The sequence below is a fragment of the Cheilinus undulatus genome, linkage group 6, assembly GCF_018320785.1.
Source record: "Cheilinus undulatus linkage group 6, ASM1832078v1, whole genome shotgun sequence".
Taxonomy (NCBI): Eukaryota; Metazoa; Chordata; class Actinopteri; order Labriformes; family Labridae; genus Cheilinus; species Cheilinus undulatus.
The window spans coordinates 28,721,559-28,835,733 of record NC_054870.1 but is presented as its reverse complement, the minus strand read 5'-3'; the positions used below and the strand labels follow the sequence as shown (position 1 = coordinate 28,835,733).

The window sequence follows — 114,175 nt, the reverse complement described above, 5'->3', positions numbered from 1 at the left end:
GGCATATGAACAATGGACATTTACAATAAACCACCTTTTTGAGAGATATTCCATCTATGAGAATAAGTGCCTTTTGAAATGTTTTGAAAATTGGTGAAATTTGCTGCTTTAACGCTTTAATCAGAACCAAACATCACTACTTGGCTGATTAATCTGTAACATTAATCTGGAGAAGTTAACACTTCATAAGCCGTACTGACACATAGGCTACGCACCTCCCATGTTTAAAGAACTGGGTATTTTGCAACCTCCTGAATTAAGATTATTATGTAAAATTGCAGTTCTCAGCTGGTGGGTCAGGAGTTCTTTTCAGTGGGTTGAGGATGTGAGTTTGGAAAAAAAAAGTGGCAAAAGTCTGATGTATGGAAGCCCTAAATGATCATACATCCACACATTTCATTTAAACTCCATTTTTCTATTAAAATTAGCTAACATTTCAACATTTAAACCTATTTATCTGGTTCTATTTAGATAAAATAGCTGTTTCTTTTAATAATGTGTTAATTCTTAAGATCATTTGAAAACAGGGGCTGAACGGCGGCGCAGGGGTTAGCTCTGATTCCAAATGATCTTATGATCTTAAGAAATTTGCCTCACAGCAAGAAGGTCACTGGTTCACTTCCCGGTCAGGGCCTTTCTGTGCAGAGTTTGCATGTTCTCCCCAGGTACTCTGGCTTCCTCCCAATACCAAAAACATGCTCGTTCAGTTAATTTGTGGCTCTAAATTGGCTGTAGGTGTGAGTCTGTCTCTATATGTAAACCCTGTGATTGACTGGCGGCCAGCCCAGGGTGTACCTGCCTCTTGCCAAATGACACTTGTTGCTCGCCCCATGACATCATGAACCCACATATTGACCCTGCCCACATGAAACCAAGCCAGGAAAGAGGTGAAAAACTTTCTAAGTCTAAATCTAGAATTCAGTCACATGTAGATCTCAGTGTTTTCACATGTTTACAGCAACCATAATCCAACATATCTAGTGAGTCAAGACAAAAACTTTGGATTTCACTTTACAGGGTTTTTAAGTAAGGGAAGCCTATCCTGCACATACTTATATCCTGGCATTGCCCAGTCCTCAAACCCTTCTTGGAGGCTTCTACAGTATTTAGAAAGGTCCTGCACTATGAATTTGAATTTAATTGCTTATCTGCCTACTTAGGAAATATGGATTAGATTAGAAATGTCTAAAAAGACAGATACCTCCTAAAAGCAAGCAATAAGGCCATATCAAAGCACTGGCTCTGTAAGGAACCAACCAACCAACCACCATCAATCAGTGGGCAGACAATATTCTTTTCCTTTTTCCCTTAAGCTTGTACCTTGTTGCAACATTATTGTTTTGTATCCCGTATGCATAAAACCAGGAAAAAGTTTCAGAAAAGTAAGGGAAGCTTTAGAGGCAAAGGCATGGACAACAAGTCAAATGAACCCGCTGTAGTAGTGGATTCAATGGTTTTCATTTGGACAGTGGATCAAATAACATGAATAATGGTCACTGCTAGTGATGAACCTTCACAGAAAGTTACTTTTCCATTACAAACCAATCACTTAGCTTTTTTATTCCTTCATTTAATAGCACAGTGGAGAGAGTCATGATTTATCACACTTAAATGTTTCAGATCATCAAACCAATTTTTATATTTCACAAAGACAACCCAAGTAAATCGAAAATGCAGTGTCTGAATGATTATTTAATTTTTTTAAGGAGGGAAAAAAATCCAAACCTCTCTGGCCATTTTTGCCCAGTGTCTTTCTTATGGTTGAGTCATGAACACTGACCTTAACTGAGGCCAGTGAGGCCTACAGGTCTTCGGATGTTGTTCTAGGTTCTTTTGTGACCTACTGGATGAGTCGTGGTTGCACTCTCAGAGTGATTTTGGTTGGCCCACCACTCCTGGGAAGGTTCACCACTGTTCCTTGTTTTCTCCATTTGTGGATAATGGCTCTGACTGTGGTTTGCTGGAGTCCCAAAGCCTTGGAAATGGCTTTGTAACCTTTTCCAGACTGATAGATTCCAATCACTTTGTTTTTTCATTTGTTCTTGAATTTCTTTGGCTCGTGGCATGATGCGTTTCTTTTTGAGATCTTGTAGCATACTTCATTTTGTCTGACAGTTTCTAGTTAAGTGATTTTTTTATTCAACAAATCTGGTGGTTATCAGGCCTGGGTGTGGCCAGTGAAATTGAACTCAGCTTTCCAAAAACTGTGGTTAATCACAGTTAACTCATGATTTAACAAGGGGGGCAATTACTTTTTCACACAGGGCCAGAGAGGTTTGGATTTTTTTTCCCCCCTTAAAAAATTAAATAATCATTCAAACACTGCATTTTCCATTAACTTTGGTTGTCTTTGTGAAATATAAAAATTGGTTTGATGATCTGAAACATTTAAGTGTGATAAATCAGCAAAAAACTCAGGAATCAGAAAGGGGGCAAATACTTTTTCACACCACTGTAGCAAATGATACCCCAAAATATTTCTTGAGATCTATGGGGGGGAAATACGTTTATCACAGGAAACTGAATACAATCAAATGTATAAATGTGTCCTCCAAGGGCTTCTGTACTGGTATGGCTTTTCATCATGTTTGATTTTTCCACTGTCTTTTTTTTTTCATTGTTTCAAGGTCTGAACCACAATGAATTAAAGTGGTTGACTTTTCTGAAATCTAGGTCACAATTTCTTATTAGGAGGCAGTAGTGGGTCCTGAGGCTAGATCAGTTGAGAGGTCTGCTTTAGAGAAAGTGTAGTAGTGTAATGTAGTGTGAAAGAGTTTGATCTCTTTCTCGGGGTCATGGGAAACTCACAAATGTTTAATCCTTGGCTGGTGTCCAAGTCTCACAATGGTAAATTCTGACATTTGTTGAAAAGTAGCTTTATGCAAGTCGAGTGACAGTTGCTTACTGAGAGCTCTTGTTTTAGAAAGGTCAGAGAGAAATAGAGGAAAGGTTGCAGTTTTCTGTGAGCAAAGAAACACTTCACTTTCCTACTCAGTACTAAAATTCAATGTTAACTAATATCCTGTTTTTATATTCTAAATCAAACTGTTGATATACAGTCCTGGCAATATTTTTCCTTGTGATATCATTGTTACCAGAAATGACCAGCAAGGGGAGCCAAACTCTTAAAAATACACAGTTTTATTTTCTCGCTAAATTGTTTATAGCTGCATTATACGCAACATTTTACATATCCATGCAAACACAATTTCAACAAACCAACAATTTGCATTGGAACAAACAGGCTGTTTGGATGTAAACAGCCGGTGTTATGAATAATACTGTGCACGAGTAAAACAGACTTTAAAAAAGGATGACAAAGGCCACAAAAATGCAAAGTAATGTAACACTGATAGAGGGCCAATAAAAAAAACCTGACTTTGTAACAAAAATAACTCGTGGTAAAATTTCAAAAACATACAACAAACTATATTCATATAAAAAGTTATCTTCCAGAGACCACGTTTAATGAGATGTCACAGTAAGGACTAAAATGGTGTGTTTTAAGTCGCAGGACAGTTGCAGACCTTTCTCTCAGCTGTGTTCATAACTACATCACAGCAGATTCTCTTCAGGAAGATGGTGACAACAAAAACATTACATGGCCTTGAAGTGTGACCTCTGGTTGTATTTGGTAAATCAAACTGTAGAGGACCCACACTGATACAACTTCATCTAAACTACAGACAGACACTCTAAAACAACAAATACTCAGCAGTTAGTGGCCCAAATTATCAATGTACACCTCGTCTTTAGGATTCAGTCTGTTTCTTTCAAATCGGGAGAACTAACTGTGGTATAGAGACAAACGAGAGTGGAGTCCATGGTGAGATTAGACAGAGGGACAAAGCAGTTCACATGCTGACGGGTCATCACCTCTACTCAAAGTTTGCCATTTTCTCACCTCATCTTTATGTATTTGGCTTAATCAGTGTTCAAAACAGCCTATACTGATGTTTGATATTTGAAATGTAAATGTCAGAATTAATCTAAAATATACACAGTATCACAGTTTACAATGTCACCAATTAAATTTACTAGGCAATTAAGAAACTGAACACCAGCATCAAAGAGCATCTTTTAGAATCTCATGAAATCATAGTTTCTAAAAATGAAAAAGTCAACCAAATGTGCCACTTGACATTTAAAAAGTTAAATGCAACTTTTCATTGGTGTAAAAGAACAATGAATGAAGCTCTTATGAACACGGTTTGAATCGTGGTGTGTTGGAAAATTTTCTAATCATACCTAAAGAATTCCTTCAATCTTCTAAAAATGAGCCACTGCTGCCAACTTCTGTAACATTTTGGTTTTGATTTCCTTGTTCAGTTGCTTTTTTGATCAATGGCATCGATTGGAAATGTCCCAAACAAGCACATGTTCAAACACTGTGCTGTTTGAAATAAAGTCAAATTCAGTAACATGTTTCAACCTCATTCTGTGGCTGAGGTGCATTTGAAGAGTTACGACTGTACACTTCGGGGACTCGTCCTTGAGTCCTGAAGTCTGTTGTCTCCTGTCCTGTACAGAATGAGTGTTGGAGTGTGAGGTGGTCTAATTTACTTCAGGGTCTACAGGAGGTTTTAGATCATGGCACGGAAAGCGAATGACATGGCGGCACCCAGTGCCAAGCCCAGGGACAAGAAGAAGGCCATGATGGCCCCTGCTGTCTCCGCCTCATGCTGTGACACCTTCCTGTACAGAGAGAGCAGAGGGACAAAATTCATCAGAGCTGAGTTGTTGCTATTCAAACTTGGAGGGTTCAAACTGAGTGTACTGTTCTTACTTTGGTCCGAAGCACATGCAGAGACTGGCCAGGTATCCGTTGGAGAAGGAGAAGAAGATCATGAAGATGATGTACCAGGCATCATGAGAGAAAAGCACGGGGAGGTAGTTACGAGGCTGAACGTTACACAGCATGAAGAGTGGGACGAAGACAACACGTAGAGCCACAAACACGGGCAGTAGGATGCTGTCTTTGCCGGGCTGCAGAGAGAGAGAAGTAGAGCAATGTGAACAAAAGGGACACACAGGAACCATCAGTACAGACATACAGGTCAGTGACAAATCAGGCTCCATTTACAACTAATTTCAAATTAAACAGTTTAATACTTACATATTGTTACTTTTTTTCTTGTTAAACGATACAATAATTCTTAGCAGTTTTACATTGTTTGTACCCCCTGGCAGTGAAAGTATACCTGCCCACCTGTGACTGAAAAGAAATCTTCTTTATCTTAAAAAAGGATGTATAAACAATTTCACTTGGTCATAATGGTCAGCTGGAGTTAAATTGATGAGAAATTATGCTACAGTTGGTTTTAATCACTTCATTTCAAAATACAATTTTAATGATTATGGTCAGACCACCTTGACATTTAAGAACTAGCAAATGCAGGGAAAAAAGTTGTTTTGTTTTTTATGATCTTACTAACTTTGTATTGATAAACAAGATTTGTTTATTTCAAAGATTTCAACCATAAAATCATGCAAAAATAATATAATTTGAATATCTCACAAATAAAATGCCATTTCTCACAGTGTCAATAATGTCTATTTACTCAGACAGTCGCACCACCTGACATTTTTAGGGTCTGAGATGCCAAAGTATAAAATACATGTTTTTACTCAAATATACTAGAAATGTATTCAAACAAAGCAGGTGTCATACAGCAAATTGGTATCTGACATAAACTGATAAAAATTTTTTTACAAATTCTTACACAAAAATATGCACATCATGTCACTGACCCATATAGTGAAATATTTTCAAGATACTGAAAATTACAGAAAGTTTATCAAACAGGGAAGAAAATCAATCTTAAGCTGTCATCACTGTGTAATGAAATTTAAAGCTGGATACTTTTACTTAGGCATTGAAAAACATGAACTGTTCCTTTGATGATTAATTCATTTCTCCAGTAATCACAAAAAAATAAATAAATAAAATAAAATAAACTGGACAAATCGCCTGCTTCAAGGCTTCCACGTGACCTTTCCTACACGGTACTTCATTTAATTCTTTGTTGCTTTTGAAGCTGACTTGACAAAAAAAAGTCCTTTAAGGCACCGCCTTCATTTGTACCAAAACTGTCGTCCTCTGACTCCATAACATCCTATCCACTGTCCTGTCCAATGAAGGCATAAAAAGGCCCCACATAAAACTTAAAAAAAAATTATAATAAAGACAAAAATTAGTTGAATCATCACGAAGCTTTAAATATAGGTATTGTATATTTTAACAATTCATGTCCACCTGTGTTTACTCATGCTTTAGAGAAAAAAATTAACCATCTTTTAAGCAATAGCATACCTTTTCTTTTAATGTTAAATGTCCTCAGTGGTTTCTCTGCAGATGCAAAGCCCCAACTATTTTTGATGTCAAATTTGATTTAAAGCATGTGGTAAAATTGAGTTTAATAAACTCTTCCTTGACATCTTTTATAAATATAAATGAAATTTAGGGTTAATAATCATATTTGTTCACTAGAGGAGGAATTTGTTTAAGTGATAACCGTTCAAAGAACCTCAGAGAAAAACCTAACCACATAATCCTGCTCATTGTTTCAAATTATGATAAATAATTTCACATGGTCCCAAAGCAGCTGACTACTGTTATCAGCGGTGGGAGTGAAGAGCTGTTCTACTTGTAAAAAATTTATTCAATTTGATCATTTCCTCTGGGTTGCAGGACACTTGACTACCAATAGTATTAGTTTAGTTGTTTCAATAAAGTTAAAAATTAGACTATTTCAAGAAGTCATTGCTCATCCAGATGTTACATTCTGACTTAGGATAGCAGAAATGTTGATCAGTTTTCCTCCCTTTGAAATAAAACAATGAAAATGTGACAGAAGAGTAGACTTTCAGCTTCAATTCACACCATTTTGGAATTAGGAGTCATTTTATTTAGAGCAGCAGATTCATGGTTGGTTTGTTCCCTCTTTACTTCAAGATAGATGAAGCAGATAAAAGGTCTGATGATCTCAGGTTTTGTTTTAGCATTTTACAGTTGTCTGACTTGAACTTTCAACAGTAAATCAAAGTATATATCAATATCAGTGAATGATAAAATAAGAATCTTGTCCTTGGAGAAACAAAAAACCCTTCACAACATTTAAACAAGTCAAGAACACTCTGGAGGTGGTGGCTACATCCTTTTTTAAAATCTACAATCAAGGGTAGCCTTCATGAATGTAAATCCAGAAGATCTGTGACATGGTGTAAACCTCTGGTAACCTTCAACAACAGAAAAGTAAAAGATTACACTTCACTAAAAACATCTAAAAAGCCTTCCCAGGTCTGGTACCACATTCCTCATGAACCCAGGATAAACCTGGTGGGAAAATGATAGGAAAAGAAAAGAATGAAGTAGGAAAGGAACAGGTCATTATCCAAAGAACACCACATCATCAGTCAAACATGGTGGAGGCAGTGTTATTGCATGAGCATGTATGTCTGCCAATGGAACAGGCTCACTGCTGTTTATTGATGATGTGACTGCTGAAAGAAGTGGCAAGATGAATTCTAAGATGTACAGGGCTATACTCTGCTCACATTCAGCCAAATGCTGCAAAGCTGGTAGGACGGTGCCTTATAGTGCAGATGCATAATAAGCAAAAACATACTGAGAAAGCAACCCCAGAGATTCTAAAGCCAAAGAAATAGAATATTCTTGAATGGTCTTGTCTGTTACCCGGGACCGAGCGCACCAGATGGTCATAGGGTGTAATATTATGGCTGACTTATAGCCAGAAGTTATGACTTACTAAAAGTTCTACCCTGTGCACCAGACTAAAGTTTGTGTTACGCCTGAGCGTGACTTTTACACCTAGGATGGAATAGGCATAACTTTAAGTCGAACTTAACCAATGTATGTAAGGCGCACTGCGGTGGCCATAATGTAAGAAACATGATGGCAGCTTATTCTATTTAAGAATTTATTAATAAATAGGCATGGAGACAAGAGACAGTCTGTGATCAGACTATAAACCTTTAGGTTTACCCTGACCAAGTTTTACTTGGTGTGAAGTTGAGCCTAGAAGTTGGTCGTAGCTATGTTGGATGAAGGGGACAAAACCGACTCAAGTTACAAGCAGGTGAACTCTGCCCTTGAAGTAATTGAAAAGAGCATACTTTTCAATTTGGTGATGTCCATGAGCTCCATACTTCAGGTAGTGTTTGACTGCAAAGGATCTTCATCCAATTATTAAAAACTACAATTACATTTATAGTTTGTCAAAATACTTTTGGGCACTGATACTGAGATTAAAATGGCTCTAATTTCTAAATAGTAAATACCATAGTTTTAAGAACCCCTTGAAATTAAAGCTGACAGTCTACACTTAAGGTACATCTTGATTGTTTCATGTGGTGCACTATTGAAGTGCTAAATAAAAACAAAATTTGCCACTTTCCAAATAATTGCAGAATTAACTGCACATGTAAAAGAGAAAAATCACTAAAACCAACAAAATCATTCCTTTCAGGCAGATCACCAACAAAGGAAACACTTCTTAATTACCAAGTCTGATTTCAGCAGCACAGCTACTCTCTTTTTATTTTCACTCCCATCCCCGAGTGACGGATGTTTTTCCACTCATGATTCAGGTTCACTCATGAGTAAACATTTACACAGCCAAAGCCTTTCACTGAGGTTTCAGCACGTGCTTTTGTTGAATGCCTGACAACCGCAGATGCCTTCAAATGTAATACGAAATGGTCGTTTTAAATGGATTTCATAAAGCTAAGTAGGCAGCTATAAGCCTCTGACTGCAAGGAAATTGAGGCTGTCCTTTTCCCCAAAGATCTCAGACTACCAACAAGTTATGACAGGAACAGCTCAAGTTTCACCTGGATAAATCCAATCAACATGCAGCGTGCTGCCTGAGCTCTGGAGGAAATAGGCTGACTTCGAACAAAAAGAAGCATCAAACCTTCAGAGCAGTTTGATAAGAAAGACTGATAATAAAGGTGTTTCTACTGACCCACATGCAGACAGCTGTAAGACTCCTGCCAGCCCAGTCCATCACGTTAAAGAGGAGGAAACATGACACAGGGATGAAGTAAGTTTCTAAGGAGAGAGCAATAACAGACACAATGTTAACACAAGACTGCACAAGCCTTACATATGAGACATCCAACCCAAGAGATACTTTATAAAGATGGATTTTCTGCAGATTAGGTGAATGTCTCAAATAAACAAAATCTCCCAGGTACTTGTCATGGAGTCAGAATGACGGCTTGATGCCAAAGACTATGGAAGTTTGTTCACAACGGCTCTGACATTTTTTTCTTTTTTGGTCATTCACGACAGAACCATGTCAGACTATACAACAAAAATCTTGCCCGTCTTGGCCGAGAACCTGGCCATACTACAAGAGTGATCCTGACCACTCGCCGTACACTGACTTCACCACTGTCTCCCTGATTGAGTGCAAGTTCACAGGTGGACGGGGGGGGGTGGGTCAAAGAGTGTCTTTCACTCTACAGCAGAAGTGCTCTATGTGATTGTAGTGGTCTTTTGCTCGTAAAAAAGGGAAATAAGAAACCTTTATGGATTGGATTATTGATAATAAGTATGGATATATCAAGAGAAGAACAATATGGACTGGCTCGCTTTCAGATAGTACTGAAGGTATGCATGTGATAACGTCAATAAAATAAAATTCACACATTAGTTTTAGGGAATAAAAGGGGATAAAAAGTAGTTAATCTTGTAAATAATGATGCAAAGATAAGGAGCAAATGTTCCCCTGTTATTAGACGTTAGGATTCACGTCACTGATGTCAGGTGAGGGTGTCAAACTAGACGACGATGTAAGAAAAATTCTGACATGCTAGTCTCGGGCTAAAATCTGGCTGAATTAGTGTAGTCTGAGCCGGTCTTAAGGTCTATGTCATCATCCTGTGACAAAAGGGCTTTATAAAAATATTTGAAAAGCAAAAATTGCATTAGAGTTTGTCTTTTGATTGGATGTCAACATGTATCCTTGTCTACAGAGTCAGCACTGAGTTCAGCAAGAGCTCCTTTCCTTGCATTCCTTCTTTTCCTTGCATTTTACGACACTGCAAGTGGTCATGGGATAAAATCTCTATTTGAAATAGGCTACAATGAAAGGAACAATGGAGTTCATCTATCACAAGGAAGTCAGGAGAAAGATCAGTTTATCGTACTGTTAAACACATTTGACAGGATAGACAGGTAGACAGATAGACAATAGATAGGAAATGTTGTGAACAACACACAGCAAAGGGAAACAGTCAGAATCCTCAGCTCCTGCGCCGTGATCCTCTGCTCTGCCAGGGAGCGTTCAGAAACAGTTTTACAAACAGAAATGTGTTTTAACATTTTTTCAATCCTGCAACTCAGTTTCTTTAAAAATAGAAGGCCCTTTGTCTGAGGTTAGGAGTTTAACATTTTCCCAGCCTACTATCTTCATGCTGTGAAACAAACAAAGTTTTGTTTCCAAACTTGTGTGAGACTCACCCCAGGCACCTCCGTTGGCTACTGTGGACTTGACCTCGACTGTGACTGCTGGGAATGTACCGATGGTGACGGTGAAGATGAAGCACACTGACAGAGCCATAACCCAGATCTGATCAGAGAGTACAGGAGCATATCATCAGTATTTTATTACTGGTCTTACCTCTCACACACAATAATAAATAAAGCTGTGTCACGTCAGATACCGTGAGGACTTGTGTTTATTTCTTACAATGTGCTAAAGTCATTTCACCTGTTTGAAGATGTTGAACACAGACACACTGGGTCTGGGCTCCTCATCTGTCAGACCCACCACAGGGCGCTTTTCTGCAGCACTATCTGAGAAACAAATACACAGAGTTGTTTATCATTCTGTTGGTAATATGTGACACATGAAGATTATAACACTATTATACAATCAGATCATTTCACTCTCATACAGTCATAATTGATGCTCATACTTGCATACGAGACTGTCCGTATATTTGAAAATATACGGATGATGCCTCCCAGTGATCCATAGTAAGAAGTGCACTTTTTTATGGATAGAAACTTTAAAAACTACCTGCAGCCATAGGAAATGGATATTTAGTTATTTTTTCACCATTCTGTGGCCTGTAATATGTGTTCAGGAAACTACCAAAGCAAAAACAGGACTTCAGGATTTCATGTTGAAAAATAAGAGAAGTTGTTCTGCCAGGAAGGATGCCTATTTTGAGAAATATTTAATGAAAACAACATATGAACGGCAAAACAAGCCAAGGTAAACTACCTCATCCAGTCATTCAAATATTGGTTTACAACATCAAAGACAAATCAACAGTACCCAATAATTATAAGTAATTCTATATTCCATATCAAAGTAATTAATCTGACGACATTTCACATCAAGCTGATAAATCTAGGACTCATCATAGCCTGTTAGCTAGTTTGCTAAGCTAGCACACTGCCATACGATCTCTCTGAAATCCATGGCAAAAGTTGACTGCAACCCACTGCAAAATATTTTTTTTCTTTTCCAAACGTAATATCTGTACAAATAAATTATGGGTGGGAGGAGCTTTAGAGCATGTTGGATATCACAGAGATTCCCATAATCAACAGCCTTGTGGTTGACCAGCCTCTGTAACCATCCATACGTGGAAAAGAGGCAAATAATGAGTAGAAAAGTTGTCACTAAAACATGAACTAAAACAAAAACTGTCAGCAGCTTTGGTTTTCACAGTTGTGTTGTTAAAATATAGTTATATCAAAAAAGATGGCACCAATTGGGAAAATTAGGGCTGATACCGATGCTTAGCATAAAATTTTAACCAATTCTAATGTTTTTTTAATACTCCTTTTTGGTGTAAGACTCTGAGTACACCCACTTTTCTCTCACATTTAATCATGAAATCAAATCTGAGGTTGTCCAACAGGTCACTCTTTCTGTCCTGTAAAGGACAGCTGCTAGATATACTAGATTCCAACATAAAATTGACAGGACACAAATGTACTATTTTTCACACTTTGGTGATCTTCTTAATTTAAACGCTGGGGTCAAAGCACAGTGTAGACTGGTTCAAAGATTCAGGAATTTCCTGATCATTCATATCCTAAACATCCAACAGCATGCTAGTGTACCAGCTTGCACTGTTGTACCTTTCCTGAGCAAGTCCATTTTGTTCTCCTCGTCAGTAGACGGTCTGGGTACATTACTCTCCATATAGTACTGGAAAAATTCCTGTTGATGTAAAAAAGATAAAACAGAGCCAATGTTCAGGTTCAGACCACTTCATAGATCACAGAAGGTTGATTCAGTTTTACAGTCTACAAAGTCTTGTTAAAAATAATCACAACTCAAGGAAACAGTTGCAGCAGCATTTGACTGATCATACTCTTGTGATAGCCGACCAATGAAGTATATACTGAAAATAAAACACCTGAAATGTATTTCGAACATGAACCATACATAGATGAGATAAAGACATACACAAACCTTAAAGGTTACCCAAGTGTGCACTGACCATAAATCAATTACAACTGTCAGCATTGAGCAGCCTGATAGCTGAAGGAATAAATGAATTAAGGGGGTATTAAGGTTTCCTTAGAGAGGCAAGATAGTGCAGTCCAGAGGGCATTAAGAGAAATCAGATGAGAGAATGTGGCCAGGTTGATCCATTATTCCCTCAGCATTCTAGACCATATGTCCCTCTACACCACATGGCTGAGAAGACCGCTAGATCACACACAGTGGAACACCTCGGTCTGACTTCCCGAGCAAAGTTGAAAACACAAGGCAGGGAAGGATGTGTTTTGTCAAAGACCAAGCAAACTTAATGTAAACACTGGAAGAAATTTCAATTAATTACAAATGACAAAAACAGTATTTAAAAATGGTTAGATTTAGGAATAAAGGGACTCACCATCCTGGGCAGAGCGAGGTAGGACACAATGGCCAAGAGGATAACCACACAGGCTGTGATAAAGTAACCAAAGGCGCTGTCCTGCAAGGCTGATCCAGCTACAGAAAAACACACAAAATCATTGATGTGTAATGAAGTTTTAGCAAATGTTAAAGCTCCTGTTAGAAACTTGGCTTTTGGTGCTCCCTGTGGACAAATGTTTGATTTGTAGAACCTACAGAGGCATCAGTATTAATTTTAGTCTGTTGAATGACTGGCTCAAAACTCCTCACAGGAGCTTCAAATGATGATAGTCTGTCTTAGTGTGTGGCACATTTCTGTTTCCTAAAGATTTCTGAATTTGCTGGGGACAGATTAAATGATTCTTTTGATGTTCCCTTTTTGTCAAATATAATCTTAAACCACTAAATGTTGGGTTTGTTACATGTCAACCAAAAGTTCAAAATACAGAGTACAAAGTCCTTGTCAGCATATACATCATCCAAATCACCTCTTTTAAAAAAAAATTCAAAACTGCACAGTTTTTGATTTTCTTTGGACAAAGAAAAAAATGAAACTGGAAAAATTGGAGGAGGAACAAGAAAAAGATTCAAATCACTGAAGATTATTTGACTTGTTTAAGACCTCACATGATGAGCACTCTCAACATAGCTAGAAAATCTACAGTTAAATGAAGGAAAAATACTGTCAAAGTCATGCAGTGCAAGTAAACAACACGTACTGTAGTCTGAAAGCCAAAAACAGTAAATGTTATCTTTTTAGACTAATTGAATAGAGGCTAGAGCTATGCATTTAATCAATATTTAGATTGAATCGTAATATGACTTGCTGCAATTTTTAAATACAGAGGATGCTGTTTCTGTAACCTTAAATGTGAGTTTAAAAAACTAGTCACATTTTTTTTTGAGGCAGACATGTTGGGCTCTACACTTTTGTCTTATTAAAAATAAGAAAAACCTAGAATCAGTGTTCCCTTCAATGCAACAGTTCATATGGAATTTTCAATGACTCAAAATAATCACAATTTGGTACATTTTTTTTAAGAATTGTTAAGATTTAGTTAAATCTACCAAATATTTGTTATTATACAGAATGTTTTACCATTGTTTGTTAAGTATTATGTAACATAAGTAATTTACAAAATAACTGCATATTAAATTGCAAAAAAACTGGGGGAAAAAAATTGTAATTAGATCATTTTCCCAAATTGTTCAGCCCTAGTACATGCTGCGTGTGATTTGGTTACAAAATTCTAAGCTGTGATAAGATTTCCCATTTTCAGCATGACTACAGCAAGATTCCAACAGTCACAGGAAATCAAATGCAAACAAACCAAATGCCAAAGTGAAGGAGGAGTGATGAAGTTGGTGCATGACATGGAGCGAGACAGAGGCAATGTTTCTTAAGCCCTTCCAACAACATCCCTGCCTTTATGGTGCTCCAAAGTTACCACCAAGACTGACTATGAAGAGAAATATTGGAAGGAAACAGCTGATGCACTTCAGCAACGTGCTGAGTAACTGCTGTTAGCATTAGCATAAAGCTAGGATATCATTCAGTGTAGTTTAGAAGACACACAAATACAATATAGTAAGTTTGTTTACAGTCTTCTTTCCAGGTGTAACCAAGACCAACCCCTCTTCCCTCCAACATCATCACATTGGTTTAAATGATTGATTACATCCATCTGTATAGTCTGAATCTTGGGAAATTAACCTTAAAGCTAAAAGCCTTGACTTGCTTTCTCTATCTTATTATTGGCTTGAATCAAAGACGGTGGAAGAGAAGGGGTCTCTTATGAGAAATGGCATTGTAATGAACAAGGATCGAGCCATATTTGGGCCCACAGATTGACAGCACTAGCAGGTGTTGTGTGTTATAAGGTGCTTTTACTCTTTATCCAACACCTGTGTCCATACTTTTTCTAACAGATGTAGTGTACTTGTGGTATGACATACTGGCCAGTGCGCAGATCATGGAGAAAGCAGCAAAGGTGCCAGCCAGTCCCTGTCCACTCATGATGGGTGTGGTGTAGGAGGCAGGCAGAATACCTGCCAGTCCAAACAGACTGCCCTGAAGAATGGCCCCAAATGCTGGGGAGGAACAGAAGAAAAACAGGATAAAAATGTTTGATTTTATGGCAATCCGAAAGGTCACTCTGACACTACACACACACACACACACACATATACAAAAAGACCAAGACTCAGTCGAGAACATTATTATGGAAAAGGAGTGAAGGAACAAACTTGTACAAAACAGTTACATAACTATTTTCTTTGTCTCACTATGTACAAAGTTGTACCCAAAAAGGCTTTTTATTCAAACTTGCATTAGCAGGATGGATTACAAGCTTCTTTACAACAACTTTGAAACTTAATTAGCAGCAGAATTCTTCTATCATGTGTCCACTAAGAGGAATGTGCAGACGTAGATATCAAAGCATTCAGGTCACGACGCCCTCTTCTCTAAATCAAACACCCATGAGCTTGTTCCTCGAGAGGACACTGGGGTCAGGGCCAGCCCAGCAGGCATAAGAAAGGGGTGAGCTTTTCCCTGCTGCTGGGTGAGTCATTGTAAATAAACACTCGATGTAGGATTAGAGTGTATACTGAAACTCAGAGTGGTGTGTTGAAGACAGTGGAGGATTTTCCCAACACTCGCGATGCAGAAGAGGATCAAAGATGCAGACACTTAGAAATAATCATTTGCATGAGTTCAAAGAGGGACTGAGGAAGATGAGGAAAATTCTTGAATTAGTCCATTCACAGTTTTTGAAATAGCAAAACAGTAAAGGTGACCTGCATTACCTTTAAGTATTGATTTAACACTGCGCCATCACAAAGGCTGTGGATTGCATTACCTTCTCAGATATGAATTGAGTTGACTATCTGGTTATTGCGAAGCCACAGTTTAGAGCGAAGGGAATCAAGTGTATCTAACTGGTATGATCACAAAATGAACTCCCAAACTTGCTTGTGATTTAAGTAGGTTAAATTACAAGCATGTTATACTGAAAATCATTTTAAGTTTGTCTTGACAGACTAATTTTAAGTTTTTACTAAAGTTCTGTTGTTCAGGTGGTATTTAAAAAACTTACAATTGATGCAGACAATTTTGATCATGGTGAGGGTGAAAAAGGGCAGTGGGGCCACGTCAACCTTGACTAGCACAGCTGTCAACAGGAACACCACCAGGATGACTGTCAGGCTGCCAGAAATGCGCAGCTTCTGAGGAATCCTGAGAAAAACACAAAAATTCATTCACTCTTGAACAGATGTAAAAACTGACATTTTCTGACTATTATGATAAAAAACAAAGTGCATGTCCTTTCAACAGAATGTTGAGGAAAGAGAAACTAAAAAATAGTGTTCATTTATAAAAGGAAAAGGCAAAGAAAAAGTAGAAAAAGGTTCAGCAGAAATGAAGTGAGAATATAGAGGAAACGAGAAACAGCAGGAGAAAAAGAACAAACTTTGAAGAGGAACAGAGAGAGGTGAGGATGAAAATGTGTGGGGAGTTGAGACCACAAATAGCATTCCTGGGTGTGTTTGTGCAGGGGAAGAGTCAGCCATGGTCAGGGTCCACCCCAGAGGTCTCTCAAATCCGACTCTAATTAAAGCAAACATCCTGGAGACATCATACAGACATACATTCACATAACAGGATCATGTTTCCAGAGCGGCATGGGGTGGAAAGGGGCACAGAGAGGAGTTGAAGAAAGAGCAGGAAGGTGGGGGTGCAAAATTTGTTGCAAGAGGTTGCAACCAAGCTTTTCTCTGTGATAAAACTACAACATGATTTGTACAGATTTCTGCATATGTGTGTGTATGCTGGCGTAAAGCAGTATTCATACCTCTGGTGTATGAAAGAGTTGAGGCAGGTGAAAATGAGCAGGGGCACCATGGCACAGAGCGTCATCACATTGTTGAACTTTGACTCTAGCACGTTGCGAGTGTCGACGCCCTTTAAGGTCTCATTTGATGTCTGATTAGCAGAGAGGTCTGTAGTAGGAGGGTCCTTCAGTCTACTGGTGAAGTACTAAAAGGAAAAAATGGAGGAGTTATGCATGTTTAGTATGATGACTAGCAGTTCTCAGAGAAACAGCCAGATGATAAGTAATTAAAACAGAGAAATGTAAAGTTGATTAAGCTGATCCACTGTTCCTGTAATATGAGGTTTAGGTTAAATTCTTGCCCACTGGCGTGGTTGAAGGAGTAAAACAATTTTGGTAACATCCCTTAAAAAAATTGACAAAACAACAAATATTTTTAAATTTTTGGGTGAAGGGTTAAAACATTAAAATGTTTAAATGAAGCAGAACATTTAACACATTCTCAACAAAAAAAGATAAAGGCTGAAGTTGTTACTCATTTCTGACAGTCATATAGTCTCTAAACTTCTGTGTGTCTGATCCATGTCTTGGAACAAAGAGCAGTTTATTCTATTAGTGGCTGTCTATCTTGCCTTTTCAAAACAAATAAGCAATTTAATCTTAAACAACAACCCATGCTCAGGGTGGTTCCAAGATAATGAAAGTGGAATTCCATAATTTAAGGAGTTAACCCCTGAAAAGGTCAAAAAACAGGTCAGGATTAGGGAGGATATAAGGCAGCTGGGTAATCCACCTGGCTAGAGTCAGGTCAGCCACCCTGAGTGAAACCAGGTGCTTTTAAAGAAAAGGTATACAAACAATCTTTTTTTTTTCTCAAAGTTGGTGACCTTCCTCTAGGAGGAGCCAAACCTTTTAATTAACCACCCAGGACCACCAACAGGACCCTTCCAGCTGTCTGTTGTTCTGAGGATAAACAGCATTTAACTTAAAATGTTCACATTTAAAAGAGTGCTGTTGTCCTAAACTGTTACTTCACTTACCATTGTTGCTGTCATGAAGAAATTCCAGGGTAAGAGGGTTCCCAAGCCCAGGATGAAGAAAATAATCCACACTGCATTGTATCTGGAAAAGAGACAAGAGGAAGTTTACATTAGAGTACATGAATGAAGTGTTCAACTAAATATCAACAAACAGTCAAAGACAGTTTATTTAACAGCTCCCAACAAAATGCCATTTTGCACGTTTAGAATCTAAAAATAGAAAGTGATTCCATTACTTGTCCCGAGGTGCGTTGATGGCCGTCATGGTTCTGGGTAGTCTGTGAGGACACGTGCTCAGTCAGGGTTTAATCAGGGAGGCACCGGGTCTGAAATACAGAGATAACAAATACATGTTTACAAACTGTAAATAGTTGTGTGCCAAAACATGAATATTATCAGTCTTGGCCATTTAATACAAATCTCACTTTCATATAAATACTCTACGGCACCAACAAATATATGGGTCAACACAGCCTTTAAATAATGACTTGTATAATGTGACTGGATTGTTACAAAGACAGCTTTTGCATCTCACATATTCTTTCAAAACTGCCCAATTTAAGATGTACTGCCATGTTGAGTAGCAACTGGTAGGAGCAGATAACATCAAGTGTTGTAAAACAGAAGCTTAGCTACCTGAACTTCCTAATTTTGGTGTCCTGACATGTCTCAGTTATAAGAGTCAGAAGATCCAGCATAAGGAAACATTAGTGGTTAAATAGTTACCCATGCAACATAATTCCAAAGATCCAAAGTCTCCTGACTTAAGCTTTGAAAGGTTTCGAAACATTTGATGAACTCAGAAGATAACCTCCAAAACATCCTGATAAGCATTACATTTCTCTGAGATACATTAAAAATGAAAATTTAAGAAGAAACATGACCATCTGATGACCCCAGATGGTCAGTTAATTACTCACAGAATACTTCAATCAGGAACAACAGATTCCTCTTTCTTTCCAAGTCAGATGCCCAGCTAACTTAAAAGCTCTGCTTCCCTTTATACCATACAGAGGTTCAGTAGGTTGACTCCTCACAGTCTGCTGCCCAATGGACCTGCCCCTATTCCAATCTCTGTCCACCCCTCCTTCTTCCTTTCACCTCAAACTCCCTTTTTGTCTACCTTTCCTACACGTTTTTACATTTATGTTGAAGCATATGTAATGCCTCTTGGTAAATACAGACGACAACTCCTTGATTTCTACCAAGGATTAAGGTTATCAGTTTAACATCTGTATTAGCAGAAAAAAATCTGCCAATAGCTTTTAAAACTTGAAAGTTAGTCTCCAGACTCAGCAATTATGAACATTTCTGACATAATGTATATAAATACAATGTAACAGCCAAGATATGAACATAGAGATTGTTCCAGGCTACAATACTCTCAAGTACCTTGTCTTATCCTATTTTTTTTTAAATCAAGTCAGCCACGTCTTCTTAATTTCTTCCTCCATTTACCCCCCGTTTCCTTCTGCATACTAATTTCCCACCTCATTGCATCCTCTGTTTCTCTTCAATGCCTCCATCGTTAATGTTTACATGACAATAGCTTCTCTTGCCTGTATTGTGCAACTCATTTTCTTCAGTGTTTTTTTCTACTTCTTGTCACTCCTCTTTCCTTTTCACTCTAACTCCTATTTACACTTTTAACTTACCTTTCATCATCTGTTATCTCTACAGACTCTCTTAGCTGCTCTTTCCTGCATTTGATGGACGATCTGTGCTCAGACAGTTCTGTGACCACATCTCCAATTATAACATACTTTTCTCTGAGAAACTTCCCTCATTAAAACTCAGTGCAAGTATATGAATGTAAACAATGTAGATTGCAAACTTCTATAAGCTGACCTTCATAAAGTTTCAGGAAGGATGCGCTCATTAGTTTTGTTAGACATCCAGAGTTTCTCAATGTATTTTAATGAGATGACATTAAACCTTTCATTTCCATTTTCTACCATGAACAAAATCAGATAGAGAGCAGTCAGACTGTCAAGTATAACATTAATGGGTTAATGCATTCACAGTTGTACATATTGTTATCTACTCTTCCAATGCTGCAGTGGTTTGTTTCCTGTTGCTGAAGGGCATGACAAGTCCAATGTTTGGTTTATCTAGTAGTGAGTGTGCTCTCTAAAAATACACTAAGGGACTCACACACACAAACACAAACTTCCTTTTACATTGCATGTTTAAGACAGGACTGTTTTGCCTCTGTCACACCTCATCTTTAATTTTAAATAAAGGAAGACAAAATGGTAGTGCAAAATTATTCCGCCCCTGAGCTGGATTGAAGGTATTAGCAACATCAGTAGCACCAAAAGGGAAACAGCATCTGAAGGTCTGGCAGAATGGAGCCGGGCTGAGTGAGAGTACACATTAAGCATGTTTATTTTCACGTAAAGTCGCTTTTGATTCTGCATAGTGTGCATTTTCACATTCCAAGTATATGCACAGAAGAGAGAGAGCATGGATTTTTAATCCGAGAGCCAAGCATTAACATTTTAACTTTATCTTCTCTCCACAACAAAAATTTAGATGACCCCATTTCGTAACTACACCCGATGCAGGCAAGCATCAACGACAAAATCTGCTTGATTACATGATTACGACTGTAGTGTCCTGACACCATGCTAGTAATGCGGAGAAACATGGCTCAACATTCCCTATCACCCTGCTCCTATTTTCGTCTGAAGCTTGCACTGTGATGGGCGGGGCACAAGGAAGGTCGATGACAAGACATCAGGAGTGTTGGACAGCAATATTTCCTCCATCAATCTTTGAACAGAGCTTGTTAGCTTGCCTTACAAAGTAGAGATAGTTGTGCTCTAATAATATCCATATAAGTGTTGTCACCTAGGGGCCTCTGGTAATATGTAATAGCCACACAGGACGTCTGGGTTTTTAATCTTGTGTGAATCGACCGTGTCTGTAATTTTTGGAGTAAAAGTAACAGGGTAAATTACCTGCAAAATTTCAGTGCACATATAGGTCCACAATCCTAATCACCATACAAATCACATCTCTGTAATTTAGGGTGGTATTTGTGTTTTTATTGCCCGTGCAGCTTTTTCTGCTCCTTTTTTTGATATAAAAAAAAAATTAAGCTGCATAGGAGATTGTTTTCAAAGTTTTGACACATGTGGGCATTACAGTGCTTTTGTCAGTTTATTTCATCTTATGTTTACAAATTACTTTATTTTGCTTGATTTATAAATTACAACTGTATTTTCCAAGCACACGTGTGTGCACCGCTGCTCTCACATGCACAGCACTTCTGCTCTGCCTCAAACAGCTTCTTTTACCGTACCTGATCTTGTATTAGTATTATGTAGCTGTAAATTTAATGCATAGCACAATTACGATTTACAATTTGATATGTGTTGCACAACATTCTGTGACAAGACTTCAAAAGCTGATCTGCACGAGGAGGGTTGTTTTAATAAGTTGTAGTGTAACCTCAAACGCACCAACAGCAGAAAGCAAGAGCCGTGCATATTTAACATGAGATGTCTTGCTTTCTCATACATTAACGGGAGGGATGTTAAAGCACTCGTGGTTTTTGTCTTCCTCTTCTTCTCAGTCTGATCAGCTGCAGATACGCACAGGTGACAGAAGCAACCTCCAACGTCTTTGGCCAATGTTATCTATTGTAAACTCTCATTGACAGTATGTTTAGAATAGGTTTCATGAAAGACCTGCAAAACGTGTGCATGATACTGCATTTTTGTCTGGGATTCAGAAATAAAAATTCATTGTCTTTTCATTACTGTTTTCATACATGTTTTTCTTCAGAAATATCAGTAAGTTCAAGTTAATTACAGACTTCACTTATTCCATGTGAATGTATTTCACCATACACTGGCATCAGGGGTAGTTTATAAATTATCAGACGTCCACAGGTAATACTAATCCCGTGTGAGTAGTGGTTATATTGGAAACTTGTGACAACACAGAGTAAAACCTACTTAGCTCAAAGCTGGTTCATCAGAAAAAAGCACCATACTTCCATTCATCCATATTCAAAATAAAAGCCTTTTTTCACATTTTTAGCTGAGGATCTTTAACATTGATCTTTTCTTAAAAAGAATGTCATTGGCCAAATGTTGTTATTGATGATGCTCAAAATATTTTTATCCTTAAACAGGCCTAAAGCCTTCAGTCCGAGAATATTAGGCAATCTGTGGCTAGTCAGCAAAATAATGAGATAACTGAACATAATATAAAGTATGATAAAATACCTAAACACACTAGAGTGGAGCTATCAATTAAAGGTACTCACTGAGTAAATGAATTCATTTTACACTTCTGTTGTGATTTTCTCTTTAAATGTTGGTGTAGCCAGTATTTGTATTGCAGACACCACTATGTGTCAAAGTTAAAAGCACACTCATGCAGTTATGTCCCAGTTTCCTGTGAAGTGTACCTCTTTCAACCAAACGTGTCATCAAAATGGGCCAGCTGGCCTGAGTTGCCTGGTGTTGAAATGGTGCCACCACACACACAGTCACACAGTCACTTTGTAGTCTGTGGAGAGGTACAAAACTCCAGTTTGGCATCAATGTGTCACTTTTACTAGCAGGCCTCTCAGCCACATCCAATTCCAACAATGGGCACTCCAAAGGCAAAAGATTTACCAGGTGTGACTGCAATTTATCCTTTCCTCTTCTGTCAAGTAGGAAAAAAAGCAGATCATTTCTGGCCAAATGGGTGCAGTTCAGCCTGCTAACCATGGTAGCAAATATATCCACTCATTTAATCAAATTATCCTGCTTTTACAAGACAAATGACCAAAATCTGAAAACCTCCAAACTTGAAGACATGCTATCACAAGTTTCTTGATAATTAATAACCTCAATTTACCTTTACTTTACCTTCTTACCTCAGCTAATACCCATGACTGAATAGTGTGCCGTTACCACTGCTACTTCTAAGGAAAATACCCTGCAGGGTTGCAGGTATAACTACATTAGACTTCAACTCTTGTTGGGGGTGTAATAAAGTCTGGGGTGCTGTGGACCACCTGAGCATTAAGCTCTCTTTGTAAGTCTCAAAGCTGGCAGGTGAAAAGAGGTGGCTGGTGCCCCCATGTGTCATGGAAACAACACGTCCATCTGCAACTCAATCCCGGCCAACAGTAGGAATATGAATTATGTGAACCTCATACACTAGAAGTCGTCAATACAATCTGCACGAGAATTGGTGATACATAAACATTAAAACATTAAAACTTCTATGTTTTTTCAGAACACATTTGACACAGGGGTAGATCTTGATAGAAAAGGACAGGAGTACATTTTTCTCGTCTCACCAGCATACCTTTCTAACAGAGTTGCCTTTATTCTCCAGACTGAGCCACAGGATAGTTTGATGCTGGTCATATGATGAGGTGAGGGAAGCACAAACCTTCCTCGAGGTCATTTCCCAGTGCTTATACAGAGAAAACACTTGGATCACAGTCAAAATATCAGCTCTGGCCTGGATAAATCTCAATACAGCTTAGGAATTAACTAAAGCAAATAACATGGGAGATGTTTTTCTAATCATCTAGATTTCTAAAAATGTGCCACATTATGGAAATTATGATATGAATCTCATAAATTCAGATATTCAACACATAATTTGGTTGCTCCAAAAAAAAAAAATATATATATATAAATATATATATATATATATATATATATATATATATATATATATATATATATATATATATTATAATCCATGATTTTAACCAGTCCCATAGTCAGCCTAACTCAGGAGTTCAGGATGTAAAGACCTGCTGAGTTCTCGTCTACAAATTTAATAAAAAGCTCATTTCACAAACAGGAAACAACCTGATCACAATTAGCTGCTAACTAGTAGTAGGACCTCTGCAGCAAACATCGGAAATTAACTTGTCATATTGCTGCAAACTATTGGAAAAACTATACCCATGGACTTGAAACCTTTTTGATTCAATATGAACCAACAGAACTATTTACTGTAGAGGTGTGACAGACTGGGTCATATAGGATCCAGGACTCTGCACTCATTATGCCAAAACATACAAATGTGTATTGTGTCCACTGTTCACTTCAGAGTTCAAATCCTGCACAGGCTTTGTTTTGTCAAAATCAGTGGACCTAAAGCTAACACAGGCAGGATGCACATCTATAGAATGTAAGCAATAACATACAACAGAATGATTATTTCCCTTTATGGGAAGCAATCAGTCTCTCAGTTATACTGGCTGTTAGGCATTTAGCCAGACTTAAATCTGTATCAGACCTCTAGTGTTGAAAGGTAAAACATGGACTTCACAGTCTTTAAAAGGGCTTATTTACAACCCATAAAACCATCTGCTTATGATACACTGGCAGAACACATCTGTCTCACAGCCTGACAAGTGTCCTATTGCACATCATTCCTCGAACACACATAAATATAAAGCACAGCTTGCTCAACAGCCTGAGACAACCAAGAATATATTTCAGTTACGTTGCAGTACACTGACTTTTATAACCTCAGTACCCATTTCACACTGCATTGCCTCCGGCTCTCCTTTCAAGGACAGTGTTCCTGACTTTGAGCTTGGTCTGACTGATGAGCGCATAGCCAATTTTTACTCCCATTGGAAAAAGACAAAAAAAAAAAAAAAAGGTTAAATGTTTAACCAAATCAAATACTCTATCAAATAGTCTACAGATTATTATGGCACTATAGAAGCATGAGTACACAGATTCAGACCAAACATGTTTGATCTGTTTTGAAAAGTTAAAAGAATAATTGACAACAGAATTTAAAATATAAAGAAGGTTTAAGGCTAAAGGGTCCAAATTCCTTACTGTTTTAATCTTTATGTGCAAAGGCAAAGTAGTGAGGTATGGTCAGGTAAAGCTCTGCCTTTCTTTCAGCTGTTTAATCGTACATAAAAACCACTAGGCAACAAGCCATGGGTCTGACAATGACCCAACTAACTAAAAATGCATTTCATGTTAAATTCCTTAAATTTTCATGATTCATAATGCTTTGCCAAATAATTTGAAGAGGTCTCCCTATCTCCAAATCAAACTCAACTGATAACTCCAATAAAAATAAAGAATGAATCAAATTTATGATAAAAAAAAAAATCAGTGCGTCTTCTTTGCTTTTCTTTGGCTCTTTAGGGCAGCAAACAAAATGTTAGTACACTTTAGTGTAGTAGACAGAAAACCCTCATTAGGTTTACTATAAATAACCTTGAAGACTAGGTGTCTTGAAACACTAAGAAAGTGAAAGGCTGAAATAGTAATGTAATGTCCAGCTGACAGCTGGCACTTCCTGAAATCTGATCAACAAATATCTTAAGGGTAAAACTTCAGGATCAAGTAGGCTAATGAGCATGGATTAGTTGATCTTTGTATAAGACATCTAAATCAGGTCAAACATACAAAAAAACTGAGTTGAGTACAGACCCTGAACTGGACTATTATGCCTCTGTGGGGATGTATCTAGTACCTGCTGGCTTTTTGTCTGTATCATATTTAGCTGTTTGACAGATAATACTGGCTGGTGCCAGTCTCAAACCCCAGTAAACAAGAACAATCACAATTCTGAAGTAATTCTTATAACTCATTCATATTGTCAATGTGACTCTGATAGTGTTAGGACTTCAGTTACCATGGCTACAATTACAACCTGCCAAAACATTCAACAACTTTACATCAACTGCACATGCTATGGTTTTTGTGGGAGGGCTGATTCACAGAGCTTCCTCGGCTTGTCAAGTCTACAAAGGGCTTTCATATCATCTGCTGGCTTCATACAAATGGTTAATTTTAAACATACTGACAGGAAAAAATAAATGAAATTCAACCAATTAAACAAAATCTTACTCTGAACAAAAATGTATTCATGTCAGTACAATGAACCTGGCAGTTACGAAAATACACAGTCACCTCATCAATTCCACATGGAAAGAAATGAATTAGGCTTTCATTTTGAAACCAAGCATGCGCAGCAGGCCCAAGTAACATTGTGGGGTTTTTAATGCTTTGATTGAAACAAGTCAGAAATCAACTTTTAGCCCCCCTGACAAAACAGACTCAGTCTTTAAGCTAGGGCCAAGAATCAGTCTGCTGTGGTCCAAGTGACAGTGTTGTTAAAGAGTTTCTTCATATACAAAGCCACACTAAAGTTATCCCTTGATTAGACAACTAAACTACTGCCCTCCTCCTGGTATACAGGAGGTGAATCACTTTACCTTTCAATGTGGCGATATACTCCCCTTAAGCAGTTTACAGTATCTCAAAAGTTTATTTTCTACTTTTCTGGGTAACTTTGACTTTTTTCACAAAACACTTTCATTGAAGCTGATGTGTGTTTTGATCAGCTGATTTGTGTTTTGATTTCAATTGACTCAGTATTCTAAATCAAACTAAAATTTAAGCAGGATGTCAATATGGTGATTTCTGATGTAAAAATCTACATTTAAAACAGGATGTTTATTTTGCTTCCTGTGCTTTTGCAGCCAGCCTAGGCTTCATTTTTCAAACACTGAGTTTGTCTCTTGGTCTAAACACTTAAAAGGTACATACTGCAAACATCAAGATCTTCCTGTAATTGTCCACTTCATAGAGGAAGCAATAGCTCCTTTTTAAGAGGAGGCACATATAACTTGATGAGAAGGGGTGCAGCTTTGCCCTCCCCTTGTTAAAAAAAATTGATTATTCAACATCTTATCTTACAACTACGTTGAATGTTTTTAGCTTCTGGCTGTGACAATTGCAGGAAAAAACGTTTGGTGTATTAATATAAATTTCGCCTGAGCAACTTCCATCCCCAACATAGGACTGCATAGGGGGAAGATTGTCATCTTTCGTAACTATGACTGGGATGTAATCAGGATAATACAATATAAGTGCAGGAAACAACAGCACAGTGACAGGATAAACAATTTCCTGAGACATAAATGAGGCAGCATGAAGGTAAATCCTCAAGGAAAACCCTGGGAAAAAAAAACATCGTGCCAAAAGAGAGAGGGTGCGTTTAAGTCTCAAACCCATTGTCCTCACCCTTACCCCCCTCTTGCTGCCACAGCACATTTCCCGCCACAGAAAGGAACAATGCCCATCTCCAGCTGCTTGTCTTTTTTGTTGGTTCAAGTGGTCTGAAAAATAGCTGACTGATGAACAGGTCATAGCATGTCCACTTATCCCCATGATTTGACCAGAGTCAGCACTAGGTGTTTTAAATGAGTAAGACAAGAGGGTTTGTAGCCCAGTCTTATGTTCTTAAAGCAGCTACTACCTGCCATAATGATAAATGCTCGTTCTACAGTGAAAACAACAATGCACACTTTATATCCAATCACAGCTGCAGACAGCAGATGGAGAAACTTAACTCCTACTCCTATAAAACAGATGCTCATGTGCACCCAGAGGTGGGTCAATGCTGCTGTCCCATCAGCTGTTAGGTGAAAGACCAAGCCAGTCATTCTGGTGTGCTCTTCTCCGTGTTTTAAGGTCAGCAGTCTCAAATAGCACTGAGAAGCGTGACAGGGTGCCGAGCCAGGAAACACTAACTCAGAGCCACAGAGATCCCCTTTGTCATTTAGAGAGTTTAAGTAATCCTGTGGTGAGTTTAAAAAGAATACTACAGATCTTTGACCTAATATCATTACACTACACAGAGCTATACTGACTAAAGCGTTCAAAAGCACATCAGACAGTATTGAAGACATGCATGTACTGCAAAGTACCCAAGTTACTATAAGTTTTTACTGGCAAATAGAAAGTCACAACAAATATCTATGACCTACAAACAAAGATTTGGCATTGATTCACTCTCCCGGAATGTCAGTCAAAGCTAATAAAAATGACACATCCGTTTGAGTCACTTACACGAAAAAAAAGCTTTCAATGGCTTCTTTTCATCCCTCTTTCTACCGTCAGGTCCTGTGATAGTAGGCTATCTTCCCACGTGCTACCGCTAACTAGTTGATTAAAGCAGCCTCTCACACACGTGCTCCCCCACATGCTGCCTCATGATTAATAACCAACCTTGGAGAATAAATTAATTCAAATTCCATTTTTGTATCTTTCATAAAGACTAAAAATTGATTACTCCACTCGTATGTGTTTTAATGTATGTCTGAATTGTTTCCTCAAACCTTCAGTATGCTGCGCCATTCCGTGGCTGTCAGTTAATGTCGAGACATTTTTTTTAATTGTTTGATGAGAAGGTACCCAGTAAATTAAGCAGAACTGAAGTTTTAAACCTATATTTAAAAAGTTACATCGGTCTGTCATTAGGACGTAATGTTACAAACGGGTTTCTCAGTCTTTATTTCATTTGACCAGTAACTTCACTCCGCAACGAACCAACCGTTGGCTAGTTTAACGGTCAAGCTACCGTTACTTAGTTAACGTTACCCTCACTGACCGGCTGGACGGACCACGCACCAAGTTTGGCGCTAAATTTAATTCCCTGCAGCGGGTCAACAAAAGAGCCATGCGGGCGTCCAACATCACAGCACAGCACCGGTTACTTATCCTCATGCTATCGCCATCAGACAGTTAAAGTCATCAAAACGAACCACGTAATCATAAAAATGCCCACATTTGCAACGAGGTAAGATATTATGTGTACTGAAACGAGTCATCGCTAACGGTATGTTTTTTTTACAGGAAATTCGCCTTGAATTGTCAGTTTTGGGTTGAGCATGAGTAGAAGCCAGGCTTTAGAAATTAAAATCACAACTCAGTGACAGACAAAGTTAACAGTAACTTAAACGAACGCCGGCGCTGATGTATCCTACCTTTTCAGATGTCTGTAAGGCTGGTTGTCTGTGTGTGAGGGTTTTCTCGGAGCTCGGAGAACTTACACGCGTTCACGTAGCGTTGGGGCAGAGTTGCCAGGTCTGTGTGACAAAACCAGCCCAATGGCCAATAAAAAACTAGCCCAAAACAGCCCAGCCAGGGTTGCCAGGTCCGCGGTTTTACCGCGGAATTGGGCTTCTTTTAAACGTACTGCCGCGGGTAGATTTTATTGTCCGCGGGTTGAGCAGACCCATTTTTTTATGTTTTGTCAGTGGCGCAAAAAGTGGGTATGCACTATATGCGGCGCATAGGAGCGCCAAAGCGATGGGGGTAAAATTATTTCGAGTCGGCATTTTCTGTATTTAACAGCTGTTTGTGTATGTGTAAACCAGATGATCAATAACAGAGGCACGTCTCTGATTAGGCGCCCCTCCACTCCTTCACCTCCCGTCCTCTCGTCGCGTTCCCTCGAGCAGGTGGGTGCTTTCATTTGAATCGTGGCTCTTATAAGGCTTACTTTACAAAAAAAATTCTCCCGAAATCCTCTATAAAGGTGAAAACTGTCGGCAGTAGCCTAAAGACTGCAACAAGTCATATCAATAAATGTAAGTCTACACAAAGGAAACAGACTTTAACTGCCAAATTCAAATGAAAACTTGTGTATTATTACTGTCGGGTGCACACAGGACGGAGGAACGTGCGTAAAAGAGCGCAGAGGACGTCCGCTGATGGAGCGTCTCTTCAGTAAGTCCTCAATACCTTCATAGAGGTGTGCTGTCTTGTGTTGAAGCTTCTAATGCCCTCGTTTTAACACATTTCTTCAGTCATTTCCTGCCGATGCTCTCCCATACTCGTATTTGATGATGACTTTTGTGATGCGCATCATCATCAACGAGCCAAACACACACAGATCACATCTTAGAGTAATGTAAAACTGAGTAAAACTTGTCCAAACGTGGGTGTTTTATTTGATCTTAAACATACCAATGATAAATACTGTCAAAACGGCAGAAACAGAGAAATGAAAGCAACAAACTGGCAGGACGATCTGTGAGGGGGAGCTGCAGGTGTGAGGCAGGGCACTGGGCTCAGAGTTGCCAGGTCTGTGTGACAAAACCAAAACCAAACTAGCCCAAAACCAGCCCAGTGACCGATAAAACTAGCCCAAAAACCAGCCCAATGCTGAAATTCAAAATAATACAGTTAAAACCTCTGCCATACTGCATATACTACTTGAGTGCCCACAGACATCCTGTTAACTTAAAGGGATGCTTTCTATTTTTTTCTCTAATTTTTGATACTTTTAGCTGAAGAGGGAGGGTCCCCATGTTTTTTCTTTGCCCTGGGCCTCCAAATGGCTAAAACCGGCCCTGCCTCACACCTGCAGCTCCCCCTCACAGATCGTCCTGCCAGTTTGTTGCTTTCATTTCTCTGTTTCTGCCGTTTTGACAGTATTTATCATTGGTACGTTTAAGATCAAATAAAACACCCACGTTTGGAGTCAGCGGACGTCCTCTGCGCTCTTTTACGCACGTTCCTCCGTCCTGTGCGCACCTGACAGTAATAATACACAAGTTTTAATTTGAATTTGGCAGTTAAAGTCTGTCTCCTTTGTGTAGACTTACATTTATTGATATGACTTGTTGCAGTCTTTAGGCTACTGCCGACAGTTTTCACCTTTATAGGGGATTTCGGGAGAATTTTTTTTGTAAAGTAAGCCTTATAAGAGCCACGATTCAAATGAAAGCACCCGCGTGCTCGAGGGACCGCGCACTGGAGAGCCTAGAGTGTGTGTGTGGGGACGAGAGGAGGGGAGGTGAAGGAGTGGAGGGGCGCCTAATCAGAGACGTGCCTCTGTTATTGATCATCTGGTTTACACATACACAAACAGCTGTTAAATACAGAAAATGCCGACTCGAAATAATTTTACCCCCATCGCTTTGGCGCTCCTATGCGCCGCATATAGTGCATACCCACTTTTTGCGCCACTGACAAAACATTAAAAAATGGGTCTGCTCAACCCGCGGACAACATAATCTACCCGCGGCAGTGCGTTAAAAGTCCCCGCGGACTTGGCAACCCTGCTTTTGGGGCTCCTCGTAAAAACAAACACCATGGCTGCAGAGAAGAAGGAGCAACTAGTCGAGTCAATATCTAAACGCAACAAGGCAATAAAACAAGAAAGAACTCACCTTGGAACTATATAAAATGATCAAAACTTGGAACACTGTATGGAATAATCAAATAAACCTTGACAATAATCTGACACAGCAGAGAAGAAAAAATACTCACCACATCAATCTACGGTCCAATCCAGAGTAGAAGGCAACAACCTTTTAGTATCTATATCTGAAAAGAATTGCATCTATGCTCCAGAAACTGCATTGGTGTGATTTCTTTAGGCAATTCAGCTACATTCAAAATGAAATTCTGAAATTTACGATCGTCCTTGAAGGCAAATGCCAGGCTGTGTAGGGGGCGGGGGAAATTGCACAGTATTTCGATGTGGGATCACATTAAAATGTCATCTGTTAACCATGACTCTTTATGTGCTGCAGTCTGTCAACTCTATGAGTGTTTCTGAGGCACTTTTGATGTGAATAATCTTTTTGTAGATACAAGAATGAATAAATAATCCATAGATGTGGTCCTACTGTGTGAAGGAGTAAGATATAACTGCTGGACAGTTGTTAGAAATAATTAGCCTCTGGTAGTTTTTGAGAGAAAGACGTTTGGTAACTATAAGTGTTGTATAGAAAGAAAATATAATGATGATTATTGATATTCTATATACAGATGAGGATGAAATTATTAGACCCCTGAAACTGCTTTTTTTTTTTCAAAACATTTTCCAAGTGCTGTTAAACAGAGCAAGGATTTTTTAAGATAGCTTTTCCAAACATCCTAGCTTTATTTTGGATGCTTACATTATTTTACTTTGCACACAGAAACAAAAACATTTCACTTAAACCAAAAACTACTGGGGACCCCCTGATGCTATCAGTCATGTCTCCTTTCTGCTGGATAACAGTCTGCAGTTCTTGTTGTAGTTTTCGACAAGTCTCGGACACGCCTCTTGAGGTATCCCGGCAAATCTCTCAAGCTCCTCCAGATTTGATGGTCTTCTGGCATGGACCTTGGTCTTCAGTTCACCCCACAGATTTTGAATGGGTTTCAACTCAGGGCTTTATGCAGGCCAGTCAATAACGCTCACTTTGGTCTTCTGAAGATAGTTCTTCACCAGGAGCATGTATGTTTTGGGTCGGTGTTGTGTTGGAAGACAAAGTGATGACCCAGACCAAGTTTTGCTACTGACTGCTTGGGATTCTGTACAGTTAAATTTTGGGTTCATGATTCCTCACCTTTACGAGATTCAGTTACAGACGCACTGAAGCATCCCTACAGCATAATACTCACACTGCTGTGTTTGTGGGGACATGGTTCCTCTGGTCATATGTCTTTCTCTTCTTTCTCCAGCAATGTCTCTATGGCCAGAGAGCTCTAGTTTGGTCTTATCTGCCCAAAGGACATGCTTCCAGGATGCATAATCTTTCTCCAGGTTGTCCTAAGCATACTTCAGTCCGGCTTGTAAGGGTCTCTTCTGCAGAAGTTGAGTTTTTCTTGGTCCATTCCTGTGCAGGGCTGCAGTGAAGGTCTTCTTTGAGACTACAAGTCCTGACTTGGCTAAGTCACTCACTGGTGTCTTGGTAGTTGTTCCGGGGTCTTTAGACACATCTCTCACTATTTTTCTTTCCAGGGTCTTTGAAATATTTCTCTTCCTACCTCTGCCAGGCTTGTTCTGGACTGTGTGGCTCTCTTTGAACTTCTTGATGATACCTCTAACTCTAGTTCTTGACACTTGGAAACACTGATAAATTATCATGCTTTGTGAGCATCAACAATTCTTTTTCTCAAGTCCAAACTTATTTCTTTTGTTTTTGCCTTGATGCTTTCATAGTGACAGCTCAGACCCTTACTGAAGTTTTAATAGTGTGTGTAAATTGGAAGATAACCCTCAGTTTTAACTTGATTTTACAAGCTTTGAGCTTTGCAAGGTTAAAGCACATCATTGGAGGGTTATTAATTTTAATCCTTGTGTGTTTTTTATTTCAATTGTTGGCATACATGGATCCACCTAATACCACTAAAGTGAATGATAAGCATTTCTGATCATTTATTCGTGTGATTATGGTCAAACGTGGTCCAAAATTATGGTCAGCTGATGAAAACCACTACAGTCAGACTTTTGCTTAGAGATATGCTTGCTGCCTGCTGGACACAGTGACAGAAAATAAGACTGCTGGGTTTAATTTCCTCCTTTGAGCTGAATTGCGCAATAGAAACACCATTGCCAGATAGAAAAATAACAAAACCAAGGTCCAAAAGATTGCAAAGTTTAGTATCTGCTATAAACCTGGTCAATCGCCTGCTTGTGAACAAAAAGCTGGCTCATGTTCTAAGCCACATCTGCTCAAACTGAAACACAGCCCAAAGTTGCCTTGTTCAGAGTGTAAACAATGACAAAGGGATCTGCCTTCAAATGATATTCTGCATAACTGTTTTCATTATTCACACAGGTACTTTTTCCAGTTGCTTTGACATATGCTCCAGCTGAAAGTCAAATCTGATTATATTTACTAGTCGAAGGCATCTAGCCAAGGACAAAACAAGACGAAAGCATGAGGAAGACTGAGTGTGCCTAAGGGGGCTTCTATTTGCATGAATGTGGTAAAGCAAGTCTATTTCAAGAAGTAATTAGCAATATTTAGTTTTGGTCCTTTAAATGTAAATGACTGGGTTAAGGAGAAATGTGCATTTAATTGATACAATCCTATGACTGAATATAGTAAATGTGTCTCAAAAAACAACATTTTTGGGGGGTTTTTCTGTTGCTTTCAGGACACAGTTTGTTTTTTTCAGTGTCCGGGAGAAGTGACACCAATGTATAATTTCATCGTAACACTCTGGCCTGTCTGGATCGCTATGCAGAGGCGTTGTTTTGGTGCCGCATGCGTCTCGACGCTCTCTCATATAGTCGTGGTAAGTACACAGTCATCCACACCCCGTCTCTACCCTGTCTAAAAAAAGCTTGCTGCGGTTATGGACAGAAACCATCTGTGAAGGAGAGCTATAGTCCCACTGCTTCTTCGCTGACACTAACCCACAGAGGAGGAGCTGTGGAGGACTGAGGGACTACTGTCTTTCTCTCTCTCTCTCTGCTGCTGTGAAGACACACAACAACACTTCATTTTCATCCATGACCACACAAATATCTCTATTTCCGCTATCTGATGTCTACAACTCTGTGCGTTTCTTTGAGCCTACGGTCTGTTTTCTGGTCAGAGTAGGAAAAGGGAAGAGTTAGTCAGCAGCTTCTGGGTGTAACAGGGCATAGCCTTGACTGACATTTTCCATGGAGAAAGTAAATATGACAAAAAATAGAAGTGGAAGGAGAAGACAAAAAAGGGAGGCGTTTTTAATCAACATTTCCCTCTGTGCAAACACTGTATAATGGAGCGCAAACGTCAGAGATGTCTGCTCCTCTGTTGCATAATCTGTCTAAATAAGCTGTAAGCCCATGTTATTACACATATAATTTACATCTGATATTTATAGAGAGATCCAATGTCATGTGTTCTGTGCTCTCAGTTGAAAATAGCGACAAATTCTTAAACAATGCTGCACTAGACAATGTCATTTCCTCCTCAGTGACCAATCAAAATCTAGAAGAGGCAGAATTTCTGATGGTGTCTTTATCAACGATGGCAGTAATACTGACCCGAATCAGAGTTTCAGGGAACTGTGTCCATGTCTACAGCTCCAGGACACTATTCCTTTACATAGTGTTTTCCTGGTGGCTTTTCTATGAATAAAAGAAGTCAACTTTTGTAACTTAACAACAATAAGTACAGGCCAGAAGTACCATGAAGATTGTGGGCAATGATAGTGCAAAAAGGTAGCTATGGACACAGGCTCATGGGCTCCTAAAAGAGGGGTTTATCTGGTTAACAAACTAACTTAGATTTATATTTATGACTCTTTCAGAGGTAGAAAAGCAAAAAAGACCATCAGCAGAAAGATGAATTATTTTTAAAGTCTTCTTTGTTTATATTAATAAGCTTCATTTTCATTTTCCTGGGTAAAAACTGTAAGAGAGTGATATAGTCATCTATTAAAAGAAAGCAGGATTCCATCTGTTTTTTGTTCAAGACACTTCTTGTACATGTTACGGTGCAAATGTGGCGAGAGATTCATCATACTGCATTGTCCGCAGTGGGTAACAACAATGACACAGATGGAAAGTTATCCAGAGGCTTTAGAGTAATGGTATTACTTAAAGCTCCTATAAGGAACTTTTGGATTGTGTTGACATTGGTGCCCCCTGCGGATAAAGTATATTTCTTTGTTAATGTGCATGTAAAATTTTCTTTAAAAAAAAAACTCTTTTATGCACAGCAACTCTTTTTAACAGTAAACAATAAGTCTGTTTCTGTGTAACTCAGTGTGTTTGCCAGTGCCTCCACACCAACCCCCAGCAGCAGTTACAGGTATCAAAAGGGCTTAATAGAAATTATCAGTCTTCTTTCTGATGGTCTTTTTTTCCTTCTCTTCTCTTTTCTCTGCTTTTTTTTTTTCCTGATATAGAGGCCTCTGTTTTAATATTGGTCTGTTTGATGCCTGTGTAAAAACTCAACAGAGAGAGTTGCTTTCTCTTTGATAAAACTGGTTTTAATCAACAGATCCCCGTAGACATTACTTGCTTTTAAAATTTGTTTTGTCTTGTTTTAATTTTCACTGAACCATGATTTGAACAGCACACCCATCTTATTTGCTGAAACTTCCAGAGGTGGAAAATGCACAGAACTATTGTACGCAAATGCATTTAATTTGGTTTAAAGTAAAAGTACTTGGCTATGAATCTACTCAAGTAAAGGTCAAAAGTATTTCACTTACAGTTAACTTTAAGCACTGAGTATTTATTGAGGACATTTCCTTACTGGCAAGAACATCAAGACAATAGAACTCCAACTAGGTTGTTCAGGTAAAGTCACACCTCTATAATAGAGAAAAGTACATAGCAAAATTGACAATGTCAATTAAACTCATATACAGTTAAATTTAACACAATTTAACATGTTTGTAGTGATCCACACTACACTGAAGGCCCTTTAACTGAGAAAGAAGTAAAAAATACACTCTGGGAGTTAAAATCAACTTTGAATTGATCAACCCTGAGATACATCAGCTGTTTTCGGATGTGATATGGAATCATTCTCTCACTTTGCTATCAAACTTTCCCTTTAAGAGACAGGAAGCTTGTGCAGAACCAGACTCATCTTGACAGCCTTCTGCTGAAGTTGCACTTGGGTTAGAAAAGGGTAGGGGATGGGGGAAAAGCAGGAGAAGGAGACGGAAAAGAAACAACAAAACAACAAATAGAAGACAAATTTATGGCTGTCATAGCCATAATCTTATTTCCCATTTTGTGGGATATGGATATAACATCAATAATGATGCAGTATGTAAAGAATTAGCAATAACAACCATGACTGATAGAAAAAAGTCATCTGTCTTTGGGAAGGGCAGACAAATGTGACCAAAACTGGTAAAAACTCCTGCAAGTCGTCGTAGGTCATTTTTGAGTTTTTTACACATTATGAAAGCGTAGATTCCAAGCTTTCAAATGATGTATCATACACCTTAATCTGAGCATATTTTACGAAGATATGCTCATTTGAATGTTAACTTCTAGTTCCTGTTTGTTCTGAGAAAACCAGATTCAAAGTTTCAGGACTTTTCCTACCTTCAGGCAGGCCAGGTAATGGGCGTGAACAATAGAGCCACATTTACATAAAGTCCACCCAAACCAAGCTTCTGAATCGGACTGGTGACGCTCATCAAAATATTCCCATAGGAAATCTGCCTTCATCAAACTTTCACTGTCGAGTGATCCTGAAGTCATCCCAAGTCTGCTGATAATTCTTGCTGCTTCTTCATCGTCTCTTCTACTTTTCTTCACTGCAGGGTGCATCTTGAGGCTTGTTGATAAAGGTGATAACTAGAAACAGCTGTAGTTACGTGCTGACGGGGGTTGGAGTTTGAGCCATGCGGTGTTTGTTACTGTTACTGGGGACAATGGCAGGCTGAGTGGCCAATTATCACCCAGCAGTTTCGCTTTCCCCTCCCCTCAAATTTCCCCCGCAGAAACTACGAAAAGAGGGCATTTTTAACACAAAATTAACGCTTTTAAATATCACATTTGTGTTACTTTTTTCATTGAATGAGTAGTTTAAATGTTGGACTTGCATAAAATGAGAAAAAAATGAAAAATTATCATTTTGAAGAAAACGACTTTGTATCCATTTTTCTCAACCACCGGAATGCCGACTTGCAGGAACTTTATCTGGCTTCAGTCACAAATCTCAGAGGGTGACTGAACAAACATTCTGTCTCATTTAGACTTGTATGAATAATGGGTATGCCCATCTTCTGAGAATGAACCTGACGCAGTAGCCACTATTGTTGTTAACTGTTAGTGCAGCCAGATGGGGAAACAAACTCATGCCATGACACCCGATGACAGACACGGAATCCGGCCAATCAGCTGACTAAGCAAGGTTACTGAGTTGCCAGTGTTTTTGTGCGATAAATCTGTGTCACCTCCTGTAAGAGACATTCCACACCAAAAACACCTGAGAAACATCTGTAGTTGATTGGCCCACCACTGCTGTCAACATTTTGTTTGCAGCATATCTTTTAGTTAAGAATATGACAAAAGATCCAATGTTTTTTTTAATACTTTTCAGGGGTAAAGACCATTTAGAAATAATGTAGATTGTATTGTTTTAAAAATGTGGTCTCTAATAGACGATCTCATGTAGATCAAACTTTGTACATTAAATTTAAAACAAAGTTGTACTTCATGGAAAAACTTTCACCTTAAATTTGTAGCAATTCAGTTTCAGTACTTTATGTCACATGGCATGTCATGGTATTATGTAATATCCACAGACTAACAGAGCTGTTTTCAGTCTCAAATAATTAGGGAGCAGTTTAGTCTCACAGAGCCTTATATTTCCCCATGGTAGCTTGTCAGGAAAGAACCCATAGAGAGATTCAGAGGCCCCCTTTTGTTGCTTGATTGTAGACATTTCTATTGTCAGAGAAAAATCTTATGTCATCAACTTGTACACTTCCTCCTGACCCCTCTTGTTCCATTTTTAGACCACAAGTTTATGAGCAAATAAACACCATACATATCTAAACCAAGCTATACTGTGAAGTCTGTGGAATAAGAGGAGAGATCTGGGAGAGGAGGAGGGCACAACCTGAATGGGCTGGAAGTGGCTTTCTGACCACATACTGAGACTTAAGAGGACAGCAAGGGAAAAAGGAATTCCAGTGGATGGCCTCTTCAACCCCTAAAAGGCTCAGGAGAGGGACAGAGTGAAGTAAATCCCATCTGGGATTAGGAATTTTGAGTTCTGGCTCCACTTTTTAGGATTAAGGCTTTGGACAGGAGTGACCCAAGACAGGCAAACAAAGAGGAAAAACTCCCTAGGGAGGTCTGTTAGGGTGAAATCCCTCCTGGTCTTTACCTTAGGAGCCCCTTCAGATTCCCTGCAGTGTTTCAGCGGTCCGTAAAGGTCATACTCTTGATACGCCTGTCAGTATGGCTCTTGCACAAATTTACTGCTGCACTGATGATGAATTCCTCACAATCTCGTGGTGCATTTAAGGACAAGAGATAATTGTGAGACCGACCGTTACGGGATTCGCCTCTTTAGTTAAAGTCAACAACTGACAAATTTTGGCATTTGTCCTAAGTTTCTGCTTTGTGATGGGTTTGTGCTCACATTCCTCACTGAAGCCATGGAAAACACTCGAAAATCCTTCAAAATGATTAAACTCCACTTGTTTAAATCATCTTATTTAGCTTTACAGTCCTCATTTATCAGTAATTCAGGTATGTGGTAAATATTGACAAAGGCTTGAATCTAATCTTAAAAAATCAGGGCAAATAGACTTTGGATTTTTGAATTAGTGGCTGAGATGTTTAGCCCCTCATGACTATCAGATACATTCCTCAACTAGGTTTTATGATCTTGTTGCTCAATAACTTACCCAAGACCAATGATGCAAGGAGAGTTCACATCAGTCTATCAGCCAGCAGTGATTTGTTTATCCTGCTTTAGTGAAACTGCTGTCACTTTTTAGCATTTAATCATGGGCTACAAGTCTTATTCTGTATGAGAAAGCAGGTTGTACTACTTCAACATTCCTTTGCATTAATGTGTGTTTTAATAGTGTTGATGTAAGACCAAACTTAAGTCATTTTTACAAAGAAACAAGCTGCTGAAAGCAGGATTATTTTTGATTTACAGCTTCAAAACAGTTCTTTATTTACTTCTGTGTACATGAATCCTTAAAACGACTAAGAGGCTGTTGTATACATGCCAGGCCAGTGGGTGGTGGTCTGACTTTGTAATGACACAACATTTATACATGCAAAAATAGCTAAGAGATGACCACTTGGGTGGTCAGACAATGAGGTGGGGTTCCTACAAGTGAATATAAACTTGAGAGTGAGTAAGTAAGAAAAATAAGAAGTAGCACTCAGCAGAAAAAAAATAGCTCAGTAGTCTACCACTGTTGTAGTCCACCTACTTGCATCTTTATGTTAAAAGAAGATGCACAGAGTCAATGGCAGATTCAGCAGTTTGGCACTGGCAGAGAACATTTGGCATATTTTTCATGGGCGCAACACACATACTCAGCTCTGCTGCTCATCCCACAAACACATGTTCCTTACAAATGTGGCACCATTTAAAAGAGAAATAAACAGGCTTTCCAATTGTATAAGATTTATTGCCAAAAGGCATTGTTACAACAAAGAAATGATCTACCAAACACAAATCTTATACTTCTTAAGCTAGGTTTACTTGTTTATCATTATTGTGAAAGTGTTGGACGTCATGCCAAAGACTGCTGTATAAGAGAGCATGAACTGCTATTGGAAATTTCCTTTCTGTTGCTGTATGTCATTAATATTTTGTGCTGCTTATTTGTGATGGACTGCTATTATTCTTTGCCTTTGGCTATGCATTGTGTTGCTTAAGCTACGCCTTGGAAAAAGTAATTTCAACCCGCCCAGTGCTGCCCTTACCATTGTGGCTTCACTAAACATTGCTATGAATGGTTGCGGTGGTCAGCTCTGCTCACCCGACCTGCTTACTTCCTGTTTTTGAATGAGGACTCTGTTATGTAAGAACTCCACTCCATTTACTAAATTGTAAACCACTTTTTTTGTTTCATAGGTGAATTTCACATAATGAAGGAGAAAAGCTGAAAAGAAAAACAATGGTTTGCCTTTTTAGTTTATACACATTTTGGACTACAGTGTAACTGGAGAGAGACTCAAAAAGGCTTGAAATGTTGATATTTCCGACTTTACTAAAACAAAAAAAATTCAAAAAACAACAGACTAACAGATGGATGGTAAACAATAAAAAGTCATGTCATCTACAGATTCAGTTTTGAAACTGATTTCAGATCAGATACTTATTTACTATCATCAATTACAATAAAATCTTATGACTTTGAGGTTATTTTTAGTTTTTAGATCACATTACAACAGAGATGATGAATTTAAACTTAAAGACAGTTTTTCAGTAAAGATTCTGCACAAAAAGCACTTCTTTTGTCCTTCCACTAAGAAAAGTGATACAAATCTTAAGTTGAGAGAAAAAAGATTTCTTCAATAATCAATATAATTTCATTGTAATTCAAAGGTTCTTTATCCCAGTACAGTGAACAGGAACAGTGTTGAGGGGTTTCATGTACAAGCTGATTCAGTGTGAACACTACATGTCAAACACTATACACCTCAAGTGTTCACATGTGGGTTTTTTTTTTTTTTTGAGCATTCAGGTTTATTTTCTTGGCCCACAAAATAACACCTGTTGAAACAATTCAGGAAACACTCCTTGTTTTTTATTTACTCAGTGCCTGGTGATGTATAGATTTACTTTCTATTGATTTTCTATGTCACATCCTCATCGACCCACACACTGGCCCATCCCTCTTATCTTATCACAGCCTGTCAGCCATCCTGTTCTCCTCTCCTGATAAGGAAAATAATCAAATCGATTTAACTGAGTGCAAGGTCTTATTTTTCTGTTAAACATTTTGGATTGCTTCCAAAACAATGATTACTATGGCGTGGCTATGTCCATTCCACATCCTGTTTTTCCATTTAAAACCCATTACTCAATTGTTCTCTGTGTAATGCTGCGTGAGATGGCTCCAGTTCTGTTTTCCAAAACCTGCTCCTCCTTGCTTGTTCAACTCTCAAGGACCCAGAGTCATCTGTAGAATTAATCAGATGAAAGTAAACGGAGAGCTGTTTATTACTACTGAGGAAAACTTGTACAACAAATTTATGAGACAATAACTCTATGATTCAAAAGATATTTTAATAATAATAATAATAATAATATCTTGAATTTATATAGCGCCTTTCAAGAAACCCAAGGACGTTTGGGTATTATACATTGTAAAATCTTTTTCCTCTCTATGAGCTCTTTATATACAGACCTATCTTTGCACAATAATACCTGTGTACAGAGTGACAGGAACACTGTATCAGCTGATTTAGTAACAAATATCCAAAATGAGAGCAGCACCAATATACTTCTAGTCATATGCATTGTCTTGTGGTGTAAGCAGATCTTAAATACGAGTTATGACCAAGGGTAAATATTGTCATGATGAGTAGAAATCACTAGAGTTAAGACAGAGAACATGTTCTGGTATCTTCAAACACCAAACTATGTATATCCAGCTTATTCCTGGAGGCTCTAGTGTTGGCATGATTATGGGTGGGACTTCCGTTGATATAGCAGAGGTAGAAAAAATATGTTCCTCCAAGTGGCTAACCATAGCGGCTAACCACCGAGGAGGTTGTTCTGAAAAAAATGAGATCTACGTTATATTTTCTGAAATGTCTGAGTTCTGGTGCTCATTGCACTGTTGTACTAAAAACCAGTTATGTGTCTGTTTTTCTTTAAACCTAATGTTCTGTGGCTGAATGCATCAGGGATGTGATTCTACATAAACCTGGCAAGAATTTAAGATTTCCTGACCTTTAGAGGTAACCTAACCTGACACACCAGAGGGATGTGTGAAACACATCCATCTATAAAACCTTCAATACACAGCGTTAGGGAAAGGGCAGAGGCTTTGAAAAAAACTCGGAGTGTGATTGGGTGAATGTTCTGTCTGTCACATCTTTACAGGCCAATCAGAGCAACAAAACACGGGATGTAGCTGCGTGGCTACCAAGGAATAACGTGAACCATGGCGACTGTAGTTCACGATTTTTTTTCGTTTTTGAAAAGATAACAACTCAATGCTGCTCTTTGTTATTCTTTTAGAAATGTCGTCAAGTTCTGATAAAACTGGCACTTTAGCCGCATCCACGCTAAGCTCTTTCGCCATAATTGCACCGGCCTCTTGTTGCTGCTTGCTCGCGTCACGACTCCGCTGCGCCTGACAGTACTGCCCCTCGTCACTGATTGGTCCTGTCACTTTCTAACCGGGCTCAAACGGTTCAGATGGGAGCTTTGCAAGATGGATTCGCCAGTGAGAAACAAGGAAACAGGCGTATCCATCTGCTTTGCAAGGTTAGAGAAAACCCACCTGAATCATGGCTATTAATAAAAACTTATAGCAAAAGAGGGACTACTTTGTGACATGAGAAATTCAAAACATTTAAATCTTTTATGCTAAGAATAGCATTATAGTATATAATATAATCTATAGTTTTGCAATAAGTGAGGCATGTTAGCTTTTTGTGTTTTTGTGCAGTCTTTGTATTTATTTCAAAATAAGATGGACCGTTAACCACCAGCTGACAGTGTGGTGAATCACAATGAAAATAAATAGATAAATATTCAGACCCCATCACCTTTTCAAGTTTTTCTTATGCTGCAGCCTGATGTTACATTAAAAAAAAGTTTTATTCTCATTAATCTACACTTAGTACCCCATCATGACAAAGTCAAAAGAGAATTCTAAAAATTGCAAATGTATTAAAATAAAAGAATAAAATATCACATTGACACAAGCGCTCACACCCTTTACAAAAAAACATGAGATTTAGCTTTGGTGCTTCCCATTTCTCCACTTCTTCCATGCCTCTGTTTTCTTCTTCTACTTATTTTTAACAGCAATTCTGATCACACGTTAGACAATTATAATTGAAATTTGCTGGCTATTTTCACCCACTATTAAATTCCTGTAACTGTTATGTTAAAACTGTTTGCTAAAAGAAAATGAACTTATTTTGCTTTAAATGCCCTTTCTTGATTGATATCTGCTGCCTTTGCTAATGACACCTTAGCTAGCTTGTGGATGCTAGCATTGTTTAGTGCGCTAGCTTGCTAACAGTAACATATCTGCTATATGGCATTCATTGAGGGTTTGTGAAGTGTCCTTAGTTCCACACTCAGCTCTCTGACAGTTTTAGTGTACCAGTATTTTACTAATTCTGAGAATATTTCTCAGTGTGCTGAGATACTATAATGAAAGGCCCTGGCAAACTAGAAGTACAGGTTCACATCTATATGATATACAGACAAGTACAGACAAGTTTACTAAATTAAGTTAAACAGTGATGATGTGTCATATTATGATCACAGATTATTTCTACAGCTTCAAAACACAGTTACAGCAGGTTAAGATTATTTTTTTAAACAATTAAAAAAAGACATTTCTAAGTATAAAAACCTTGCAGCTCCATTACCCCCATCCCAAGTTTAAACTAGTGTCACTGGTGCACATCAGCTCAGTCCTGAGAAAAGGTCTCATCAGCAGATATAAGTGAAAAAAACATGTGTGTGGAGGGATTTTACTTTTGTTATTTCAAAGGCTGTCTCCTGGAACTTTAAGCATTACCTTAACCATTTTTTTTAAATATGAGAGACCACATGATTACAAATAATGACAAATTTAACTGTTTTTTACCTCATACAATGTGGTGAGCAACAAAAAGACCGCAACACACACTACCAGATTCATTCATCAACAACCAGAGTCTCCACAAACCAAAATCTCACACAGTCAAACACAATTTTAAGAGTAAACAAGCTAAATGTGGTTAGCTGTGCTGTATATTTTACAAGACATGTTGAATAAACACTCATACTGTTGCCACAAATAAACATATTGGACCTCCATTTCTGTGATTCGATTTATTGCTTGACTTTGCTATTGCTGACATGGCTGTGCTTGTTGTGCTTCCTGCTTTCATCAGTTTGCTTCCTAATTGACTTTTGTTCAGTTCAACAGAAAATCCACAGATTTTGCATCTTGTTGCCCTTGAGTTTCCACCACACGACAGGATTTCTGATAGTTATATTGAGCAGGTTAATTATTTATTTTCATATCAGAGCGACCCCTAAGGCTGATCAGGAAGAGTAAAATCACTCTTAACATGCCTCACACCACAGGAAAATGCGGCAAGTTTATCTTAAGAATCCTTAAAGAATCGGGCCTTTGCTGATCTTGGTTGGAAGGGGAGAATTGGGCACAAAGTGTGCCCCGTTATCTTGTAGTGTTTACCCCGCTTCAGATTCATTTGGACCCCATGAATAGCATTCTTTGAAATATCAGGTTTGAGACAGTCTGGGCTACAGAGGACTCCCCATATGCATCACCACTTATCCTTGCCATTATCCTTTTGTTTAAGTGTGAAAGATGCATCACCTTAAATACTAATGAACATTTCTTATGCTTTGAAAGATAAAATAAAAGGAATGTAGTTCAGATACAGCTTTGGATATGAGGCTTTGTCCTACCACTGCTGTTTCTAAGTTGTATCCCTGCATGACCTCATTAAAAAGACACAATGACAGGTGAAACCTCAGTTTACTCAAGGAAACCTGACACTAAGCAGTATTTAAAGGCTAGAAGTAAAGACACAGTAAGCATTAGACTAACAATAGGCAACAGGATGCCTCTTAAAAGTGTTTTTGTTTTTTCAGTCAGCTGATAGCTGGTGTTTTGTTTACACAACACTTCTTTGAGAGACGTCCATCAATTCAAATTTAAGTTGCAGGGGTCAGATTTTTGACCACTGGTGGTTGCAATGAGCATTAAATTGTATCTCATTTAAACCAGATAAATTTCCAACCATCAAATCTTCCAGTTTTTAAAACTCATGTTTTATTATGAAGGGAAAGTAATACAACATGTTTTATTTAATAAAAGTCCAAAGGAACCTTTACCAGGCAAGAACTGATGATTTGACTGGCAGGTTTTAACCTAACACCTAAACTAACATAGGCCACAATAGTTGTTCCCCTGTGCTCACAACAGGCTGTGAAACGTATTTAAAGGACTCAGAATGATTTTGTCCAGAAAAAGCAGAGGATGTAGTGTTAATGCATGCTCCCCAGTGGCAGCCTTTTTCAGCTCTCTGTCAAAGCAGCAGTTTGTAAGAATAGCCAACACCAATACACTACCTGCACCTCAACAACAAGTCTAAAAATATCCCGGAGTTCTATTTTTTCAAGCAGCTCTGCTCTAATGTTACTGAAGGTGATTGACATCTGGTGAAAACTGGCAGGATATTCTACTCATTGAGTTTGTTTTTGTAAGAGAAAGTCACAGACAAAGACGCTGTGCTTGGTTGCTTCACTAACAGCAAAGTCAGCAATTTTATCTAAGACTCCCAAGACTGATCTCACTGAGAAAAATGCTGGTTTGAGTATTAAATCTCATGGCATGTGAATCTATCGGGTCACGGTGTTTTACAAAGCCAAGATAAAGAGGCAAATGCTGACTACAGATTACTACATGGCCAGTGCTGTGAGGAACAGATATTTTTTTCTGGAAATGACACAGACTATCTTGCAACCACTACAGACTGAGCAACATTTCATTAACAAAACAAAATAAAAGTCTGAGGTCTGACCTGGGGGTAAAGTATGTGTGGACCTGTTTTATAAGTAGTTACTGTAATTGTGGATTGCTTTAGCTTTGTTAGCTTAAGCTACAGCTAAAAAAGCTACACCAGCTACCTAGTCAATGTAACTACATATGGCAATGTAAATAAGTTAGTGTTAGCAACGTGAGCTTTAGCAAACATAGCTAAAGTTGACATACTAACAAGATAATGCACCAACATAGCATACATAGCTGCTTTGTGAGCTAAGCTTTAGCTATGTTTGCTACATACCTATTGTAGCTATGTAGCACTGTTATCCACGGTGAAGTTAGCTCAAGCAACCTGAGGTTTAGCAAACATACAGTTGAAACCAGAAGTTTACATACACTATATAAAAAGGCACATAAACTTTTTTTTTTCTCACCGTCTAACATTAAATCAAATTAAACTTTTCCTGTTTTTGGTCAATTAGGATTGCCAAAATTATTTCTATTTGCTAAATGCCAGAATAATGAGAAAATGATTTTTTTAGACAATTTTTATTACTTTCTTCAAAGTCAGAAGTTTACATACACTAAGATTACTATGCCTTTAAACAATTTGGGAAAGCCCAGATGATGATGTCATGTCTTTGGAAGCCTCTGATAGGTTTACTGACAACATCTGAGTTAATCAGAGGCACACCTGTGGATGTATTTTAAGGCACACCTGAAACACACTGCTTCTTTGTGTAACATCATGGGAAAATCAAAAGAAATCAGCCAAGATATCAGGAAGAGAATCGTGGACTTGCACAAGTCTGTTTCATCCTTGGGTGCAATTTCCAGATGCCTGAAGGTGCCACGTTCATCTGTTCAAACAATTATACGCAAGTATAAACACCATGGGAATGTCCAGCCATCATACCGCTCAGGAAGGAGACAAGTTCTGTGTCCCAGAGATGAACGTGCTTTGGTCTGAAAAGTGCATCTCAACCCAAGAACAAAAGCAAAAGACCTTGTGAAGATGCTGGCTGAAGCTGGTAAGAGTGTGTCATTATATATAGAAATAATTTAGAAATAATTTTGGTAATCCTAATTGACCAAAAACAGGAAAAGGTTTAATCTGATTTAATGTTAGACGGTGAGAAAAAAAAGTTTATGTGCCTTTTATATAGTGTATGTAAACTTCTGGTTTCAACTGTGGCTAAAATCAACTTAGCTACACAGATAACTAAGATACGTAGCTTACATAGCTGCTTTGTGAGGTAAGCTTAAGCTATGTTAGCTACATAGCTATTTTACGTATGTATATAGCTATTTTAGCTATGTAGCACTGTTATCCACGGTGAAGTTAGCTTAAGCTACCTGAAGGTTTAGCAAACATAGGTAAAGCTAACTTAGCTACACAGATAACTTAGATACATAGCTTACATAGCTGCTTTGTGAGCTTAGCTTTAGCTATGCTAGAAATGTAGCTACATTGTCTATGTAGCTAACAGAGCTATAGGAGCTATGTTTTACTGGAGGACAAGCTTTTTTCCGATAAGCAACTTTTCCAGCTTTATTAAACGTTCTCGTTTAGGTTTTGCAGTCAGGTTATTGACCTTTGGTATCTTACATCTTACCTTAACCCAAAATAAAATCTGTTTAGGGTTAGGGTAAGGAAATTGAAATTATAATCCAATCTTATTTCAAATGTTTTAGCATGTATTTCCACAAAAATAAAACCCAAAAAATACAAGCTTTTTTAAAAGTATTTATGCCGTATATGATAACAATGGAATATTCAGCTTTGCTTAGAACAAGATTTTTTAAATGAATAAATAAAATAATAAATAACTGTCATCTAAACTGAATTACATACCACAAAGAAACAAGTATTTTGCAGTATGACTGCAGGAAAAATGTGTATTCAGAAGTGTGCTGGGAATAGAGGAGGCAAGAGTCACACTCAGTTAAGCTGACTAAACTTTGCTTGAGTTGTGGTCATCATAAAAAAATAAAGCCGTCTCGTCAGGTTGAGCAATACTGTCTAAATCAACAAACCAACAGACCTCAAGAGGGCTGTTTGAATGTGTGCTTGGGTAGAAATGCCACTAAATTTAGCTGTAGGGTTCAAAAATGATTTCCTCCCTGCAGGCTGTGTGTGTCTGACAAGGGGGTGTAAAAATATTCGCCCACCTCGATCAATATCTCTGCTATGAAGACATGAATCACAGCCCATGATAGAAACACATTTCTTTTCCTTTAACCAAGTATGAAAAACTACTTTCCAGCTTTTTTTCTGTCATCTCATTTATCCAAAAGCTTTATATTTCATTAATCTCTTGAAAGTCTTTTTTGCTCAGGTGAAGAAAAATGTGTTTTTGCACATGTGAGAACCATTTGAAAGGCTAAAACAGCAGATACACATTTTTTTTTCATATTCCTTCTTTTATTTGTTAATTTGCACGCTTACACTCCTAAGATTCCAGATGACTAGGATTTCCTGCCTTTTAACATCCTGATCTTATTTGACAGCCTTTTTATCATCCTGGCCCACTCTTTCACAATAAATGCAATCTTTTATCCCTTTATCCCTCTCTATTGTTTTCAAGTCATCCTATCTGTTTTAAGCTTGAATTTTACACACAAAGACTGAGTTGGATAAAAAGAAGATCTTAGTTAAACTAAAATAATACTTGCAAGAAGTCTGGGGGGCTAGAGCAAACCCTTCTATTGGCAAATGCTACATTAAAATATCTCTAAATAATAATTTGGCATGTGACAATGCAAGAAATAAGGTGAGCAAGTGGATAAGTTGAATTTAAAGTTTGTCAGAACTGTGACAACTAACTTTCCCCTGAACACAGGCAAAAAGCAGAGCAAGAACTTTAACTTTGCATTATTTGCACTTCTTTACTTCCTTTTTCTTTTGACCTCGTTTGAAGTATTTTTTTTAAGGAAACAATGCAGCTTTAACCTTTCACTTCAGCACATGCTGGGCTTGAAGATTTGACATTTACAAGAAGTCTCATGTCTTGTTTGACCTATATGAACATGCTGTTCTCAGATTTCAACCACAGAAACCCCACTGACCGCATTTGGGAAATAGGAAGGGTATTCTGATACTACATACTGACCCCAAAGATATGCACAACATTTTAAAAATCCTCTGTGCAGAACATGCCCAGTTTTACTTTCAGCTAAAATCAATTAATCTAAATATGCAAATGATGGGCAAACAAAGAAAATAGGTCATAATGTGCAAGTTTCTCACACTGGAATCTGTGATCCGCTATTGCGCAGTTCCAGTTCATATTCTCATATTGTTGTTGAATCCTTACAAACAGGTTTCACTCTTAGCATTAAACAAAGTGAACTTGTGACATTACTGCACACTTTGACACTGCTTCCCTAAACTTCACATCTGACTGCAATCACCTGCAGCTGTGTCCATCTGTAAATTTGAAGGCTGTTTACAACAAAGCATAATGCCAAAGGCTGTCTCATTTCAAAGGCTCCTTCAAATGTGACTGACAAATGCATTTTCCTTTCCAACAAGGGTGCATCCTTTGTAGCCCAACACATCCTGAGATTCATTGTGTTGTTATTCAGTTGAGCTGGCAGACTCTGGAGCAGAGTTAAACACATCTAAATATAAGTAACTTGTTTCTACCCAATCAAATATTTACAAGACAAGGCAGTCTGGCTGCAGAATGCAGCTCTCAGATACCCCCTCTGGCAGACCACTTCTGTGAGACGCTGCCTTTGTCAGGACAAGAATGCACAGTAAAACTTTTCAAATAAACTCTGATTTAACTTCCAAATAGGTTTAGGGCAGTAGGCGATTTGAGGGGGGATGGTGTCCCCCTTGTTAGCAAAATGACTAAAATGCGTCCCCTTTGTTAACCTGCCATCCCCTCTCTGTCAGGGCAGAGCAGAGATGCTTAGTTGTAGGACTGTTTCTGGGCATAGGCGATATAGGCGGTTGCCTCGGGCGCCTTGCTGAGGAGGGCGCTGTCATGAGCCCTGAACATTTTGAATAGTTCCACCAATGTATCAGATCATCAACTCCTGAACTCCTCTAACTTCTGCGACCCTCATTGGTGAAACGGTCAAGCCTCATCTCACCGCTCTCTGTCTCTCTTTCCATGTGGGCCCCCGGCACACGCACACTGGGAGCCCAGCAAGATGTTTATAGAATAAAAACAAGTTTTCTTTTTCCTCGTTCACACAGCACTGAACGGACAGAATGTAGAGATAGAGAGTCCTGCATCGGACAGCTAACACCCCACCTGCCCATTCCCCTGGATTTTAAAACAGTGAACACCTGCTTGTCCGGTGTGTGTCATCTCTCTCTCCCACCTGCACCCGCATGCGCATCCAATTCCTCCTAAGGTCTGACTCAACACGTAAAACACTGAATGACAGAAGCTGCGTTCAGTTTAAGTAATTATAATATTGTGTTCACTTAAGCACTGCCCTTGACAAATAAGGTTTTCATTGTCCCAATTCTCACTGAATGATGCATGAAAGAAAACTCTCACATCCTCATCAGGCATAACAGCTGACAGCCCGGACTAATTTAACCCTGGTTATATTAATAAGAGTAATGTCAGGGCCATATTTACAGACTTTATGTACACATCCTTTGTTTTTTAAGCCGTAGGTGGAATTATTTTCCTAATCATTGTTCGTGATTGCCAAAAAGCACAGCGCACTTCAGTCAGCTCCTACAGAGAGCTCGTTTTTACTGTTTGCTCCTTTCTGTTCCTGTCCTTGTCCATAAACTAAACGCTTTATGAAAAGAGGCCAATTTTTTATGGATAGAAGGGGTTTCCCCTCAAATAACAGTATTATGGCTCAGTATCTCTGTGCCAGCGTCCCTTCTTGTGCGTCATGACGTGCATCAGTGCAGTGGAGACACTCATAGGTCTGCAGCGCTATGAGGAGCGTTAAAGCTTCTGTACGCATTTAAGGAATTAGACTTTTCCTTATTACCTCCCCCAAGGAGGTTATGGGATCGGCAGGGTTTGTTGTTTGTTCGTTTGTTAGCAACATAACTCAAAAAGTTGTGGACAGATTTTGATGAAATTTTCAGGAAATGTCAGAAATGGTATAAGGAAGAACTGATTAGATTTTGTGAGTGATCCGGATCACCGTCTGGATCGAGGAATTTTTAAAAGGATTCTGTACTATTGGGAGACAGGGCTAATGACAGAGGTCTGCACTCTCTGAGTGCTTTTCTAGTTTACTTACTTCTACAGTTTTAGTGCAAGCAAAAATTAAATTCAGACCTGATCCCAACTCAGCCCTCTTACTTGATTCATTTAGTAGATCTAACATGATCATTCTCTAAAAAATACTGCAGGTGCTCATGAAATATGTCTGTCATTAATTATTTCTCAATGTGTTTATAACCCTATGTTTCTGACACTGTTTTGGCATTATGATATGTAAATCTTGTGTGGTGGATAAGTTTATCAGAGGTGGAGCTATGGGGGAGCTTGCAGGGGTCTATGCCGTAATGTTTTCTCCAAAGCCCTAAATATTTAACTTTGGTAAAAGTTATTTTCTCTGATTACTGATGAATGTAGCTTTGAGCTTTTTAAACTTTTAGCCAGTCTCAAGAGATGGGATAAGCTTTAGGACAGCAAACTTACTCTGAGAAGTTAAAGGAGAGGTCTCGTTGACATGTACAGTTGCAAGTAAAAGTATGTGAACTCTTTGGGATTTCTTGGATTTCTGCATAAATTGGTCATAAAATGTGTTCTGATCTTCATTTTAGTCACAGCAACAGACAAATACAGTCTGCTTAAACTAATACTGCACAAAAAATTATATGTTTTCATGTTTTTATTGAACAAAACATGTAAACATTTACAGTGCAGGGCGGAAATAGTATGTGAACCCTAGGCTAATGACTTCTCCAAGAGCTATTTGGAGCCAGGGCTCAGCCACCCTGGAGTCCAATCAATGTGATGAGATTGGATGTGTTGGTTAAAGCTGCCCTGCCATATAATAAACACACACCAGTTTTAAGTTTGCTGTTCTCAAGAAGCATTGCCTGATGTGAACCATGCCAGGCACAAAAGAGCTCTCAGAAGACCTATGATCAAGAATTGTTCACTTGCATGAAGCTGGAAAGGGTTAAAAAAGTATCTAAAAGCCTTGATGTTCATGTGTCCACAGTAAGACAGACTGTCTACAAATCAAGAAAGTTTAGCACTGTTGCTACTCTCCCTAGGTGTGGCCGTCCTGACTGAAGCTGAAACTGAAGCCCAACAGAGGATGGGTGATGCAACAGGACAACGACCCAAAGCATAGAAGTAAATCAACAACAGAATGGCTTCAACAGAAGAAAATACGCCTTCTGGAGTGGCCCAGAGTCCTGACCTCAGCCCGACTGAGATACTGTGGCATGACCTCAAGAGAGTGGTTCACAACAGACATCCCAAGAATACTGCTGAACTGAAACAGTTTTGTAAAAAGGAATGGTCCAAAATTCCTCCTGACCGTTGTGCAGGTCTGATCTGCAAGTACAGGAAACATTTGGTTGAGGTTGTTGCTGCCAAAGGAGGGTCAACCAGTTATTAAATCCAAAGGTTCACATACTTTTTCCACCCTGCACTGTGAATGTTTACATGTTTTGTTCAATAAAAACATGAAAACATATCATTTTTTGTGCGGTATTAGTTTAAGCAGACTGTGTTTGTCTATTGTTGTGACTTAGATGAAGATCAGAACACATTTTATGACCAATTTATGCAGAAATCCAAGAAATACCAAAAGGTTTGCATACTTTTTCTTGCAACTGTACATGTCAACGAGACCTCTCCATTAACTGCTCAGAGTAAGTTTGCTGTCCTAAATCTTATCCCATCTCTTGAGACTGACTGAGTGTTTAAAAAGCTCTAATTCATTCATTCAGTTCACTTTGGGCAACACAAATGGCCAAAACTAATAAAGTTTCAGTCCTACTGGAAAGGTTACAATGGTAAACATGTGTTTAAGATCATTCCAAGGCCTTCCCTGAACCAACATGAGCAACTTATGTAATACCCTCCCCTGATGAAAAAAACTTTTCACTGTTTCTGTTTCCTGCAGGAACACTGTGACCACATATTTAATTGTGAAATAAAGCATAAAAATAATTTGAGAAATATGTTGACAAGAGCCTGACTAAACCTAATTTGCCTCCTTTAAACAAAACAAGCTCATACATCTGTGTAAGTACAAGATGTTTAGTAGAAGGTATAAAAACAATCCTGAGCTTATTTACTCCTGGAAAGTTAATGAGACCACATTCCATTGTGTTTAAACAAGACTGACCTGAAGAAAGACCTATTTTCTGAACAAATGTACTCTAGTTTTTTACCTTAGGAATTTTCTATAATCAGTTTTGATTTTCTTAGGTCAACCTGTCTCCCTTTCTCCTTTTCTTGGCCCAACATCAGGTCATTAATGATGCTAAAAATCTATACTGACCATACAGAAGCAACAGATTCAAAATGAAAGAGCTTAAAATATTCGACAACCAACAGATGTCAGACTGACAAAGAATCAACCTAAAATTTTCACAGTATGCTAATACAAACATGCCTACACCCTTATGATGACATACTAATGTGGACGTATTTTAACTTGTTTACCATGTTTGCCTTCTTAATTTAGCCAAAAATCTATCACAGATGACAAAGTAAAACTTAGGCTGTTGGAAATTGGTTTTGAAGAACAAAAGCTGACCGTGTTCAAATGGAAGCCATTTTTCTCTGTTGTAACATAAAATGTAATCTTGTCATTTCACTGGTTTCTGATTGATGAGTGACTGAGAGGAGAATGAATGGAAACTATCCCCATAAGCACAGCAGTGCTTGGTAAAATAATGTTATGTTACGGCTGACTACTGAGAAAAGCAGTGTGTTAAACTACACTAGTCAACATTTGAAGTGGATCAAAACTTTTGATTAAAGTTGTTGGAGGTATGACTCAGCCTGAAGTTGCAGACACAGTGGGGATGTTTCAAAGTGTCACTTCCAGAGCATGGAACATGTTCAGAAGGTCTGGTAGTGAGTCAAAGACATGGTGGAGGCAGACAAAGGGTCACAACCATGAATCAAGACCGATACTTGACCTTGCACGCCTGCAGAAATCGTTTAATGCCTACAGTCAGCCTGTGAAATGACCTTCAGGAGGCAACAAGGGTGCGAGTGTCCAGTCACTGTGAGGAGACGACTTCATGAAATTGGCTTGAGAGCCAGAAGACCAGCTGTGAGGGTGCCTCTTTCCAGAGTACACAAACTGACACATCTGCCGTGGGCCAGAGCACCACAGATGGACAGTGACTGAGTGGGGTACAGTGCTCTGAGTCCAGTCAGATGAGTCCAGATTCCGCGTGAACTTCCTGGACAGGCATAGGAGGGTCTGGCATCACCCTGGGGAGAGAAATTTGCCACAAAATGTTGCATAGCATGACAGTTTCATCGGTCATGGTCTGGGGAGGCATCTCCATGGGTGGAAGGACTGAACTTGTCATCAAAAAATGGCAGCCTGACAGGCCATAGGTATAGGGATGAAATCCTGAGGCCAGTTGTGCGACAGTATAATGGTGCATTGTGGCCACACTTTGTGCTTATGGATGACAATGCCTGCCCACATCGAGCAAGGCTGTTGATGGAATTCTTGGAGGAGGAGGGGATCTCAGGGATGGAGCAGCCAGCCTGGTCCCCCGACTTTAGACCCACTGAACACATTCGGGAGCAGCTACAGTCAAGATTGCAAGCACGCTAGGTCCCTTTCAAGAACCCATGTGGAGTTACTGGAGGAATGACAAGCCATCCCTCAACAGAACATCCAAAACCTCATCTCAAGCATGCACAGGCAATGTGAGGCTGTGATCAATGCCAGAAGTGGTAACACTGACTACTGAATGGTTGTCTCAACATAAAATGTTTGTTGTCTCTTGTTTATGACTTGATTTTCACATTTGTTAAACCATGCAATTCATTTTTGTTTTACAGTGCGAGCACAGATTTTTGATCTGCTCTAGCATAAAATAAAATCTTGTTTTGTTGAACTGAAAAAGATTTATTTTCTGTTTTGGGTCCTGCTTCAAGCTCTGTTTTCTGCAAAGAGTGACATATCCAGTGCATCACCATTATGACCATTGTCTTGGCTCCTTGAGGAACTCCAAAGGCACTACATTGCTGCACTGCAAGCAATAATGTTTTAGTCATTTCCAGTCCATTGTGACTTCAGGTAGATCACAGAAGTACTGAACAACCAACAATTTTTGGTTGCACCCTTGTCTTTGTGAATGTGTGACAGGTCACTTCACATCTTGTGACAAACAATCATGTCTCAGCACCATGAAAAGTGAAGAGGCATGAAATTCCACTGATGAAAAATTTATTGGCAGACTTACATGTTACACATGAATTTTGAACAATACCCGTTCTTCTTAGGACAACTTTGATGAAATGTTTTGATCCACTTCAAATATTGACAACTGTACTTTTGCTTTACTAAACCCTTCAAAGTGAACCCTACACAACAGAACAGACTCCTCCAAATGGATAGATATTTGTATCTCTTTTATGTATATTGAACCAAAAATCACCCTGTTAGTGAAATGAAAATCATGAAGATGCTACTCTCAGTGTAAATTAAACTGAATATAGTCATAGAGGCAAAAAGACGGCAATGCAAGCTGATTTTAAAGTGTCTGTGGTAGTGCCTGCAGAGAGAGGGAGAAAGAAAGTACTTGGGAGAGTAGTCCTTGACACCCAAACAGCTGTAACCTGGTCTGATCCTCATCATAATGCAGTGTCACAGTGATCATCTAAAGGTTTTAACTCTTTATATCCAAAGAAACATGAAGGCCTATTCACCTCAATAGCCTTTAAAAACAGGAAATAATGACAGCATACCACAAACATGAGTCTCCTTAGCTAAAAGTGTCAGTAATGTAAGTAAGGTATAGGTATGGCCTGCTGATGGTACAGAAGGAGTTACCAAATATGCAGTTTTACCTTTCAGTGGCTGTTGTTCTCTAGATTCTCACTAGGGCTGGGCAATATATATTGAGTATACTCGATATATCATGGCTTTTGCCAAGCACGATGTATGTCCATACAGAAAACTTCTCCGCACAAGCGCGTTTTTGTATCAGTGACGAGAGAAACAGAGCAGCGTGGCAAGTTGGCGATGAGTTAGCTGCGTTTTGAGACAGACAACAAGAAAGTGCGCTGGATCTGCAGCGTTGAGCAGTCATTCAACTTTGAAAAGGAAGAGGTGAAATTCGAGCCGTACTCGTTAAAATACGCCGCAAGATGACTACGAGATAACAGCGGCAGTAACACAACACGTCTATTAAAGGTGCAGTGTGTAAAACTGAATATCAACATCTAGAAGTTGGTTCTAGATTACATTTCTCTGCTGGAAACTGTGGCAACCAGTTGAATTTAATGTGCATCTGTAATGTGAATACAAAACAATACAATAGATTACCATAACTTTATTTATCCTTTTTTCCTCTATGTTACCATGCAAACATATAAAAATCCAAGATGGTGGCATCCATGGAGGGGACCCTCCCTATGTATGAATTAAAGGTTTACACTGAGTCGTTTTTTGCAAAATAGCTATTTTGAATTTAGATGACTAAACACTTATTTAGATAGACCATCTTAGAAATGTTTTGCTTTATTTTACCAAGTTTGTTCAGCTAAATGCTACTAGGCTAAATATTACACAGTGCACCTTTAAGATATGAGCCCAGTGTTATTGAAAAGCCAGGATTTAAAAATCTCATAGAGACATTTAACCCAGCGTTCATCAGCACAGATAACAAACTAATATAATCACAGCTGTGAGCCTGAATGGTGGACTAGGCTGCAGGGTTTTGGCCTTTGGCTGCATGCAGGATTGGTGAGTTTTGTGTAGGTTTGCTTCACCCTTAATGAGTAAAAAGAGTAAAAGATTGAATGAAGTCCTTTTCAAAATAAAACTGCTAAATTTGACTTTAAATTGATTTTTAACCCTTCTGCATACAGTTTTATTAAAAATCCAATAGAGCAGTCTATTTTTATCACCAAACTAGAGTCATTTCGGGTCGAATTAAATACAGCTGCTGAGAGGACATTTCAAAATATCGCAATATATATCATGTATTGGGATATAGCAAAAATATATCAGGATATCAATTTTAGGCCATGTCTCCCAGCTCTAATTCTCACTGTCCACAGTCATGCTGTTTTTGTCTGTTTGCTTGTTTTTGAAAATTTGCATTATTTCCAACATTTCCATGTACAAATATATTCTAAAGGAATTCCCCTAAGCTCCCTAAAATGATGAAAACTCCAGGAGACCGGCCTCTGTATAAATGTGTTACATGTGACCTTTTTAATATGGGCCTCCATTTTTTTTTCATAGACTTTTTCTACAACCTCATAAAATCCTAAAATAACCAAACCTTTGCCTGTTCCAGCCTCTAACATGAAGATTTTAACCCTTGCATTATTGTCATCTTCATGTAAGGCTTGAACCCTTGGCCATTATTAGCAGTAGTTTAGCCTATAGTTTGCTCTTGTCTACTTACCGGGCCTAACTTTGCTCTTGCAGTAAATCTGCCTGACTCATCATGTGGTTGTGACACATTTGATGATGCATTGATGGTCACTTGGTTTCATCCATCTGCGTCATATTATTCCACTACATACTTTTGTGCTGTTACCCCTGTGTGGTTTTCTAACTATAGACATGGAGTTGTCCCGGGACACATGGTGCTAACCTGGTAAGAGATCAAGTGACTGAGAGCTCAATGAAGGTACAGTACAGCTGTGTAAATGTTAAGATAGCACTGAAAGCCAATGATAAGACCAGCAGTAAAAATCATATCTTTCTTTAAGACACTTCTAAAGGAAATGATCAAACATGTGAGCTCAGATATACTTCAGTGAAATGTTTATTTAAGTTTATCATGGATTCAACATCAAACTGAAGGTTTGAAAACTGTCATAAAAATCAGTGTAGATAGGAGGGAATGAAAAGATGTCACCATTAGCTGCATTATGGGTAAACGAGGCCTGTGTGAGGGGATTGAAACTGCGGAAATGGGCACATGAATCATTTGAGCCTAACACTGTAACGTGTTGCATTTTGGCTGTTCATTTAAAGGACAATGGTGTTACGGGTGCCTAAAAATAGTTTTGGTTCCAGAGAATCTACTCTTCTAAAAAGCATTGTTCCCATGTGTGTAAAAAGGCAACTAACAGTTCCAATGAAATCAGACGTTTGGCACAAGCTCATTACAGTTCCAGCCAATAGCAATGTATGAGTAGGCTCTTTGCACACTCACCTTATGGTCCCACTTGGACCTTCAGTAATATCCTACAAAAATAAATCCATCCTTTGATAATGATATTTCATTATGAATGAAATGATGATATTTCACGATAGTCTTATATTTATAGTGAAGCTGACACCTTGAAGCTCAACACTTAAGAGCTACAAAACACTTTCTGCAGGTATGTAAAATACATACTAAAACCATAAGAATCTAGGCCTACTACAATGATGCATTATGACAGATACTGCATCACAAATGGGCATCACATACAGCCAAAATCAGTCATGAAAACTGTAACAGGAACAAATTTGCATCATTTAGTCACATCTACGCCATATAACACCAAGTCAGCAAAATGCCATCAAACTGAAATAACACAACTCAATAGAGCTCTGCACTTTCTAGCCAAACTGCAGCACTAAAACACTGAAGCTGAGCTGTCAACGGTACTGCCAGGCACATCATTCACTTCAAAACTACATTATCTATGACAAGGAACCACATTCCTAAAGCTCGTCAATAAATTGCATTTAACTTACCAAAGCTGTTTGCTATTTAAAGACAAAGTCCATTCTACCTTATCTCTTTACAAAGAGTCAAACGAGCCAAGTATGGAGCTCCATTGCCCTGCACACCTGTATGAGAGTTACAGATTAGAAGGGGTGGGATTAAGTAAGTATGCACTTCTTCCCACTCCTTTTTTAACATGTAGCCTAATCTTGACCATTAAATGTTTTGTAATTGTTTTGTTTCATCTCTCTCTTAAAAACCCATATGTGTCTTCTGAAGATACATGACTATGCTTTCATTGTTATGTTTTTTTTTTTTTAACATGTTCAAAATAAACTTCACTGACTAACTACAGATCCATTTACCCGTTGTAAAGTTTTCAGAAGCACTGCTGTTTCTCAGAGTGCCGTGCTCTAGAGCTACCTCGGTGTGGAAATTCAGGTCTGCAAAGCCAACATGACCCCAAACACAAAGCAGTACAAACTGCAATGCTCTCTGTAAGCCAGCCTGTTCCTGTAAATCCACCACCAAATCCATGTCTTCTCCTCCTTCAGACACTGTGTGAGCTGCATAAAAAAAAAAAAAAAACAATAACAACCAAAATCCAGAAAAAAAATCTCCACATTAAAAAAAAAATCACATTAATCATTTAACTTGTCTTGCTAAGATGTGACTCTCATTACAGTTACTGAGTCATTGGCGCTGCCCACTAGCCAATAAGGCGTCAATAAATTCTGATGTACAGCAAGGCCAACTTTAGGGCATGTCAAAGAATCAGCCCATGACATCAAGCTTAAAATCTGACAGGTCAAAAACTTTAACCATATCATCTTCATTTATGTCAGATGTATAAACAATTTACTTAAAATTCTGAAAACATTGGAGAAGATTTTTCCAACCGGAGACAACACAGGACAAAATTTGATTGGATGAAACTGGCAACTACACCGCGTTCCACATTATTATGCAAATGATATTTTTCTCTGATTTTCCTAAATATTGATGCAAATGACAGTCAGAATATTTTTCAAGTCATCAGCCATTAGAGCATAATTCAAATGTTTTTGAACAAACTTCATAATGACAAAAATTATTTAAAAAAAAAAATAAAAACCTCAAAATGCACTGTTCCACATTATTAAACACAACAGCTTTTTAAAACATTTTATAGGTTGTAAAGAACTGAAAATGGTCATTTGTAGAAATTGCAGCATCAGGGGGTCATATTTACTGAAATCAAAGCTATTTCAATCAAAAACATCTTAACAGGACAAGTTCCCTGTTAACATAGGAGCCCTTCTTTGATATCACCTTCACTATTCTTGCATCCATTGAACTTGTGAGTTTTTGGAGAGTTTCTGCTAGAATTTTTTTTTGCAGGATGTCAGAGTAGCCTCCCAGAGCTGCTGTTTTGATGTGAACTGCCTCCCACCCTCATAGATCTTTAGCTTGAGGATGCTCCAAAGGTTCTCAGTAAGGTTGAGGTCAGGGGAGGATGGGGGCCACACCATGAGCTTCTCTCCTTTTATGCCCATAGCAGCCAATGACTCAGAGGTATTCTTTGCAGCATGAGATGGAGCATTGTCATGCTTGAAGAAAATTTTGCTACAGAAGGCATGATTCTCTTTTTGTACCATGGAAGAAAGTGGTCAGTCAGAAACTCTATATACTTTGCCGAGGTCATTTTCACACCTTCAGGGACCCTAAAGGGGCCTACCAGCTCTCTCCTCATGATTCCGGCCCAAACATGACTCCGCCCCCTCCTTGTTGACGTCCCGGCCTCATTGGGACATGGTGGCCATCCATCAACCATCCACTACTCCTCCATCTGGACCATCCAGGGTTGCACAGCACTCATCAGTCAACAAGACTGTTTGAAAATGAGTCTTCATGTATTTCTGGGCCCGCTGCAACCGTTTCTGCTTGTGAGCACTGGTTAGGGGCGGCAGAATAGTAGGTTTATACACGACTGCAAGCCTCTGGAGGATCCTACACCTTGAGGTTGGTGGGACTCCAGAGGCACCAGCAGCTTCAAATACTTGTTTGCTGCTTTGTAATGGCATTTTAGCATCTGCTCTCTTAATCTGATGTATTTGTCCATCAGAAACCTTCCTCATTATGTCTTTATCTGCACAAACCCGTCTGTGACCTGAATCAGCCACAAATTTCTTCACAGTACGATGATCATGCTAAATTTTTACTGAAATACTGAATGTTTTCATTCCTTGTCCAAGGCATTACACTATTTGACACTTTTCAGCAGCAGAGAGATCCTTTTTCTTTCCCATATTGCTGAAACCTGTGGCCTGCTTAATAATGTGGAACACGTGGGAAAGTGCATTTTGAGGTTTTTATTTTTAAAAAATAATAGTTATCATTATGAAGTTTGTTCAAAAACATTTGAATTATACTCTAACTGTTGATGACTTGAAAAATATTCTGACTGTCATTTGCATTAATATTTAGAAAATCAGAGAAAAACGTCCTTTGCATAATAATGTGGAATGTGGTGTAAATGAACTGCGCTGAAAGCATTTCAACTAAAAGACAGAGCTGCTATGGAATAAATTCTTAAAAAACAAGTGGTAACAATGCTGCATAATACATATAGTGGTGATGTATTAAATTATAAAACATAAGTTCTTGGCCTTGCTAGCCCTGAAAACAACAATTGCAGTATTTAAAGTTCTGTTAGTGCTGCTCACTCTCAGTAAACATTTTCATAAGATTGACTTGGTTTTTAGTTGATGGTTATTTGGGGTATGGTCATCCACACAAAAAATGTGTATATTCACCATCCTTGTAAACGTCCAACAATGGCCATTTCATTTCAAAATCACACTGCCAACTACTGCCTGGCATGTATACTACAGCATCAGACTGATCCGTGTGCACAGTAGTTGTTTTTCAAAACATTGTTATCTGGACATGGAAATTTCTCTAACATGAAGAACAACCTTATTGTTTTCATTTAACTTGGTCTGGAGTTGAAAAAATAGTCTAATGTGACAGTGAAGTCCCTCAGAGTTCCACTTGAGGCTGGCTGCAAAAGCCAAAGAATCCCCACCAGGTCCAATAATGAAGTGATCATCTTTGCAGCAGAAATAAACACATTTGTTTTATTTACAAAAACAGATTTGGTTTGTAGCTCATTACTTTTTTGGTACTTTTTATTAAAAGCTCATCTATTTTGCTTACTTTAAGGCTGAAAAATAAGTCCGCATACCAAAAGCTGCTCCAAAGCTTGTTCAATACATCACAAAATAAAACACTGTCACAGATAGTTCTAAATAACACTAGATGGAACAAACTATAAGTAGTTTAAACTAAAAATAATGATAAATTAGGGAAACCTGCACTTACAAATCTGGAACTTTATGTCCCTTTTTATTGATGAATTGAACCCATACCTCACTAGGGCCGAGCGATATATCAAGTATACTCAATGTATCGCGGCTTTTGCCACGTACGATGTATAAAATGGCTATATCACAAACAGAGTACAAATTATGTGGAAGTTTTGAGCCGTCAGCGTGAATTTCTCACTGGAGTATCGCTTCTCCCATTGTCCCTGAATGCATCTCTCACAGCAGAGAGCTCTCTCTCTCTCTCTCCCCCGTCCATCCAGAAAACTCCTCCACACAGGTGCAATGTTGTATCAGCGGCAAGAGAAGCAAGTCAGAGGAAGGTAAACAGAGCAGCATGGCGAGTTAGCGGTGAGTTAGCTGCATACAGAGACGGACGATGAGAAAAAGCCCTGGATCTGCAGCATTGAGCAGTCATTCAACTTTGAAAAGGAAGAGGTCAAACTCACGTGGTATTTGTTAAAATACCCGCAAGATGATGCTGAGATAACGGCAGCAGTAACACAACTTGTCGCTAGAGACATAAGCCCAGTGTTGTTGAAAAGCCAGGATTTAAAAATTTCACAAAGACAATTAACCCAGAATACGTGATTTGCTTGGGCACGAGCATTTTGGTGAAAACTCCCCGCCAGAGTCGTACATGTCAGAGAGAAGACAGCCCAGCAGCGGACAAATGTGATCCACAACTACAGAGCCTTATCTCAGCCTAACAGTTCAAAACACCGACAGCGAGGAGTTAAATTGTTCCCGCCTCCAGACAAGCCCCCCCCCCCCCACATGATCACACAGAAGAGTTTGTTTAATAAGATCTAAGGATGCTCTCATGTTATGAACTTGTCAGAAACTGGTCCAGCTTTCATCAGCACAGATAATGGACTCATGTAATCACAGCTGTGAGCCTGAATGGTGGACTAGACTGCAGGGTTTTGGCCTTTGGTGGCATGCAGGATTGGTGAGTTTTGTGTAGGTTTGCTTCACCCTTAATGAGGAAAAAAATCATTTCATAATCAGCAATAGTAAACATAACACAGAAAACATTTCAGGACTTTCCATACACTGTAAAATACATTGTATAATAAAATGTAAGTATTTCATGATTTATGTATTTTGATTTATTAGTAAAAGATTGAAAATTGATATTAGAATGAGGTCCTTTTTAAAATAAAACTGCAAAATTTGACTTAATGTTGATTTTTACCCTTTCTGCATATGGTTTTATTAAAAATCCAATAAAACAGTCTATTTTTATCACCAAGCTAGTGTCATTTGGGGCTGAATTAAATACAGCTGCTGAGAGGCCATTTCAAAATATATATATCCTGTATCGGGACATAGCAAAAGTATATCAGGATACCAATTTTAGGCCATATCGCCCAGCTCTTGACTGAACTGTGATATAAAAACTAAGGTTGGGCCTCTGTGAACTGTTACACCGCTCTCATGAGTCTTCAGGTAGCTGTTTGGCTTGGTTCATGCCTCGTTATCAGGATTTACAAAATCTTTAGGGGGGATTTGATCAGCGAATTTTACTTCTGGAACCAGAGCCACCAAAAAAGGGGTGGAGCTTAGAGAAAGGATATATGGAATGTTGAACACATTTATTCCGGAATTGTGGTATTGTTGCATCATAGACAGAACAGAACTCTTAAGACAGTCATATTCACAGCTAGACTCATTCCACCTGTGACTTTCATGTGAAAACTTGTGAGTGTTACCCTGAGTACGGATATATTATCGACATCCGGTGAATTCTCCTGATAGTTTATTATTGAGACAGCAGTTGTTCCCAAAATGGATCTACTGTCAAATCAATTCAAGAGGCTAAGTTTTAGAGAGGTTGAAGAAATGACTCTGGCACCAGAGAAGTATTATTTCTGCACATTCTTCAAAGCAGAGGAAGTGCCACTGCCAGAGGAACCAGAACCAGAGAAGCTGGATTTTGAGCCTCCAAAAGACATTGCCTGCCCTCTAAACCCGGCATATCCACCAAGTGAGGAGGAGCATCCACAGACATGTGCTAAATCACAGCCTGTGGCTACAATAGCGGACAACTTGGTCGCCAAGTTTGATTTGTCAGAGGCTCTTGAGGCTCCGCTACCTCCAAGTCCTCTGCCTGTGGTCTACGATCCTTCCTTAGATCAAGAGATGGCTGATTTGTTCTCCCAGCAATGCCACATCCATACAGCAATGCCCTGCATTTACCCAGCATTGGCTGAAGATGTTGATTTGAGGCCCCTCAGCGTGTTGGCCGAGATTCCTCTACCAAGTAACGTCAAGGCAGACATAGAGTACGCTAGGGAGAACATGTTCCCGGACCTTAAGGTCTTCCAGCACCTGTCTCTGGATGACCAACTATCTGAAATCATGTGCCAGCATCTCTTTCAGAAGGCTCAGAGGATTCCTCTACCGCCAAGTCCTTTGCCTAGAGAGCTGGACATGGACGACAACATGGACGGCACCCACTGGGGACTAAACAAGATCAGGTCCTGGTCTGTGGATGCAGAGCTGGATTTGCTATCCCAGCATCTCAGCAGCAAACCTTGGGAAATCCCTATGCCACCAAGTCGTTCTCCATCACCTGATCAAGATGATGACCATGAAGGAGATACTGGACTGATGCCACTCAATGTGCTGGCAGACATTCCTCTGCCTGAGAGCGCAGTTGATGGATTTGATGAAAAGGAGTATGCCAAAACAACAAACATCAGCTTTCCTAAGGAGACAGGGTCTACAAGTCTGAAGAGAAAAAAGTATCCGAAAGTGTCTTCAGTAGATGCAAGGCCAATGAAGCGTCATAGGCAGGAGGAAGCACTATCACCATAGAGAAGATCGTCCTCTTCAGCATTCATTAATGAGGACGATAAGTCATTAATGAGGATAAGAAAAACCGTCTGAACAAGATATGGGTCCCTATTGATGGTGATGTCTCCAGACACGATCCATCGTGCCCAAATGTACTGCCAGTGAAGGTGGTGGATCATCCAGGAGACGCCTTTGGTGACAGTTTATCATCCTGTTTTGAACTCTGAATGACATCAGGCCCCTGATTTCTCCATCAGGCCTCAAAATAAAAGATACTGTAAATAAACATGAAACAAGTTCATCTTCACAAAATTACTTTTGAGGCACATAATGGTACCTCCTAGATGAATCGACGTGATGTTTTTCCATAAAACTTAGGACATGGAACAGAGACAGGTCAAACATCTAAAGGGGGAAAACATACATGACTATTGTACTCAAATAAAAATACAGTTACTCTGGTTTAAATTTACTTCAGTAAAAGTGCAAGCAATGGGCTATAAATCTATTAAAGCAAAAGTAAAAAGTATTTTATTTAAAGTTCACTTAAGTACTGAGTAGCTACTAAGGAGCTGTACAATAAAATATGATCTTTCCTTCTGGCATGAACAACAAGAGAATAGATCTACCAGGTTTTTCAGGTAAATTCACTCCTCTATAATAAAGTAAAATACACAGCAAAATTGAAAGTGTTCATTAAGCTGACAGAGAACACATCAATGAAGATTATCACCACATATGTGACGTTTCTGGGCCCTAGCCCTTCATCAGACATGAGCAGACACAGGGGATACACCTCCATATATGCACAGCCTGAATCACCTGACAAGTCATGTGACACAATTCTGCCAATGTAAGGATAGTTCATACCAAGAAATATATACACAAATATACATGTACACTGTACACCATGTTTTCAGAAAATTATACAATAATACTGCTTGTCAACTTTAGAAAAAATACAATCTTAGAAAAATATATCAAATCAATTCAGATACATCAATAAAACTGGGGAGCCCCATCATAGTGACACACAATAACTAGCAAAAAAATATGAAACAAGACACAAGTATCAAAATACAAAGAAGTTGCCATGTCAGTTTAAAGGAAGTGACAATCTATAATCAGTGTCCAGACTATTTCTGTTGGAGACCACATGCAGAAATATACAAGGACAGCGGGGCCACTTTGATATATTCACCTTGAAGATATTTAAGTTAGTAAAACCAGTCTCATGAAGGTTAAGATTAGTGATAAGGGGTGCTAAAATGGCTAATAAATGGCTGACAAGGCATTTTAATGATTTTGGGGTGACCAATCAGATTTCAGGGGGCCCTGGTCAGCTCTAGCTACCACTGGCTTCGCCCCTGGATTGTCATTGGTGCTGCTATTTGCTGCCGTAATTCATTAAAGCATAAATCAAAATATTGTTAGCATTTTGGTTGTCAATATGTCTACCATTTACGTTGTTTTCTCGATTAAGTCATGAAAAAAAGATCTTACCAAAATATTTGTCCACAGAATCAGCATGGTTGCTCTGCCTTTAGCTGAAACGAAGCAGAATAATAACATCTAGCACAAGTTTAATGTTGAATTGTGGGCCATAATTCATTTAATTTATCTAATTTTTTGTGGTCAATTTGTCATGGGCCATGGGCTGGATTTGACCCTCAGGACGAACAGAAATACAGGGTAAAACTTTTGAAATAAAGACAGATTAAACTTCCATTAGGGTTAGGTTAGGTTAAGGGTTAAGGTGGGATATAAAAAGTTAATAGTTAAAAACCTGACCTGTAAAACATTTAATAAAGCCAAGTAGACAGTCTGCTTACAGGCAAAAGTTTTTCCACCATAAAAACATTATAATACAGTAAGTTAACTTACATAGCCTCATTATCTGCATAAGCTACATAGATAACAGAGCTATGTAGCTAAGATAGCTAAAGCTAAGCTCATAAAGCAGCTACGTAAGCTAAATATCTACATTATCTGTGTAGCTAAGTTAGCTGCGTAGCCAACATAGGTATGTAGTTAATGTAGCTAAGGCTAAGCTCACAAAGCAGTTATGTTAACCGCATAGGAACATTATTTTTTTTAGCTTTAGATATGTTTGCAAAAGCTAACTTAGCTACATGGGCTTATATTTCGTATTAGACCTCTGACTTTTCCTCTGTTTAATTTATAAAATGTTTCCTAGTCTGTACTGTTTACAACGTCCTTTTTTACGAATGTAACTGACAGACTTTGTGAATAAAGTTGATTTTTTTTTTTTAATCTAACACTGGGAATATATTTTACTTGCAAATTACAGCAGGAGGTTATCTTAACCCCTACTGCTTTACTTTTATTTAGTCTCAGAGATTTAAGACAATTGCATTAAATAAGTTTATTTCCAGAAGATAATGAGCTAAGATCAAAACGGCTGTAAATTCTTGTACTTGTTTAATTATTTTAATTTGATGAATATCTTAAACCAATGATGACAGTTATTACTGATGATTTTTCTTATGACCACCCACATAACTATTTGATAACTTGCAGCAACAGTGTTTTACACCTTTGCAGAGTATTTTCAACTTTCTCCTCATTACGTGCTCAACATGTCTGACTACATGTGAAAACTGACGGCAACAGAACAGCTTATCACTGTGAGAACAGCAGCTTTCTCAAAGCCCCAGGAGCACAGATAAGAGAGCAGCTTTACAAAGTTATTGACACACTCCAACAACATACCATGTTGAACACAGTATCAAACAGAGCAGGGAGAAAGGAACTCCTCACAGAGTGAAAACATAATAGGCTATAGCAAGTGTTAACATGATACAGTAGTAGTTTCAAGCTCAGTGGGGTTTGTTCTTGGAGCTCTTTCATGCTGGCTCCTGCTGTGTGGGAGTGTGTGAGGAGGAACTATATTCTCACACTGTCTCCTGCTGTGATATTTCAACTCAGACTGTGTGCAAGTCTCAAGCTTTGGCTTAAAGCAACTCTGAGACCAAAGAAAGGTCATCTTTCAACTTCCTCTGCAGCTATCATAACATGCATGCACGAGGTCTTAATATAGACTATCACAGCGTATGCATGCAGGCTGGTTGATATCACATATCAAGGAAAGCTTCGCACACATCACCTGGCGCACGTTCAGCACGGTGATGTCACGTCCAAGCAGCGCACTGCGACTTTTAGTGACCATTTGACCTTGTCACCGACCAGCTTTCAAGAATAGTGTGCAACCTAAAACATCTGCATTTGCCGTGTCGTTTAGCAAAGAATAGCAACGTGCACCACGCGTGGGCATCCCATACACCCCCCGCTTCCCGCCTCCCCCCTGGGCTGGAGGTATTTTGGGCAGGCTGTGTCAGCAGTCTGAACACCATCTCTATACTTTCTATCAGCGACACGAGAGAAACACAGACTTACCCTCACACAACCGCCCTGCGATGCCCTCACGTGTGGGCAGCACGTCGCTTCGTGGGCGACAGCGTTCATGCATTCATTCGTCTGTTTGTCTCTCGTCTCACACAGCAGCAAAACTCAACTCAACGCTGCGCATTCATGCAGCTGGCACCGAGAGACAGGGTGCAGGGGGGAGGCAGGAAGGGGGGTGCGTCTGTGGCTGGTCCAGATTCAGCAAATAGCAGTCAGTGCAGCACTTGATCTGGATTTTTTTTTTCTTTTTCAACACATCAAGTAGTTTGTAATCCTTTTAAAACACGCGTCAGAGTATAAAGCCTAATTCTAGGTCATACCCACACAGAGGTCTTTATTCAGAGCTACTCTACTCTAGACTCAGAATGACCATTTACTCACTGCAGGGCAGGTCTAAGGACAAAATAATCAAACTCCATATTTTAACCGAATGGCCAAACATGATCAGCCTCTTTTTCTGTAGAGAAATAGTAAATGTTTTTTCCCAAAAACCACACTACTTGACTTGCACTGTCACTCAGTTTGTGAGGACAGCCTGATCCTGATCTAGGCAGATTTTACACATGTGCCATATTGCTTACATTTCTTCAGGATGGATTTAACTGAACTCTAGGGGATGTTCAGTGCCTTGAATTATTTTTTGTTTCATTCCCTAGCTTTTACTTTACAATAACATTTTCTCTGAGTGGCTTGGAGTGTTCTTTGATTCCATGGTGTAATGGTAGCCAGGGATGCTGATTTATGAGTGACTGGACCACGACAGGTGTCTCTATACTACAGTCACTTGTTGTGAGACTACTAGCACTAATTTGCTGGACCTCTGTTGAATTAGGTCAGTCTCTTTAAAGGGGGTTAATATTTATGCCGTCTGACACAAAGAGGGTTTTCCATTGGGAGGCCTCAGAATTTCAGCTCTGCTTTTTGCAGATGATGTGGTTCTGTTGGCTTCCTCAGGTAGGGGACAGATGGATTGTTGCTGCAGTATTGCATTCATTGTGCCATACCATTGTGTTGCAGAGGGAGCTAAGCCACAAGACAAAATGTTTGATTTGCCTCTCAAGCTGTGGTCAAACCCTCAGCTATGGTCATGAGTTTTGATTGATATTGTAAAGATGCCTTTAGGCGGTCTCCCTTTGAGGACCTTCCAGGCATGTCAAACCTTGGAGTGTTGACCTAGAACTTCATGAAGGGATTATGCTGTATGTGCCTTCTGGCCTGGAATCACCCTGAGATCCCTCAGTAGGAGCTGGAAAATGTTACCAGGGTTGGGAATGTTTGGGTCAACTTGTTGCACCTGTTGCTTGACCTGGATCCACATGTGTGGAAAAAGCAATGGATGGATTTCAAGTAGACTATTGTTAGTAAGAATATGACTATTAGTGGTTCTGACTGTAAACAATCTTTTTTAAAAAGCATTCGCCTGGCATCTAATTTTTTCCAAAGCAGTATCATTTGTATCAATCTAAACTATATTGCCCTGTTATGTATCTTGTGTGAAAATAAATCCACTGTATAAGAAGATATATTGTCCAGCTGTATCAGTGTTGGTCTTGATGCAGCACAGAGGACTGTGGGCCACATTCCCTGTCCTGTCCACAGAAAATGAAAAATTGCATTACTGCAAGTTATTTGGTTTGTCCACTATACTAACAGGAAAATAAAAGCCTTCTTCCTAGATTCAACCAATCATGTTTTGTTTTGTTGTCTAGTTTGTGTGAAGAAATGTTAGGATTTTACTGGCTTTAAAAAGCAGGATAGAGGTCATGGAGTGGTTAATGTAAAAAGGGTATACAAGCACTTACTAAAGCCCTATTCACATATGTATAAATGACCAGTTGTTTTACAGATAATTTGCCAGATGATTTACTATATCTATTGTTTTACAAATGAACATCTTCATACAGTGCGGCTCAGTGAGGATTAACAAGTTTAATCTGAAATTTACGGCTGATAATTTGGAGATTATGGTAATGAGGGAATATGTGAGCTGTGTAAAGCTCATTATGTCTGTACAACAATAACATTAAGAGATGAGCATAAGCCAGCTCGTTTGTCCAAATAGAGGAAACCATTAAGATGTGAATGCTAACCTGCAAGAGAAGAGAGGGAATAGGAGCAACCTTTTTATCATTTATGGCATGAACGTTTTACCATCTTAACATTAGTGGCTTCTATATGTACAGTTGCAAGAAAAGTATGTAAACCTTTGGGATTTCTTGGATTCCTGCATAAATTGGTCATAAAATGTGTTCTGATCTTCATCAAGTCACAACAATAGACAAACACAGTCTGCTTAAACTAATAGCGCAAAAAAAATATTTTTATTGTTTTTATTGAACAAACCGTGTAAACATTCACAGTGCAGGGTGGAAAAAGTATGTGAACCCTAGGCTAATGACTTCTCCAAGAGCTAATTGGAGCCAGGAGTCAGCCAACCTGGAGTCCAATCAATGTGATGAGATTGGATGTGTTGGTTAAAGCTGCCCTGCCCTATAAAAAACACACACCAGTTTTGAGTTTGCTGTTCTCAAAAAGCATTGCCTGATGTGAACCATGCCTTGAACTAAAGAGCTCTCAGAAGACCTACGATCAAGAATTGTTGACTTGCATGAAGCTAAAAAAAGGGTTACAAAAGTATCTCTGAAAGCCTTGATGTTCATGTGTTCACGGTGAGACAGACTGTCTACAAATAGAGAGAAAGTTCAGCACTGTTGCTACTCTCCCTAGGCGTGGTCGTCCTGTAAAGATGACTGCAAGAGCACAGCGCAGAATGCTCAGTGAGGTGAAGAAGAATCCCAGAGTGTCAGCTAAAGACTTATAGAAATCTCTGGCACTAACATTTGTGTTTACAGATCTACAATAAGTGAAACATTAAACAAGAATGGCGTTCATGGGAGGACACCACAGAGATGTTAGTTTAAGAAGACTGTGTTTGTCTATTGTTGTGACTTAGATGAAGATCAGAACACATTTTATGACCAATTTATGCAGAAATCCAAGAAATCCCAAAGGGTTCACATACTTTTTCTTGCAACTGTATAAGCTGTATAAAGAACCGACAAGGTTGCTGCATTTTGGAGAACATTTTTTTGTATTTCACCTTTAGGCTGCCATATATGTTATTATTGTCACATCTTTAGGGATGAACTCAGCTCAGTCTTTATTACAATAACTAATTTTCCTTTCACTGAAGCATAAAGGATTAAAAAGGGTTAAAGGATGAGGATTGACAGGAATTGTTGCAGTATCATATTGCTGCATAGATTTTCTTCCTGTGGAGTGTCATCAAAACCTTTTCAATTAAAATCAATTTTAGCAAAGAGGATATTGGGGAAGAAGTAACTGCAATGTAGGTCAAAGTGAGTAAATTTTAAAAGATGAGGTAAGAAGAACAATGCAGTGCAATGAGATCACGTCCCAGAGTGCATTGCACAAAAGAGGCAGCCTGCAAGTGAAACTTTTAAAAACTTTCTCCAAAGCCTAGAAATCTAGTGTTTATATAAAATTCATACAGGAGAAAGTAATGTTTATTTCATAAAGGTAACATGTCTTAACATGCAGGGTTCATTTTAAAGTAGAATCAGTGGATCCACCTCAGTCGACACATATTCTCTATTATCCTCATTTCTTAAAGTTTATAGCAGGGGTGTCAAGCTCAATCAGATTCTGGATTCGGGTCTTACCTGAGGGCCTAACAGGGTCACCTTTTAACCATAAACTGTCAACCTCATTTCACTAGTAATAAGATATGAAAACAATATAGCACTGATGATAAAAGATTTTAAAACTTAAAAAGATAAATTTAAAGGCTCACGATCTGAGAAAAGTAAATTTATTAGTTCAAAAAGGTCAAATAATTATGTTTTTAAGGCAAATATAGTAGAAAGAAAGTCAAAATCATGAGTTTAAAAGGTAAAAATATGAAATTAAACTTGTCATCATGAAATTAAAAGTCAAAATATGATTCAACATTTTTAATTGTGAGTCTAAAAGGTCAAACCATGGTATAATGAAGTCAAAGTCTGGTGTTGAAAATATGAGATAAAACACAAAATAACTGGTTAAAAAGGTCAAAATATGACTTAAATTTTAGAATTATGAAACCTAAAGCTCAAAATATTATATGAGAAATAAAAATAATGAGTTGAAATGCTCAAAGTACAAAATAAAACATCAAAATCTTAAGTTTGAGTTCTAATTGTGAGATGCAAAATTGAGAATATGAAATTAAAACACAAATGAATTTCCCACATTCCTGACTTCTTATCAAAGTTTTTACTCCTTGCTTTTTCAGATTTTATGACTTAACAAGGATATCTTAAATCATCAAGGATAAGTTTACATTTTTATACTTGAGGAAATCTGCAGACCTTATACTGATGGGCCAGTTATAACAGAAATATGAGATCATCTTGCAGGCCAGATTTAGCTGTTCCACGGGCCGGATTTGGCCCCCGGGCCTTAGTTTGACACCCCTGGTTTACTGCATTCTCTGAGGACAGAAGTTTTAGGTCTGAACAACTTGTTTACTTTCTACAACAAATTTTTGGTTGTTTTCTTTTAAGCACTATGCCATGATTGTCTCAGGGAACCACCATGCAAACCTGCTGTTTAATCAGGAGTAAATTCAGTTCTAGTACAGGAGGGACTCTGTGTTCTTTGCTATATACAAAGTAATGTGTTGCATAAATCTGCTTGATATCACCTAAAATGTGTTTGGAAATATTGGCATACCAGATTTCAGCAAAAATCTGTGTCGTTCATCCCTATATACAGGTGCATCTCAAAAAATAGAAAAAGCCATCAGTCTGTGGCACTGCTGGGGTGTTAAGAAGCCCACGTTGCTCTGATAGCAATCAGTATCCCCACAAAGCTTCTCATTAGATGGAAGCATTAAGAGCTCTAAAATTTCCTGATAGACGGCTGACAGCGTTGACTCTGGACTTGATAAAGCACAGTGGAACAACAGCGGCAGATGATACCTTAAACCGTCACTGACTGTATTTCAAACACATTGGATTCTGTGCCTCTCTGATCTTCCTCCAGACTCTGGGACTTTGATTTAAAAATGAAATTCAAAATTTACTTTTATCTGAAAACAGGACTTTGGACCACTGACAACAGCCCAGTTCTTCTTCTCCTTTGCCCAGGTGAGATGTTATGATATCTATGGTTCAACACTCGACAAGAAGAACACGTAACTTGTAGCCCATCCTGGACCTGACTTGCGGCTCTTGATACAATGACTCCAGCCCCAGTCGGCTCTTTGTGAAGCTCCCCTGAGTTCTTGAATCTGCTTTGTCAGACGATCCTCTGAAGGCTAAGCTCATCTCTGTTGCTTTCCATGTATTTTCTTTGATACAGCCTCCGAGAACAGGCTGCCCTTTCACCAGTGACCTTTGGTGGCTTACCCTCCTTGTGGAGAATGATTATTGTCTGGACAAGCGTTGAGTCAGCTGTCTTCCCCATGATTGTGGCTGTGTGTGCTGAACTAGAGAAAAAGAATAAAGGCTCGGGAAACCTTTGCAAATTGGGATTTTCCACAGTATTCTGATATTATGACATAGTGGATTTAGATTTTCATGACCTGTAAGCCAAAATCATCAAGAAAATAAGTATTGAAATCTTTAACTTTGTATAAGATGGATCTTGAATCTATGGAAATGTAACTTTCTCAGAAGGAAAAAAAGAATATACTTTACTTGATAATTTAATTTTTTAGATGCACCTGCAGTGTTTTATCCAGTCATCAGATCAGAGGAGTGAGTGAGTGAGAAGGACACAGCCATTTTGGAAAGACTCCCACAGCAGCAACTGCAGAGTCACTCCTCTTTCTCTGCTTTCGATAGCAGAACTCCTCCAAGCACAGCAGGTCCAGCATGATTTATACACGGTGAGATCAGCTACAGCACGTAACAATAAAGCAAATGTATCATCTGGGCTCCCTCCAGATACAAAATTAAGTTTTTATGGATTTACACCATGGATCCAAAACATCTAGTGAAGGAATGAGATTAGATGGAGTGCAAAACAAGAATTTGATTCTTTCCAACAAACTTTTATCACTGTTCCAGTCCTGCAGTTTGTCTCAACCCATCAACTCCCACATCAAGCAGATGAAAATTAAAAACTACAGCCTCCCAGATCTGCTTATTTTTGTGAGTGTATGTCAGCTTTTAAAGAGGATGTCCACCAGATGTTTGTTATCCTCCTCCACATTGAACTGAAACCCATGAGGATGAGCCTGTCAGGCCTCCCCCTTCCACCTCCCTCACACCAGAAACTCCGTCTGGACCACCTCCAGCCACACCTGGGTGTAGATTTTGGCTTCTCCTTCTAAATTCTTGCTCTGTGCTGTATGGAGACTTCCCCGGGTTTAAGTACTCAATGACCCAGTTATGCAACTGAGGGTCAGATGAATTCCTGATGGTTATGTGGTGCCAGGGAAATTCTTGGTAACAGCCTGTGGGTGCAAAATGTCACTTATCAGCACACTAAAAAGCTGCCAATGTAACCAGTCTTCTCCTGGTGAAATCTACGTGACAAGCTGACCCACATAAAGAAAATCCTCAGTTCCCTTGGGTATGTTTCACATAATTCTGCTTCACAGGAGATTAACCTCTGCCCTTAACAGAAAAGTATGGAGAAATGTTCTGGAATCATAATTATGTCTGGGTCAGATAGCTGCAGAAGACCGCAAAAGATCATGCAGTACCATGGGTCAGCAGCAGTTAATTTATATATGATTCAAATCATCTGATTAGATTAAATAATTTCCCCCTGATTAAGGCCAGACATCAGCCAACATGTGGGAAACTGTTGTCAAGGATCAAGGGGTGACTGCTAAATATCCTTTCTTTTGAGGGGGGTAGTAGTTGAGAAAATGGGGGCTTACATAACAAGATTAGGGTAGTTGGTTTAAGGCTTGAGGGTCACTGAGGCCCGATTAGCTCTTTAGCTTCAAGATCTAAAAACCTGAATCGCCCAAAGCAGCTTCCCAAACACAGAGATTCCTGACTGAGCTTCTGTTCTGTGTGAGGTTTCCAGGCCACCTGGGAGAGATCCAAGTCCAGCTTTCTGGTCCTTTGATTGGACCAAAAAGTCATGGATGAATGGTTAAAAACCCAGGGAATAGGACTCTACAGCTGTGTTCTATTGAAAGTGCATGGGAAGTTTTTAATTAACTGCCTGAAGGGACTCAGAGCCTTAAAATAAAAAAGACAATGTCCTGTGGTCAAATATCTTGTTGGTACGATCTCTGGGGCTTAGTGGAATTTTTTACACATATTAACTTCAACATTGATTAGGCACTTACTGGATGGCTTATACAAATATCTATACCTAACATTCTGCAAAAAATAATTTAATTAAATGTAAAAAATATGTACATTTTCACGCTTTTTCCTTGTGTGTCATGGGGATACTCAGATGCTCTAGTACACTGAGGTGCCATCACTTACTGGGTAAAATAAAAGCTCCTGCAGTGTCACCTACTGGTGAAGCATGTCCCTCTCAGAACAGAAACCAGCAGATGGAAGTGCTTGAAACATACAACTTTAGCTTGAGCTGCAGGAACTCATGGATGACATTTTTTAAAGGAACAGATGAAGATGAATTTATAACTGTTGAAAAAAGATGCACATAATACTTCACTATGTCCTCATAACTGCCTGAAACCACACGAGAGAGTGCTATAACACATTTATTATTTGAAGCTAACTGATGTGTAAGTCTTCAACCTGATCTTAACCAATTACTACTGCCAGATTTAAATTAAACTTGTATTTTTTGTAATTCTTTTTGTTTTCTGCTAAGTGCTGTAAATATGGAGAGTGCTTTTTCTGTCAAAGTATTTTTAGTTTTTTTATTAGCATTATTTTTATGTCCACACTGGATATGTTTTTGCTTCACCTGAGACCATCAGAGAACTTTTGGTGTTGTAGTGATCTAAATTGTAATGCTTTTATTGATATACTGTACAGTGCATTCAGCTAATCAGACCCATTTCACATTTTCAATTTTGTTATGTTGCATCCTGATCTTACAGTCAAAGAGAAAAAACTATTCTGAGTAATATACACTTAGAACCCCATCATGACAAAGTGAAAACTGTTTTTTTCTTCTTTTTTTTGCTAATTAATTAAACATTTAAAAAACTAAAATACCACATTATATAAGACCTTTTGCAACAACACCTCAAAATTCGCCCAGGCTCCTCACATTTCTCTCCATCTTTGCTGAGATGTTTCTACACCTTGATCAGAATCCACCTGTAGTAAAATAAATTGATTGGACATGATTTGGACAGGCACACAACTCTTTAGGAGGCCTCAAAGCTGACAATGCACTTCAGAGCAAAAACCAAGCCATGAAGTCAAAGGAACTGCCTGCAGAGCTCAGAGACAGGATTGTTGCAAGGCACAGATCTGGGCTATTAAAAATGTCTCCCAGACTGAAGGTTCCCAAGAGCACCGTGGCCTCCATAGTTCTCAAATGTAAGAAGTTTGGCACAACCAAGACTCTTCCAAGAGCTGTCCAGCTGCCAAACTGGACATCTCCTGTATGAAGATGGGACAAAGTTCCAGATTGACAAACATCACTGCAGCCCTCCATCGATTTGGGCTGATGGTAGAGTGGTTGGATGGAAGCCTCTCCTCAGTGCAAAACACATGAAGTCGATGTCCTTTCCTATAAATAACTAACTATTGTTTTGAATGTGAACAACAGAGTCAAACTCAAAACGGATAAGTTGCTTACAACTGATCAGCCTCCCTCCTTCACCTTCTTTGTCCACTCCTCTGTCAAAGGTAACATTAGTTTAGTGTGTTTGTTACATAGACTTTAGGAATGGATAATGTGCCTCAGCCTCTGCCAGCAGGATTAAAGATAAAGAGCCTTGTGATGGGCACTGACATTCTTTTTAAACCTAGGGCTAGAGTTAGAAGTACATTAGAGAAACAAAAACACATATCTAAGAAACAAAAACACATATCTAAGAAACAAAAACACATATCTACCTCTGTGATAAAAAAAAACCCACATATCTCTTGGGATGGTACCATCACACCACCACAGCCCAACAGACTTATGTTGTCTGAAGAAGACACAGTTTTATGAAAGTTACATAACGCTTGTTTTGGTGTTTGGTACTTTTCCCCTCATGGTTCAGCTGCTCTCTGAAAAGTCAGTGCTCACAGCCCTGCAAAGGGCACATTTATCCTCAGAGCTCAATAACATCTTATACAACCAAATAACTCATTGAAACCACACCTCTCAGAAAAGCAAAAAGATATAAATCGACAAAAAGAAATGTTTGAGCAAAAAAAAAAAAAAAAAAGTTTGTTTTGTAGTTAGACTCATGTCCTGTCTGCTTTCATGGAGGAGGGGTGGTGTATGACCTGTACTGCAGCCCAGCAGGGGGAGCTTTATTTCCTCTGGCTTTACTAGTACTTGAGGTGAGGTATTCCACTTTCCATTCTGTAAAAAGTCTGTTTTGTTACAGCAAAAAAACAACTGCTGGATATGTTTTTCTAGAGTAGTTTCAGGTCGATTCAAAGGGGAATTGAAAAGATTTTATATGAGTTTTATTTAGAAAATCTCATTGATATGTAGGTAGTTTTAAAAGGGAACAAATGACATGGAAGCTTTAAGATAAAACATCATATCTGACTGGCTGTCAATACTCTGAGCCTTAATGTCATTATCAATTATGTTACTGCTTTGATTGCAATATTTTTACTCTTTGCTGTAAGAAGATAGAAAGCCACTTTTAAATGTTTTCTTTGAGCATTGTCTGAATTAGAAAAATAGTCTAGATTAATAAAGCTCAATTTGAATGAAAACATCATCATTTTTCAAGATTTATTTCTGGGCTTTATTGCTTTGATTTGAGAGATATAGGAGCATGGATAGAGCCAGAAACAGGGATGAGAGAGTGGGGAATAACATTCAGCAAAAGAGCCAGGGGGGCCAGACTTGAACCTGGGCTGCCAGCATACACTGGGTCGACCTAACCACCAGGCCATCTGCACCCCGATGTCGACATTTCTCTCTGCGAGTCCCTGAGTGATCTTTGAGGTGCGCTCGCCGCAGTTACAAGGCTTCTCCCCCGTGTGAAACCTCTTGTGTATCTTTAAGTCTCCCTTCCTGCTGCACTCTTTGCCACAAATGTGACATCAGTGCAGACACCTGTGTTCTTTGAATGCATGTGAATGCATGATTTAAAAAGTCATAATTGGAGGAGAAAGGTATATCACACAAATGTCAGTGTTATTTGCAGCTGAATTCAGATCAGATAACTATGCAGACTCTGTTGAAGCTACAAAAGAATTCTGACTCATCTGTCTGTATGTGGTTTGATGCTGAGCTTGCAGCAGATCCTTCTCTCTCCCAACCATCTTGGACCCTTTCATTTTTGATCAGATTTTGTGAGGACAGATTTGGAAGGAGAGGAAGCATGAAGTTGGCATTTTTTGTTATATGAGGCTCCTCAAGCTGATTCCTTTTCCAGATCTGATTCTGAGATTGTGGAAGCAGTTTTGTGTCCCAGTGCTTGTTCATCTCCCTGGTAGATGAAGACGGTAGGTGCAACTCTCCTTTTTCTTTTTCCCAGATTTGGTCATTTTCTTTTTTAATTTGTTGAAGCTCTGGCTCCTTCTGACACATGCTGAGGCTCTGTTCTTGCTCACAGTAATGCGGGTCTCCTCTTTATGGATGGACAACTGAGAGGTGTCTAGAAATACAAGAGTAAAGGGTTTAAAACTTCTGGATCTGATATTTTCCCATTTCATAATCACCAAAACATTCCCAGTGGAACCCAGGCATCCCACTGAGAGTCAATTAATCACGATATTTATGAAAAAATCCCTTCTGACCATGCAGCATTCTTCCATAAAACAAATAAGTTTATATTTTAATGATTCTGGGTGTGTTACTGATTGAGAATAATGTCTGGTCAACTACACAGGTTCTACATGTTCGTCACAGACCTAAAAGAAATAAAAAAGATCAAAACAAAGCTGGATTTGAGTAAAATCTTTGTTGTTGTAGTTGTTGTTGTTGTTGTTGTTTTGTTTTTTAAAATCTTTCCCCTTTTTCTAAGTCTAAAAAACTAAAATAAAAAAAAGTTAAAAATAAAATATGAATGTATGATTATTTATAGCCTAATGTATGAAATGAGCTATTTTGGGCTGCCAAAGTAGGACAGCAAGAGGAACAATACTGACTTTATTATTACTTGTCAGAACGAGCTAATACGTTGATTATATCTAAACCCTTTCTGTGGTAGTTTTTTTTTTTCTTCTAATTTTTACTTTGAATAATTTAGTATGTTTAAATGGCAGATTAAAAGGGGAAACTGTAAGTCAGGGAAGCGGACTAGTTTTGGCATAAGAGACTAATTAGTACAACCAATAGCCTTGGTTATCAGACCCATTTAAACTATTATATTGTGAAAAATAAAAACTGCTAAAAGAGATCATTCCAAAGGATGGCACTGCTGTTGATGTATGAGTATTTAAGACAATAACAGAGAATCGTGACTGTCTCTACAAAATGCCTTATGCCTCATATCAATGAATATGTAAAATTATATCTCATTATTGGATTTAAAAACAAGGAGATTCTCTCTCTTTGTAACATAAACACACAGCTTCTATGATCTGCTGTTAGTAATAACAAGTTTCAACTTTTTTCTAGCTATTTGACTTTAATCTTGAAATTGTGTTTCAACTTAATATTCTTGAGATTTTGACTTTACTCTCGACTTGTCCAAAAGTATTTTCTCCTTCGGAAATGGCCCTAATCCTCTTCAGTACAGCACACATTTCATAGAAGATTGCACTTTTTTCATATCAATTTAACAAGTTACTAAGCATGTTATGCACCTTACAATTATACTTTATTGTACGTTTAAACACCATTGAGACTGAGAGTGCATGTAAAGTTGTACATATCAAAACCAACAAAATCAGAGCTTTAGAGAAAGATATGCATTTTGCATAATTAATACTTTCACTGCTGCTGCTGATATCTTTATCAGTATAAATCTATAGTTACATGCTGCACCAGCTCCTTCCTGGCTCTTCTTGATGCTTTTCAGCAGTTTCTTAAACATTTTTGTTATAATCTGATTTAGCATAGTGCCAAATTGACATCACTCAAGAGATTTAAGCAACAGGTAACTTGTATTTGTTCTGACTGCCACCAGAGGGAGCCAGATATTAAAGATAGTCTACATGTAATCATTGTCGATTCAGGAAGTATTAGAATTTGTTGCTTGAGAGAAGCCAGAGAAGCAGTGTTCAGTCTGACTTACCCCCCCCCCACCCCCCCCGTAATGTTATCTACTTTTTGTGTTTGCATGGCTAGCAGGCACAGGACTCAACAGTCTGGCAAAGTTCACTTGAATGTTAAGCATATCAGAACTCCCATTTTAAAAGTCAGCTGAAGTAATGCCAGATTCTCTGTTACCTGCCTGCATTTTCAAATGTTAAAAGTTACTCCACTTGTTTTCTGCCTTTGAGTTTACTTATTTTAATCCTGTGCTAGTGTGTAATGTGCATCTTCAAATATAGTTTGCATGTGTTTGAGTCAAACGAATTCGAATTGCTCTATGCCCATCGAAAAAATTTCATAATGTTGGTTCTTCATTTGCATACTTGTCTGCAACTTTATAACCACTGTAGCTCAGTTTGTAATCCAGTTAAACCCCTGATAGTTTCTGAGTTAGGACCAGAGACACCCGTTGAGTGACTCTGCACTGTAGGTGTGTTAAAGCATGAACAGAGCCTGTACAAAAACACTTTTCTCTGCAGCTATATGCAAAACATCAGGAGTGTCTTCAAGGACACAAATGAGAGTGCTGAATTCTGAGTGGTAAACATTTCCGAGTCAAATTTAACTCCAAAGTGTAATTTTAACTCCATTCTGAATGAAATGGCCTTTAGTGTTGGAGTTGTTTGACAGAGTTGATCAATCTAAATCTGTAGAGATCAATTGATCTAAGCTCTGCTATTTCCCAAGATATGCAGGTAAAGTTTTCCTGTCATGCACTTGGACAGAGGGTTTAGATATGTTTTATATGTATTTAAATTTGCTTTAATTGTGTTTTGTTTTCGCCCCTTGTACATTAAATCACTACAAGGATTCCTTTTGCTCATGTTTCTGGTGAATTGTTATAGTTTTTGATATGAGACACTTTTGCACCACAAGTGAAATTGTTCTCTGAGTTAGTCATTACCCACATGTGGTAGTGTATGGTGGTTGGGTTGAGGCAATCATTTATGATATTTATTTGTATACATCATGATAATATATGTATTAACCTTGGCTCACACTGTCCTGCTGTACTTCTGGGATTTTTATGCCCAGCTCTTTGTGAGTGACTCAGCACTTGGTACTTTGGTTATTAGTTGTTGTGAAGACAGTTTAATCAATGGTGATGATGAGAAATCTCACATTTTGGGTGTTTTCATTGTTGATGTTTATTAAAAAAACTTGTATACAATATGTGCTTTGCCTTTAACACTGCATGGCAGCACCTGCGTCCAATTGGACCTAAGAAATTTGTGGCGCTTACTGATGTTGCTTCTTCTTGTCCAGATCTTTGCTTGTGTTGTTCTTGCTCTCGAATGTACATCACTTTGGATAAAAGAGTCTGCTAAATGTCATAGTAACATTGTAACATTAACCTGCTCTAATGTAGTTTTATCAATTTGTTTGCAAATGTAATGCAATTCATCAGAAATCATCTGATGCCACAAGAACACCTCTTCTTGATATGATTTCATGTTAGAAGAACCCCAGAAAGGTCTAGAAAGAACTTTGAGTGTTAAAGAATGGCTTTATTAGAAACCCAAGTATACATGTTTGGGGGGAATTTTAACCTAAACATTATGGGAATTAAATTACACTGATGATTTTGCAATGCACAGTTGACTAAATTTAAACTGTACTAAATGTATTTGCTACATATTCTGAGTTTATTAACCTGTAATATTAAGTTTTAATGTCATAACAAAGTGTACGCCTGTGCTATTTTTTCCCTCTATCATCAGTTTACTGTATACAAATAATACTGCAACTATTATCCGAGTAACTATTTCTTTTTCATGTGTAAAGACTACACAAAAAATAGGCAGATTTTTTTCAAAAAGTGATAATTCTTCTCTATTCTGAATATCTTAAAGTCTCTGCCGTAACAGGTTAGTAAGTAAGCTCACCTCCAGAAAGTGGGCGCGTCTTCTGAGATTACAGAAGCATCAAGATAATACACCTCTCCTCAGAGCTCCAGAACCCGTCGGTTAAATACATAAAAATCTAAGTTTGAAAATGTTGGGGAAGTTAGTAGAGTAGTATTCACATTAAAATTAAAGTTTCTTATTAGAAAGAGATTTTAAACTGCAGCTGTGCTAGTCTATCAGCTGTTCCTGTTCATATCCAGGAATGGAATTTGTCATTTCAGACACTTCTGCGCATGTGCATGACGTCCAAGCTGAGCCGTGGAGGGAATGCCTTCACTCCTGTCAGCTATCTTTGCAGCTGCAGCAGCAACGCGGTGCGAAAAGGCGCTCGAGCAAGTGTAGTCCTCGGCTGCAACCCAGCAGAAATGTCGGAAAGTGGGAGTCAGGAGCCCGCCGGTGCCGCGGCCCCCCGAAACGGAAGCAGCAGCCCGACAAAACGAGCTCCTATACCGTCTGTCGGCAACAGGGTGACCGTGGTGCTCGGGGCTCAGTGGGGCGACGAGGGGAAAGGAAAAGTTGTGGATCTTCTGGCACAAGACGCGGATATGGTGTGCAGATGTCAGGTTGGTTGGCCCAGCATGTTGCATTCACTTGTTCTCCGTTCATTACAGGTCAAGCTAGTTACCGGAAATACTGCAGCCAGGTAACTGCTGCTCACGAGCTCACTCAAGTGAACCCCTCATTGCAACCTGACAGCTATCTGCTAGCTTACCAACATCTCAGTCAGTGTGTTGTCTCAAGTGTTTTGCTAATGTCACCTTGAATTCCTGCTAGCTCCTTAGCTCTTCACACACATTTAATGATGTGATGAATCGAAACCTGTCTCGCGCATGTGACCAGGAAACGTTAGCCTTGGAGACCCTTGGCTAACTGAAGTGACCAGGTGCATTACCTCCGACCGCTACTGACGGACCTTTAAAACGAACCGTTACTGACGGACCGTTAAACTCTGTGGCAGAAGTGCTGGCAGCAGGCTGAGTCATAAAATAATTATTTTAATTATAGAGCTGAGAGATGCTTTAATACACAGGCACATCTGGGATTGTGTTTAATGCAGTGTCCTGGTCGTGATGCATCTATAATGTCTTTCCCTGCTCTGAATGAATTATAAAACATTAATAAATGGTCCAGACTGGTTTAAAACATGCTTACTGACTTGTGCTAACCAAATATAGGCTTATTTTCTTATTTATACATCAAAACATACCACACAGAAGAGCCTTACTATTATGTTGCAGGAGATTCCTCTTTAAAGTTGGAGTCACTCTTAAAAAATCCCCTATTTTTCAGGTTTTAATGCCCACTTTATGAGGACTCTAAACCTGCCAACTTCATAATTTCTGGCAGGCCAAAGTGGGCATGATACATTTCAAGTCAACTGAGTACTTATCTTTTTTTTCTTACACAAGCAATTCTAAAAATGTCTTGAAAATTTAAGCCAGTCTGCTTCTTAAATTTCCTGAGTTGCTTATGCTCAGCGTCAAGTTTTCTCTGTTGGACTGGACCAGGGTGGGGTCTGAGGAGGCAAGACAAGACGTAAAAACGATTCAGGGGAGTCCAGGATGATGGCATCGGACCCTTTTATAACAGCTTTTTCTTTTTTTACATCATTGTTAAGCGTTATCTGATATTTATAGTGCATTCAGAAATTACTCAGACCCTTTTTTATTTTTTTCAATATTATTATGTTGCAGCCTAATGCTACAGTTGAAAAAAAACATTTTTTATCTACACTTAGTACCCCATCAGGACAAAATGAAAACAGAATGTAAGAGATGTATCAAAAACAAAAACATGAAATATCACAAAGACGTAAGTTTAAGACCCTTGAGGTCTGAAGTACCAGTACTTTTGCTCTCATTTGAAGTTTGTAGCAAACTCCAAGCAGCCATGTGTATTGCACTGAGGAGAGGTTTCCATCCAGCCACTCTGCTATAAAGCACACATCAGTGAAGGGCTTGAGTGATGATTGCCCTTCTGGAAATATGTCCCATCTCCACACAGGCTCTCTGGAGCTCAATCAGAGTGACCATCAGGTTGTTGGTCTCCTCTCTTACCAAAGCCCTTCTCCCCCGATTGCTCAGTTTGGCTGGGCAACCAGATCTCGGAAGAGTCCTGGTTATGCCAAACATCTTCTGTTTGAGAATGATGGAGGCCACTGAGCTCTTGGGAACTGCAGCATTTATTGTGATATTTCAGTTTTTCTTTTCAATAAATAAAGAAAAAATCTAAAATTCTGTTTTCACTTTGTCATGATGGAGTAGTACTGAGTGCAGATTGATTAATAACAAAATGTTTTTTCAACTGTATGAGGCTGCATCATAATATAATTGAAAAGGTGAACGGGGTCTGAATACAGTTGCTATACACTCTACAATCATGCTGGTTCCTTATTTCATACCATGAGACCACTTTATTCACTTAAATCCGGACTTTATCAGCAGCACAGTTCACTTCCTGGATGGTGTATTTGTGTTGACTTTGCATTTACCATGGTTTGCAAAACAGGTGGAAAGCAGACTCTGAAATGTCATGAGTTGTTGAGTCTATGTGCTCTCTACCTGCCCTGTATTGTGCTCATAATATCACCGTCCCTGATCTCCATGAACAGGAGCAGGTGTGGCAGTGAGTGAAAGCATTAGAGGGAGGATAGAGAGGAGTCTGAAAAAATGTCTGCTGTGATGGCCTGGAGCAGTATACTTCAACCACATCTATTGCAAGAAAGCTTAAGAAAGCTAAAATCCTGCCAGCTGGTACAAGATGTTTTTGTGATTTGTGGTGGAAATACTGATCATTTAGGCCAGTGATCAACCTTTTCAGCTTAAGACCCGACAGTAACAGATTTGGTGCCCTCCTAACTCCTTGCAGTTACAGTTCTGAAGTGAGGCATACTTTGATTGAGTATATTCACCAAGAATTCTGCTCATCTGATGTGGCCTATGGTTGAGAATCACTGGTATAGACACTGGAATAACTTGACTTAGTGGAGTCAAGTTTAACTGTAGCTGTACACAACAAAGTGGCACCTAATGCCTTTTGTTGAATGGACTGAAAATCGCTGCGCTTCTGGGGCACAGACAGCCTAGTGGTTAGGTAATGCTCATGTACAGAAGCTAGACTTTCAAGCAGGTAGTTCAGGTTTGAGCCTATGGCTCCTTTGTGGTATGTCATTCCACGCTCTCCCTCCTTAATTTCCTACACTAGCTGCTGTCCTGTCCTCTCCAATTAAAGGCAAAAAATCTCTTAGGGTGCTTGTTTAGCTTTGCTGGTAGAGCAGGCGCCCATATACAATTCCCAATCCTGGCAGTGTTACCTGTTTCCTTTTAGCTGTTCTATCAAAACCAAAGGCAAAAATCCCCCAAAATAATCGTCAAAAGAGATACAAATAGTTGCACTTCTGTACAATTTGTTTGCACTTACCCTGCTCAAAGGTCTGTCGTGAACGATTATTTTAGAACTTGAATACTTCAGATTTGCCATTGTTATTATTGTTAAACATTACTATTCCTGTTTTAAAGTATATCTTAGACTTACATTCTGATCATTTTGATCCCTGGCTTATGATGAGACAGGCTGTTGGAACAGAGACTGTATTATTTGATTTGTCCTTTAAATTAAACTTTATAAAAAAAAACAGGCAGGCTTCAGACATTCAAAACTGAGGACTTGCAGTTCTTCTAAAATGTCACAGACAATCCTGCTTCTCTGCCATGTAGCCCTGTGGAGTTCAGACAGTTGCTAGTTGTTTCTGTTGATAACAAGTTGACATAACAAAGATTCTTCCAGGCCTCTGAGAGTCATGTCTTTCAGCCCTGCCATGGCAGGACACTTGTAAAAATAAACTCCTCTCTGGCAGCAGTCCTGCACAGCGTCCCCTGCATACATTATGTCATGTGTGTGTTTGTGTGTGTGTTGAAATGCTGAGCAGATAGTGTTGATCTTTTTATAAAATAAACCTCGCCAGCAGTCTGACTGGTGTTCCTAGAAGACACAGTGGGGGTTGCATGTAAGGAAAGAAGGGTGTGTAGCTGAGAGTCTGTGCTACCAGCAAAACATGTCTCAGATGACTGATAGCAGGTATTATTTTCTGATATAATAGTTGGCTCATATAAAACTGAATGAGAGAAGTAGTAAATGTTTCAGTTGATAAAATTCTCTTAAGAAAGGAGTGGCCACTTTAAACCAAGAAGTCTTGTCCCTTGTGTTTAATCAGTTATTTATGGTATTGATAAAGTAAACAAACAGTAAGTTTAAGACATGAGTCAGTTTAACTGCAGTCATGCATCATCTACACACCAGCAAGTTTAGATATGAAAAAGGACTGAATGATGAATTGCATTTTCATCATCATTGTAATATAAAACTACACAATTAACTCACCATAAAGGACTTATTAAAAAACACAAACATTTTATATATATATAGAGGAGCCATGCACTCAGACAGCATGCATCATTTGGCCAATAAGATGAAGCACCAGATACATAGGTTGTCAGATAAGTCTTCAGCTAGCAAGCATGCTCTCTAGGTAACTGGTTACAGCTGATAGTAACAGAGTCGTTAGCTAGCTTGATGACAAAGCGGAAATGTGGAATATTAAGACTGGGTGATGAAAATAAACAGAACCTCTGCCATTTGGGATTACTCTGGATTAAGGAAAGATGATATGTACACAGTTCGGTGTAAAATTTGTTACGTGTTTGTGGCTACTTTCAGAAGAAATAGGACAAACCTCCATCAACATCTATGCAAAACTAAAAACAAAGCATTAAGTTACAGCACATCAAAAACCTTGCCATCAGTACAGCAAGCATCAATTTTCTCATTGTATTACAAATCCATGTGCAAGTTTTCCTAAACAAACTGAGGGAATGGTTTTATTTACACAATGTTGGTAATGCAAAACAATGTAAATCCATGCACATCTTACAAATTTGGGCACACCGATTATAATCCAGTTATAAGAAGCAATGCAATGTCTTGGGCCTAATAAAGTAGGGGACCTAATAAAACAGAGACTTTAGCACTCCCAGGTCCGCTTGACCCAGGCTTGTTTATTTATCACCTGTGATAATGTCACTGCCATATTAAACCACATCATTGTAAATTGCATATTTAAAGATGACATTTTATGCAGTTAATCTGAGTCTTTGATGAGCATTTTTACAAATCTCTGACATTTGGAGTCAAAGCAATGTGTTTATCAGTGAAGAAAATCTTCAGGAGCTGTGAAAATCAAAGAATCAGCTGGATGTTGAGGCCGGTATGTTAAAGACATTAGTTAGGCTAGTTGTTGGTTGAGTTCCTGAGTTTTACTTATACAAAAATGCCCTAAAGTTCAGACTTCTTATCTAGAGAATTAATCTGAAAGCATTTTTTGTAGCCGCACTTAAAGGTAGTTATTCCTTCAGTTGATAAGAGGCATGTCTAAAACAAACTGGAATGCTCTAAAACAAGCTTATCAGGTTTAACTGAAGACATTTCCTGTTTGCCAGAGTGACTTTTTGTGGAACTAAATCAGGAGGTATGTCATAATGATTAGTTATTTTAACTGGAGCCACCAGAGCCAAGCATACATTGTGTACTTGACATGGTTGCTTTGGAGACATCGAGTGAAGCCAAGGCGCAGTTGTGCAAACGGACACCATTGTTTGCCAGCCCTTCCAGTGGACACTTGAAAAAAAAAAAACAATTTTTTTGTGCATTTTAAGACACATATTTGAAATCTGTGTCTTAAATCTGGACCTACCTAATTGTCAAATAGAGCAGACTACCAGAGGGCAAGTGTAAACAGCAACTGTTTTATTATTAATATTTGTTTGGGCTAAAATGCCTAACATGCTCTAAAAAGCATGACTGTCAACTCAAACATGAGTATGATTAATGGCTATAACTGATACAGGTGGGAACTAGAGGTGAGCTCCTGATATGAGTGATACATGTCCCATGATGTCAACATACACTAATACTGACAAAAATATTCAACTGCCTGACCATCACATCACCAGGGACTGTAATGACATTGTATTCAAATACATGTACTTTAACACAGAGTTGGCCCCAGTTTGCAGCTATAACAGCCTCTTCTCTTCTTGGAAGGCTTTTCATAAGATTTTTATGTGTTTTTTGTGGGAAATTCTGCCCATTCTTTCTGTAGAGTATTTCTTAGGTCATGCACTGATATTGGACCAGTTCATCCAGAATGGTGCTCGATGGGGTTGAGGTCAGGGCTCTGTGCAGGCCAGCAAGGTTCTTCTACACTGAGCTCATCAAACCATGTATTGATACCATGTATTGTGCACTGGGGCACAGTCATGTTGGAATAGAAAAGGGCCTTCCCCAAACTGTTGCCACAAAGTTGGAAGCGTAGCATTGTCCAAAATGTCTTGATGTACTGAAACATTAAGATTGGCCTTTACTGGAGATAAGGGGCCTTAAAACCAGCCCCATATCATTATCCCTCCTCCACCAAACTTCATAGTTGGAACAATTCAGTCAGGGGGGTAACATTCTCCTGGAGTCTGCAAAATCCAGAATTGCTGATCTGACTGCCAAACAGAGGAGTCAAACCACAGAATATTTCCACTGCTCCATAATCCATTTATGGTGTGCTTTACACCACTTCATTCAACACTTAGCATTGGACTTGGTAATATGAGGCTTACATGCATCTAGCTGCTCAGCCATGGAAACCCATCCCATGAAGCCCCCTCTGCACAGTTTTTGTACCTACACTATATTGCCGAAAGTTTTTACCCACCCATCTAAATAATTGAAATCAGATGTTCCAATCACTTCCATGGCCACAGGTGTATAAAGTCAAGCACTGAGGCATGCAGACTGTTTCTACAAACATTTCGGGTCCTGGCTGCAGCCTGAGGCTGAAAAACCCAGAATTCCAAACCGTAGTTTTCTATATCCAGGCTCGTGGGTCTTGGGTTGTTTAGAATGCTAGGTATTTTGGGGCCCGGCTGCAGCCTGAGGCTAAAAACCTAGTAGTCTAAACTGGACTTTTCAACTGCCAAGCTCGCAGGTCTTGGGTTGTTTAGAATCTAGGTTTTTTGGGGCCCGGCTGCAGCCTGAGGCCGAAAACCTAGCATTCTAAACCAGACTTTTCAACTGCCAGGCTCGCGGGTCTTGGGTTCTTTATAATTTAAGGTTTTCGGGGCCCGGCTGCAGCCCGAGCCAGAAAACCTAGCATTCTAATCTGTAGTTTTCTACATGCTGGCTCACGGTTCTTGGGTTGTTCAGAATGCTTGGCTTCTGGGCCCTGGCTGCAGACTGACACCAAAAACCTACCATTCTAAACCGGACTTTTCAACTGCCAGGCTCGCGGGTCTTGGGTTGTTTGGAATGCTAGGTTTTTGGGGCCGGGCTGCGGCCTGAGCCTGAAAGCCTAGCATTCTAAATCTGGGCTCTCTTTGGGGTTGGGATTGGGAATCTTGGGTGGGGGTGTGGGGGGTAGTTTTCTACTTTCGGACTCGCGGGCCTTGGGTTGTGTAGAATGCTAGGTTTTCGCGGCCCATCTGCAGCCTGAGGCTGAAAACCTAGTAGTCTAAACCGGACTTTTCCACTGCCGGGCTCGTGGGTCTTGGGTTGTTTAGGATGAAAGGTTTTCGGGCCCTGGATGCAGCCTGAGGCCGAAAACCTAGCATTCTAATCTGGACTCCTGGGTGTGGAGCCGCCAGTTTGCAGTCGCTAAACCTATGCAGGCTCATGGTCCTGAGCCTCCTTAGCATGTATTTGACTTTGCTCATTCTAAATAACGTCATGTGGGCACACTTATTTTGACAGCCCATGTGTTTTTTATTTTTGTTTTTATATCTCTGTCTTTAGGATCAGTGATTGGTTTAGTCTTTCTAAAGAGTAAGAGAAAGTCTAACTGTAATACTACCCCCTGTCTGCCCTTTAAATCAAAGCAGCATGGTGTTAGACCTGTTTTAAACCTTAGGTCAGGAGCAGGGTCACAGGTTCAGATCAGGTAACATGTGTTGACTCATTAACACAAACAGTTAACTCTGGGTGTTTAGGGTAAGTATTTTCAGATTATCTTATAATGAACAAAGGGAAAATTGAAACTTGTAATATCCAGTCAGATCTCTTGCCACACTCAGGTGATGTGGAAAGAAGTTGATTGGCCAAATAAAATTAATTAAAAGGAGTTAAAAGATGAAGTACGTGAAGAGAAACTGCAAATTGCAGCAAATATATACATTAATCTTGCTCTTTAATGTTTCAGATATCTTGATATTGTTGTCATGGGCCCTGTATTATAAATTACATCATCTTGTGAGTTATCCTGCAAATTCTACCCCCTAATTTTGAGGACCCAAATACTCCATAACAGCTGAAGTCTCTATGACCAATTACAGTCAACACATTTATCATTACTGTTTGCTACATATCTCAGATCATATTGTATCCTATTGTCATGGACCCTGTAAGTCCAACCTCTTAAAGTAGTTGCTCCTAAATTTCTCAAAAGACCTTTAACAGGGTTAATGGTGGTAGGAGCCAGAGGAATGCAGTAGATTTTATATGCAAAGAGAAGACTGATACCTACATCAGTGTTGACACATTAACTTGTATGATACAACTCACGGAATGTTCAAAAACGTAGTTTCTAATCACATAAATTACAGACGTATGATAGGACTGTATGAGAACCAGCCAGTTTCTGTGGGGGATGGGATGAATCGTAAAAGTATCTGAAAAAGGAGAGTCATCTACCCCCCCACCCCCCTATTTGCGCTGTCTCTCCACCTTCAGGGTGCTGCTGTGGCCAGGAATAACCCTGCGTGGTCGAAGCACATGCTGGGCTTGATTTATACCCACAGGACACAGCAATAGGAACACATCCTTGTCTCACTACAGACTAAAGTTGAATTTGCACCTCAGGATGTGAGAAATGATGCCTGCGTTCTTTTCAATGCTAATTTATTTGTTATGTGAAAATTTTAAGTAAAGAAGAGCAAAGCAGGTCAGATTTTGTCAAGTGCTTCATGTGGGATGCATTGTTTGCTCTCTGGGATCTACTTTTTTCTTTTCAGCCTTGCTAAGTCACATGCGAGGCCCAATGCAGAGTCTAGATAAAAGCTCAGAAAACACGAGTTTTCTTTGTTTCACTCAATATTTTGCCCTTACCTCTTGAAAATGTTCCTTTTGATCGACCAGTCAGAGCAGTTACAGACTGCTGCAACAAATTGTTTTAATTTGTTTGGTTATACAACACAACATAAGTTAGGTATTCTATTCTTTAACTTCTTAAGGTAGTATGACAGACATTTGTGAGGTGTGGTTTAACAACATTCAAAGTTGGCTTTCCTTCCTTTGTTTATCAACACTAGCAGCTTCCTTTAGACATGGACATGCCAATTGACTTTTAATAGAACAGCCTGTCTGGCTTTTTGGTGCTTTTGGTGATTTCACATATCAACAAAACTCCTCGCAGCTGGTAATATCAGGGAAAGTATGCTCTTTATCTCTCATCCATCAATACTGTGAATATATCCAATTACACATAGCACAGATTTAAGGCACAAACTGTCATTATACAGTGCCTATAAAAAGTATTCACTCCCTTTGATATTTTACCCTTTTATTGATTTGATAAATCAATCATGGTCAATATAATTTAGCTTTTTTATACAAAAAAAAAAAAAAAACGCTTTAATGTCAAAGAGAAAACAGAGTTCTTCAAATTAATGACACTCAAACAAAAGCATGCAAGGTAAAATAGATGACTGCATAAATTTTCACCCCCTTTAAAGTGACTGACCTAATTCAACAGAGGTCCAGCCAGTTGGTACTTGTAGTCTCACAATTTGAGAAATGGGAAATGACCTGAGTGCAGTGATTGTAGTATTAAGACACCTGTGTCTGGAAGGTCCAGTCCACTACACCATGAAAACAAAAGGACACTCCAAGAAACTCAGAGAAAATGTTATTGAAAGTGTAAGTCAGGGGATGGTTACAAAAATGTTCCAAGGCACTGAACATCCCCTGGGGTTCAGTTAAATTCTTTATCAAGAAATGGATGGAATATGGCATACATGTAAATCTGCCTGATCAGGACGTTCTCATAAACTGGGTGACTGTGCAAGAAGGAGACTAGTGAAAGAGGCCACCTATGACTACTCTGAAGAAGTTACAAGCTTCAGCAGCTGAGATGGGAGAGGCTCAACAACTGTTGCCTGGGTTCTCAGCCGTCAAAGCTTTATGAGAGAAGGGCAAAGAGATAGCCACTTTTGAATAAAACTCAGGTTAAACCTGGACTAGAATCCTGGACCTTGTTCAGTCTGTAAGACAACAGCTTAGGGGAGGATTTATTTTCCAGCAAGGCAATGACCTGAAGTACACAGGGAAAGCTACAGAAAAATGATTTGAAGACGACAAGGTGAATGTTCTGGAGTGTTCAAGACGAAGCCCGGACCTCAATACAAAAGAGAATTTATTGCTTAACTTGTAAAGGGTTGTTCACAAGCCTGATTGAGACCAATCCACACAGACGCAGTGCTGTGATTGCAGCCAAAGGTGCATGTACTGAACACTGACTTGAAGGGGATGAATTTTTAAGCAGTTGCTTAAAAATCTGTTTTCAAGTCAGTATTCTGTTTTCCCTCTGACATTAGAGAGTTTTTTCTTTTTTGGTCAAAAAAGCCAAATTATATTGACCATGACTGATGTATAAAATCAACAAAAAACATTTTGGGGTCATTCTTTTTACATTATGTCCTGTCTTGTAAGACCCGGTTTTCCACCTGACTGGGAAAAGCTTTCTGTGTTGGATGCACATGTGGTCAGGAATATTTCACAGCAAGGGCCTGTCATGAAATATTCTCAAAATTTACAGGAGTGCACATTAATGACAGTTTTTGCCTTCTTATCTGTGCTACATGTAACTGGACATTTACAGTGTATAAAAGAACAAGAAGGTGTGCAGAAAAGATTATGTTGCATTTTTGTAACATGCACAATTTAACTGGTTGTGCACTGGTGTGAAAATAAATGTCATCACCACCACCTGCTGCCTTGTGTTGACATATCATGAATATTTCCTGCTGCATTCTCACATCAGCTCACCCAGACTTCATGCAGAATTTTACTAAAGGGGCTTAGCAGGAAAAATCCCAGATAAAGTCATCCTTATAAACAAGTCTGTTTGCATTGTTGTTACCATAAATCAAACTTTTAAATGGGTGGATTAACAACAATCTTTCACCTTCTCCTGCTCGCCTGGAGCAAAAGAATGTTGTCCAGTTTAAAAAGACTTGATGAGTCAGACTTTCCATACTTGTAAAAGCAAGCCACATAGAAAAAATGAGCTCTAGGAAAAAAATCTAGAAGTATTTGATTCACATTTACTGCCCAGGCTTTGGTTTATTTTGCCATGATTTTTTAATAACATAATTTGTGCTTTCAAAGGCAGACAAGCTTGTAAGAGGTGTACAAAAACCATTAAACTGCCAGGATGTTTATTGTCTGATGTAGTGGCTTTTTAGGGCAGCAGGTCTGGACAGGACTTGATTTTGGGTGCAGGGACTGAACCATCATTTTCCATGCACAATGTTTAATCCAAGTACTGACATATTCGTCTGCTGTGCTGCTTCTCCGTCAGATCTGATTACACAATGAGCAGGAGTCTAAGCAACATTACACATACTAACACAGTGGTTTATGTACGATGCTTGTTGCTACTCGCCAAACTATTTGGACTGCCCTCCAGCTCAGACTTTGTGCTTGACTCTGTCTTTTCTCTGCAGGGCGGCAACAATGCAGGACACACAGTGGTGGTAGACTCAGTGGAATACGACTTTCACCTCCTCCCCAGCGGCATCATCAACCCAAAGGCCACGGCCTTCATCGGTGTGTAACACACACAAGTGAACGCATGCAGAAACACTTACATACTCTCAAATTCTACGCTCTCACTGTAACACACACACTATCCTCACACACAGTAACACACAGCCACTCGTTTCAAGGCCATCCCGACTAGCTATTTTCTTGATGAATTGATCGAGCCTCCCTTTGACGGCCTGGCGTTTGTCACTGCCAGAGTAACAGCCTCCCTTTTGAGGACTGCTAGTGAGTATGATCAGCTTGACTCAAAGCCAGAATGCAGACCACATCTACTGCTCTGCAGTAACTTCATTAGCTAATGGTGCCTCATTCTTTCTTTCAGGCTTTTAAGGCTCCAACATGACACTTAATATGCATAGCTGCATAAATGCAATTTTTTAATTTTTGATATACGACACGTCAGTGGTGTTCTGCACACTCAGGCAGGGTTGATGCAAGGTGTGTCACCTGTAACATTGAAGGGCACAGTGCACTTATCGTAGCCTGATTTGTCAGTTCTTTTCTTAAACTAAACTGTTTATTTTAATTCTAAACTAGAAAAGCACTCAGAGAGTGCAGACCTCTGCCATTAGCCCTATCTCCCAATAGTGAAGAATCCTTTAATAAATTCCTGGATCCGTCCCCATGTACCCCCCATCATGGCATTTGCTGATTAGTCCCTCTCCAGTGGAGTGGGGCCAATGCTTTGCCCAGTGAGGCAAAGCATTGGCTTCGATACGGTGGACTGTCATGGTGGAAGCATTGCCTGCTGCTCCCAACGGATGCACTGACAGTCTCACCCATGGTCTCACTGGACGACTGGAAGTCATGGCAGAGGGTAAATATTCCTCTATTCCTCTCAGCATTGTGAGTATTCTCGCTACAATTCGCTGTCATTCTCTCTGTTACGCTCCGACTTGTCTCCTCGACCGGCATGCGTCTTTCAAACTCTGTAAACTCCAAAACTTTGAATGGAAAAACAGCCAAAACGCTGCTGGAATTTAAGTTACTCATGTCCGCCATCTCCTGGTGTAAAGTGGTAACAGCGCAGACCTCCGCCATTAGCCCTATCTCCCAATAGTACAGAATCCTTTAAAAAATTCCAGACGGTGATCTGGATCACTCCCAAAATCTAATCAGTTCTTCCTTATGCCATTTCTGACATTTCCTGAAAATTTCATCAAAATCCCTCCACAACTTTTTAAGTTATGTTGCTAACAAACTAACAAACCCACCCGATCACATAACCTCCTTGGCGGAGATGATAACTTAAAATCTTAAAAGTAGACTACTTGTTATTCATTGATAAACTCTCCACCATTGAGGAGCTTTTCCAGAACTTTTCTTGTCAAATAGCTTTGACTAATCCCAGCTATAGACAGCATGACGACCATTTTATATCACAGCGTGTGTCATATCACAAACTCTTGTTCCGAAGAAGGGCACTATGGCTGTAAACTTAAATGCCTTTGGTGAGGGCACTGACTTTTACTGTGTAGTGTTTCCTAAGGCAGGATTGTAGAGTTATTTTTATGTAGCTGTATTTGTAAAGTAATCTTGTCCTAAAAGATGCCCAAAAATAAAATCTGTCATAATTTTTTAGTTTTACTGTAAATTAGGTTTTACAGGAGCTGTGAAGTCAAATTGACGTGTTTGAGGACGTGTGAAAGGTGTTAAGATTAGTTTTTGGACAGCTGGCCTGACTGTCATTCATAATCTGCCTTTTTATCTCACTACTGTGCATTACAAGCTGGGAAGGATTATTTCAGTAAACAGAGACATAATTGGATATGTTACAAGCATTAGTATCTCTTACTAATAAAGAGGGTTTTTGCAGCTGAGTATTTATAGAAATCCTACCAGCAGCTTGGCTCTATCAAGGGCCATGCTAGTCTGTCTGTCCAGACTGAAATGTCTCAACAGCTGTTGCATAGATTACCATTAAACTTGGTACATACAGTCACAGTTCACAAATGATGCATCCTACTATCTTTGGGCCTTATTCAAAAATATCTTTCCAAGATTTTTCTTCAATTTGTGCTTAAGAAAGTTTCTAAAAGAAACCTGTGTGGGATTAATGACACACTCTTATTAAACTTGCACCCATGTTCTTAGGTAGATGAATACCACGTGTGTGGTGAGGTGGAAGCACATTCACATTTCACTTTAAAATGCATAGAGAAATGACCCTTTTATTTCCATATAGGGCATAAGATGCAGGGCAGAGTACAAAGACAGAAGGCACACAGGAGTGAGAGGGGAATAAGCAAGATATCAGTCATGTCTAAATTAAAATACGCTGTAAAGTACAATCACAATACTTTGAAATACTTTGATAGAAGGAGATGCAGTGATGCTCCACATGACACCAGAAGAGGAGGAGTTAATTATATTTTTAGTACTAGTAGTGGATATTAAATTGATGCTACAACCACATAAATTGGATGAAATCACTGGATCAGATAGTGCTCTCATTAGAAATGACATGCTGTAATAAGACAAAGGATGCATTCAGAATGATTCAAAAATTTGGGATGGCAGTTTTTTGCCAAATTAAGTATAAATTGATTAAAACAGACATTAATTGGGTGCCAGTTTAGCTCTGTTTGTAGAGTGGGCACCCATGTGCAGAGGCTATCGTCCTTAATGCACTGCTTGCAGGAGCCCCCATTCTTTCTCCCCATATTTCTTGTCTCTCTGCAGCTGTCTTATCATATAAAGGCAAAATACCCCAAAATAATTCAAAAAAATAAGTCAAAATAAATCTAAACCAAAAAAACATACATTAATTTCAAAACCTGACACTTTACAGTGATTGAACATCATTTAAACACATTGATACCTGCTGATGCACACATACCCATGTGTAGTTTTTTATTGTTTTAAATTAGATTCCAATAATGAAACTTTTACACATGTGCTAAATTTGTATTTAACATTTCACAGCCAAGATAAATCACTGTTTGTTTAAATTAAAACTTAACCACATTTAAGTCATGTATTTGTGCATATTTGATTCTGTAAGAGTCTTAAATTGATTGAAGTGCCGATAAATAATTTATTTTTTACGCTTTAAATATCATATAAATCCAGCACATTTGAGTGCTGTTGAGCACTCAAATGTTTGTAAGAGTGCTCTGTAGTGTTCATAGATTTTGTTCATTAGAAGATTAGAGAGCTTTGTTGAATGACAGAATCTTCTTTAAAAAAAACACATTTTAAGAGGGTTTAAAGAGCAAATTTCCTCTTAAAAACGGTTGGTGAATGAGGTATTATGTGATTACCTGACTTATCCTATATTGACACCCTGGTTAACTTTTGTGTGGAATTTCTTTGCAAATGTTTGAAGAATAGCTATAAAATCTTGTTCAGTCATTTATTTACCTCAGAGTTGGTGATTATAGCTTAAATAACTTTCTCAACATTCTGCTATGATGTTGTAAAGTCCATCAGCACTAAAGCTAACCTGCTAAGCTAAGGTAAGGGATACAGTAGACGTTACTGAAAATTCACACCTGAGCTTGAATATTTTCAGTCTTCATTTGTCGACAACATTTGGTGTCACTGAAGGACATTTCTGTTCCCAGTTGCAGCTGTGTGTGAAAAGCTAACATCTATGTTGTTTCAGTTTCTTATTGAATATTATCGCAGCGTGTAAACCTATTAGTGTCATCATAAAGAGCGAGACTGGTATGTTGAGTAAAGTACCTGAAAAGTCCTGGAGTTGATGGAGAATCTAATAGGGTTTTTTAAATCACACGAAAGCCGCAATGAAGTCAAAAGCACATGCTTTTTCAGAAAATAATTACTCATTTTAGTACTGTGTAAACCTTACAGAGTGGAGCAATGTTTTGTTTACTTTTTAGTGAGTCTACTTTCTGTGTGAAAAAGGACATTTATAGCCTCCAGCGCAGTTCACAAATATATCTTTGTGTCTTTTTTTGCTCTACATGTTTTTCCCCCTTTATCTCCCAAATTCTTTTCCTTCAGTGGTATCAGGAACATCTGTTGTTTACTTTTTTCAGCCTTAAAAGATGAAGTATAAACCTCAGTAGGGGTAAATTCTCTGTTATATAAGTACCGTAAGTCCCAAACTGGTCAGGGTGTCAAGAGCCTCTAAGGGATAAATCTAAGGCACCTTGAGATGGAGACATTTCTTGATGGAATATTGAATAGTTTCCAGGAAGGACTGCACTGTTAATTACACTTTAATCATAATCTTCCCATGGAAAGAAACACAATTTAATATCAATTATAGATGATACTCTGTGTTTATCTGTTATAGTAAACTTTTATTTAATTTGATTTAATTTTTATTTGCATAGTGTTTTAATCTGCTCAACTTTTCTCTCATTCTATCCTTGAAAGCAAGCAGAGAAGATCTTTAGATGGCGGCATGATGTGTTGCTTTTTGAGATTTTTTAGCCTACTCCCCTTTGTCAGACAGGTTCTATGTAAGTGAGGTCTTGATTCAGCAGGTCTGGCAGTAAACAGGCCTGTGTGTGGCTAGTGAATGTCCAAGTAGGTTTGGATGGCTTTTTTCCTGTAAAAAATGAAATAATCAATGAAAAAAGTCCCTGGAATTAAAAAAAAAAAAAAAGAATTGTGATTAATTAAAAAAAAAAAAATCAATGTAATAGTGGCTTTGATTTTGGCTAAATCTGTGCAGCCCTATCTCCATTGACTGTCCAAGTATTGCTATTTATGGGTGCCAGTTTAGCTCAGTTGGTAGAGCAGTCGCCCATGTAAAGGCCACAGTCCTCAACACATTTGTTGCTACTTTGAATCCTAATCCTGGCACTGTTTGGTGCATGTTTTCCCACTCTCCATCCTGTCTTTTTTTAGTTGTCCCATCATATAGAGGCAATAAGCCCAAAAAAGTGTCCTTTTCTGTTTTTTCTGTTTTAAAGACCTTCTTCCACAATTCTTTTTTTTTTTTTTTTTTTTTTTACTTTATCCTAGGCAATGGTGTGGTAATACACCTCCCAGGCCTGTTTGACGAGGCAGAAAAGAATCAACGGAAAGGAAACGGTAAATATCACACAGCTGTTTTATGTATACACAATATTAACTAGAAGTAACTGAACAGGCTTTGTCTTTTTATTTGTGGAGACTCAGTGTATCATTTTGTGTGTGCAGGTCTTAAAGACTGGGATAAAAGGTTGATCATCTCAGACAGAGCACATATCGGTGAGTTCAGCATACCTACCCCTTGGTTTTATTCTGTATGAATGTTTGAATGAATGCATTCAAAAATGTATGTTTGAGCCCTGCTTTCTCTGAGGTGTGTGAGTGTGTGTGTCCCCTTTCTCCCTCCTCCACAGTGTTTGACTTCCACCAAGCAGTGGATGACATTCAGGAACAGCAGAGACAAGATCAAGCAGGCAAGAAGTAAGAAACCTGTTGCTTAAAAATAGATGCTGCACACACACAGACTCACACAAACACACAGACACACAGGCTGGCCCATATTTAGGTGCACATATTTTACATCAGAGTTGAACATGTTTACTGGTTCAGAAACAGTTTTGTCCTAAAGACGCAGACCCAGGAGTATTATGTGTGAGTATGACAGTGTTGTGTGTGTTGTTGTGAAAGGGAGGAAAACCATATTTTCACCTGGGTGCCTAAATTAAATCCAATTTTTAGTTGTGGACTGACTGTAAGGTCAGTTCGGTGGATTTCCAGCCTCTCTGCTGTTGATCAGCTCTACCCAAAAACAAAAGTTAAAACATTTGTCTTGTAGTTCCACTAAGCTGGTTGACTAAACAGCCAGTTTATTGGTATATTATAACATCCTTTGTCATATTGTCAACACACAAACATAAAACAGGTGTACTAATTGATAATATTTACACTAGGGGTGACCCGGAATAGTTGGCGATTCGACGATTCGATTCAGAGGAGTCTGATTTGACTATGAACCTCATAGTCGAATGTTGTTATGTAACCAAAATCGTACCATTCTGACTACATGGGGCTGCTAAGCCTGAGTTTCCGTTAGCCAGCATTTGCAGGTCATCGGTCAGTAAAAAGGGCAGAAGTCCGGCAGATAAAAATATAACCGGTCAAAATGTCCAGCAGAAAACATGCAAATGACCAGATAAGTAAATACTGAATACTTGCATATTATATTTTGTGTAACCTAGAAGATATGTTGCGAGAATGCGTTAATATAAACTAAAAGTTGCCTAATCATCTTACCACACCCACTGTCCTGCGGTGCTGGGGTTGTTTATCTCCTCAGACGGCAAGCACATGGCTAATTATGTATGCACGATGACGTCAAAGCAAATCTATCTCTCTGTGTGTGCTCAGTATTGCTGGGGGACTATGCAGGAAAAGTGGGAAAGTTTTACCAGAGCTTTCTCGTAAAGCAGAATTTTAATCTAAGTGAGGTTTTCCTGGTTAACCAAAGGCTCAATATCATCAGCGGTATGGAGGGATTTTGTGTCATCGCTGCGAGTTATGAAGAGGCTGAAACAAAGAGAACTGTATAGCTGAGCATCATAAACACCGATGCAGCAGCAGAGAGAGAGAGGCTTACGCCGAGCAGAGTTATAGTGGACTTTGATAAACTACCTATGACCAATCCCCATATAAAGTTGGATTGCATTCAAGACAGAATCACATCATGCAGAACAGCATGGACCGCTTGGAGCTTACAACGAAGGCTCTGTCTCTCTTCCTGGCTAATTAGCAGAAGTACTCTTGGATAAGCCGTTAATGAGAGGAGGACTGGACCAGACTATCTGCCGTGGAGCTTTTGTCTTTTTGGGACTAGTCCAAATAAACCAGGATGGCTGGATTTCCAGCTTTAGCAGAGGTTACAGTTATATCATCATGAGGACTGATATTAGCACTGACGGTAAGACTCATTTTTCATTTGAAATGTAGAGTTCTAACGCAGTGTCCAGTTAAGAGAACACTTATGTGTTTGGATGCTTCGTTGTTGTTGGTGGAGGATGGTATTTGGCTGTTGTAAGCTGCTAAGTTATGATAGCAGCCAAAGTGCTAACAGGCTAACAGTGCTAATGTGAGGCTAACTGTTGTTGTTTATGAGTTTAACGTGGGCGTATGTTGTGTAACTGACTGCGTGTAAGGAAAAGCGCGCAGCTTTCATTTTGATGTTTTAAACCACTTACACAAAAAAATAAGAGAGAGATTTATGCATTTTGCTGCTGTTAATGCAGCAAAATAATGTTAAAGCAAATGTCCGGTAGTTGTTCTAAATGGCGGGAATTCTTGAGGACTGCTGGTCATTTTGACCGGGGACAAAAAAGTCTAGCGGAAACGCTGTTCGACTGTTAGTCGACTAGAGGCAAAATCTGACGAATTAGATTCGACTATGAAAATCCTTAGTCGAAGACACTTCTAATTTATACAGCTGGAAAGTCTGTTTATTTTCCTTTGAAGTTGTGCCACATTTGTAAGGAACATGCATTTGAGGGATGAGCAGCAGATCTGAGTATGTGGTTTGCACATGTGAAAATTTGCCTCAGTAGCATGTGGAAGAACCATTAACAGCTACAGCAGCCTGGCACCTCCTCCCCATGCTGGTCAACAGCCTGGTCACACACTGCTGTGGGATGGCATCCCATTCTTCATCCAGCATTTGTCCCAAGTCAGCCAATGTGGTTGTGTTGATCAATCTGACACAAACAGCACACCCAAGCTAATCCCGCAAGTGTTCAATGGGGTTGAGGTCAGGACTGCAGGTAGGCCATTCTGTCCTCCCCACTTCCAAATACTAGAGGTAGTCTCTGATAAATCCCGCTCTGTGGGGGCCAGCATTGTCATGTTGGAGGATAGAGTTCGGTCCCAGACTGTAGAGCTATGGGATTGCCACTGGTTTCAGAATCTCATCTCGATACCTCTCTGTATTGAGGTAGCCTACAGTGATGACAACCCCCATTTTTCCAGTGAGGGAGATGCCGCCTCACACCATCACACTGCCTCCATCAAAAGATGTTACTCTGTCGATGCAGCAATCACCATAGTATTCTCTGCACTTTCGCCACACTTTGACGCTACCATCCAACTGCCGCTGGCAGAATCTGGACTGGGCTGAACATAACAGGTGCCAATCAGGCTGTCAACACCTGGTGGTACCAGAGGCTCAGAACAAGAGTCAATAGCAACAGCAGAATAAGCTGCTTGGAAATGGTGGAGAAGATTTGGCAAATTTTTCATAGGTGCAACCCATATACTCAGCTCTGCTGCTCATCCCACAAATGCATGTTTCTTACAAATGTGGCACCATTTGATAGGAAAATAAACAGACTTTCCAACAGAATAAGATTAATTGCCAAGAAGCATTGTTAAAACAAAGAAATAATCTACCAAACACAAATTTCCTAGCTATTTATGCTAAGATTATTTGCTTGAATATTTCTGTTTACACCTGCACCATTACATTCCAGGGGAAATTTTACTTTTTTAACTGCTCTATCTCTTCTTGAAGTGTAAAAACACATATGATGACTTATGACATTTTTTTATCCATACAAGCTTTATCTAATCTATCAACCAGTGGGAAATGCATGTTTTTCTCTGTACTTCTCATGTTTTGCAGTAATGTCTGACACATGCTCAGCGACCTGCTGTGTTTGGATTGTTTTGATACGCCACATGTCATTAGCAAGAGGCAACTGCCTTTCTCCTGAAACTAGGAGTGTACCTATAAACTAGAGGTTATTGCTTTCTCTTTGTCCAGAATAGGAAATTCTTTTTACTTTTGTTAAATATTAATAAGATACTAACTTGTTTTTAGTTATTTCTTTTTTTTTTAGTAGGAGAGAAAATCAATTAAAATCATCAGTCAGGTTTAGTTTGAAAAAAACTGAGATTTTATTTTTAGCTGTATCGCCTTACATTACTAAAATATCAATTCATCCCTTTACAGGCACCATGTGTTGTTATTTAGATACATGTCCTCTGATAATACTTCGGGACTTTTACTTTTAGAATTGTTTGAATACATAATTTTAATGGATCCTTTTTAAAGACATTATATTACCCTGTTCCTTGTGTAAAGGGTCTGAGTCCCTCATTGGCAAAATGCCTTAAATTATACAACTTCTTTCACTTGTGCAAGGATCACAGGCTCGTGCAGATAAAAAAAACTCCATACCTTAAGTGGATTTTGACTTTTTCCATCCTTTAGTTTGCATGCATAATATACAAAATTTGCTGTTCATTCCTTTCAGTGGGGGAAGTTATAACTGGTACATGTGGAGTCTGTTGAAGGTAAACGGTTAAATAGATCAACATTTTCTTTAGCAGCTGCTCATTTTTTTTTGCTACCCTGAAAAACATATTTTTCCACCTAGTAAACAATTTAAGGTCACTTTTTGCTTCCTTGATATTATAAGATGCAGAAATGGCAAGTTTACAGTGCAAATAATTAGCTGATGTATGGATATAAAGAGTATTTGCATTGAATTATTTATTTATTTATTTAACTTTTATTTAACCAGGATTTATTCCCATTGAGATATAAAAATCTCTTTCAAAAGGGTCTCTGGGAATTCTGAAAATAGGATTTACTTGTGCCTTGTTTAAAGACAGTATTCAACAAACATATTTTCCTTTGTTCAGTGATGTGAGAGAGTTACCGTATAAAAGGTGTTCAAAGTTGTCTGAACTGATGAACTGTGAAACTGTAAAAAAGGAGAATTGTTGTCACATGCTCATGCCATTTCTGTTTCTTCCCTCCCTCTCCTCTTTTGGCCCTGCCTAGGCTCGGAACAACAAAAAAAGGGATCGGTCCAGTGTACTCAGCTAAAGCAGCACGTAGCGGCCTCAGGATATGTGACCTGCTGGCTGACTTCACAAAGTTCTCAGAAAGGTCAGTGCTAATAGTAAATCATCAATGCCCCTGTGAGTTTAAAAACAGGGATGCCCAGTATATGCAGCATGATTTAGAAAGTAAATAAAAACTGATCAGTATCGTTGGTTACAGGTATAAAGTATTAGCCCAGCAGTACAAGTCCACATACCCCACCCTGGAGATTGACATAGAGGGAGAGCTGGTTAAACTAAAGGTAATGCAGACTAAAACATAAAAGGAGGTAACTGAGAATGATCAAACTGGCCTCTGTGCAGTAACATTTTGACTTTCAGGACTATGTGGAGAGGATCAAGCCCATGGTGAGAGATGGGGTGCACTACATGTACGAGGCTCTCCATGGCCCTCCTATGAAGATCCTGGTGGAAGGAGCCAACGCAGCCCTGCTGGACATAGACTTTGGTTAGTAGATTCTTGTGTGCGCATGTACATCACAATTAAGAATGCCTTTTAACTTATTTGGTTCTGTATATTCCCACTAATCCTTTTGAGAATGTATTAATTGTGCTAACTCTGTGAACAAATGTGATTTCTAACTACAAAGCACTGTCGAGTGCATTTACAGTGATCCAGTGATGTTGCCCTGAGACTTTTAAGCTTTGTGATGCTCTTTACTAAAGCCCACTTGGAGTTCAGACTAGGGACAATGGTAAGTTTACCAGCTGCTAAGGTGCTCTGGCATCCAGGCTCAATGTGCACGCTCAGTTATAACACCTCATACCACCTGACTGTGCATGAGCACGACAGCATCCTGTATCAGCAGCCTGTCAGTCAGAGTTAGAGATTAAGCTTTTAGATACTCACTAATTTGAGCGTAGATTTTTAGACCAAAATGAATGCTCTTTTTGAACACACCTCCTTCATTCTTCAGCTCCCCTGTCCCCTCCTACCTCTACACTCCCCCCACTTTTCCCTTCCCATTTCACCAGCAGGTGTCTAGGAGATGGAGAGCAGCAGACAAGTGCTGATAAACAACTGAAAACAAGGGTCCTTGGAGCATTTTCAAGTGATGATATGTATCTCAAAGTTGACTCATTTGTTATTTTTGTATTTTTTTGTTTTTTGGTCAATGGTTATAGAGGGAGTAGTTCACATTAAAAAAGAAATGTAAAAAAAATGTTTGAGCCTCTGAGAAACCTGTAAACAATCAAAAGCAAGCACCATCCCTTCAGTGTAAACGCAGCTGAGAACAACAAACACAGCATTCAACACAGAGTTTCACTTCACACTTTTCCCAAGGACGTCATTACCCCAGAATGTACGAACCCCAATTTACAAAAACTCGGAACAGTGTAAGATGTGAATAAAACCAAAATACAGTGATTTAAAAATCTTTTACAACCTATTCAATCTTTACCATTCAATTGTATACGGCACGGAAACTAGATATCCAGTTTAGCTTGTAATGGGTTCCTAAAAGGTTGTGATAGTAGCTTGTTTATCATTGTTATGACGCTTTTGAATCATCTGGGGACAGAAGACCCTCATTGTTCGAGTATTCGCTCTCAATTTTGCTTTGTGTTCATCTTAAGTTGCTCAACAGTGCCGGGTTAACGTTTGTTGTATTTTGTACCTCATAATGCACCATACATTCTCATGTCTGGACTGCATACAGTCTAGAACCTGCACTCTTTTACTGTGAATCCATGCTGTTGTAACTCTTTTAGGCTGAGCTTGGCGTTGTCCTGCTGTAACAAAAAGACATCAATGAAAAAGACTGGATGAAAGCATATGTTGCTCCAAAACATTTATGCATCTCTCACTGTTAAAAGTGCACTCACAGATGTGCAAGTTACCCGTGACAACAATCTGGATTATCCTTTTCCTCTTTAGCCTGGAGGTCCCAACGACCTTTATTTCCAAAAAAAAAAAAAAAACAATTTGAAATGTGAGCTTGACAGATGACGTCACACTCTTCCACTTCAGGCCAGTTGGTGGCGTTTCTAGATGTTGTTGATGTATGGCTTTTGCTTTGCATGTCAGAGTCCATTTGTAGATGCAGTCATGTACACGAACTGGTGATGACTTTCTAAAGTACCCTAGAGTCCATGTTGTTTCATGTTTAATCATCACCGAATGGCGCCGGTTAATGCAGAGTCACCTGAGAGATTTCGTCCTGGCCACTTAGGTGCAGAGATTTCTCCCGTTTCTTTGAATCGTATGATGGTGTTATGGATTGTAGACGGTGAAATCTCTAAATTCCTTGTAAGGAGGAAAACTGTAAATAAACTGTTGGATTATTTACCCACACACTCTTTCACTAAGTGGAGAACCTCGCACTGTCATTGATTGTGAATGACTGAGCCTTTCAGGAGTTTCCCTTTTATGATACTGTTACCTGTTTCCAGTTAACCTACTTACCTGTGGAATGTTTCAGGTGGTTTTTGAGCATTCCACAACATTCCCTTCATTCTGTTTTTTTTCACATTTAACACAATGTTCCCACCTTTTGGCATTTGGGTCTGTATTTACAGAGGCCATATTTACTTTTCTCCATATTAATATTCTTGTTGTTTCATGTTAAACATCTAATCCAAAAATATCCTCATAAGGTCAATGTTTAAAACATTACAATGATATTTTCCCTTCAGATAATGACACAACTGACACGCTTATCTTGTAGAAATATCATTGTAACAGTACAGGCCTGTCATTGCTCAGTGCTGGATATTATCCAAACACCATGCGTCAGTCTTGTATCAGGGCACAGTGTCCTGCTCACAGATACTGAAGCCAAAAAGCCACTCTTTTTGGCCAGCTGCACTCCCTCTTTATATAGAAACTGTCATTAAGGCTATAAATCATACATACATAGAATGTGTTTGTAAAGGTCTTATCAAACAAAGGTTTTATTATTTTAGTTCATGAACACTTTGACCTAACTGAGGCTGCTAGTGGACACTGGCTGCTGTAGCTGTAGTCCTTGTTCTGCTTTGATTACACAACAGTCTCTTAGAACACAGGGAAAACCGCTAGGTGGGAAGCCCCCAGTGTTCAGGTGAGGAAACTCAAACCTCTTTTGAATGCTGATTAGCTGAAATGTAGAGTCTGAAGCACAAGATATGCTTAATACCTGAGCTAGAGCTGATTTATGTTTATGTTAGTATGTGAACAGTTATTAGCTGTGGATCACAGGGGGCGGTTTGACAGAAGACACCATTAATCCTACTTGACAGAGAGTTTTGTTCTGTGTTTTTGTCCTTTCTTATTAGGAAGCAACTTTTTCAAAAGCATGTTAGCTGCAAGCCAAATCAATCAGGGCTAGGTGTTTGATTTGTCCAGTTATTGAAGAAAGAAGCAGGTTGTCGAGGCAGGGAATTACATCAGGACAGGAGCTAAAACAGACACATCTACTTAATCAACACAGCATCTTGACCTGCAAACTCAAACCACCTCAGAGATGAATGAATTTAGATAAAACCAAAGACTGTCTTTAACATCTTGGCTACTTCTATCAATTTAAAGGCTTTTAGTGGCAACAGAAGGGACTTGCTGTGTAGCAGGTGGTGAGTTTAAAGAGACAAGTTGCACCAAAATGTATTTAAATCAACATAATTATAGAGTTTAAATTTGCTGCATAGAAACAAAGTCAGCAGTTGGAGACATATCTGTACTCACAGTCTTGTGGCTTCAGTGCAGAAGCCAGGAGAAGATAGGCATCCCTACATATCTACTCTATTTTCCTGTATGTAACAGGAAATCCAACTTTGGTATCTCAAAATAACCAGACAAATTGGCCAGTTCTTGAGAAAGGGACAGGAAATTACTCGAAATCACAGGAGAATAGAGTAAATAAATGTATCCGGTGGGTGAAGTGGCTTACAGTGGGTGAACTCAAGATAGTGAGATATTTTAATATATAGCTATTTTAATATTTCGTTAATATAGCTAAAGACTGTGATTTACATTGTTGTCATGAAGAAATCCTTAAAGTTCATCATAAATAAACATCCTATAAATCTATTCTTATCAGCAAAAGAAAGCTTAAGAAATGGGAACAACTAAACACTAATTTGGTGTTCTTTTTTGGTACACATTTTGCCACAATGTCACTGTCACGCCTCACTTTGGAAACACTCTCCCACATTTTTCAGTTGTTAATGTTTTACTACTTTTGTCCTTTCAGGAACGTACCCATTTGTGACATCGTCCAACTGTACAGTGGGTGGCGTTTGCACAGGTCTTGGCATGCCACCTCATAATGTGGGGGAAGTCTACGGGGTCGTGAAAGCATACACCACCAGAGTGGGCATCGGAGCTTTCCCCTCAGAGCAGAGCAATGTAAGAGGGAAACGCACAGTAATATTCACCCATCAATACCAAGACACAAACATAAACAGTGTTTCAGGATTCTTTAACAACTCAGTAACAATAACTTAATAAGGTATCTGCATTATCTTAATGTCAAAGATATTTTAAGAATATTTTATACAGGGCATAAAAGTAGGTTGTTTTGAAACGGCACCACACAGAGGACATTGTCTCACGCTTTGACCAATTACCAGCTGTAAAGACTTCATGCTGCTGTCACTGCTCATTTTATGCTCTTTAGGATATCGGCGAGCTTCTCCAGACTCGAGGGAAAGAAGTGGGCGTGACCACAGGCAGGAAGAGGCGATGTGGTTGGCTGGATCTGGTCCTCATCAAATATGCACACATGATAAATGGCTTTACAGCGTAAGTTCAGTGTGATTGTATGAATTCAAGTCATTTTATGCATACTTGTATTTAGTGAATTATGTATTATGCTTTTCTTTTTAAACATGTCTTAGCTACATTTTTTTATCTTATATACTTTATTTCCTTTTTTGATGTAAAACTCCAAATGGATCAGGTTGGATTATTTTATCAAATATATAAATCATCATCTGTGTATTTTATTTTCATTTTTTTATATTTGATTCCAAGCTGGTTGACTGAACAGTTTGAGCATTCAGAAAGAAATGTCTTGTCTGTGATTGGACACTATTTTCACCTTTCTGCCCACTTTCTCTCCTCCCAGTTTAGCACTCACCAAACTGGATATACTTGACGTGTTTGCAGAGATCAAAGTGGGAGTAGCGTACAAAGTCGACAATCAAACAATACCTCACTTTCCAGGTGAGCCAGAGGTTCAATGTCTTGTTAAGAGTAAGGAGGTAGAGGCTTTATATTCAGCAGTGTCAGGGCAATGCGATCAAAGGAACTGAGCTCAAAATACACTACCTGTAACATGCCCTTCTCCAGCTTTTCTTTTTATAGAAAAATCCATTTTAAGGCAGAGATATATTGATCTGTTGTCACAGCTGTTTGCTCACAGCCTCCTGTGAAGCTAATGGTGTGATATTACCTCCCTCTCATATCCCAAACCCTTGTCGTATTTATTCTCTGCCAGCCAATCAGGAGGTACTGCAGCGTGTGGAGGTCCAGTATGAGACGCTGCCAGGATGGAAAAGTGACATCTCGGCTGTGAGAAGTTTTGAGGAGCTACCTGAGAACGCCAAGAAATATGTCCACTTCATTGAGGAGCATGTGGGAGTTCCTGGTATGACCCCAGATAAACACACTAACAGTGTAGATGATTTAATGCAATGAACATTTCCCTGTCTGATTTTACTCCCAGAACTGATTTTAGCACAAATACTGTCAAAGTGTTTGTCAAAGAGAGTTAGTTTTACCTGACATAGGTTTCTTTTGTTTTAACAAAAGAAACCTATGTCTCAACCTATGTTGAGACTGTTTAATATTAAATCTCTAAATCTTTTTTTTTTTTTTTTTTAGAGGGCACTATTTACCAGTTAGAACTAAGAACGTGATGCACGCCTGATATGAATAAAATAAAAGATGGTCAGGACTGATGTGAAAGAACCAAGAAAAAAAATCCAAAAGCAATGGCCCAGAGTCAGTATTCTATTTCATTGCACACTTCTGAGATATTTCTAAATCCTGAGTGTATTTTAAGAGTGCCTTCTGCTGGATTACACAGCAAACTGCACCAATTTTAATTTGATTATTTATTTTCTGTTTAGAGAGCTTTGAAACCTCATAGACCAACTGTCTCATGAGTAAGAATAATAATTAAAGCTCAGTTCATTCATTATTATTTCAACAGGTAATGCACTGTGCTCAATTAGGTGCCCAGCCCTTACCGATTTACATGACACTGAAAAACAAAACAAAAATGAGCAGTTTTTGTAAATAATCTTCAAGTGTCCTCTTGTGCTGTTGGAAGGTATTTAACACAGATTGAGCAAGCTGAAGCACTTTGTGTGTTAATAGATCCATAAGTCTATCTTCATCAGACATGGAAAACAAATCTGGACAGTCTGTAGGCATTTTTTTACTGTAAGCTGAACTCTTAAACTGTGGTACATAGGAAAATAAAATGAAAAGTAGATTTCATTTTCAACTTCCCCCTAATCACATAAAGCACACTTTGGCCCCTCTTTAGGACCTGAATGAAGAATAACAAAACAATTAAAGCAAATTAAAGGATGGCACATCCCAGCTTAGCTTTTGTGTAACTGTCAGAAAGTTTTGATTTGATATTAATATCAACATACAGATGCATCTCAAATAGTGATGATATCAAGTAAAAGTTCATTTTTCCCTGTGATTTACTCCCCAAAGTTCAATTTCCATGTATTCTAGATTCATCTCAAACAAAGTGAATATTTCAAGAGTTTTTTGTTTCAATTTTGATGATTACAGCTCACAATTACAAAAATCCACCATCTCAAAATATAAGAGTATTGTGGGAAAGTCTCTGGTTCAGTACACACACCTGCAACCACTGGGAAGACTGCTGACTTGAAAAATGCCAAGAAGACGATCATTGTCACCAGGGCTTGACATGAACTTTTTTGCCCACTAGCCATGGTGGCTAGTGGTTTTGCAAACTTAACAGCTACTCGAAATTTCCAGAAGCCACAATTTTGGTGTTGGAAGCTATGTGCTATATGCCAATATGGTATGACATGACACACACTCCATTTTTCCTCATCAATATGATTATTATCAGCTCTCTTAATAAAGCACTTCTCCCTGTACATATAAAACAGCACGCTACAGAGATATGTGTCATACTTCACTGTTAGAGACAGTCATTAAGAGTCAACACTTAGATTTTTATTTACTTTAATTTTCATTTAAGCTAATATTAAAATAGTGAATGTTAATTGACTGTTTATTAGGAAAAAAATACAGCAGATTACAAGAACATCTCCAATTTTCACTCTGACAGATCTCCATCAGAGAATGTTGAGTGTCAAACTTATCCTCTCCTCCCCTCTATTCTCCTTTAAACTTTATGGTGAAAATGTAGTCATATGTGTGTCTTAAACTGATTAAATTATCTGTTGACCTACATTTGGTGCATGAAGCTCACATTTGGAGAACATTAAACAACTGTACTGTCTGTTGTATAATATTAGAAGTAAAAAATCACAGTTTAGCTGAATTCTCATGGACTCCTAAGTGACCAGTTACAGACTTGTATCCTTCTGCCTCTGTTTGTCACTACCCCAGTGAGCTTATTAAAAGTTTCAGAGTTTCTCTCATCTTTTATATCCGTTATACAGCAAATCCTTCATGGACAGAGAGGAGAAGGAGGAAGTTCAGGTCTGTGTTTATCCTCCATTATTCTGAAACATTTTCCCTAAACAGATAGAAACCTTCAGTCTACATTACCAACACCTCAGTGCGCACGTGTGTCAGAATATGTGTGTGAATGTCGCGTTTATGTGTCATACAGCATGAAAGGCCTTGGTGCTGCGTAAAAATGCATAAATAGACGAAGAGACCAGCCACTTTTCAGTTATTTTGGGGGGAAATTTGAGGCTTGTATGTGCCACTCTCTGCAACAAGCCTGAATTATAAGGGCTAACAGACATGCACAGTCAGAGTGAAGCGTAAGTGGTGACACTGATCAATTCAACCCGCCATTGTGGCTAGTTAGTTTAAGTCACTCTGTTACCCTCCACGGCTGAAATCTACCCACATTTGGCTAGTTGGCAGGTGTAAATGTCAGGCCCTGATTGTCACCCTCCACAAGGAGAGTAAACCACAGAAGGTCATTGCTGAGAGGCAAGGCTGTTCTCAGAGGCGGTATCAAAGCATTTTCATTGAAAGTTGTCTGGAAGAGAAAAGTGTGGTAAGAAAAGGTAAACACACAACAGGGATGCTGGCATCCTTCAGAGGATTGTCAAAAAAGCAGATTCAAGAACTTAGGGGAACTTCACAAGGAGTGGACTGAGGCTGGAGTCAGTGGATCAAGAGCCACCACACACAGACAGGCCCAGGAGATGGGCTAAAAGTGTTGTGCTCATGTGTCAAGCCACTCCTGAACCACAAACAATGCTATAAGCCTCTCACTTGTCCTGTTTTCAAATGAAGGTTGATTTTACATTTTATTTGGAAATCAAGGTCCCAGAGGTTTGAGGTGCCATGTCATCCTGCTGCCGTTGGTGACTGTGCTTTATGGAGTCCAGACTCAATGCTGTCAGCCATCTACCAGGAGATTTTAGAGCACTTCAGGCGATGCTGATTTACTTTTAAAGAAGAACTTGGCACCTGCCCCAGTGAAACTAAAACTACCAGAAACTGGTTTGCCAAGTGAATTTTTGATTCATGTGAGCCATGAGCTGTAATTATCAACATTAAAACAAACAAAAACAGTCTTGAAATATTTTGCTTTGTATTGTATTTGTATTGTAATCTAGAATATATAGAAGTTTCACATCTTGGATTAAATCATAGGAATCCCAAACTTTATCATGGTATTCTATTTTTTTGAGATGCACCTGTATGCTCTATATGTTGGAGACCTGCCTTGTCAGATATTTTTACTGGTTGTTTATCTCATGAATAATTATTAGAGCTGTCCCAGTGAAAGATTCATTTAGTCAGTCTGCTTTGTTGATGCCACATTATTTGCCGATATGATCTTTGTTACCAATTTTTAACTGATAAATCAGTTCATCCTTAAATGTTACTCATGACAATAACATCATATAGCCATTCTGCAATAATTAATACACTGGCGGTAATACAGTGTTATAGCAGTAACACCTCTTTTTCTGTGTCTTCAGTCAAATGGATCGGAGTGGGCAAGTCTCGGGAGTCCATGATCCAGTTGTTTTAGAAGATGGGAGGAGAAGCAAAGAGGATGCACTGCAGCATCAACTGTACCCTTCATGCCCTTCCCCTCTACACACACAGCCTACCTACCTGTTCAATATTTCCAGCAGAGACGTGATCACCACATCTGTACTGAATGGTTTTCTGTCATATCGTAGGACTTTCCCATGAAACAGACCAGACACCTTTGGATCAGACCCACTTCAGACTGGACTTCCTCAATGAATGTTTGTCAGCATCTCTGTCTGGATTTTAAAGCATTTTTAAACTTCCAAAAACAGCTTCAAGGTCATCAGCTTGTTAATTCCTGTTTATAAATGCACCTCTCTCTGAAACAGCAGCTGCCATCAGGTCTGGGAGAGGACATCAGGTAATAAAACAACACATGCAGAAACACACTGGATTATCACCCAGAAGAACTGTCCACAAACATTCTGTTCGTCAAACTTTCATCATTTGTATTTTTCTCCTCTTTTCTGTGTTTTAAATGGGCTGTTTCAATCTGGTGTATATTCACTTTAAAAAAATGTATAAACCTCTGCACTTTAGATGCTTTGGACTTTATCGGTTTTGTTTTCTTCTGCTAGGTTTACCCCTCATCCTGACATGATAAAGGGATTTAATATTTGTAATGTGTCTTCTTTTGTTTGGTTCGCCTCTATCAGATGGATGTTTGGAGTTATTTTTTTCATTCAACTAGAAAATAACCCTAAAAATTATAGTAGCTAGAGACTACTTCTGAATTCTGTTGATGTTGGCGGCCGTCATCTGGTGCCCTGGGAAGGCTTCATTGTAGTAGGTGAGAGTTTTTTTTATAAACAACTGGAGAAAATCTGCTGTAAAGAATGAAAAACAATTACAAATTCAAGTATTTTCACAATCACACCCTGTGATTAGCCATTACCCCAGATGTCTTTGCACTTAGAAGTGTGTAATTGTAAATCCTGTTTTAGAGAGTTGTGCTTCCCATATTGTCTCAGCATAGATTTTACGTGAAAGAAAATGTGGCATGTCAGTCTAAAAAGGTTTGAAAAAGTCTGAGTCCCATAGGAAGAAAATATTGAAAACAAGTGAGATAAAGATTAGATTAGATTAAATAAATACTTACTTGATCCTGAAGGAAATTCGAGAAACATTGATGGCCCATACGGAGAAAGATAAGGTTAGTAACAGAAAAATGATTAAATAATGGCATTCATAAATATTTTTAGATA

The 114,175-nt window shown here is 38.9% G+C and overlaps 2 protein-coding genes across 6 annotated transcripts; one reads left to right on the top strand and one right to left on the bottom strand.

Annotated features, from left to right (window-relative positions):
* Positions 1–3,123: 3,123 nt before the first annotated feature.
* LOC121510741 (equilibrative nucleoside transporter 1-like) lies at positions 3,124–67,997 on the bottom strand. 5 transcript variants are annotated; one of them, XM_041788943.1, is made up of 13 exons: positions 67,902–67,997; positions 18,003–18,092; positions 17,767–17,848; positions 16,748–16,932; positions 15,992–16,131; positions 14,850–14,984; positions 12,892–12,989; positions 12,128–12,209; positions 10,740–10,825; positions 10,490–10,598; positions 8,988–9,073; positions 4,787–4,986; positions 3,124–4,695 (listed from the first exon to the last, which is right to left on the bottom strand). In XM_041788943.1, the coding sequence occupies exons 2-13, from the start codon at positions 18,029–18,031 to the stop codon at positions 4,584–4,586; spliced, it is 1,344 nt and encodes a 447-aa protein (XP_041644877.1). In that variant the 5' UTR covers positions 18,032–18,092; positions 67,902–67,997; the 3' UTR covers positions 3,124–4,583. The 5 variants fall into 5 exon arrangements, with proteins under 5 accessions (XP_041644877.1, XP_041644874.1, XP_041644872.1 ...); XM_041788940.1 differs by lacking the exon at positions 67,902–67,997 and adding an exon at positions 30,837–30,978; XM_041788938.1 differs by lacking the exon at positions 67,902–67,997 and adding an exon at positions 28,544–28,650.
* A 14,433-nt stretch (positions 67,998–82,430) lies between these two features.
* On the top strand, positions 82,431–113,589 carry adss2 (adenylosuccinate synthase 2). The gene is made up of 13 exons (XM_041790021.1): positions 82,431–82,716; positions 93,916–94,018; positions 98,957–99,025; positions 99,134–99,184; positions 99,319–99,385; positions 103,737–103,844; positions 103,959–104,040; positions 104,120–104,246; positions 107,971–108,125; positions 108,397–108,521; positions 108,847–108,944; positions 109,219–109,368; positions 112,913–113,589. The coding sequence occupies exons 1-13, from the start codon at positions 82,519–82,521 to the stop codon at positions 112,963–112,965; spliced, it is 1,386 nt and encodes a 461-aa protein (XP_041645955.1). The 5' UTR covers positions 82,431–82,518; the 3' UTR covers positions 112,966–113,589.
* Positions 113,590–114,175: the final 586 nt, after the last annotated feature.

Bases quoted from the DNA above. Each gene is read 5' to 3' on its own strand.
- adss2 (XM_041790021.1), top strand. From the start codon at position 82,519: ATGTCGGAAAGTGGGAGTCAGGAGCCCGCCGGTGCCGCGGCCCCCCGA. The intron at 82,717-93,915 runs GTTGGTTGGCCC...TTTTCTCTGCAG, and splicing joins ATATGGTGTGCAGATGTCAG to GGCGGCAACAATGCAGGACA. The intron at 104,247-107,970 runs GTTAGTAGATTC...TTGTCCTTTCAG, and splicing joins CCTGCTGGACATAGACTTTG to GAACGTACCCATTTGTGACA.
- LOC121510741 (XM_041788943.1), bottom strand. From the start codon at position 18,031: ATGACGGCCATCAACGCACCTCGGGACAA. The intron at 12,990-14,849 runs GTATGTCATACC...GTTTTTCTGTAG, and splicing joins CATGATCTGCGCACTGGCCA to CTGGATCAGCCTTGCAGGAC. The intron at 10,826-12,127 runs GTACAACAGTGC...TTTGTTTCTCAG, and splicing joins AATGGACTTGCTCAGGAAAG to ATAGTGCTGCAGAAAAGCGC.